This window comes from Schistocerca gregaria, chromosome 6 (assembly GCF_023897955.1).
Source record: "Schistocerca gregaria isolate iqSchGreg1 chromosome 6, iqSchGreg1.2, whole genome shotgun sequence".
Classification (NCBI taxonomy): Eukaryota; Metazoa; Arthropoda; class Insecta; order Orthoptera; family Acrididae; genus Schistocerca; species Schistocerca gregaria.
Window position 1 is genome coordinate 387,992,580 of NC_064925.1, and position 142,879 is coordinate 388,135,458.

The window sequence follows — 142,879 nt, forward strand, 5'->3', positions numbered from 1 at the left end:
GGCGATCTTTTACAGAAGCTCGAAATTTAGCGCGGACTTTAATGCGAGACATTTATAACAGTTTTCACGACGAAACTTTGTCTCGAAGCCTGGCAAAAATCCAAAGTATGTTAGCGGCAAGAAACAATCAATGCCTTCTCTGCGCGAGGAGACAGTGCTACCGAAGCAGAATTACTAAACACAGCCTTCCGAAGTGCCTTCACAAAAGAAGACGAAATAAATACTCCAGAATTCGAATCGAGGACAGCTGACAACATGAGTAACACAGAAGTAAATATCCTCGGAGTAGTGAAGCAACTTAAATCACTTAATGAAAGCAAGTCTTCTGGTCTAAACTGTATACCAATTAGGTAGTAGGAGTAATCCATTAAATTACAGGCCCATATCGTTAACATCGATATGCAACAGGATTTTGGAACATATATCGTGTTCAAACATTATGAATTACCTCGAAGAAAACAGTCTATTGACACACAGTCACGCCCGGGTTCCCGTGTTCGATTCCCGACGGGGTCAAGGATTTTCTCTTCCTCGTGATGACTGGGTGTTGTGTGATGTCCTTGGGTTAGTTAAGTTTAAGTAGTCCTACGTTCTAGGGGACTGATGACCATAGATGTTAAGTCCCATAGTGCCCAGAGCCATTCTTTTTTTTACACACAGTCAACATGGGTTCAGAAAACATCGTTCTATGAAACACAACTAGCTCTTCATTCACATGAAGTATTGAGTGCTATTGACAAGTGATTTCAGATCGATTCCGTATTTCTGGATTTCCGGAAGGATTTTGACACTGTATCACACAAGCGGCTTGTGGTGAAATTGCGTGCTTATGGAATATCGTCTCAGCTATGTGACTGGATTTGAGATTTTCTGTCAGAGAGGTCACAGTTAGTAGTAACTGACGGAAAGCCATCGAGTAAAACAAAAGTGATTTCTGGCGTTCCCCAAGGTAGTGTTATAGGCCCTTTGCTATTCCTTATCTATATAAACGATCTGGGAGACAATCTGAGCAGCCGTCTTAGGTTGTTTGCAGACGACGCTGTCGTTTACCGACTAATAAAGTCATCAGAAGATCAAAACAAATAGCAAAACGATTTAGAAAAGTATCTGAATGGTGCGAAAATTGGCAGTTGACCCTAAATAATGAAAAGTGTGAGGTCGTTCACGCGAGTGCTAAAAGGAATTAGTTAAACTTCGGTTACATGATAAATCAGTCTAATCTAAAAGCCGTAAATTCGACTAAATACCTAGGTATTACAATTACGAACAACTTAAATTGAAAGGAACACATAGAAAATGTTGTGACAAGGCTAACCAAAGACTGCGTTTTATTGGCAGGACACTTAGAAAATGTAACAGATCTACTAACGAGACTGCCTACACTACGCTCGTCGGTCCTCTTTTAGAATACTGCTGCGCGGTGTGGGATCGTTACCAGATAGGACTGACGGAGTGCACCTAAAAAGTTCAAAGAAGTGCAGCACGTTTTGCATTATTGCGAAATATGGGAGAGATTGTCACAGAAATTATACAGGATTTGGGTTGGACATTATTAAAAGAAAGGCGTTTATCGCTGCGACGGAATCTTCTCACGAAATTCCAATCACCAACTTTCTCCACCGAATGTGAAAATATTTTGTTGACACCGACATAAGGAGAAGCGATCACCACGATAAAATAAGGGAAATCAGAGCTCGTGGGGAAAGATAAAGTGTTCGTGCTTTTCGCGCGCTAAACGAGATTTGAATAATAGAGAATTGCGAAGGTGGTTCGAGGAACCCTCTGCCAGGCACTTAAATGTGATTTGTAGAATATCCATGTAGATGGATATCTAGTGAAATAGCAAGAAAATTGCTTACGAAAACGAAAATAAAATTAAAAGTGCTAGTATTTGTCTGGAGTATAGCATGATACAGAATTGGAATGTGAATGATAAGCAGGTCAGACAAACGGAGTATTCATGTAGATGTAGATGTTACACGCTACAGTTCGTAGCCCTCTAGCGGCACAGAGCTGCAAATATGTAGACATAAAGAATAAAGATGTAGACTGTTAATAACGTTTGTTTTATTTACAAAGCTTCAAGAATTTTCACATAATGCTTTCGGAGGCATTGGCTTTCCGCAGGCCCTCGCACAAATGCGATGGTAAGTTTAGAGACGTATCGTGCTACAAGAACTAAATTTAAGAGGCACACAAAAACTTATTGAAGCGTGTGGGTACACATTTTTAGAAGTGTGTGACAATTCTGTAAGGAATTCTAAATGTGAGAACAAAGAGGGCAAGGGCCCGTCTTGCCTAAATCACCACCACCACCACCTCCATCGCCACAAAGATGAGGATGAAAGTGTTACTGTCTACGAAAGTTTAGCTTTGAACCCTGACACCATTAGCTGAGAGGAAAAGAATTATGGGGCTTGCTATTACTTTTCACCTAAATACACTCCTGGAAATGGAAAAAAGAACACATTGACACCGGTGTGACAGACCCACCATACTTGCTCCGGACACTGCGAGAGAGCTGTACAAGCAATGATCACACGCACGGCACAGTGGACACACCAGGAACCGCGGTGTTGGCCGTCGAATGGCGCTAGCTGCGCAGCATTTGTGCACCGCCGCCGTCAGTGTCAGCCAGTTTGCCGTGGCATACGGAGCTCCATCGCAGTCTTTAACTCTGGTAGCATGCCGCGACAACGTGGACGTGAACCGTATGTGCAGTTGACGGACTTTGAGCGAGGGCGTATAGTGGGCATGCGGGAAGCCGGTTGGACGTACCGCCGAATTGCTCAACACGTGGGGCGTGAGGTCTCCACAGTACATCGATGTTGTCGCCAGTGGTCGGCGGAAGGTGCACTTGCCCGTCGACCTGGGACCGGACCGCAGCGACACACGGATGCACGCCAAGACCGTAGGATCCTACGGGGACCGCACCGCCACTTCCCAGCAAATTAGGGACACTGTTGCTCCTGGGGTATCGGCAAGGACCATTCGCAACCGTCTCCATGAAGCTGGGCTACGGTCCCGCCACCGTTAGGCCGTCTTCCGCTCACGCCCCAACATCGTGCAGCCCGCCTCCAGTGGTGTCGCGACAGGCGTGAATGGAGGGACGAATGGAGACGTGTCGTCTTCAGCGATGAGAGTCGCTTCTGCCTTGGTGCCAATGATGGTCGTATGCGTGTTTGGCGCCGTGCAGGTGAGCGCCACAATCAGGACTGCATAAGACCGAGGCACACAGGGCCAACACCCGGCATCATGGTGTGGGGAGCGATCTCCTACACTGGCCGTACACCTCTGGTGATCGCCGAGGGGACACTGAATAGTGCACGGTACATCCAAACCGTCATCGAACCCATCGTTCTACCATTCCTAGACCGGCAAGGGAACTTGCTGTTCCAACAGGACAATGCACGTCCGCATGTATCCCGTGCCACCCAACGTGCTCTAGAAGGTTTAAATCAACTACCCTGGCGAGCAAGATCTCCGGATCTGTCCCCCATTGAGCATGTTTGGGACTGGATGAAGCGTCGTCTCAAGCGGTCTGCACGTCCAGCACGAACGCTGGTCCAACTGAGGCGCCAGGTGGAAATGGCATGGCAAGCCGTTCCACAGGACTACATCCAGCATCTCTACGATCGTCTCCATGGGAGAACAGCAGCCTGCATTGCTGCGAAAGGTGGATATACACTGTACTAGTGCCGACATTGTGCATGCTCTGTTGCCTGTGTCTATGTGCCTGTGGTTCTGTCAGTGTGATCATGTGATGTATCTGATCCCAGGAATGTGTCAATAAAGTTTCACGGTGTTCTTATTTCAATTTCCAGGAGTGTATGTTTGCCCAAAGTTAGTGGTGGCTAAGTTCAGAGAAGGTATAAAAAAGATGTCTTTCTTTGATGAGGACAATACAAGTGATACCGTTCAGCTTCGACAGAAAATACAACCTAAGCCAAAAAAACATGCACCACGAAGGAATGATGTGAATGGGACGCAAATTGGTAGGTGTGATTATATGTACAGATAAACAAATGATTATGATATCTGTAGAGTCTCGTGCCATAGGAAGCAAGGGAGAGGATGTTGTTATGGGTGGCTGGTACCCTCTTTCTACAACACCAATACACAAGTGGATTAATACTGTTCTTTATTTACATGAACTGGAGATATGTACTTAACTGGAACAGAGTCCATGTTCTGTGGTACAAGCTCATTAGTAACAGTCATCTTGCAGACAATATCAGTAATCTTGCTATTACAAACTTTAGTCTCACTAATCTGGTCACTATGCATTGTGTGAGTCAGTGAGGCGAATCTGCTCTGTAAACGTGCTGACAGACACAAACCTGGAGTGTGAGTTAGTGAGCCCCCCCCCCCCCCCCCAGTCACCAGCGGCGGTCTGAATAAATGCTGTGGATAGGGCGTTGGTGGCGTGTTGCCAGTTGGTGTGTCTCTAGCCTCTCTTGTGACAGGTGCCCTTGATCCAGCGCCTGTTATCGATCTTCGCGCTACATCTTTTCCGACTTGTGTGCTGGCGACAGATTACACCAGCACAACTTCAGAAAAATTGTGAGTATTTAATTTAGTAATTAAAGTACCTTAAAAATAAATTCATTGCATTTTGTTCAGGCAGACTACTCCCTAGTTTTATTAGTATTAAATAGCACAATTTTATTTTCAGATTACAATCTTTCATGAAGTTCTGTACATTTATGGAAAAGAAATGAATGTAGAATTTTTAAAGAGCAGTGGGAATGTCAATATTTCGTGGTGGAGTCAAGAACCAAACCAATGTGTATTATTTACAATGAAGCAATATCAGTCTTCAAAGAATACAATATAAAACGTCATTATGAGACTAAGCACTCTCAGAATTACTCCAAGTTTACAGGATGCGAACGATTAGATATGTATGAGCCTCTGAAACGCCAGCTAAAAACCCAGCAGTCGCTGTTTAAGAAAGTAAATGCTGGACAACATGCAGCAAGTCGTGCTAGTTTTCGTGTGGCTCATTTAGTAGCGAAACAGTGTAAGCCATTTACCGACGGTGAATTAATTAAGAACTGTATTATTGCAGCAGCAGAAGAAATGTGTCCAGAAAAAGTTAATTTATTTAAAAACATAAGTTTGTCGTCAAACACTGTGGCTCGATGAATAGATGACATTGCACAAAATATATCAGCGCAACTGCGTGACAAAAACCAAGTCTTAGACTGATTCTCTTTGGCCGTGGATGAGTCAACAGATGTATCAGACACTGCTCAAGTACAACTTTTTATTTGAGGGATTGACGAAAATTATGAAGTGTGCGAAGAGCTCCTTGATGTTCACAGTATTAACGGGACGACCACTGGCGAAGATATTTTTAAAGGAGTTGAAAGGGCAGTTAAGAAAAACAATATCAGTGGAAGAAATTAAAATGTATTACAACTGACGTTGGCAAAAACATGTATGGGAAAAATTAAAGGTGTTGTTGCTCTCCTTTCTAAGGCCGTAGAAAATGGCGGTGGCTTAGTAGTGCATTGTATTATTTACCAATAGTCTTTGTGTGGAAAACATTTAGATATGTCAGTAGTTTTAAAGCCAGTTACTTCAGTTGTTAATTATATCAGATCCCATGCACTCAGTCATCGCCAGTTCCGCGGGTTTTTTGAAGATATTGAGGAAAGCGACTTGCCATATTATACTGCAGTGCGCTGGCTTAGCTTCGGTAAAGTTCTGATACTTTTTTTTTGTTTTTAACTCCGAACAGTAACTGAAGTTTTTTTGAACGAAAGGAATCGCCCTCTGGCTGAGTTACGGAACAATGAGTGGTTATGGAAGCTAGCATTCTATACAGGCTTAACTAAAAATATGAGTGACCTTAATTTAAAATTGCAAGGTGAAAACCAGCTTCTGCCTGATTTACACACGCATGTTAAGCCCTTTCGACGAAACATTGCTTTGTTTCAATCTCAGATGAACAAAGTATGCTTCGCGCATTTTAATACATGCTAAACATTCAGCAACCTGAAATTCCGTTTCCTGTAACTTCCGCAATTGAAGCTCTGGGCGCTGTAAAAATTAATTTTGAATCACGTTTTTCACATATCGATGCAAATTCAAACGATATCAAGATATTTCAAAATCCCTTTGACGTCGATATACACTCCTGGAAATTGAAATAAGAACACCGTGAATTCATTGTCTCAGGAAGGGGAAACTTTATTGACACATTCCTGGGATCAGATACATCACATGATCACACTGACAGAACCACAGGCACATAGACACAGGCAACAGAGCATGCACAATGTCGGCACTAGTACAGTGTATATCCACCTTTCGCAGCAATGCAGGCTGCTGTTCTCCCATGGAGACGATCGTAGAGATGCTGGATGTAGTCCTGTGGAACGGCTTGCCATGCCATTTCCACCTGGCGCCTTAGTTGGACCAGCGTTCGTGCTGGACGTGCAGACCGCTTGAGACGACGCTTCATCCAGTCCCAAACATGCTCAATGGGGGACAGATCCGGAGATCTTGCTGGCCAGGGTAGTTGACTTACACCTTCTAGAGCACGTTGGGTGGCACGGGATACATGCGGACGTGCATTGTCCTGTTGGAACAACAAGTTCCCTTACCGGTCTAGGAATGGTAGAACGATGGGTTCGATGACGGTTTGGATGTACCGTGCACTATTCAGTTTCCCCTCGACGATCACCAGAGGTGTACGGCCAGTGTAGGAGATCGCTCCCCACACCATGATGCCGGGTGTTGGCCCTGTGTGCCTCGGTCGTATGCAGTCCTGATTGTGGCGCTCACCTGCACGGCGCCAAACACGCATACGACCATCATTGGCACCAAGGCAGAAGCGACTCTCATCGCTGAAGACGACACGTCTCCATTCGTCCCTCCATTCACGCCTGTCGCGATACCACTGGAGGCGGGCTGCACGATGTTGGGGCGTGAGCGGAAGACGGCCTAACGGTGTGCGGGACCGTAGTCCAGCTTCATGGAGACGGTTGCGAATGGTCCTCGCCAATACCCCAGGAGCAACAGTGTCCCTAATTTGCTTGGAAGTGGCGGTGCGGTCCCCTACGGCACTGTGTAGGATCCTATGGTCTTGGCGTGCATCCGTGTGTCGCTGCCGTCCGGTCCCAGGTCGACGGGCACGTGCACCTTCCGCCGACCACTGGCGACAACATCGATGTACTGTGGAGACTTCACGCCCCACGTGTTGAGCAATTCGGCGGTACGTCCACCCGGCCTCCCGCATGCCCACTATACGCCCTCGCTCAAAGTCCGTCAACTGCACATACGGTTCACGTCCACGCTGTCGCGGCATGCTACCAGTGTTAAAGACTGCGATGGAGCTCCGTATGCCACGGCAAACTGGCTGACACTGACGGCGGCGGTGCACAAATGCTGCGTTGCTAGCGCCATTCGACGGCCAACACCGCGGTTCCTGGTGTGTCCGCTGTGCCGTGCTTGTGATCATTGCTTGTACAGCCCTCTCGCAGTGTCCGGAGCAAGTATGGTGGGTCTGACACACCGGTGTCAATGTGTTCTTTTTTCCATTTCCAGGAGTGTAGAAGCGTTACCCGCAGAACTTCAGTTTGAAATTATTGATTTGCAATGTAGCGACTCTTTTAAAGAAAAACATTCTAAGTCAACATTACTGGAATTTTATAAGTGTCTTCCATCCACTCAGTTTCCAAATTTACATAAATTTGCCGTGGATTATTTTTCCGCTTTTGGCACTATTTATTTGTGTGAAAAAACTTTCTCCAAAATGAAACATGCAAAAAGTATTTACAGATCAAAATTAAGTGATGAGCTTTCGAAGTCGCTGATGATTATCTCTACCAGCAAACTTGATCCACAACTGGAGGTAATTAGGAAAGGAGAGTTACAGCTACATAAAAGTCACTAATTATCACTAAGATGTTAAATTTCTTTACGTGAATACTCTGACACTGTGAGGTTTCAAGATTTAAATTAATTACAGTTATTTTTATACATCAGTTACAACTATAATATCCAATATCATTATGTACACCAGGTATTGTATTTTCTTTAATTTGCCTTTAAATAAAAATATTTTATACGATTCTCTTGCTATGTGTATTTTACAACGTAATCAAAAGAAAGTGAAACCTCGCTTAAGAAGCGTCTTCCATAACGATTGATTACTAAGGCTAGTCGCCGAAGTGACGTCCATTTGGAAGACTTGCGCCAGACTCGTGAGTAGAATAAAATTCAACGAATTTTTTTACTTAAAATGTTTTCGCCAAATTAGTCTGTTAACCGTTCTTTTTTTTCACTATCGCACGGAGAATGGTCTGTCTGTTTATTGTGGATAGCCACAAATTTAACCATAACCTTCAGTTTTGTAAAGATAGAGCTCCGACAATGTCGCGTTGTATTGGTCGCGATAGGCCTCGAAACTCAATTGTTGGCAGTATGGGTACTACCTCAAATATTTGGCGGGCCGGATACCGGGGATGTCCGGCCAGCTAACGCGGGCCGGTTTGCTGGCCCTCGCGGGCCGTAGTTTGGAGACCCCTGATCTAGACGAATGCTACTCACGCGGGTTACCCCCTAAAGATTCTATGCTGTAACTCCTGCCCACCCTCAGTTGATCACAGCGTCAGTGTCTGGAAGATAGACAATAAAGCACATAGCTAACCAATTTCTAGTGTTGTTTACTGTAATATTAAAGTAGCAAGAACGTTATTTTTTGGTGCACTGTGGTGTTAGTTAACATTTTTTTTACAGATGATTGCGAGTTATGCCCTGTGATGTTATTTGCTAGGTGCAGGAACACTATTTACTATAATATTAGGATTACAAGAGCGTATTTTGTGTACTGTAGCCTTAAGTTACATATTTATGACTGTATTTTTTTTTAATCCGTAACTAACATGAGAGTGGAAACTGCAGGTGTTTCGTGCTGTTCCACGAGCAAGGCTAAGACTAGGAATAACAGTCTTTGGATGATAGAGACACTAATGGAGTTGATGTGGTGGTGTAGGAAGAACCAATATCGGCACACTGCAGCAGTGGGGGAGGTGAGATGCCATTTCTGCATCATTAATTGCCATCCTTATTATGACAGTTATCAGACATGAATGCAACTGCCCATCTCAGCCACCATCTTGCCCATAAATTACAGTAATTACATGACCATTAATGTTATGACTAGACAAAACTGTAATTGTCTGCCCATAACTGTGCATTCTTTGATTGCTCTGAGAGATGGCTAATCCTAACGACAAAATATAAAATTTAGTTTACTCTATTATGTGAATGGTAAAAGAATTTTCTTAACTTAATAACATTCTTTGCCTCAGGATTGCTTGCGAATTTATGACTGTAATCGACTATTAAATCATTACTTAATGCATACAAACTCTTCTCTTGAACCAGAGGTTGAAAATACCGCTACAGTAATAAAGTTCTTTTATTATCACACGGCCGGTTTTGGACTCTTATAAGCCCATCTTCACGTGTCGTAACTTGTCGCTGTGACCTCCGAGCGCCGCGGTGCACGTGTACGAGGCGCTGTGTGCTACCTATGAGCGCAGAACAGGGAGTCTACGTTCGTAGGTAGCACACAACGCCTCGTACACTTGCACTGCGGCGCTCGGAAGTTACAGCACCAAGTTACGACACCTGAAGATGGGCTTATAAGAGTCCAAAACCGGTCGTGTGATAATAAAAGAACTTTATTACTGTAGCGGTATTTTCAGCCTCTGGTATAATGCTCAGTTGCGGATGTTCCTCCAACAGGGTTGTCTTCTCTTGATATACTATGTTCAGCGTTTACAAAAGTATACTTCCATCTGAGATGTGAATAACTTTTTAGTCTTACTCTGCGATGTTGACTGCTTCAGCTGAGGTCACGAACTGGGCAGCGCACTTCCATGCTCTTGTTTATGTTGACCTCCATGCGAGGGTGCTAGTGTGCTGAGCAATAGGATGGTTGTTCTTCAGCCTCAACCATTCATTGTTGCAGATTGCAGTGAGACTTGTTAATTCTGTGGTATCGATGTTTTTTTTGTGGGATATACCACAATTACTTGGCTGCCATCCTTGCAATAAATTATGGTAGTAAACATGACAATTGTTGATCATTAATTCCAGTTATCATAAGTAATTTCCCATTAATTACATCCTAAATAAACAAAACATGGGCTAGGGCAGCTGGCTAGTTTGTTTATGTAAGGAGAACAATGCCTCCCCCCCCCTTTTTTCCAGAAACTGCATACCTCCACTACTGGGTTGGTTTCATTGGCGCTCTTTGTGCTACCTCCTGAGGCTTTTTCTTGTCGATTATGAGCGGCGGTGGGTCTGAAATGTTTTTTCCTCGACCACCCGTAAGAAAAACGCATAATATCTACAGTGGGTGTCATTGTTCTGCCCTCCATAGCATAGATGTCAAGAGAAGGGATGGAGTGTGACGACCTTTCCATGGTGCGACAATTCCACGGCGGAGTTGGGCAGAATTGTGGTGAAATTTGGTGCCAGTGTGACACCATTAACCCACGTCACACCTCACGTGAACTTCTGAGCTCTGAACTTTTTTCGAGTGGTCGAGACCTTTCTGTTTGAAGCATCGCAGAGCCCGAGTGTGACGTCACAGGGCGACATGCTTTTGCACCATTAACGAGGGAGGTTGTAGGCACCTTGGAGCCAGATTTCACACTTCTGTGTTGCAATGGGAGGGGGGGGGGAGGGGGAATTACGGGATTTCAAATTAGTGACGCTTAACTGTTTTGCGCAATCTTATTTAAATACGTCAAAGCTGAACCCGTGTTTTCGATCGCGAGCACTGATGCTGAATAGTCAAGGAAACAGGCAGTTTTACGGATAAGGCCTACATTATCTGTAAAATGGCAGAAAGGAGTGACAGGGTTCGGGTACCTTTGTGAACAGCAGTAACCCCCAGTTTCATGAGTGGTGACGAGTCAATGACACAATTGCCTCTGGGGTTTCACAAGCCTGGATCAACAATAATATTCTAATGTTCGGTTTACGCCACGCTTCAGGCTTGTGGCGGCATAACTCGTTTCCTTCTCAGGAACCTGACTGGCTTAAAGTTTTTCCTTTGTATAGTTTCTTTGCTTTTCTCCCCTCCTCATAAACCTACTGGTAGCTGATATCATCACCCCCCAACATTCCAGTGCTAATGCATATATCGGAAGTTCTTTGATGGAATGGATGATGGGAATCAAAGCAATTTCTGGTTTTCTCTACAACTGTGTTTTCAAATTTGAATATTTGTGTGAATATAGGTGATTTGACGCTCAAAAGTCGTTTGACTTCACAAACAACGTCTTAACGCGAATTTAGCAGTGCATATACTTTCACTTTTTTTATCTTCGCAAAGGAGTATCTGAATTTTAAAATGTAGGAGCTCTCTTCTACGCAGAATGGAGCAGTCGTGTGCAGAAGTTTACCGACAGAACTTTTTTCCATTCTGATCTAGCAATTTATGTGAGTTACAGTCTGACGTCGTAAACTATCCTCGGTAATTAATTGAAACAATAAAGAACGAGGTTATCAATTACCAGTCTGAGATCAACGCTAGTGACATTCGTCCGATAGGGGTAAGCAGTGGCGTGCAGGCAACTCATATAACGCAAGTTATTACGACTCCCTCGCATTTTATTGGTTGGAGTTTGATAACTTCCACGAGCGTCCGACGTGACCTCTAAATCATAATTTTACTATAATGGGTTCTGCGTACCGATACGTGTGAATCATCAATCTGTTCGTCTACTTGGGTGCTAGCTTAGTAACACCGTTCTTAGAGAAGCAAATACACTGTAAAACAAAAGAACTACTCACCACGAAGATAGCCAATGGGACGGAAATCGGTACATAAGATGTACAAACAAAGAAATAAATGATAGCAAAACAAATAAATGATAGCAATTTCAGAAAAATTGGGTGATTGCAGTTATTTGGCTGGGAGTTTTCGGATGTCCTCATAAGGAATATTGTGCAAATTCTGTCCAACTGGCGTGTTAGTGCGCTAAAATCACGAGCTCCAAATGTTCTCAATTAAAGAGATTTGGTAACCTTGCTGGCTGAGGTAGGTTTTTGCAAGTACGAAGACAAGCAGTAAAAACCCTCTCCGTGTGTGGGCGGGCATTATCTTGCTGAAATGTTAAGTCCAGGATGGGGTGTAGAGCATCGTCGACGCACCGCTGTGTTAGTTCCACTAAAAATACTGTGAACAAATACTCAAGTCGTGCTATACGCAATTCGATTTTCAGATTTTCCTTGTCTTTTCGAATTCAAACTTCGAATTATCGCACACTTTGTCGTCTCACCTACTAGTACAGGGCATAAAACACTGAAAAACTCGTCAGACACGCGCTACATAGACACAATCACGGAACACAACTATCAAATATATGCTCTGGCTCTGCTACTCGATACAAGACTTCATAACTAAACTTATTGTTCCGCCGCTTGAAATAACACAGCGTTGACATACTCTACCTCTGTTACGTCTTGCAGTAATAGTGTTGCTAACAATGATTTTGAGATTTCGTTAACTTTGCAGGACGCTTTCGTGAAGAATGTGCAGTGACATACTTTTTTGTCGGTGAAATTCGCCGGAATAAAATACGTCAGATTTTCGGTCAGGTACATCCTCCAAACAAAATTATGTAATTAAATAAAAATCGTAGTTCGTTTCAGTGCTAGCTATTTCCACAACCTTAGATTTTTGCGATTTCATCTTTCCTTTAGCCTTACATTAGTTGGGTGATGCTGAGGGAATTAGATTAGGAAATGAGACACTTAATGTAGTAAAGGAGTTTTGCTATTTGGGGAGCAAAATAACTGATGATGGTCGAAGTAGATAGGATATAAAATGTAGACTGGCAATGGCAAGGAAAGTGTTTCAGCAGAATAGGAAAATTGTTAACATCGAGTATAGATTTAAGTGTCCGGAAGTCGTTTCTGAAAGTATTTGTATGGAGTGTAGCCATGTATAGAAATGAAACGTGGACGATAAATAGTTTGGACAAGAAGAGAATAGAAGCTTTCGAAATGTGGTGCTACAGAAGAATGCTGAAGATTATATGGGTGGAACACATAACTAATGAGGAGGTATTGAATAGGATTGGGGAGAAGAGGAGTTCGTGGCACAACTTGACAAGAAGAAGGGATCGGTTGATAGGACATGTTCTGAGGCATCAAGGGATCACAAATTTAGCATTGGAGGGCAGCGTGGAGGGTAAAATCGTAGAGGGAGACGAAGAGATGAATACACTAAGCAGATTCAGAAGGATGTAGGTTGTAGTAGGTAGTGGAAGATGGAGGAGAAGCTTGCACAGGATATAGTAGCATGGAGAGCTGCATCAAACCAGTCTCAGGACTGAAGACCACAACAACAACGGTGATCATGGAGTGCTAGGGTGCTTTAATCTCACTAGGTAGATCTTGGCCCTTATGACTTCGTGGAGGAGTCAGTGTGGTCCGCGGACTAAAATGTTCTGAGACCCCAGGTCTAGATCAGTTGCTATGCACCGCACACGAAAGCACGCGGCTGGCAGTTCACTCACTCGCTACCATGCGGCGCTCGCTCACGGAGTGATGGCCAACAGTTGCGCGGCCTTGTCATGTCGGCAAGAAAACGTAGATTCTACACACTTCATTGCAACACAGTCGCAGGAATGGGCGTTCGAGTACATTTACAATCAGAATTTCTTGGTAGCTGTCTACTTGCCATGTTTTCTATGGTGAAGGTGTGTGCTATATAGCTGAGATTCACCAAGTGTTACCACAGAATAAGGAAAATTAAAGTGATAACCAAATACCGAATGTTACAGAAAGTCATTTTTTCAACTATGTGTGTTTCCATGAAATAAAAGCTGATGAAATAATGCCCACCTCAGCAACTAATTTAGACATATTTTGAACAGAACAAATTGAGGAGTGTTACAAGAGACTAAAATTGTCCATTTGTTTGTAATTAACACAAAACTTCAATCCAGCTACATTGTAGGTGTGTGTAAATCGAGCAACTGCATTAGTAGGACTCATTACAGTTCATAACACGAACAGGAGGAGGACGAATCGCAAGGTGTAGTATTGAAAGAGTTGGGTATTATTCGAATATATTTCTAGCGGATAATTATTCGGAAAAGTAGATCATTCGAACAGATTTATTAGCCAATAAATTATCTGCAAATTAAATAAAGAATATCATACAATGCTGTCGTATTTTCTTTGTTAGTTCTTGTACAGAATTAGCATTTGTTCCCTTGGCTCAGTGCAGTCCACCATGCCTAATAAAGCACTGCAGTGCTGAAACCGACCTCCGAACTGAAGACAGCTCTACTTGATTTACAGCGTAACAAATGAAACAAAACTACTTACAGGCGTACGGCTTCAGCAGTTTCGGCTACAACGCCCTAGGCAGCCTCAATGTTGGGCAGCCAGTTTATTCAGCCAAGCTGACGGTCAGTCATGAGCGATCAACCGAGCGAGATGGATGTGAAACATGTTAAGCCTTCTTTCTCGTGATAAAAGTATTTTGCTATAATTATAAAAATTATTTTTCCGTCGATTTACTTGCTTCTTGCGCTGAGGGTTGCAAATTTACTTAAATAGACGCTCCGGAGCGCACGGAAAATATAGTGTCTCATCCAGCATACGGAAAATATAGTGACGTATCCAGTATATGGACAATATTGTGACATATATTTTTAAGCAGTCAGCATTGCATGAAAAACTCGCCAGTAAAAATTTACAAATATCGGAAAAGAGCCCCATCTCAAACTATGAAATACTGGTTCAAAAAAATGGTTCAAATGGCTCTGACCACTATGGGACTCAACATCTGATGTCATCAGTCCCCTAGAACTTAGAACTACTGAAACCTAACTAACTTAAGGACATAACATACATCCATGCTCGAGCGTAGCGTGGTTCCAGACTGTAGCGTCTAGAACCGCTCGGCCACACTGGCCGGCGGAATACTGGTACGATGCGTCACTGTCGGAGACGCATAAATACTCCTTATGAAACAATGGAATACCGATACTGTGAGTCATTTTCGGAGGAGAGGCATTTGGTATATCTGAAGATTTCACGCGTCTTTATGGAGGTAGGAATTTAATGAACACAAAAGGAACTTTGTTACCAACTGCCTCAGACTGGGCTGTGTATACAGGGTGATCCATTGATCGTGATCGGGCCAAATATCTCACGAAATAAGCGTCAAACAAAAAAACTACAAAGAACGAAACTTGTCTACCTTGAAGGGGCAAACCATATGGCGCTATGATTGGCCCGGTAAATGGCGCTGCCATAGGTCAAAAGTATATCAGCTTCGTTTTTTTGTTACATATTCGTGTAGTACGTAAAGAAATATGAATGTTTTAGTTGGACCACTTTTTTCGCTTTGTGGTAGATGGCGCTGTAATAGTCACAGACACATGGCTCACAATTTTAGACGAACAGTTGGTAACAGGTAGGTTTTTTAAATTAAAATACAGAACGTAGTTACGTTTGAACATTTTATTTCTGTTGTTCCGATGTGATACATATACCTTTGTGAACTTATCAATTCTGAGAACACATGCTGTTACAGCGTGATTACCTGTATATACCACATAAATGCAATAAATATTCAAAATTATGTCCATCAACCTCAATGCATTTGGCAATACGTATAACGACATTCCTCTCAACAGCGAGTAGTTCGCCTTCCTTAATGTTCGCACATGCATTGACAATGCGCTGACGCATGTTGTCAGGCATTGTCGGTGGATCACAATAGCAAATATCCTTCAATTTTGTCCATAGAAAGAAATCCGGGGACGTCAGATACGGTGAACGTGTGCTTCGACGACCAATCCACCTGTGATGAAATATGCTATTCAATACAGCTTCAACCGCACGCGAGCTATGTGCTGGACATCCATCATGTTGGAAGTACATCGCCATTCTGTCATGCAATGAAACATCTTGTAGTAACATCGGTAGAACATTATGTAGGAAATCAGCAAACATAGCACCATTTAGACTGCCATCGATAAAATGGCGGCCAATTATCCTTCCTCCCACAATGCCGCACCATTCATTTACCCGCCAAGGTCGCTGATGTTCCACTTGTCACAGCCATCGTGAATTTTCCGCTGCCCAATAGTGCATATTATGCCGGTTTACGTTACCACTGTTGGTGAATGACGCTTCGTCGCTAAATAGAACGCGTGCAAAAAATCTGTCATCGTCCCGTAATTTCTCTTGTGCCCAGTGGCAGAACTGTACGCGACGTTCAAAGTCGTCGCCATGCAATTCCTGGTGCATAGAAATATGGTAAGGGTGCAATCGATGTTGATGTAGCATTCTCAACACCGACGTTCTTGAGGTTACCGATTCTCGCGCAATTTGTCTGCTACTGATGTGCGGATTAGCCGCGACAGCAGCTAAAACACCTACTTGAGCATCATCATTTGTTGCAGGTCTTGGTTGACGTTTCACATGTGGCTGAACACTTCCTGTTTCCTTAAATAACGTAACTATCCGGCGAACGGTCCGGACACTTGGATGATGTCGTCCGGGATACCGAGCAGCATACATAGCACACGCCCGCTGGGCATTTTGATCAGCCATACATCAACACGATATCGACGTTTTCCGCTATTGGCAAACGGTCCATTTTAACACGGGTAATGAATCACGAAGCAAATACCGTCCGCACTAGCGGAATGTTAAGTGATACCACGTACTTATACGTTTGTGACTATTACAGCGCCAGATGTCACAAAGCGAAAAAAGTGGTCCAACTAAAACATTCATATTTCTTTACGTACTACTCGAATATGTAATAAAAAAGGGGGTTCCTACTTTAAAAAAACGCAGTTGATATCCGTTTGACCTTACAGCTAGACGAGTTTCGTTCTTTGTGGTTTTTTTCATTTGACACTTATTTAGTCAGATATTTCGCCCAGTCACTCACTATCTATGCACCACCCTGTATATTACAGTACTACTTGGAATAATAAATCAATTTTTCATAGGTGAAATGCTATTGTATTATTTCTTCTATACACATAAAAAATACAGACTTTTTACTGATTCTCACAACCAAAATAGCTACCGCCGATTTCGCTCTAAAATAACGTGCGTCTACCTTCGTTCATTAACAGAGAGAGAGTCTTTCCTCTTACCGAAGAATAGGAGAAACATGTTTTTTAACATTTAAAAATAAAAATATAAGACGGTAGGCACTGGCTCTACGCTGGGCTACCGCTTCACCTTTTCTCTTTGCCTCTGAAGAAAACGAAAACATAAAAGCAAGAAATGCAAAAGGTACATCACAATGTGCAAGTGAGTGCAGGCGTGTGAAATCCGCGCGGGCTCCAGAAAAGCCCTCACTCAGCTGTGCCAGCCGCTGGGCCCGATGTACATGCGCTCACGCGGCTGTCATTAGCATTGGTACTCTTCGGCAACATCCACCAACGTTCGCGAAGCGTATTCGCGCTCTCGCTCGCTCACCAAAGGTACGTGCGGGTCACGCGGATAGGTCACGCACTTGCAGAGCTCTAGAACAAGCGTAGTTCCACGCAGTGTCAAGGTGTCTCCCAGAGTGAGCAGCGGCTGCCAGCAGAGGCAGCAGACTCCGGCTGTCATCCCCTCGACCTCACCAGGCGCTTGAGTGAAATGTGATTTATTCATCTCATTACAGGCTGGCCCCGACGAAGGTTCGAGTCCTCCCTCGTGTGTGTGTGTGTGTGTGTGTGTGTGTGTGTGTGTGTGTGTGTGTCCTTAGGATAATTTAGGTTAAGTAGTGTGTAAGCTTAGGGACTGATGACCTTAGCAGTTAAGTCCCATAAGATTTCACACACACATCTCATTGTGTACAATTTTCAAATCATTTGATTTGATGTGCAGGAGACATGTCAAGGTTTACAAAAGAAACTTTTTTCACTTTTTTAAAGAGAAATACAAAAGTTTACGTTATATTTTACATTTCTAAGTTACACCTACACATGTACATAAAATAATACATGTAATACAATCCCCGTGTTCTGACTGTGAAGCTGTCCTCAATGAATTCATCGACAGAATAACAACACTTTTCCACCAGAAGAGTAAAGAGCAATCTTTTCAGTGAACCAATCTCCGTTTTAAATATATTACCGCCTTTTATTTTACTGAAAATTTTTAACCCCATATACTCTGGCATTTGGGCATAAAGTTTTAAACAATGTGTTGGAAGTTTGAAGTTATCTCTGTGGCGAGTGCTGTAGTTGTGGTCAAAACGGAAAGTGTCTAGTGTACGTTGATTTTTATGTAGGAACAGCACCATCTCATATATGTCAAGTGAGGGGATAGATAGTATTTTTAAATTTTTAACAGTGGCCGACAGGATTCCCGTGTTTTTGCAACACACATGTTTCTAATTACTTTCCTTTGTAATACTAGGAGCCTAGTGACATTTGCTGAATTTCCCCAGAAGATTATGCCGTAACGAATAACTGACTCAAAGTAGCAGTGATAAACTATCCTTCTGGTATCCATGTTTGTGGCACCTGACAAAATACACATTGCAAATGCTAAGTTGTTCCGTTTATTTGCTAAGTAATGCATGTGTACCTTCCGATTTAAATTTTTGTCAAGATTTAGGCCTAAGAACTTCACATGGTTTGCTTCTGTGATATGCTGATAATTGCAAGCTATCTTTATTTCACTCCTTTCTACTGATTTAGCTTCAAATTGCATCATTTTGGTTTTAGTTACATTTAGTTTTAGTCCATTTTGATAGAAGCAAGATTCAAGTTTTTCTAAAGTATTTTTGGCTTTTTCTGGAATATTTTCAGATACCTCATTTTCAATTAGAACTGATGTATCATCAGCAAATAAGACTAAATGAACATCAATAGCAAGTGGTAGGTCATTTACATAAAAAAGGAACAGACAGGGACCTAATATTGAACCTTATGGGACTCCTTGGGGAACTGTTTTTTCAGTCTGATGAATAATTGGTTCCGTTTGAAGTTAAAATGACTCTTACTTAGCAGGTAAAAGCTAAACCATTTTAAAGCAGTGTCCCTGATTCCATACATCTGTAATTTGTGGAGGAGTAATGCATGGTTCACTAAATCGAAAGCTTTAATTAGATCACAGACTATTCCTGTGACCTTTCTACGTGGAGCATATTTTTTGTATAAACACCAGTGCCGGATTAAGCAAGTGCGGGGCCCATAGCAAATTCTGACAAGGGTCCCTTGGTTTGTTTAGGTCGTATGGTTTAGGATATAAAATAAAACAACGTTGAAAAAGAATGTTTTCCACTGCAGGTGGTGATCATTAAAGATAAGTAAATGTGCAAGGCTATTTTTACATTTGGAAAACACAATCCTAACGAATTTTCCATTAAAAATTTGTAAATTTGTAGTTCAAAAGCATCGTTATTTTTTCTGTCAATGGCAGCAGCGATATCCGTTTTCAGCAGCTCAGTGAACTGTACCAGTTCTTCTTAATCATCTGGGTAAGCATTCATGATATTATGAGCTTTTCAAGATCTCTTCTGCTGTAAGAGATTTAAAGTCCCATAACATTCCAATGGTATTTTTCCATGCATTTAGCTAATGCAGCCAGTATGTTGTCAATTATCACAAACACCTGAAATTCAAAATGTTCTTCAGGTGTTTGATTTTCTGTTACTTCATTGAGTGTAGCTGACCCACTAAAATGGTCGTACTTTGTATTTCGCTTGTGCCGTCTCGAAGTGTGTTGCTGATATTCTTCACAGGTAGTCAGGGATTTGCTTTTACCTCAATTTCTGAAAATGTGAACCTCACTGCTTGGATACATTCATGTAAGGATTTATAAAGTGCATATACAGTGCTCAGTTCTTGATCAGACGACTGCAGCGAAATGCTATTCGCTTGAAAGCGTTTTAGGATTCTGTTCCATGCAACACACAATTGCCCCCATTTCCAACTTACTTATTTTCAAAGCCAGTCTATAAGCCTGATTGTGGCATTCTACTTTTGATGCATATTAGTAGATATGTCATTCAAGAATTGTTTGATTGTATAAAAACCAAAGGAAAGCACCTTTGTCAAATCAGCTCTGGCTGACCACTTAGTGTCAGATAACCTTTTCAAAATCGGAATTTTAGTTCTATCACTTTTCAGTGCTTTCAAGAGAAGGCCTCATCGATAGGTAAAAGAGGAAAAAAAAAATGTGTAGAGACTTTCAAGGAAATCAAATAAAATGGATACTTCTCTACAACATTCTGCAATATATTTTTACAGTTTTTATTATTAGATTGCAAAGCCAGACTTAAAAAAATTCTTAGTTTATAAAATTATACTGACCTTTAAACTTTTCTTCTTCTTCTTCTTCCTCTTCATTTATAAAATGGTCTTCAGTGCTATCAAGAGCATTGCTTACGCTGCACTTCTTGAAAGATTTAACAACAATGTCTTCTCTCACTCTAGACTATGACTGTTTTATCACCGATACAATTGTTTGAGTGTAGGTCATTTTAAGGCTGCCTTCAGCATGAATTCATGTTGGTTTCGTCCATCATTCATTTGTTCCATTCCTGTCTTATACACAATTTAAATGGTTTATTTATTGAAACATCAAGAGTTTGTAGTTGGGAAGTAAGTCCTCCCAGAATAAAACCAAGCTCTGTATTTTCCCGTCTCAGTTTCCCATTCAAAGAGTTTTTCAAATGACTACTAGGCCAATGTAGTACAAGAAGAGAAGTCTTCTTCAATAAAGCATTTTCTCTTCTCTCCCACATTCGGCTAATCCATAATTTCTACCAGCCTCTTCCATCCAACCCTTGTCATTAATGTGAACACCACCATCTGGCGGTATTTCACAGGGTTCTGGCATTGTTTTTCACTTGGAAATTGATCACTGGATTAAGTTTCATACTATCAGTACAGCATGAAAGAACACCACTATTTATAAAATGTTCCGGGCTATTATGCTGTGGTCAAATGGATTTCATGTTAAAACCCGATGTTTCGTCCCCGTCTGTGGAGGACATTCTTGAGGGGGATCATAGCTGTTTTGAATGTCCGATTCACACCCTTGCTTGCTACTGACTGCAGAAAATTCCACTTCCACACAATGGTATGATGTCATATGTTTTGAATATGTGAGTGCAATTGGCCATTGTTGACTGCCTTTGTCTGCTTGCAGTCATCCCATGGTGGAAGTGTCTTCTTCAGCATTAGAATCCAAATGTCATTAAATTTCATGCCCTCCTCCTTCCTACTGAAATTCATGGGGTGTTCTGTACAGCATTTCATGGAAATTGCTTGTGGCTTCCAGTACTTTTTAGTTCTAAAAAATGAATGTGGTGGTCTCCTGGCAGCAAAGCAGGTTCCTTAACGGCTGATCTGTCAGTCTCCCCTCTTCTGCAATTGTCTTTGTACTCTTCTTGTTTTTGGAAAGTTCTTTTTGTAGTCTCCATGTACACTTCTCCACAACTACAAGGAATCCTGTAAAATTCAGCTTTCTCCAGCAGTTGGTGAGCATCCTTGGCCAATTTTAGGTGATCTTGTGTGTGGGTGCGTAATTTACCATGATGATCTGCCTTTTTCAAGACTTTTCCTATGCAGTCAGTCACACCCTTAACGAATGGCATGAAAACTTTCGATTTCACCAGTGCTTGAGCACTGTTTTGATTTCTACCCACTGATTCTTCAAGCACTTCTCACGTCAGCAAACGAATAACCATTCCTGAGTACCACATTGGTGAGACGTTTTAATTCTGCATCAAGCAACTCTGCTTTGCAGATTTTCCTTGCTCCATCTGCCAACCTTATTATGATGCCTTGCTTTTATTGTGGGTGGTGGTTTGAATCCCAGTGTAGGTAACAATCTGTGTGCATGAGTTTTCGGTAAACCATGTGGCTACCATCTTCTTCCTTGAAAACTAGCACATTAAGAAAATTTAGTCTTCTGCCTACCTCCTCCATGGTAAACTGAATCTTCAGATTGATCCCATTCAGATGTTTGTGAAAACAGTTCAGTTCCTCCCTGCCAAGCTGCCACAAAACACGTCATCTACATAAAGGAACCAGATACCCAGTTTCTTGTTTGCAGTTTCCAATGCCTGCATCTCAAATTTTTCCATAAAGAAGTCTGCTATAACCAGGCTTAAGGGGCTCCTCATAGCGACACCATACATCTGTTCATAGAACACTTCATTCCATTTAAAATACGTGGTTGTTAGGCAATATTTAAACAGTTCTGCAACATTATGAGGAAAATCCAATTCAGTTGTTGCAACACTTCATTGACTGGAACAATAGTGAATAGTGACACCACATCAAAACTAAATAATAAGTCCTTTAGCTGTACCACTACGCTGTTTAATTTACTGATAAAATGTGCTGAATTCCTGATACATGAATCCAATCGGCCCACATATGATCGTAATAGTGTTGTTGAGAATTCGGCAATTGAATAGGTGGGCAGACCGATAGTACTCACTATCGGCCTCAGAGGAACATGTTTTTTTTTCACTTTCGGCAATCCCTAAAGTCTTGGTGCTAATGCAACTTAAATGAACAGACTTTTCTGAATGCTCTGTTCAATAGAGGACTTCTTTATCAACTGCGTAACATTTCTAAGAAATTTGTCACCGGGGCCTTTACTTGGTTTCCTAATGTTTGCAGATCTGATAAGTCATTAATCTTACTCTAATAGTCAGTCACATTCAAAACAACCATTGCATTTCCCTTGTCGGTGAGGAGAATAACAACACTAGCATCCTCATTCGATAATTTACACACCCACATGCAAGATCATCTAATATTGGCCAAGGATGCTCGCCAATGAGGTGTACATGGCTACTACAAAAAGAACAGTCAAAAATGACTAAAGATCGCAAGGGCAATAGCTAAAGAGGGGATATTGACAGATCAGCCATTGGGCAACATGCTTTGCGGCCAGGAGACCACCACTTTCATTTTGATAGGACTCAAGTACTGCCAGCCTCAAGCGGATACCATAAAAGGCTGAACAGTGATTACAAAACACCCCAGGAATTTCATTAAGAAGGAGAAGGGGATGTAATTGAATGGCATTTGGATTCTGGTGCTGAAGAAGATGTGTACCAGACTTCCACCATGTGTTGATTGCAACACTGGGTGATGGCAGTCAACAACGGCCAATTGTGCTAGCATATTCAGAACGTGTGATATCACGCCACAGCATGGAAGTGGAATTTTGGTGTAGTCAGTAGCGATCCAGGGTGTGAATCAGACCTTCAAAAAGCTATGTTCATCCTTGAAAACGTCCTCCGCAAAATGGGGACAAAACATCGGGTTTCAAGGTGAAAGCCATTTGACCATGGAATAACAGCCAGGAACATTTTATTAATTGTGACATTTCCGGTTGTGAAAGTTTACATTTTACAAAGAACAGCACTGTTGTGCATTTCATTTTGTCCACTTACGTGTTAAGTAACAGTTCTGTTACTTGGCACATCAAATGTCAGAAGTGTTTCGTCCATGTTCACTATTTGTCTTAGTTCCATGTTGGTTTTCTTTCGATGTTGAATAATACAATGATGAAAAGATAATATATTCACTTTGGACTATTGTGGCATTTTCTGTGATATTTTGGTTTTGGTTTGAAAGACGTTTCAAAAACATGTAGTGCCAACCAACTCCACTCTTACAGTCTGCTAAGTTCCACTGTTGAGCTAGCTTACAAGTGTGTATTTGAATCATTTTTGTATTAATTCAAATGCCATTTTTTACTGTGTCCTTGAATCCATTTCAGTACTCATCATCTACTCTTGGCCATTTTGCATTCAGTCCTCTATTTGCACATTTAGTCTTCATTTTTCTTCAATTATTCTTTACTTGCCTGCCAATCACAAATGGTTTTTTCTGTTGGTGAAGAGCCGAAATGTTGCTCAGCTGCTCTGTTTCCATATTCTTCTGCATATGCTATTACTTTCAATTTATAGCTCACATCATACAAATACCTTTTATTTTTTCCACTATGAAACTAGCTGTTAACTAAAGTATTGCACTGTTACCGATAATACAAATCACTTTCAATTCACGTTCCCTGCCACCATAGACTGCAATGATGCATCACTGACTAGACAGTGTTCTGGTTTTGTGGGGGCAGGGCGGAAGGGAGACAGTGTTAGCAAGCTTATGAATCCTCGCAACCAATGTTCATCGCATTTGTGCACTGCTGCTGCTAGTTGAATCTAATGTTGCCAGATGGAGATAGGTTTCCTGTGACATTGAATATACGGCCAGTTTTAAGACTGGTGGTAATTTTAAATCAAACACTGGACATTTGTATATTGATTTTGAGTATAAGATGCACCTGAATTTTGGAGGCAATTTTTCAAAGAAGAAGTGCACCTTACAGTCCATAAAATACTGCACGTCCTTTTCAAGACCACCACAATCTTGATCAATATCGAGGAATTTTCAAAAACCAAATCAGTTTTATTATCTGACCTATGTCAAAAACATGACTGACAGGTTTCAGAAACAAGAAACCCACCAAGGTATGAATGTCTGCCGACCAAGAATTGATGGCTGAAACTAGTTATAGAGAGACCTCACTCAAAGTGTTCAGCAAACCAAGCCTAATGATAACACATGATGATGACACTGAAATTCTAACTGTGGAACTCGACAAGTGCACAGTTATTTCTCTCAACAAACCCACTGCCATAAATTTATTTTCCAAACTCCAGGCAGTCACCACAGCCAGTAAAACAATAAAAAAAAAGAGAGATTTCTACAGCCAACAAATTGATTGGGGTTATAGCGCAATGTAACAACAATGGATTTGAGGTTAACTTGCGGGCTGGGTGAAAGCAACTCAAATTCATCCCTTACCTAAAGCAAATGAAGACATTCTGTTGCTGACAATGGAAGAAGAGTTTCAACACTGATCTCCTGTTTGTCAGCTGTGACATCAATCAAATTATAAAAAAGCAAATTCTCCAAGCAATACCCTCTACACAATATAGTTATGTAAACCACACAAAAAGTTTTGCAACCTCAAGTTGCACATTTCAGAAGCAGACTCAACTTTAAAAAGGCCAAGTGGTATGACTTCAGCAAAATGGTTGAATACAAAATGTTGGAAATATATTCCAATCCAAACATCTGTGATGCATTCATCACGCTCCTGTTTAAAGCTGTGTGTAGGAGCATCTCAAGGGGCTGCAGAACCAGCCTCATACCTGAGTTACAAGATGACAAAGCACTACTATATGCTGATTTTTGAGACATCTTTGAGGAAGAGACACTTTCTGATTGAACGAGGGAGTTGTGTGACACACTAATCAGAGAACATGTTCCACTCACACAGCTGTGTGGTGCAAATTGATGACACCAAAACCCTCACGAAGCAGTACGATTTAGCAACATCGCTGTAAATGAAATTGGCCATCAACTTCTACTTAATGGGAAGTGCAGCAGATATCAACATACGGCTAGTGATAAGGTAACAGGTGATATAAAATCGGAAACTATCAGCTCGCCCATCAGAGCAGATGAAATCACTTTAAGGTATCTGAACTCTGAAAGGTGGCAAAGCTGTTGGGGTAGACAGTGTACATGTAGAATCTCTGAAACACCTCAGCATAAGAGTACTGACTGGCTCAGCCAAATATTCAACAAATGCCTGCAAATGTTCAACATTCTGAAGCTCTGCAGACAAGCTCATGTTGCCACTTTGATTAAACCAAGAAAGTCACCAGATGAACTGAAAAATTTTCAGCTATTATCTGTACTCTGCCATCCGTTCATGCAATTTGAATGAATTCTTCTAGCCCATCTCATCCTGCTCTTAGTGAACACGCTGGCTTCCGATCTGGGTGGTCTTCCATAGGCAAGTATTGAATACTACCCAGCATATCGAGGATGGCGTCAAGACGGTTTTGAAAACCGGTGTTGCCTTTTTTGACCAGAGTGCAGCTTATGTCACAGTAAACGTAAGGAAACTTCTCCAAACATGTAAAACACAACTAAAGAATATGGCTTTATGAAGATCACTGAAGAGCTGCTCAGCAACAGGAGATTCTATGTTAGTCTTCAAAACACCAAAACTTGGTGGTAAAAAACAAAAATAGGGTACCCCAAAGAAGCTTTCATACTCCCATACTATTTAACCTGTTCACCAATGACCAAATATGTAACAAGGCTTGCATCTCATTTACATATGCCAATGACCTGGCTCTCACTACCCAGCGTAAGACACCTGAAGTCATTGAAATACAACTTTCACCTGCTCTTGACAAAATGGGGAAGTATTACATCAGCAGCAGCCTGAAGACAAATCCAAGCAAAACAGAAGTCAGCACTTTCCATCTGTTAACAAATGTGCTAACTACATGTTAAAACTGTCGTAGCTGGGAACTACTTTCAATCACAGCTCTACTCCTAAAAACCTCAGGGTTACTCTTGATAGTAGGCTGACATTCAAGGAGCATTGTGACAGCATCGGAATGAAGGTCGCTGCACAAAAGAATATCTTTAAAAGCTGAAAGGCCAAAGTTGGGAGCAAGCCCACATGCACTTCAGATGTCGGCTCCAGCCTGGCGCTACTCTGCAGGAGAATATCCTGCCACTTGAAACTGGTTGATATTGCTCTTCACCAATCTTTCCACCTGGTGACAGGATGTTTGGCGCTAACCCAGTCAGGAAGACCCAGGTTATGGCCAGAGCAGCTCCACCTGATATTAGGCAGACAGTAACAATGAAATCCAAAAGGAGTAAAGTCAACTCTGATGACATGGACCCACTTCACGGTCATGAACCTGTTGCTCTACTCCTTGGAGCAAGAGAAGCTTCATCTTGAGTACCTGCCCCTTAGTAATGCCAAAGGCAGAAGAGAGGCTTCAATACTGGCAGGAAAGAGCTAAAAGTGATTGGATACCGCCCAGTGAGGAGCTACCCCCAGGAAACAGCCAGTAATGGTCAAATCACTCAATCGTCTTCACGTGGGCATTGGCCAAAGTAAAACGGCCATGTTAAAATGGAGACTCTGTGATAACCAAGACATCTCCTGACCGTGTAGTGTTGAACAGATAATGATCAATTTCCTTGCCTTGTTTCCACAATCTCCTCAGGCATTGTGACACAATAGGATCTTGTATCATCAAGCTCAAAAGCAGCACACATCACTGAAGCACTACACTTTATTGAAATGGTTGAATTTGCCATGCTAAAAAGATAATGGAGTTATGGCTGAAGTTTTCATTACTCTTAACTTGCTGTCAAATACTGTATCATGTCTTAGACATTTTAATTACAGTAAAGATTATCAGCTGCTGTAGAACAATTATTGCACTGTATTTCAGGTAATAGCATCCTCTTAAATTAATGGAATAAACTAGCCACACTAACAGAAGTACCAACAAAAGTTATAAATTTAAACAAAGAAAATGGGAATGTTGTGTTTCAGGTGGAAGTCATTTGTTTTACACAATGAAAAAAATACTGCTGCATATTCATAAACAATCATATTTATATTTTGGACATATAAAGAATAAATTTTCAACACAGAATGCTCTCAAAGACAATAGCAGCTTTCTTAACACCCTTCTTCTGGAAAGCAAAAATCACTTTCTCAGAGTTGTACTATTGTTAAAAGGCAATGGTTAATAGCATTTGGTCCATACGTCTCACAGAGATTTCATTCAGAAAGGCAAGAATACACATCTCTCTAATAATTTCACAAAAATATCTTCGGCACACTAAGTGCTGACTGAGCACTTCTGTTAAAGAACAGAACTATAAAAATAGTCAATTTACATATATAAGAAGTGACGAGGCACTGACTTCTATAATGGATTTTACAAAATAGGACTGGGTGGTAATTATTGTACTGCACAGAGATAACAGATATAAAAATAACTTACTATGGTACAATATTCACATACATGAGTTAAAACTATATACAAACTCTTAAAATGTGTCACATCTCATATAATAACCCTGTACAGTTTGTAACTTGTAAATACTGTGGTGGGATATAAGAAACACTTAAGATACATCCACTTCTTGCAGTCATTATGGAGACAACTGCCACTTTTCATTAGCTCTTTACTGATTGAATATCCAACAAGTCAATAACATCATCAGACAGCCTCAAAAATACTGGGTTTAATAATAAATAATTAACAAAATACTCTCTCATAGGCATACAAATTACAATTAACAACAGGAGATTTCATCTGAATTATATTCAACACGTTATCTTCGCTGACCTGGACCTTCTTCAAGTTTCCGCCAAACAACCTGAAGCAATTAGCCATACAATATATTAGAATTGGATCTATGATCCTCATATTATACAAATAAATAAATGAAAATGTTATATACTAGTACAGCATTAAGTAAACTTAGTTAATATGAAATAATACTGTGGGCTCAACAAAATACTATGTAATTTCATAGATTTTGTTTTCTTTTGACAGGAAACAAAAATTGTTTAACGTGGAAAGATTCCACATGTCGAATGAAATTGTCTTCTGTTGCTATGACATCAGCCAGATACACTGGCTTCTTTTGTTGTTACTGTTATGTTACGTTGCCACTTGTTTCTGGCTAACACCATTATCAAAACAATTAATTCAGTTTTCAAAATTGATGACAGTTGTGTCATTGTGTCAAAGAATGTGAAAAATTTGTTGAAATCAATGATTTGTGTTGCAAAACTGTTTCATGATTGTCATTTTTTATGTGCAATGGCAGAGAAATCTGGACAAAAAGAAACAGCTATTTCTTTTAACATGAAGATAGTACTGCTTATGGCAGCTGATGAAAAACACATATCAACTTTGGAAATTTGTAAAGAGTTTGGCATTGCTAAATTTTATGTTGGACTGAGACTCTAACCTGTGACCTTAGCCTTATGTGGACAAGTGACCTATCCACTGAGCTATCCAAACATGACTCTCAGCCCCCCTAAAAACCTCACTTCTACTTCTACTGTCCAAATTTCACTGTCTCGTCGACAACTAGGTCATTAGAGACGGAGCACAAGCTCGGGTGAGGGAAGGAAATCGGCCGTGCCCTTTCAAAGGAACCATCCCGGAATTTGCCTGAAGCGATTTAGGGAAATCACGGAAAACCTAAATCAGGATGGCCGGAGACGGGATTGAACCGTCGTCCTCCCGAATTCGAGTCCAGAGAGAGAGAGAGAGAGAGAGAGAGAGAGAGAGAGCGAGAGAGAGAGAGAGAGAGAGAGAGAGGGGGGGGGGGGGGGGGGAGAAGGAAAGTATAGCAGTGTAAGGATGAGAAAAGATGGTGTAATGGTGCCTGCCATAGTGTGCAGGGACGTGGTGGAGACAGGTTGGTGAACTGCTGGGTACCCCCATTAGGAAAGTGCTTTTACTGGGGGAGTGGGGATAGAGGGAATGGGCTAAGCAGATGAGAATGGGGCAGAAGGTGTTTTTGAACTGGAGTGGAAACGGGATGGGAATAAAGGCAGGTGGGGTGACAGAAACTACCAAAGACTGAGGCCAAGGGGTTATGGAAAAGAAGGAGATGTTGCAGAGATAATTCCTAACTACTCAATTCAGAAAAGCTAGTGTTGGTGGGAAGAATACAGATGTCATGGGATGTGAAGCAGGCACTGAAGTCGAGCGTATTGTGTTGTGCTGCATGCTCAGCAGCAGGGTAGTCCAATTGTTTCTAGGCTACAGTTGAGCAGTGGCCATTCAACTGGAAAGATAGATTTTTAATGGCCACGCCCATGAAGGCTGCTACAGAGTATATGCATGAAGTTGGTAGACTACATGCCTGCTTTCACAGGTGGCCCTGCCACTGATGGAACAGGAAACAACCATGACAGGACTAGGGCAAGGTGTTAGGTGTAGGGATGGACAGGGATATTGCTTACAGTGGGTGGTGGAATACAATTGTGAGAGGGGAGAGGAGGATATTTCTCATTTCAGGACACAATGTGAGGCAACTGAAACCATGAGGGAAAATGTGATACAGTTGCTCCCAACCTGACTGGTACTAAGTATTAGGTTGGCACTTCTTTCATTGGGTATGGTGGGCGAGCGAGTAGGAAAGGTGAGGAATATCTGTTTCTGGACGATTTAGCATCTTCATGATCTAGATTTATGGTAAGGAAAATATACCCACATTCCTCCAGAACCTCAACATTATCTCCCCCCATTTGCTTCAACTGGTCAACTTCAGCTCAATAAGATGCGAAGCTATGTCGACTCTACTGTATGGATGACTCCATCAGTACCTCTGACCAACTCAAACCTAGCAATCACTAACAGTACTTCTGTTTTGACAGCTGCCATCCATTTAACTCCAAGATGTCCCTTACTTGCAATACAGCCACCCAAGTTCACTGCATCTACAGTGACAAGCAATCCCCTCTAAACATACAGAGATCACATAGCTGCTTTCACACGTACACATGCCTTTGATGATGGAATAGGTAATGACTGTGACAGGAACAGAGATGGTGGTTGGGGGAGGATGTATGGGATAAGTCTTGCCTCTAGGTCTATTGCAAGGGCATGATCCATGAGGCAAGGGGTTGGGACCAGGGCTGCAGCAGGGACAGACAGGGATAGTGTGTAAGACTTGTGGGTGATGGAATACCACTGTGGGAGGGGTGGAAAGGCTAGTGGGCAAGATATTTCTCATTTCAGGGCACAACAAAAGGCGGTCAAAACCCTGGCGCAAAAGGTGATTCAGTGCCTCCAGTCTAGTCATTGCAGTCAGAGAAAATGTTCATCGTGTGTGTGTTTGTGTGTGTGTGTGTGTGTGTGTGTGTGTGTGTGTGTGGGGGGGGGGGGGGGGGGGGGGGGGGAGGGTTTCCACTCCAGAAGGCCTTTTGGCCTACAGCTTAACTGTATAGAAGGCTTTCCACTGCACCTGTCTGCCACTCAATGTCTCCTTTATATGGTGAGTAGCAATCTATACTTTTCACAACACTGTTGTTATTTCATCCTGGACTTTCCATTATATAAACAGTTATATACTGTATGCAGCAAGGGGACACTGCGGTCATTATTTATCCATGAACATGGAGTTCTAATGTATTGCTAGTGATGGTGGCATTCAACGAGTAAAATATTCCGACAGTAGAACAGCCCTCCCAATCCGGATCTCTGGTTGGGGACTATTCAGGAAGTAGTAGTCATCAGAAGGGAAAAAATTGGCATTCTACAAGTCAGGACATACAATTTTAGATCCTGTCATCAGGCAAGTAGGTAGGTAGGTTACAGAATTTAAAGAGGGAAATGGATAAGCTGCAGTTAGATATGGAGGGAATTAGTAATGTGTGTTGTCAGGGGGGAAAAAAACAGGAATTCTGATAAAGTCAATACAGGGCTATTAAGATAAAATGAAATATGGGTAATAAAGGAGTAGGCCTAATAATGAACAACAAAATAGGAATGCTGGTAAGCTACTATGAACAGCATAGTTGGAGTATTGTTGCCAAAACAGAGATGAAGACAACACCCACCACAGTAGTACAAGTTTATATGCCTACTAGCTCTGCAGATGTGAAAGAGATCTGGATATGCCAGAATGGTTTGAAAAGATATTTTAAAACCAAATTTTAAATGCGAAACATTTCCAGTGGCAGATGGGGACTCTAACCACAAGGTTATGAACTGCAGATTCAAGCTGAAAAAAAAAAAAAAAATTAAATTAAATTTAAAAAAAATTCAGATACCTAGGAAATAAGGAGATGGGACCTGTATAGATAAAGAGAACCAGCAGTTGTTGAGAGATTCATGGGGAGTATTAGGTAACTACTGACAAACAGGGGAAGAAACACAATAAAAGATGAATGGTTAGTACAGAGAGATGAAATAGTGAAGGCAACAGAGGATCAAGTAGCCAAAGAGAAAATGTCCAGCAAAACTTCTTGGATAATACATGAAATCTTGAATCTGAGGAAACAAAATATAGATACTAAAAAATGTTGAAATTTATTCCCAAAATTCAACTTAATTGTACTATCTAAATCAACAAATGTAAATTTGTGATGGACCGGAACTTGAACCCGCATTTCCCATTTACTGCAAGTTGTCGTCACATTACCATTTACATTATACGAGCGAGTACCTCAGACAGACCCAACTTACATATGTCACACACCTACCCATTTCTTCTCACAGTTTATTAATTCATTTATCTAAACTTGCACATCTCGTGATTCCCATGAAGGTTTTGAAATCAAGACAGTTAGAAACCACCAACAATTGTCACTTTCATCACAACTAGAAATCCAGGTTTAAGTCCTGGTTCAGTACAACTTTTCACATTTCGCTTTACATAGAACATTTACACATATTCCAATATATGAAACTGTAGTTCATCATCAAGTATAAATATACAATATAACGTGACAATGGTCCTGTGACAAAATTGACAAATACACTCTGAGACTTCTTGTCATCTTGATCTTGAAACCTGCATGGGAATCATGAGATGTGCGAGTGTGGGTAAATGAGTTACTAATCCTGTGAGAAGAAATAGAGATGTGTATCACATACGAAAGTTTGGGTCAGTTCAGGCAGTGTACTCACATAGCCTAAGTGGTAAGGCAACCTCTTACAATAAGTGGAAAATCCAGGTTCAAGTTCCAGCCTGGCACAACTTTTCATATAATGAAAAGGACATATTCCTACTCCCCGCATAAAGGAGATGGGGTTAACAAAATGATGAGAGCTTTTGCTCGAAAGTTCTTCTTCTAAACTAAAAAAAATACACATATATTCATGCAACCACAACTCTCTCTCTCTCTCTCTCTCTCTCTCTCTCTCTCTCTCTCTCTCTCTCTCTCTCTTTTACTCCTTCCACCTTTCTGCTTTCCCTTCTTCGCTTAGAACTGGGTTTCCGCGCGCGCGCGCGCGCGCGCACACACACACACACACACACACACACACACACACACACTCTACAACTGTCTGGCCACTGAAGCCAGACTGCAAGCAACTGTGCCTCATAGGAGTAGCAATCTGGAAATTGGGTGTAAGGACAAGGCTGGGGCAGTGAGGGGGAGGGTCAGCAGTGTGGCAGTGGGGAGGGTACAGTGCTACAATGCTGCTGTACTGCTTGTTGGAGCATGCAGGGGTGTGGTGGGGACATGGTACGGCTGCAAGGTGAATTTGGTAGGGCTGCAAGGTGCATTTGGTAGGTATGACTGAGGGGTAAAGGGGAAAGGAGAGAAGCAGATAGGGGATAAAAGAAAGAAAGAGAGAGAGAGAGAGAGAAGTGGGTGTGTTGCTGAGTAGAAGGCTGTGAAGTGCTGGAGTGGGATAGGTAGGTGAGTGACAGGGACTGGCATAGTTTGAGGCCAGGGGGTTATGGTAATATAGGATATACTTCATGGAGAGTTCCCACCTGTGCAGTTGAGAAAAAGGTGGTGTTGGTAGGATGTAAAAGGCATAAGCTGTGAAGTTGTCACTCAAGCGATGCACATTGTGTTGGGCTGTGTCTTCAGCAACTGAATGTCCAGCTGTCTGTGTGGACAAGCTGTCCATATTCCTCCAGGATCTCAACATCCACCATTCACATCCCTTGTCCTTCTCAACCCAACAAGGCATCTTTCTTGATGCTGACCACCTCACTCAGTGATAGCTATATCAGTACCTTCGCCTGTATCAATCTATCAACCACCAGCAATACCTCCACCCTCCAACAGTTGACACCTGTTCCAGAACAAGAAGGCACTTCCATACAGCCTAGCCACCCATGGCTATCACATCTGTAGTTATGATCATTCCCTCCCCAAATATGTCAAAGGTCTCACTGAGACCTTCACAGGGTGAAATCACCCCCTCTAACTTGTTGTTGTTGTTGTTGTTGTTGTCTTCAGTCCTGAGACTGGTTTGATGCAGCTCTCCATGCTACCCTATCCTGTGCAAGTTTCTTCATCTCCCAGTACCTACTGCAACCTACATCCTTCCGAATCTGCTTAGTGTATTCATCTCTTGGTCTCCCTCTACGATTTTTACCCTCCATGCTGCCCTTCAATGCTAAATTTGTGATCCCTTGATGCCTCAGAACATTTCCTACCAATCGGTCCCTTCTTCGTAATTCGACTACATTCAATTTTCCTAGTTTTGCTTTTGTTGACGTTCATCTTATATTCTCTTGAAAGGAGAATTACAATGTCATCGGCGAACCTCAAAGTTTTTATTTCTTCCCCATGGATTTTAATACCTAGTCCAAACTTTTCTTTTGTTTCCTTTTTTGCTTGCTCAATATACAGATTGAATAACATTCGGGAGAGGCTACAACCCTGTCGCACTCCCTTCCCAACCACTGCTTCCCTTTCATGCCTCTCAACTCTTATAATTGGCATCTGGTTTCTGTACAAATTGTAAACAGCCTTTTGCTCCCTGTATTTTTCCCTCGCCACCATTAGAATTTGAAAGAGAGTATTCCAGTCAACCTGGTCAAAAGCTTTCTCTCAGTCTACAAATGCTAGAAACATAGCTTTGCCTTTCCTTAATATTTCTTCTAAGATAAGTCGTAAGGTCAGTATTGAATCACGTGTTCCAACATTTCTATGGAATCCAAACTGATCTTCCCAGAGGTCGGCTTCTACCAGTTTTTCCATTCGTCTGTAAAGAATTTGCGTTAGTATTTTGCACCTGTGACTTATTAAACTGATTGTTCAGTAATTTTCACATCTGTCAACACCTGCTTTCTTTGGTATTAGAATTATTATACTCTCCTTGAATTCTTAGGGTATTTCGCCTGTCTCGTACATCTTGCTCACCAGACGGTAGAGTTTTGTTAGGGCTGGCTCTCCAAAGGCCGTCAGTAGTTCTAATGGAATGTTGTCTACTCCCTGGGCCTTGTTTCAACTTAGGTCTTTCAGTGCTCTGTCAAACTCTTCACGCAGTATCATATCTCCCATTTCATCTTCATCTACATCCTCTTCCATTTCCATAACATTGTCCTCAAGTACATCGCCCTTGTATAGACCCTCTATATACTCCTTCCACCTTTCTGCTTTCCCTTCTTTGCTTAGAATTGGGTTTCCATCTGAGCTTTTGAAATTCATACAAGTGGTTCTCTTAAAATTCTCCAAGAGTCTCTTTAATTTTCTTGTAGGCTGTATCTATCTTACCCCTAGTGAGATAAGCCTCTACATCCTTACATTTGTCCTCTAGCCATCCCTGCTTAGCAATTTTGCACTTCCTGTCGGTCTCATTTTTGAGATGTTTGTATTCCTTTTTGCCTCTTCATTTACTGCATTTTTATATTTTCTCCTTTCATAAATTATATTCAATATTTCTTCTGTTACCCAAGAAGTTCTACTAGCCCTCGTCTTTTTACCTACTTGATCCTCTGTTGCCTTCACTACTTCATCCCTCAGAGCTACCCATTCTTCTTCTGCTGTACTTCTTTCCCTCATTGCTGTCAATTGTTCCCTTATGCTCTCCCTGAAACTCTGTACAACCTCTGGTTTAGTCAGTTTATCCAGGTCCCATCTCCTTAAAGTCTGAGACCTTCACAGGGTGAAATAACCCCCTCTAACAGAAACAGATCTCCCACACCGCATCTCTCCAGATGCTTACTACATTCTCACCATCCACCCACAAAAGAGCTCTCCGCTGATGACCATCACCCAGGACTCGAGCAACGGAATCACATTCTGTGCTGGGTTTCGACTACATCTCGCTGTGCCCTGAAATGAGTATCCTACCCATTACCCTTCCCAGAACTCCCACAGAGGTTGTCTGCCACCCACCGAGTCCACACAATATCCTTGTCCATCCCCATTTATCTCTGCTCCTAGCCTCTTACCTCATGGCTCATATTTCTGTAATAGACCTAGACGCAAGACCTGCCCCATACATTCTCCTGCCATCACCTATTACAGTTCGGTCAGAAGCATCACTTATCCCTTCAAAGGAAGGGCTATCTGTGAAAGCAGTCATGTGATCTACAAACTAAACTCCAACAAATTTGCTACATTCTACATGGGCATTACAACCAACAAGCCATCTGCTTGCAAACTGTTGCCAACAGACAGCTCGCTTATCCAGCTACTGGACATGCTGCCCAACACAAGGTGCTTCACTTCACTTCAATGACTGCTTCACAGCCTTTGACATCTGGATCTTTCCCAACAACAGCTTCTCTGGACTGCACAGGTCGGAACTCTCCTTGCAATATAGCCTTTGTTCCCATAACCCCCCAGGCCTCAACCTTATTAGTCCCTGTCCTGCACACAAATATCACCCTCTAGCACTACACAGCCTTCTAATTCCACCATTGCACCCATTCGTCTCTCTCTTTCTTCCCCTACTCTACTTGACTCCTTTTCCTCTTCTCATCCCCTCAACTCTCCCAACTGCACTTAGCAGCCCTACCCTGCGCACCACGTCCATGCATGCTCCCAGAAACACCCTACCCTACACCTGCCCTGCTATCCTTCTGTCCCCCCTGATAGCACTAGCCTCAGTGGCCACAGACACTTTGCGCGCGCGCATGCACGCGCGGTGCGCCCACGTGTTTTAATCTACCCTTTTAATAATATTATCATGATTCGGTCCTGGATTTTCCATTGTTCGACAAATTTTAATATGTCGCTTTAGGTAGTACATCTACGAGGTGTGTTCAAAAAGTAAGGTGACTTTATATTTTTATGAAAAAATATTTATTTATTTATTCATCAATATTCATGTTGCCCCCATCAAAGTAATCCCCGTCAGATAAAATACACTTGTGCCAACACTTCTTCCAATCCTCAAAGCACTTCTCATAAGTGCTTTTTGGTACAGCCTTGAGTACTTCCAATGATGCAATTTTTATTTCCTCAATCATTAAAAATCTTCATCCCTTCATACATCTCTTCAGTTTTGGGAACATGAAAACATTGCAGGGGACGAAATCCAGTTAATATCTACATCTGCATCTACATTCATACTCCGCAAGCCACCCAACAGTGTGTGGCGGAGGGCACTTTACGTGCCACTGTCATTACCTCCATTTCCTGTTCCAGTCGCGTATGGTTAGCGGGAAGAACGACTGTCTGAAAGCCTCCGTGCGCGCTCCAATCTCTCTAATTTTACGTTCGTGATCTCCACGGGAGGTATAAGTAGGGGGAAGCAGTATATTCAATACCTCATCCAGAAATGCACCCTCTCGAAGCCTGGAGAGCAAGCTACACTGTGATGCAGAGCGCCTCTCTTGCAGAGTCTGCCACTTGAGTTTGCTAAACATCTCCGTAACGCTATCACGGTTACCAAATAACCCTGTGACGAAACGCTCGTTATCCACCAGGCCTCAATCTCCGCTAATTTCAAGTTGCCACCACTCATCCCTCACCTGTCATTCAACATCATCTTTGCCTCCATACTTCCACCTTAACCTACATCTCTGCCCATACTCTTTGCCTTTAAATGTGTCTGTGTATGTATGGATGGATATGCGTGTATGTGTGTGCGCGCGAGTATATACCTATCCTTTTCCCCCCTAAGGTAAGTCTTCCCGCTCCCGTGATTGGAATGACTCCTTATCCTCTCCCTTAAAACCCACATCCTTTCATCTTTCCTTTTCCTTCCCTCTTTCCTGACGAAGCAGCCGCCGGTTGCGAAAGCTCGAAATTCTGTGTGTGTGTTTTATTCATTGTGCCCGCTTGGTAAGTCTTTGTTTTTAATATATTTTTCCCATGTGGAAGTTTCTCTCTCTCTCTCTCTCTCTCTCTCTCTCTCTCTCTCTCTCTATATATATATATATATATATATATATATATATATATATATATATATATATATATAGAAAGAAACTTCCACATGGGAAAAATATATTAAAAACAAAGATTCCAGGAAGGAGAGGGAAAGACGAAAGGATGTGGGTTTTAAGGGAGAGGGTAAGGAGTCATTCCAATCCCGGGAGCGGAAAGACTTCCCTTAGGGGAAAAAAAGGACAGGTGTACACTCGCACACACACACACACACACACACACACACACACACACACACACACACATATCCATTCGCACATATACAGACACAAGCAGACATATTTAAAGGCAAAGAGTAAGGGCAGAGATGTCAGTCGAGGCGGAAGTACAGAGGCAAAGAAGTTGTTGAAAGACAGGTGAGGTATGAGCGGCGGCAACTTGAAATTAGCGGAGGTTGAGGCCTGGCGGCTATCAAGAAGAGAGGATATACTGAAGGGCGAGTTCCCATCTCCGGAGTTCGGATAGGTTGGTGTTGGTGGGAAGTATCCAGATAACTCGGACGGTGTAACACTGTGCCAAGATGTGCTGGCCATGCATCAAGGCATGTTTAGCCACAGGGTGATCCTCATTACCAACAAACACTGTCTGCCTGTGTCCATTCATGCAAATGGACAGTTTGTTGCTGGTCATTCCCACATAGAAAGCGTCACAGTGCAGGCAGGTCAGTTGGTAAACCACGTGGGTGCTTTCACACGTGGCTCTCCCTTTGATCGTGTACACCTTCTGGGTTACAGGAAGGGAGTAGGTGGTGGTGGGAGGGTGCATAGGACAGGTTTTACACCGGGGGCGGTTGCAAGGGTAGGAGCCAGAGGGTAGGGAAGGTGGTTTGGGGATTTCATAGGGATGAACCAAGAGGTTACGAAGGTTAGGTGGACGGCGGAAAGACACTCTTGGTGGAGTGGGGAGGATTTCATGAAGGATGGATCTCATTTCGGGGCAGGATTTTAGGAAGTCGTATCCCTGCTGGAGAGCCACATTCAAGGTCTGATCCAGTCCCGGGAAGTATTCTGTCACAAGTGGGGCACTTTTGGCGTTCTTCTGTGAGAGGTTCTGGGTTTGAGGGGATGAGGAGGTGGCTCTGGTTATCTGCTTCTGTACCAGGTTGGGAGGGTAGTTGCGGGATGCGAAAGCTGTTTTCAGGTTGTTTGTGTAATGGTCGAGGGATTCAGGACGGGAGCAGATTCATTTGCCACGAAGGCCTAGGCTGTAGGGAAGGGACCGTTTGATATGGAATGGGTGGCAGCTGTCATAATGGAGGTACTGTTGCTTGTTGGTGGGTTTGATGTGGACGGATGTGTGCAGCTGGCCATTGGACAGATGGAGGTCAACGTCTAGGAAAGTGGCATGGGATTTGGAGTAGGACCAGGTGAATCTGATGGAACCAAAGAAGTTGAGGTTGGAGAGGAAATTCTGTAGTTGTTCTTCACTGTGAGTCCAGATCATGAAGATGTCATCAATAAATCTGTACCAAACTTTGGGTTGGCAGGCTTGGGTAACCAAGAAGGCTTCCTCTAAGCGACCCATAAATAGGTTGGCATATGAGGGGGGCATCCTGGTACCCATGGCTGTTCCATTTAATTGTTGGTATGTCTGGCCTTCAAAAGTGAAGAAGTTGTGGGTCAGGATGAAGCTGGCTAAGGTGACGAGGAAAGAGGTTTTAGGTAGGGTGGCAAGTGATCGGCGTGAAAGGAAGTGCTCCATTGCAGCGAGGCCCTGGACGTGCGGGATATTCGTGTATAGGGAAGTGGCATCAATGGTTACAAGGATGGTTTCCGGGGGTAACAGACTGGATACGGATTCCAGGCGTTCGAGAAAGTGGTTGGTGTCTTTGATGAAGGATGGGAGACTGCATGTAATGGGTTGAAGGTGTTGATCTACGTAGGCAGAGATACGTTCTGTGGGGGCTTGGTAACCAGCTACAATGGGGCGGCCAGGATGTTTAGGTTTGTGGATTTTAGGAAGTAGGTAGAAGGTAGGAGTGCGAGGTGTCGGTGGGGTGAGGAGTTTGATGGAGTCAGGTGAAAGGTTTTGTAGGGGGCCTAAGGTTCTGAGGATTCCTTGAAGCTCCGCCTGGACATCCCATTCCTGATGTCCTGGCGGAGCTTCAAGGAATCCTCAGAAACTTAGGCCCCCTACAAAACCTTTCACCTGACTCCATCAAACTCCTCACCCCACCGACACCTCGCACTCCTACCTTCTACCTACTTCCTAAAATCCACAAACCTAAACATCCTGGCCGCCCCATTGTAGCTGGTTACCAAGCCCCCACAGAACGTATCTCTGCCTACGTAGATCAACACCTTCAACCCATTACATGCAGTCTCCCATCCTTCATCAAAGACACCAACCACTTTCTCGAACGCCTGGAATCCGTATCCAGTCTGTTAGCCCCGGAAACCATCCTTGTAACCATTGATGCCACTTCCCTATACACGAATATCCCGCACGTCCAGGGCCTCGCTGCAATGGAGCACTTCCTTTCACGCCGATCACCTGCCACCCTACCTAAAACCTCTTTCCTCGTCACCTTAGCCAGCTTCATCCTGACCCACAACTTCTTCACTTTTGAAGGCCAGACATACCAACAATTAAAGGGAACAGCCATGGGTACCAGGATGGCCCCCTCGTATGCCAACCTATTTATGGGTCGCTTAGAGGAAGCCTTCTTGGTTACCCAAGCCTGCCAACCCAAAGTTTGGTACAGATTTATTGATGACATCTTCATGATCTGGACTCACAGTGAAGAACAACTACAGAATTTCCTCTCCAACCTCAACTCCTTTGGTTCCATCAAATTCACCTGGTCCTACTCCAAATCCCATGCCACTTTCCTAGACGTTGACCTCCATCTGTCCAATGGCCAGCTGCACACATCCGTCCACATCAAACCCACCAACAAGCAACAGTACCTCCATTATGACAGCTGCCACCCATTCCATATCAAACGGTCCCTTCCCTACAGCCTAGGCCTTCGTGGCAAACGAATCTGCTCCCGTCCTGAATCCCTCGACCATTACACCAACAACCTGAAAACAGCTTTCGCATCCCGCAACTACCCTCCCAACCTGGTACAGAAGCAGATAACCAAAGCCACCTCCTCATCCCCTCAAACCCAGAACCTCTCACAGAAGAACCCCAAAAGTGCCCCACTTGTGACAGAATACTTCCCGGGACTGGATCAGACCTTGAATGTGGCTCTCCAGCAGGGATAAGACTTCCTAAAATCCTGCCCCGAAATGAGATCCATCCTTCATGAAATCCTCCCCACTCCACCAAGAGTGTCTTTCCGCCGTCCACCTAACCTTCGTAACCTCTTGGTTCATCCCTATGAAATCCCCAAACCACCTTCCCTACCCTCTGGCTCCTACCCTTGCAACCGCCCCCGGTGTAAAACCTGTCCTATGCACCCTCCCACCACCACCTACTCCCTTCCTGTAACCCGGAAGGTGTACACGATCAAAGGGAGAGCCACGTGTGAAAGCACCCACGTGATTTACCAACTGACCTGCCTGCACTGTGACGCTTTCTATGTGGGAATGACCAGCAACAAACTGTCCATTCGCATGAATGGACACAGGCAGACAGTGTTTGTTGGTAATGAGGATCACCCTGTGGCTAAACATGCCTTGATGCATGGCCAGCACATCTTGTCACAGTGTTACACCGTCCAAGTTATCTGGATACTTCCCACCAACACCAACCTATCCGAACTCCGGAGATGGGAACTCGCCCTTCAGTATATCCTCTCTTCTCGATACCCGCCAGGCCTCAACCTCCGCTAATTTCAAGTTGCCGCCGCTCATACCTCACCTGTCTTTCAACAACTTCTTTGCCTCTGTACTTCCGCCTCGACTGACATCTCTGCCCTTACTCTTTGCCTTTAAATATGTCTGCTTGTGTCTGTGTATGTGCGGATGGATGTGTGTGTGTGTGTGTGTGTGTGTGTGTGTGTGTGTGTGTGTGTGTGTGTGTACACCTGTCCTTTTTTTCCCCTAAGGGAAGTCTTTCCGCTCCCGGGATTGGAATGACTCCTTACCCTCTCCCTTAAAACCCACATCCTTTCGTCTTTCCCTCTCCTTCCTGAAGAAGCGACCATCGGTTGCGAAAGCTAGTAATTCTGTGTGTGTGTTTGTGTGTTTTGTTCATGTGCCTGTCTGCCGGCGCTTTCCCGCTTGGTAAGTCTTGGAATCTTTGTTTTTAATATATTTTTCCCATGTGGAAGTTTCTTTCTATTTTATTTATATATATTCAACAGTGTTTTAACCAAATAATTTTAGTTTGGAGTCAATGTGCTGCACATAAAACTGTCTAATTTGACATGAAACATTGGATTATTTTGCAGTCTTACACATTTTGTATATTCTACCTTCACATGCCAATTGTCAAAATATGTAATTTACATAATTACATGAACACTTGTCACAGACATATATAAATATGATCTTAGAAATTTAAAAAAAGCATGCAATGTAGACTCCCTAATCTGTCAATTCCTTGTTTATTCTATATGACAGTTACATCTAACATTATAAAGAGTTGTCACTGCTTAATTTGACAGCAGTAACATACACAACAAACTGTTTATTATGTTACAGGACTTATTTCGATCCTGTGTTATTAACTGATAAGCATGTCATTGCTATGGAAGTGCATAATTTAAGTAGGCTTATATTTCTGTTCTATATATACAGTTCTCTCTTTATATACAGCAATGTAAATAAAGTATTTTGTTGTTTGTATCAGATGCCACTGATCATGGGCTATATTTAAAAAGTACAGACTGCAGTTAAAAAGAGTTGATAGGCATAAGAAGGGAGCAGTAGCTGAGAAAGAATTGGGACACTGTTGTAACTTCTCCCCAATGTTATAAATCTGCAAACCAAGCAACCAGTAAAGGAAACCAAAGAGAAATTTGGTAAGAAAATTAATGTTCAAAAAGAAGAAATAAAAACTGAGGTATGTAGAAGACAATGGAATTTTGTCTGAGATGGTTAAGACTGAGTCAACTCAACAGAATGGATATGGTTTTAAAAAAAGAAAGGGGTTATATGATGAACATGAACTAAAACAAGAGTAATGGAATACAGTCAAACTAAATTAGGCTGTGCTGACAGAAACTGATTTGTGTTTAGGTGCAGAGTATGCTTCTGAGCATAACATCCTCAAGTTCAGCAGCTGCTTCACAACCAATACCATCTGGATCCTTCTCTCAGAACTATGCAGATGGAAGTCATCCTCACAACAACTCCTTTGGTCTTATAATCCTCCTGGCTTCAGTCACCACCAACCCCCTGCACCCTCCCTCTTTATGCAACAGTCTCCATCGTTAATGTGCACCCCACATACTCACCAACTCTGGTATCTCTGTCGCCCATCCATCTCACCCGACCCAACAACCCCTCATGTCAGTCCACTTATGAATTGCAATCCATGTAGCTAGACACGTGTGTGTGTGTGTGTGTGTGTGTGTGTGTGTGTGTGTGTGTGTAGCTTGTTAAAAGATTCATCCAAAAAGTTTTCATTCCTTTCTGTGTCCTCTCAGAAGCTCAGCACTTCTGTTACTATGTGAGTTGTCTCCTTCACTCCTAAATTATTTACATATTACCAGAACTTTCCTTATTATATTTATTTTCTCTGGCATGTTTCTGTATAAAAGTCTAAATAAGTTTGTGAGAAAAGCAACTGGACTTCACCAGTAGTGAGGTTGCAACCTCATTACAGAAAAATATCTAGGACATAGAACTTAATTTTGTTTAATTAATTTATTAATTAACTAATGAATCAAATATTGAATTAACTAATGGTGAATACAAGATATGCTGAACAGAATCAATACTTGCCACAGCACTACTTGACACTAGCAAAACACGGATTTTTTTGTGAGACACTGACAATATGTGTGTTGCTCTGGTAATACTGTGTCACTCATGTGATTGACTTTTGAAAGCTTAGACTCACTGAGAATTCAATATTTTGCTCAAATACATAAATCTTTACAGTCTCATTGGCATTTGTGTAACAAAGTTATCGGAATACCTACAAATAGAGCAACAGTAAAATGATCCTAGAAATGTATATACACAAACATGTTAATCTACAACAGATAAAATACAGATATTACATACTAATCTACAAGTGATGACCATTAAGTCACATCTACTCACATTGCACATCTCCCTGACAAGTGCTTTCTCACCGTCATCAAGATCATCTCCTGCCGCATTCATTGTACTCGCAACTGTGGGATTCTGCTGCTGGTGAGGAATGTAAGTGGAGGAAGGGTGAGGCCCATTGCTACCTCTCTCTAGCTGTTCGCGAACTTCAAGCACTTGGAGTGCCTGAACTACAGCCTCCGGTCGGCCACTACTCTGGAATGGAATATGGAACAATAAACAAATTATGCTAATCACTGATGACTTACGGAGCTCTGCAAGAAAGACGCCACAAGTGCCCAATTGTTAATACACTTAGTACACAGAACTGAGTGTGACTAAAATGATTTCAAGATGACGATGGATGGACAGACAGACAAGGACAAATGCACATGTGAGCGCACGTGCGCGCACACATTCATTGAGAGAGAGAGAGAGAGAGAGAGAGAGAAGAGAGAGAGAGAGAGAGAGAGAGAGAGAGAGAGATTCAAAGTAATATCAGCAAAGGGCCATACAGATACACTTAACTACCTTGTCTGTGGAAAACAGTAGTACAGTATTGAGTAAAACAAAAATGTATGTACCTCCAATATCACACTTGCGGGAGAGGGAGGAAAGGGTGGAAATAAATACTATTGTTTTCTAGAAGACAATTATGTATGAGAGTTGAGAGTTAGCAGTTGGTTTAGTTCCTTTGCACTGTACCAGGTAGCACTCAACTAATTGCTTAATCTTATCACAGACCACAATTTGACTGAGCGAGGTGGCGCAGTGGCTAGCACACTGGACTCGCATTCGGGAGGACGACGGTTCAATCCCGCGTCCGGCCATCCTGATTTAGGTTTTCAATGATTTCCCTAAATCGCTCCGAAGAGACCAATGGCCTCGCTGTCTGGTCTTCTCCTCGAAACGAAACAACCGCCTCCCTCCCCCAACCACAATTTAGCAATGGACAATGATACAACCAATGATGATACTCTAAGTTACTGATCACATTCATACAGGATTCTTTGGTTGGTTTTAATGAATTTAAGATATAATGTAGCAACTGCTTTCACAGTTTCTTTAGTTTGCACATACGTGTGACTGTTTTCTTCTCTGTAAACCTTTACCTATGTACATGCATGGACAAGATGCATTATGTGTGTGGGTATACATGCACTCATGCCTAAACAGCTCTGAATAAGAATATAAATTTAAGAGCTACACTCTTGTATGCTTGTTCAACAATCTTCTTTTACAGAATATCTGTACAGACATTCAAGATAATCTCCATTCATGCTTAAGAGAGCTTCTCAATGTCTTGACAACTTCTATATTCCAGATAGTGCACCTTCATTGTTGAGCTGTCTGATTACTCAGGTCACCTCACTGGACGCTTCATCAATTGTGTCAAAACTTTTTCTATCAAGTTGTTTGTCAACCAAGTCAAAGTCAAGTAGGCTCATACCAGGACTTTATGGTAGGTGGAAAAGTACTTCCCATTCATATCTGTCAAGTGTTTCTCTCACTTATAGGGCAATATGTGGTCTTGCATTATCATGCAAAATGAGGACACCAGCCGCAAGCATGTAAGGTCTTCTTTGCTGAATTTTTGGGGGCAAAACATACTGCAAAAACAGCTTGTGGTACATGCCTGCTACAGACATCCCCTGGAGCACTCGATTCGTAGCTATGAACCCATTCATATCATACACAGAAATCATCATTAGTTCCACCTTTGATTGTTGGTGGTAGAATTTTTTTGGACATAGAGAACTGACACTTTTTCACTGTGGCAACAGAAGTAAGTTCTGGCTCAAAATCTCGTATGCAGATTTCATCAAGTGCAACATATCTTTTCAGCAACTGTTCTCCTTCTGATCAATAACACTGAAACAGTTCTGTGAGTCTTTATGAAGCTGCTTTCTGCTCTTCACTCAGATCATGCAGAATCCATCTGGTCTTACGTGCAATTCCCTCACATTTTTCATCAATGTGCTCTCAATAATGTCATTAACAATAACCTGAGACATATAGGCTGTTGCAGTTGATGATCTTCCACTTCTTGGGTTGTCCTCAGTGCTCACCCAACCTTCACAGAAATGAGTAGACCACTGCGATACGATCCACCACACTAATCGCACACATCTCTCTCAAAACATTGTAAATTTCCATTGGGATCTTTCCACACAGGGTTTGATTTTTATGTAGGAATGCTAGTCACTATGTGTAACCAAACCTAAGTCAGTTCAGCTGAATTACTCACGATACAAAGTCCCAAGTTCAAGTCTCAGTAGGGCACACACTCTGCTGCAGAATGAAAATCTCAATCTGGCTACTCACGATACAGCCATGTGAACTAGCAAACACATATTTGACCATCACACCTAACATCTTCTACAGAACTGACATGAATTTATGAGTTGATCAAGCTACCATAACTATCACCATGCACAATGTGAAGGACGTTTGAAATGAGCCTCTTACATACTTTCTGATTCTTCTGTGTTGTGCTCTCCACGTCCACTACTTTGATTTTAAACTCTGTAGCTTGTATATTTTCCTCTAATGTCACAGTTTCATACATAATTGTGGTTTTCTTTTGGGCGCTGATTTTTCTCCTCCCTTATTAGGTAAGAAAATGGTTTATGATCCTTTCTAATATTTTTAATGTTCATACAGAGAAGTTATTCTTGTTTTCCTTATTGTAAGAAAGATTTCTCAACCATTTCATACCACTTTAAGAAGAAAATTTCTTGCTCAGTTAAAAATGTGTTCCAAATTACAACTCAAACCATAACCTTGCATCTCATGGGAAGTGTTCTTATCAACTGATCTATCCAAGTATGGGTCACAGCCACCCTCACAGATTCAATTCTATCAATACGTCTCCCCTACTTACGAAAGCTTTAAAAGCTCTCTTGCATACCTTGGTGAATTAACACTACTGGTAGACAGGATATGACAGAAAAATGGCTTAGCCATAGCATAGGAAACTGTTGGCAGAAATACTCCCTCACTCTGCAGCAGTGTTTTAGAGCTCTTTTGAAACTTGCTCACAGTTTAAAACCATGATCTGGGCTGGGATTCAAACACAGAACTTTGCCTTCTGCAGACAATATTCTTACTGACAGAGATGGTCAGGCACTGCTTGAGTTCTACCACTACCTCTCTCCTAACCTGAAAACTTCACACAAACTCTCTTGCACACCTTGCTGGATTAACATTCTTGTAATGAGCACTGTCAAGGAATTTCTTAAATCACTGCCTCGTTGCTGATATTTGGGAGATGGTATAAATATTTGAACTGCTACGGTCTTTTTACATTGCTACACATCCAGTCACATTACTTAATTATTGAATATTTTTCTGCGACCCTCCTTCTTACTATGACATCTGAAAGCTCCTAGTTGTGCCACACATTTATTTGTATGCTTTCCCTTCAAAGGATAATTACAGTTTTAGCTTGTTAGGTTTCTAAGTATTGATGATAGAGGTTTGGAGTTGGTAGGACACAGGAAGAGTTTTTTTTAAGGATTCAGCTGTTAGGAGGGGGGAGGGGGGAGGGGGGGGGGGGGCGGGTGACAGAGATGTTGAAGGAAGTGTTTTGCGTATTTGATATGGGAAGCTATGATGCGGGCAATGTATCAGTCAATAACAGCTGAGATTCTTTCCTTCAGAGCACAGTAACCAGCTACAATGAGGTGTCTAGGATGGATAACTTAATGGATTTTGGAATAAAGTTTTTCTTGACCAGCAGTATTATGCCTGAGGATATTGCACATTTCCCTCAAGGTATTCTCATTCTCAAATATTATATGCATATTTCTACTGGAGGTTGAGGGTGAGGGATGGCAAGGGGAATCAAGTGAAAGAAAGAACAAATCACAACCTACACATGGGAAAAATATGCAGTCTTATTCCTTATAAAAGAATGAGTAAACTAAAAATTGCCAAGTTTATCATGATAAGTTATAAATATTGGAAAATAAATTCAGCTTACTACTTTCAGTTGATTTGATTCTGATGAAGTACCCGAATATACCTAGCGACACACTATTAAGAATATCTTACTTTTCAATGCCTATAAAGAACACAACAAAACTGATATAACTTTCTTCTTTTTGTTTGCACATTCTGTTCACTGCTCTCAACTGTCTACCTAAGTTGTCATTTTTGCTGGTGAATAATGCAACCAGCCAAAAATACTTTTAAATTTTTTTATTTAATTGCCGTATTCAGATGGATAACATTTCCAGTTACATAGCTGTTTTGGTCAGCAGTATGTCATCTGCTGTACTGCACAATAATATTTGAATAATTAATGCACTTTATAAGTGGTTTCAATATTTTAAAAAATTGTTAAGGTGCCTTTAGTTATTTAGATATAAGGTGAAATATATAAGATGGATATCAATAAAAGAAAAAAAGGATAATGGAATGCAGTATAATTAAATCATTAGGAGATGCTGACAGATTAGGTAACAAGACACTGGGCAGCAAATCAGCTGATGATGGCCAAAGTAGAGAGAATATAAAATGCAGACTAGCAATGGTAGGAAAAATGTTTTTGAAGAAGAAAAACTTGGTAAGATCAGTTATAGATGTAAGGGTTAGGAAGTGTCTTATGAAGGTTTATCTATGCAGTGTAGTCATGTATGAAAGTGAAACATGGATCATAGTGTAGTCATGTATGAAAGTGAAATATGTCACATAAATAGTTCAAACAACAAGAAAATAGAGGCTTTTGAAATGTGGTGTTACAGAAGAATGCTGGAGATTAGATGGGTATATCTTGTAACTAATGAGGAGGTACTGAACAGAACTGGGGACAAAAGAAATTTGTGGCACAACCTCACAAGAAGAAGGGATCAACTGATAGGACACATTCTGAGACATCAAGGAATCACCAGTTTGGTATTAGAGGGAAGTGTGGGTGGCAAACATTGTACATGGAGACCAAGACATTAATACAGTAAGCAGATTCAGAAGGATACAGATTGCAGTTGTCATTCAGAGATGAAGAGGCTTGGGCAAGACTAGGGCAGCACTGAGAGCTGCAGCAAACCAGTCTTTGGACTGAAGATCACAACAGGCAAAAAAGTGGTTCTCAAGGTTTTCCTGGATGATGTAAATGTTGCTGCATTGCAAACAGCTCACACTTTACCAATAATTCACTGTGGTACACTTCTTAATATTCTTAATGAAAGTTTGAGCTCCATGCTATACACTTAATGTTTTTTATTAGTAATGGAAAGAGTATACATTCAGCAAAAATATAATATCAGTCATTTCCTACTGCGCAAAGCTGGAATCTAAGCACACTCAAACAATGGAAAGCCCAGGTTGGAGTATCAACAATATTTTGAAAAGGATAGATCGTTACTTACTGTAAAGGTGTTGCACTGACTTAGAGACAGGCACAAGGAAAAGACTAAAATCAAACAATGGAAAATCCAGGATGGAATGGAACAATATTATAAAAAAGAAAGTTGCCACTTACCATATAGCAGAGACACTGAGTCGCAGGTAGGCACAACAAAAAGACTGTCATAAATTAAGCTTTCAGCCATTAAGGCCTTTGTCAACAATAGAGGACACACACACACACACACACACACACACACACACACACACAGAGAGAGAGAGAGAGAGAGAGAGAGAGAGAGAGAGAGAATGTAATAGGACTGCAATAGAAAGTGCTGGGTGGGTAGGTGGGTGGGTGGGCCAGTCTTGCAATTGTGTCTTCCACAGGGATATGATCCCTGTGGCAAGGTGCTGATATTGGGAGTAGTACAGGGATGGACTAGAATGTTGTGGAGGTTAGGCGGGTAATGGAACAGCACTTTAGGAGGCTTGGGAGACTCCCTACCAACAATCCACTAAATCCAGAGCTGATAAAATCTCGGAGCACTGTTGTTAAAATTTTCAGCCTATCCAAAGGCTTCATCTTCAGCCCTACACCTAAGTTTAACTATGATGGATTTGTCAAAGACTTACTGTCCTTTTCCCAATTCCTGCAAGGAAGCACTTCTTTGAGACCAATCCCTCCAACCAAAGTCAATCTAATCCCAACTACGAATCCTGCTTCTCCCAATTCACTCCACCATCCAAGAGTTGTCCCACCTAACCATTCCCCAACCCCTCTTAGAATTCCTTTCCTTCAACTTGGACTCACCATCCTGCCCCAGGTCTCTTCTTAAGAACACCAAGCTTTCAGCAGAAGAAAGGACAGCCAACACATCCTCAAAACGTTTCCTGACTTAATCATCTTTTTTATGTCATCAGTCACCGGTCTGGTTTGATGCAGCCCGAAAGGAATTCCTCTCCTGTGCTAAACTCTTCATCTCAGAGTAACAATTGCAACCTACGTCCCTCAATTACTTGCTAGGTGTATTCCAATCTCTGTCTTCCTCTACAGTTTTTGCCCTCTACAGCTCCCTCTAGTACGATGGAAGTCATTCCCTCAAGTCTTAACACATGTTCTATTATCCTGTCCCTTCTCCTCATCAATGTTTTCCACATCTGTCAACCTAATTTTCAACATTCATCTGTAGCACCACATCTCAAATGCTTCGGTTCTCTTCTGTTCCAGATTTCCCACAGTCCATGTTTCACTACCATACAATGCTGTACTCCAGACGTACATTTTCAGAAATTTCTTCCTCAAATTAAGGTCAATATTTGTAGACTTCTCTTGGCCAGGGATGCCTTTTTTGTCATAGCTAGTCTGCTTCTGATGTCCTCCTTGCTCTGTCGATCATTGGTTATTTTACTGACTAGACAGCAGAATTCCTTAACTTCATCTACTTCGTGACCATCAATCCTCATGTTAAGTTTGTCGCTGTTATCATTTCTATTATTTCTCATTACCTTTCTCTTTCTTCGATTTACTCTTAATCCATACTGTGTACTCATTAAACCGTTCATTTCATTCAGCAGAGCATGTAATTCTTTTTCACTTTCACTCAGGGTAGCAATGTCATCAGCGAATCATATCATTGATATCCTTTCACCTTGAATTTTAATTCAACTGTTGAAGCTTTCTTTTATTTCCATCCTGGCTTCCTCGATGTACAAATTGAACGGTAGGGGCGAAAGGCTACATATTTGTCTTACACCCTTTTCAACACAAGCACTTTGTTCTTGGTCCTACCAGCAGACAAAGGTTCCACCACTGTCATTATGAATTGCAACAACTACCAGGTGGAAGGTCCAACTTCTCCACCTATAAACTCTACCACAGTGATCCCATCCCAGAAGTCCAACATAACCTTAAATTGCTGCCAAAAATCTAGCCTCTCGCACCAAAGATACCAACCACTCCCTTCACTGACACTCATCATCCCCACCCATTTACCTCCCAGATCCTTACTCATCACTGTTCACACCATTTCCCTGTACATCAACACCTCTCATGTCCATAGTCTTGCAGCTTGAACATCCTTCAGACTTTAAAATCACTACCTCATTCCTCATACACCTTACTAACTTTATCCTAACACACCATTACTTCTCCTTTGAAGGCAAGTTATATGAACAAATCAGAAGCACAACCATGCCAGACCTGTTACAGGCTTATCCTGCCACATCAGAGGCTGGGCTATGTGTGAAAACAGCCATGTTGCATACCAGATATGATGCCACCATTGCATAGCTTTTATATTGGTTGACTACCAAGCAGCTGTCAGGATGTCACCAACAGTAAAGCGGACCACCATGTGCTACAATATGCACCTGAACATAACAAGGCTGCTTCACAACCTAGGCCATCTCGATCCTTCCCTCCATCACCAGCTTTTCTGAATTGCGCAAATAGGAACTATTCTTACAATACATTCTCTGCTTCCAAAATTATGCTGTTTTCAACCTATGATAACCTACTGTCCCCACATCCTCCACCCAACAGTTGCCACCCTTCTGCCTCATCACCTCCTCCCACTTCACATCCCCTCACCCTTATTGTGCACGCACTGCTCTCTGCAAAAACACCCAGCAAGGTTCTCCCCTCTCTGCTCTTCTCCTTTTCTACTTCCCCCCTCCCCTCCTTGCCCCCTTACACTGTGCTTCACAGCCTTGTCCTGCCGCCTTTTAGTCCCTGCGCAATCCATCAGACAGTGCTGTTCTCTCCACCCATCTGTACACTGTTATTCCACCCCGTATCCTGCACCACTCCAGATTGCTGCTTTTGTTCAATGCAGAGCAGCTGAAGATAGTTATCATGTGTGCATGTTTTCTGATGAAGGCTTTGGCTGAAAGAGCAGTGTGTAAAAGCCTTTACATTGTGCCTGTCTGCAATTCAAAGTGTCACCTTTTATGGTGAGTAGCAATCCACTCTTTTCATAATATAGCTGATAAAGCAAGCAAAAAAGATGTGTGAGATATGCAACATGCAGAATGTTAATAAGAGAAAAATGCTTGTACTCTGAGTGAACTAATCGTTAAAAGACTACACGACCATTAATTTTCAGCTTTTTTAAAAATTATATAACTGGCAGTGGAAACTTTACTGAAATATTATAACATACTAATATCACAAAGCCATCACACTGCATACTATTGATTAAACATATATCTGCATATATATATATGTAACTGATGAGAATTATGCTTTATATGTTTGTTGAGAAAAATATAAAAGTTAACTATCAACTGAAGAGCATGAAGTAAGTAAAACTGTACAAAACTAAAAATAAAAATGTCAGTAGCCTTACATGAAGCACCAGTATATGTACTGAAACAATGCATAGAGAGTACACAAGCTCCATTAACAAACATAACATATGAACCCTTTGCACCAGGGAAATTTCTGGAGTATTTAAGACAAGTAAGTGTTGTATCTCAGCTAATGCAAGGTAATGCAGAAGACATACAAAATTACTGGCCCATTTGGCTGCAGTAATCATTATAAAAAATAATACAATCAATTATGAAAGACAGAGTAATGAGTTACTTGAATAAATATAAACTTTTAAGTGAATCACGGTGTGGTTTCCAAAGTGGTAGAGGCACGGAATCAGCCATAGCAGAACTCACAAAAGTGATACTTCATGCTCTTTACACACATGAGTGGGTCACAGGCATAGTTTTAGATCTTTAAAGGCTTTTCATATTGTTGACCGTAAGATTCTACTAAATAAGCAAGAAGTATTAGGAATAAGAGATGTAAATAATAACTGGTTCTGATCACACCTGGTAGGTAGGGTACAATAAGTAGATAATACACACCTCAAATAAGCCCGAAGTTTTAGTAAAGCACTTATCACAACCAAAACACATTAATACAGGAATCCTTTAGGACAGCGTATTGGAACCAATACTGTTCCTAACATACATCAATCACTTTCCCTGTAGTGTCAGTCATGGTGAAAAAATTCTTTGCTGATCACGCAGATAGAGTCACTGAGAAAACAAGAGAACTCCTTGCAGGGAAAGCAAATCAAACTCTCAAAGATGTTTACAACTGGTGAATAAGAAATAATGTGACAATGAACAGAAAGGAAACAGATTCCATGAACTTCAGTTTGAAGAGGGAAAACTGGAGAGATGGCATCTCTATAGACGCGTAACAAATGCCAAATTTATAGGAATAAATACTGATTTTCAGTTACAGTTGTGTGAACAACAAAGATACTTGCAAACAGAATGTTATCAGCATATTACGACCTTAGAGTCCTGTCATCAGTATGTAACAGCCAACATTGTTTAATTACATACTTCTCATATGTGCAATCAATTGTGAGCTATGGCATACTTTTCTGGAAACAAACACACAAAATATGGACACAATTTTCAGACTGCAGAAAAGAGTCATAATAATGATAATAACCAAAAATAGTAGTCAAGCCTATTGTAAAGATGTGATCAAAATACATAGGATTTTAACTGCCCCAAGTGAGTATTTGGGTTATTCACCAACAATCATAATGGCCACAGAGTTCATAAGAATCAACATGGATAAAATGACATTTAAGTTACCACTTTTGAAGAAACAATATCATGTAATGGACTTTTCCAGTCTCACAGATTTCGGTCAGTTGGCATACTTCACTCAGTTCATCTACTGTTTCCACAAGGACTACATATTTCCAGTTCTTTGCAAGGAAAATTAAAAATGAAAAATTGCATGTAGATCAAGTAAGGAAAACAAAGTATAAATTCTGAATGAAAAAGAATTAAACACCAAGGAACTGCAACCAGGGAATCATGCATCACTTTCAAAAAACACTTTCATACACAACTTTCAAGTGAACAATTACTTTCTCAATGAAAATATCTTTTTGTGAAATCTGTCCATTTCCATCAACTGCTTTTCAACATGGATAAATATGTAACAAGCAGTAACAATGGGGTGTGGCTGCACACACATTTGCTTTGATACTGCTAACTGACAGGTCTGTTATGTATTTTGATGATTTGCAAAATTATGATATTTTCAATCCATTTTCTGTCAGACACACTACAATGCACACACTTACTTAGCACTGTTATGGTAGTTAGGAATATTCCAGGAAATCTTTCACAAATATACTTACATCAGGGTCCCAACTGGATGCAACAATGCCGTCATCAGTTCCACCCAGTTTTTGCTGAAGTAGTATCTTCTCCTCTTCCAGCTGCTTCACTCGTTGTTCCAATGACCGCACATAATGCATCATTTGATCTATGGACAAATTTTAAATATTTAACTAAAATTATCAATGATAAATATCAAGACATGAATAAATGTCATGATGTTAAAAGATTTCTAAATTACTGACATTCTGCCACAGAAACATATTAACATCTTTATTCTGTATTTTACCTCTGTACTATTGGGTAGCATTAAATGTATATTCTATTTACTGCTAAAAGAGCAATATTCCAGATAACGAATTTTCAGCTACTTCAAAAACTCCTTCCAATAATGCTAGTCTTATGAGTGAAGTCAATATGGTCACATATATCTGATTTCTAACATTTTCATGTGGAATTGATTATACTGGGTGTCTGTCTCAAGAGTTATCAGGCACATTTTCTCTGGTGTTTAGGCAGATATTTGCAATTTTATGACTGAAGCCAGCACAATTAAATACAGCTCATCCCAGCTTTCATGTTAATAGAAAGCCTCTCTTTGTGTCCTGTTAGAAACAAAATTACATTTCCAGTGAAATTTTATATGCTTGTTCAGTGGCCCAATCCCAGATTGGTCTAGGATGATATTCATTTAGTGATACGTATTTACAAGGCAACAAAACATGAAGAATATACAGCACTCAAACAGTGACTGAGAAAGGCTGCTCTATGCTGTCTGCTGCCACCATGCAGCAGTGTTACTCAGTCACTGCTGGTACACTGTCAATTACTTGGGTTTTACTGTCCCTGTTAACACATATCGGTAAAATAAATATTGCACTAAGAGTATACAGACATGTATAGTTCTATTTAAAAGAAAATAAAAAAAGTTTGCCACAGGAAAAAACTGACTTTTTGGTGACACTGGGGATCACATGACAGACATCATGAGCAACATTTGTTTAAGCAAACTCCAGCTACACACTGCAAAAACAAAATTGCAATTATCTGTTGACAAACAAGAGAAAGTGCACTTGATGACACTGAGGAGAGACATCGTCATACTTATGACTGCATCATGCAATATCTTTCTCAACTGATGATGTGCTTTTGGTTTTTCTCAGGATGCCATCATTTTGCCGACTTCATAATAGCAATCATTAATGAGCTACAGTTGTCCAGGAAGTGAGCTCATCACGACATTTGATGAAGATGACTAAATCAGTCATTGAAATTACTGAAGGTATTTCAATTCTGTCTGTTACTACAAGGAAATGCAGGTTTTCTTTAGTAATGAAGATGGAATTAAAATACCATTCAGTCTTCATAAAGCAGCTATGGACAATACGATGGCACAAATGAACAATTTAATGATGCTCGCTCATAGAAATATTGTGCATAAATATTGAATTGTCAATCCAGGTGAACACTATGTTCTTTGAAACCCACAAAATCATGGAAGCTGCAGAGTAATCAATACAAGATCCGTGTTGAGTAAATGGTGCTTGGGTCTACTGCCAGATAATGTGTGAACTCCACGTCATCTAACTGATACAACTACCTGACATTTTCAGATGAACACTGTTGGTGGCTGTTGGCATGTAGCAATGGTTTGTGTTCACACTAACACGGTTTTCTTATGGAGGCTGTGACTGGAAGTTATGAATGGCAGAAAGCATTGCTACCAGCTTGACAGTAGCATTTAGAGGCTGTCCAACGACAGGATGAAAAGGTGGGCTGCTGCATGCATGCAGTATGACTGGTGCTGCTACAGGGTGTAAACAGGGTAAAGAAAAGAAAAAAAAAAAAAAAAAAAAAAAAAAAAAAAAAAAAAAAAAAAAAAACGAAATTTTCCCTAGCTTTCCATGTTAAAAATTTACTTTTTACCAGTTAAACATACATTTCTTTCACATGTTAAGTGACAATGTTCTTTCCCTTAGAGCTGTAAATTTACAAATCCTTTGATGACAAAAGATTCATACACTGGCATAAAACGTCGCAGCACTTTAGAAAATGAAACCCGTAAAGACAAAGTGTTTTTGAAAGATCTTTGATGTGCAAAAGTATAAATACGAATTCTACCAAATACAGCATGCTAGCTTCTGAAGCACCGAAACAAGAGATTGCAAAGTGTGATGTGCTTTATCAGCCAGCCACAGCTCATGTCATGTGATCTTATCAACCAATGAGAACAGATACTCAGAGCATAGGACAAGTGATGTGGTCAGCCAACAGCAAATGTTAAGTGCCATGAACACACAAATAGGGGAGGGAGTGGTTACACAGGATCCTAATAGCACAGCTTACACTGCAGCAGCTGAATATTTCTGACAAGAATGACTATAAATTTCACTGCAGCGCATAAAAAAATTTGCGTCTTACCTGGCTGAAAACATGTTCCATCTAGGACTCAACTTTTCCGCAGAAAAACCAGTTGAGTACGAAATTGCTCAAGAAAAACTAACATTGAAGCTTGGTCTTTTCTAGTGTGTGTGTGTGTGTGTGTGTGTGTGTGTGTGTGTGTGTGTGTGTGTGTGTTTTACCCTTTAAGTTACATCAAACACTAATGTGCCTGTAAAGTTTTACATAATGGCATAAATGGCTGGTCTTCTGGGATTGAAATTTTTCTAGGTGGCTGGTCCCCAAAGTGTTAAATTTTGAATGAGAGTCTAATGCTCCTTTATTTAAGAAACTGATTGCATATTCTTATATGTAACGCAATGCATACTGCGTAAAAGGAAATTTTGTAGAGTGAAGGCTTTCACGACCGGGTGACATGGCTGTTGATATACTTTCCGGGATGTGAGGTCGTGGTCCAAGAACTTTTTCTGCTCCTTACGTTTCGTCCAGGACTGCGCTGGACTCAATCAGAGGCGCTGCTCCGCTGAGTCAGCAAGACTAAGCGGAGCAGCGCCTCTGAGGAAGTCCAGCCCAGTCCTGGACGAAACGTAAGGAGCAGAAAAAGTTCTTGGACCACTACCTCACATCCCGGAAAGTATATCAACAGCCAAAAGGAAATTTACTTTGAAAGTAATGCTTCTCAAACCACCATTCATAATATTTTCCAGTGATCTTTTAAAAATGTATACATTTGTGATGTCATGCTCATCAAAAGCAGTTTGTTGAAACAAAGTACTGCACAGTCTTCATCCTGAAGCCTTTGACACATTTTGCTCTTAGCAGATGCTTATGTGTGCACTGTGTTTTGTTGTTGTAAATGGCACATTTTATTTGTAACTAAAGTTTTTGTTTGGTGTTATTCTCTCATTTATGTTTTATTGCTTCAATGTTATTCTGCAGTAGAAGGATAAAATACAATGCTTTGTTAAAGAGTTTGTCCTTACTACTGAAAATTACAAAAATTTAACTGAAAATTAAAACATCGATAAATTCCTAGAATTCTAAAAAAATTCCAGGTTTTTCTGAATGAAAAGTATCCTGCATTTTTGCTGAACTTTCTTGTTGTCCCAGGGTGTACGTCCCACGGTGTGTACACCCTGGGTCACTGTCACTGTAGCTAGGAGCCAAACCAAAACTGATTGTTAGATCTCGCACTGAAAATATTTGCCCTGCTCATGGCTATCTGTCTGCAGAAAGCACAAGGTTTCAGGCTGTGCTGAGATGGTATCCAAAATCCCTATTGAAGGGTCTGTCGATCATGTGATCGTATCACAACTTCTACCTTATGGAGGAAAGACACTCCTGCTTTTGGCAGCGTATGGAAAACAAGTTTGAGGTGACCCATGTTGTATGTTAACTGAGGACCTAGAAACGACAGAGGCTCCGTTCCCGCCGCAGCCGCAGTGGTCCACAACCCCATGACGACTACCGCAGTCCACTTCACACCTCCACCGCCCCATGTTTGCGAGGTAGAGTAATGGTGGTGTACGCATATGTGGAGAATTTCTTTGCACAGCAATCGTTGACATAGTGTAGCTGAGGTGGAATAAGGGGAACCAGCCCACATTCGCTGAGGCAGATTGAAGACCGCCTAAAAACCTTCCACAGACTGGCCGGTTCACCGGACCTAAACACAAGTCCACCGGGCAGATTCGTGCCGGGGACCGGGCGCTCCTTCCCACTCTGGAAAGCCGTGCGTTAGACCACTCAGCTAACCGGGCGAGCAAGGTGTCCCATTGTGAAGCATAAACATTGCCTATGTTTCTACACGATATAATTCACTAAATCCAAATATTTAGTTTGCAATGGAGGCAGAAAGAATAGGGGACTACTTTCACAAGATGTTCCTGTATGAAGGAAAATGAATGGATTTTAGAACATAGCCTGTATTGCAAGCCTGCTCTCACTGATATCTATTTGCAAACTACAAGTGGTCATTAGCCGGCATGGCACAGTTGTATATTTTACACACTGGTTCAGAGGCCACATGTCTTATCCAAGTCTGATAGCCTGCAAGGTGAGGAACATATGAGAACGGTTTTCAACAGAACATCTATTCAGGGAAACAAATTCATTCCACATTGTAAACTAAGTGAGCCCAGCACAGTCGACACCATAAAGAGACAGACAATGTCATGACCCTCCAGGCATCAAAGATTATCTTTACTTAATTTATTGTTTTATTTAGCCTAACCAGATAACAAAGCATATTAGAGAACATTCTCATTCTCTATGTGTACTTGTGGTTCAGCAATGCACACAAAAGATGAAAATCTTGTATGCTTAGTGCTCCACAGCTTTAAGCCTTTCATAACAGACATGTCTGCTTGTGTCTGTGTATGTATGGATGGATATGTGTATATGTGTATATGTGTGTGTGTGTGTGTGTGTGTGTGTGTGTGTGTGTGTGTGTGTGTGTGTGTGCGCGCGCGCGCGCGCGCGCGCGCGCGCGCGCGCGCGCGCGCGCGCAAGTATAAACCTATCCTTTTTTCCCCCTAAGGTAAGTCTTTCCGCTCCCGGGATTGGAATGACTCCTTACCCTCTCCCTTAAAACCCACATCCTTTCATCTTTCCTTTTCCTTCCCTCTTTCCTGACTAAGCAGCCGCAGGTTGCGAAAGCTCGAAATTCTGTTTGTGTGTTCTATTTATTGTGCCTATCCACCGGCGCTTTCCCGCTTGGTAAGTCTTGGAATCTTTGTTTTTAATATACTTTTCCCATGTGGAAGTTTCTTTCTATTTTATTTAGATAGATAGATAGATAGATAGAGATAGAGAGAGAGAGAGAGAGAGAGAGAGAGAGAGAGAGAGAGAGAGAGAGGGGGGGGGGGGGGGGGCGGGGGAATTGCAACATGTTAGGAAGAAACAGCCAAATATTTGTGATAATGAAGACCTAAGCTTCACAGTTGCCCTGTTAGGACAGAGGCAGGGAAGATAAAAATTTAATGTTATCAATTTTGATTTGTTTAATTTATTTTTCCTTGTTTTGTCGAAACATGACCAAATACATGGCATACGTTTAGAATAGGTGTAATGGTAACCTTTTAGGCAGATTACTTATGTCAATAACAGTTTGTAATTTTGATTAGTTAAAAGATGTTAAAACATACATTTTCCACAAGGTGCCTCTTAAGGCATGGGGAATGGGAGGGGGGAGGGGGAGTGTCTTATATGCAGGGTTGCCTTAAATGCAAGGTCATCTTATACTCAGGTACGTACAGTACATCAAATGACTGTGTGTCAAATATGCAATATTTATGATGTTAAAACTGATATGGATCTCTGTAGTACACAGTCTGACATATGTACATGTTACAGATGTCAAACTCTAAATAATCACACTTTTTTTAGAGTTTTACAGCTGTAAAATATACACATCAATTTTAAAATCATAAAGATTTAATACTTGACACACTCATCATTTGGTACAGATGCACACAATACATGTCACTAATGATAGACTGTGTGCCCAAATGTTGGTCTGGCAATTAAATATTTTTATATTCGGCTCGTGTTGTATAGCAGCTGTCTTTCAGCAATTACATCTGAGATGTTACTATGAAAATGATTATAATTACTGACACAAAAATAGTGAAAGTCAACAACAATAAAGTAGTGTTACAGCTGAAGATAAATGAGAGGAAGTGTATTAAGAAACACAGTATGCATGAGATTCCATGCCAATGTAGGTTGTTGTATGTTAACCAGTAGTGTTGTACAGCGCATAATCATAGCAATGAACACAAATCTCATATTTATCTGGATCGAACAGAAAAAAAAAATCTGTAAAAGCCAAACATTATTTGCCACAGGGGTAGACAAATATTATATCCTTAGTTTTCCTGCTTGTGGGATGATGCATATTTGCTTCGTGGAAAACATTACCAGTAATCAACATGGTTTCTGTATCCTCACATAGCTGCCTTTCATTAATTACCATCACATCACAACGGGAAAGGCAACTATTTTTTTTATGGGGCCCTGTCACAGTACAGTAGAGGATCCACATTGCAACCAATTCTGGTTCATCCCCAGCTAAAGCAACTGTGATCTTCCTAGGCACAATGGCAAAGGGGCAACTGCCTTGATGAAACATTGTGGGATTTACATAACATAATGCAATAGCAGACAGGTGAATAAAATATTCAATGGATCCACTGAGAAATGGCAGTGTGGCAATGGACCAATATTAATTAGAAAATGTTTTCAGAATTATAGTGAAAAAGTGTTGAGTGAGTAACTTATAGCAGATGCCAGCAAACAGCCAGCCAATAGCCTGTGTGTACGTGCTTGTCTGTGATACAAGCAAGTCACTAGGAGCTGCACCTTTACCTGTTGTTCTAAATAAAAGGGACACAAGCATGGAAGAGGCAGGGAGTCATTATCAGATAGCCACTGTGAGCAAGCATCTATTTTGTCTGATGCTTTGATCACATTTTTAAGTGTTTTTATTACTCCAAGGAAGAATTATTATAAATGCTGTGACTTAACTACAACATGTATGAAAATTAGGATGAAAAATGCCAAATGTTACATTACACTATAATATTTGTAAACCTCTCTCATTTTGATTCCCTTCCTGAATTTTGCAAATCTAACAGAAACAACATTATTTAGTTGGTAATAACTTTGTTGGAATATTTGTTAGCACAGTAGTCAGAGATCAATTTAAAACACGAAGCTGTACCTATTCCAATTGATGTCTCTCTCAAAATATTTTTATACAGGTAGCACCAGAGTTGTGTACCATCATGAGAATGGTAGATACTGAGACTAAGCAGTAAGAACCAGAAATTTAACCGAGTTTATTCAAACTAAAATTACAACAATAAATTACACTTACACTTCATAACAACAAAAATAATCAATTTTTGACAATATAATGTAACTGGATAGATCAAAAAGTCTACTCACCAAATGGTGGCAGGAGAACACACTTACACAAAGTGGTTTATTTTATGTTAGCTTTTGGAGCCAGTGGCTCCTTCTTCTGGCAGAAGAGTTGAAGAGGAAGGAAGAGAGGTGAAGGAAAAGGACTGGGGAGATTTAGGAAAAGAGCTGCAGTTCAGAAAAGTCGCCCAGAACCCCAGGTCAGGGAAGATGCGCCAGATGGGATGAGAAGGAACAACTGATTGTTGGGGGACTGCACTGGACGAGATTTGAAAACTTGAGAGCTTAAAAGTAGAAGACAAGGTAATGTGCAAGACGGAGATTACTGCTAGAACATCGTGCATGAGTTAATAAGAGTGAAATTAATGTGTTAATCATATACTTCAACAACGCCATGACTTCCTAAAATCATGTCCTGAAATGACATCCATTCTGTATAAAGGCACATGTCATATATCAGCTGTTATGTTAACACTGTTTTGCCTTTTACATCAGCATGACTACCATCCAGTTATCAGTTAGGATGAATGGGCATAGGCAGAGAGTGTATACTGTCAACATACAATGTCCTATTGCAGAGAATGCTCTACAACATGACAGTGATGACCTGGGTGCCTGTTTCATCACACACCATCTGGATTCTTCCCCCAGACACCAGTTTCTCAGAACTCCACACGTGGGAACTAGAACTACAACATGTCCTTGGTTTTCGCCACCCACCTGACCTTAACTTACATTAACTCCTTCTGTCTCAGCATTTCTTCGCAGTAACTTCACCTTTCTTCACTTCATTTTACTTTCTATATCTTTCATTTTCTGATCTGTCTATTTTTTACTGTCCCCCCCCCCCCCCCCCCCCACCTCTGTTGCACTTAACTTCTCACTGTTATTAACTCTTGCATGATGTTTTAGCAGTAATATCTGTCTTGCATATTTCCCTGTCTTCCACCTTTCCAACTCTCAGGTTTTCAAATTTCATCCAGTCTCTCCTTATCCTGTCCGGTAAGTCTCCCCTGACCTGGGGTTCTGGCTGACTTTTCCAAACTTTAACCCTTTTCCCAAACCTCTCTAATCCTTTTCTTTCACCACTCTTCCATCCCCTTCAGCTCTTCTGCCGGAAGGAGCCCCTGACTCCAAAAGCTTGCACAAGTTAAACCTTTTTGTTGTGTGTGTTCTCTGCCAGTGCTTGTTGAGTAGATTTTTTTATATATCCAATTACTTAAAACTTCATGTCTAATACGCCAAACAATAAAGACTAAACCATGGATGGGCACTTATGACCTCAGCTGTTTGGTTCTCTAAAGCTCTAACAGACAAACAAATAAACTAAGATGCAGAACGGGCTTATGTAATTCCATCAGATTATATGTGTAAAGGGGTACTTGTGACACACTTACATTTAAAAAGAGGAATCTCAATTTTTGCAAAATTAATATTTGTCCTATACGTAAGATCCCAGCACATTTACACATTTTTTCCAGCGATATGTAATCTATCGTATCCCACAGTTGAAGAAGTCTCAGTTTGGCTCTGGAGAAAGTGTTCCATTACTGCAATCACCTTGTTGCCAATGGTGAATCAGCGACAACAGAATGGTTCCTTATAATTTTTTGAAAGAGGATGAAACTGCTGGGTGCCAGATCCAGTAAACATGGCAAATGCGCTAAAATTTCATTGTATAGGCATATACAAATAGCCACAGTTCAATGAGTGGTGTCTTACAGGAGTTGCACATTCATTGCTAGCCGATTCTTTTGAATCTCATGCCACAAATTGGTCAGATGATTTTGGCATACTATGATGTAGTGGTCTTTATGTCCCAGCAGGAAACTGCCTTTATCCAAACTTAGGAAAAAAAAAGTGCGATGTCTGATACAGAAGTTGTTAAATACATGGGAAACCGCTACAAACACATTAAAGCCCACAGCAGGTAGTTGCCTTTGTCAAACTTGTTAAAAAATACTCGCATTGTGTCTTTGTCACATATGTAGCATCATTCGTATCCACTAAAATGATTGTAACCTACGTGAATGCATCACACAGCATATACATAGGAGGTGTAGTTGCTTATGCTCCCAGCAGTGCACACAGGCCTCACTATGCACATAGTGAATACTATGTGCACAGCTGGGAGTATGAGCAACTGTGCCTCCTACATATATACTGTGTGATGCATCCATGTAGGCTTGATTCCGTTTTAGTGGAAGTGGAGGGCACCGCACATCTGACAAGGACACCGTGTGAGGTCTTTTATGAAAATTTGACATGGGAACTACCTACTGGGGCTTTCATGTGTTTTATGTATTGTTTTCCTTGTATTCAGCAACTTCTATTTCTAATTCTGATCACAGCAGGTTCCTGCTTGAACATTTGTATGTGCGATATCCTGTGTGCATAACACCATACTTTGCCAGCCAATCTGAAGATGCCTTGTATAAGATGAAATGTGTCATTGGAGGATATATAAAATAAAAAAAATTCCAGCTTTGCAACAAAGACTGTTTGTTCTTTCAGATTCTATGTCTACACTCTACAAACACTTTGCAGTGTGTTGTGGAAAGTACTTCATGTACCATCTTCACTGGCCCCTTTCCTGTTTCAGCTGCAACTGGAGCTCAGAAAGAATGACTAATGGTAAGCCTCCGGATGAGCTCAGGATCTCTGTAATGCTACTAGATATTTGTAGGAGAAAGGAATGTATTGGTTGACTCTTCCTATATTGAACTCTCTCTGAATTTTAACAGCAAATCACTCTGTTATGCACGACATCTCTCTTTTAGCTTCTGTCAGTGGACGAGCAGCTTCATGATGCTTTTGCACTTAACGGTCCTGTAACCAAAAGGGCTGTTATCCTTTGGACTTCTCTATTTCGTCTGTTAATCCTGTCTAGTCAGGATCCCAGATGGATGAGAAATAATCATTTATCAGTCAAACAAGAATCTCATACACTACCTCCATTGTGAATGGACCACTCTTCCCAAGGATTCTTCTAATGAAACTCAACCTGGTATTTGCCTTGCCTATCTTAGATGTTGTTTTTCTTTCTTTCTTTTTTTTTTTCTTTCTTTCTTTAATGCGGTCATTCCATTTAAAACTGTTCTATACCCATACTCCTACACATTTAATGTATGTAATGATTTCTGATTGCCTTTCCTATAATTAATTTTCTTTATATGGTCATTCCATTTGAAATCATTCTATATCCATACTACTGGACATTTAATGGATGTGATAATTTCCAGTGATACATCAGGAATCGTGTAATCAAACGCTAAAGAGTATTTCCACTTAGTTATACACAATACATTATATTTGTTTACATTGACAGACAACTGATCTCATGGACAAATAGAGCATGCTGTGTTTCAGATTATTATTGTCTGCAGATTCCATGTTCATTCACTCCAGGGAAATTTTTTGTCTTTAGAATATGTGAGCATTAAACATCATCTAAATTCTACAAGGAACTGATGTGAGCGATATAATCCTAAAATTGTGTGCATCTGTTCAATGATCATTTTTTGAATTACCTGTGCATCTTCCCATTCATTTGAAATGCTTCATTCCTCCTGCTACATGCATTTGAGTGCTGAAAGAAGAGGATAGAGAGTTTCGCATACTCTATGTAGAATCATGAAGGTATAGTAGGTATACTGTCAGTCTCAGATTGTATGACCTTCACAGTGAAACACTTTCAGAAAATGGAATTTAGAAAAGGTACTGCTGGAAGTAAAGCTGTGACTTCAGGTCACGAGTCGTGCCTCAATTTCTCAGTCAGTAAGAGCACTGCCCGCGAAAAGCAAGGTTCAGGGTTTGAGTCTTGGTCCAGTACATAGTTTCAATCTGCCAGGAAGGTTCAAGAACACTGCACATTTCAGTACAGAGTGAAAGATTCATTCTCAGACTTTGGCATTTTGGCTATCTTTTTGTCATCCTCTGTTTCACTGTCAGTATCATCTCTGAGTGTCTGGACAAATAGCTTTGATCCATTTATTGACTAAATGTAAGATCAAAAATTCTTACGATTTTCTGTGAGATTGGTAGACAGAATTTCACTTTTGGATTTTTTGAACACTTCTTGCACGATTCTCCTTCCGTTCATTTTGGCTTAGTTTCATTTGTGTTTGTGTGCAAGCTTTCTGCAAGACTTCAGAGTTGTTTAAATTTTTAGTGAAGCTCTCTTTTCCTTCAGAGCAGCTTTCTAACATAGGTTTTGCAGCATGGCAGGTCACACTCACCATCACTTGCCACACACCTGTCTAAAGTATATTCTACAATACTCTGTAATTTTGTCTATTTACACTCATCATTTCCAGTCTCAGGGATGAATGTTTGATGTTGACAATTCAGGTCATTTAACATCTATTCTTTGCCAGACTTACTAAATGAAACATCTTCCCACATTTCTTTACTTTCCTACTGACATAAGTAGTTAGTGACACTATATTGGCCTTACAATCACTGAATCCCTGCTCTACGTTAACATTGTCAGAAAGTTTGCACAGGAGTTCTATGATCAAGGTATTTTTTTCTTAAGGCATTTAGGACAATATTGCACAAATCTCTGTCCCTATACAAATTGCCCATTCAGTTGAGTCTCTCAGTCAATAGCTGATGAGTTCTAATCTTCCCCTAATACTATAACATGACCTGCAAACTTACACATGTCTACATAAGGAAAAACTGCACTTCCAACCCATATGCACACATTCAAATACTTGCAATATTTCTAGTCCAAACTACGAACTTTATGATCCCTCCTAATAAATCACACAATTTCAACTGGACAGATGCTTATGTAATCGAACCTGCAAAGCAGATGTAAGTTATTTCTAATAAATGTATGTTACTACATACAATTAACATCAACCTAAAACCTTCATCATACCGTTGAAAACATTTCCACTGCCACGGTGCCTGCTGGCACCAGCACTGTGGTGGTTCGTGCGGTCCGTGTTCGTCCCACTGCTGGCAATCCGATGCGCAAATTGAGATCCCGCAGGGGGCTGCACAGGAGGCTCGTCGGCATTCGTGCTGGAGCTCGACCCATCACCGTCGTCACGGAGACCTGGACGCAAACTGGCCCCACACGCTGCACACACACCATTCTGCTGTCCACCACGCTCCTCGTCCAGATACAGGCATAGCTCCTGCAATTGAAATGAGTTACCAACTTCACTGTAAAGCTCCATGCTGAACTGTTGAAAAATCTCTAACTTCTTCTACACTAGCATTCACTAACAAAGACACATTTAAAGAAACAAAATTTGAAATAGTGCAACATACTTTGTTTGAGTGCAATTAAAACAATACAAACAAAAATCATATTTCATTAGGAATATCTGGCCACCTCATCAGTTAGGAGGAGAAATAAATGAGCTAGTCATCTTAAAAACACATTAGGAATTCCACCACACTCCCTTAGAATAGGTACTCTTTAATTACAGTTTACTTGTCCTTTTCCTTCTGGTTGCTATTAAAGAGCTACCTTGGATAAATAATAGTCTTCCTTTGATAAATATTCAGTTTTATTACTCCTAACTCCTTTGAGGCAATGATGGACGTAGCTGGATAGTAACATGACTTCCAACACACTCTTTTAACCATCAGTTTCATAGTCACTGGTTTCCTCAACACATGTTTTTGCAAATCAAATACATACATCATTTCATAACTGCAATACTTGATGTGCTATGTCTAGCATTTTGCCTGAAACTATGTATAACAATGAATCTATCTCCACCTACTCCTCCATTTCAGCCACACCACTTACAAAGTAACTAACCAGTAATTTGTTACTGATTCAAACCCTCTCTGCATTTAAAATAAAAGCTGTACTTGTTTACAATGTTATAGCTTCCTCTTATAGCTTCCTCTTACATTTCACAGCTGTGTTCTTCCTGTCCAACAACAAACACTGTCAACACTATCCCAGTTTCATCATCTTTTACTTGGTTAAATTTCTTTTTTTCCCTTTCATCACATCTGTTAACTTTATCATATTATTAGCTATTTATCTGCAGCTTCACCTATGTACATGAATGCCACATTTACTGCACACTGCACACACCTCCTTCCCCCACCCCCAAATCCATCTGGTCACATCTCCTTCCCCTCTATTTGTCCATCTCCTTCTGGCACCTCCCCCCCCCCCTCCCAAACCAGTCCACCTCCTCCTCCCACAATCTCTCTGTCCATCATCTACTTCCATTTCCTCCTATCCCTTATTTCTGACCATCTCATCCCCCTCCTCTCATTATCCATCTCCTCCTCCCTCTCTCTGGTCAGCCATGCCCGTTGGCATATATACCCCCGGAACACATTCCAATACTACCAGCGCAAAAACACACACACACACACACACACACACACACACACACACACACACACACATATTTTTATATTTGCATATGCTTTCTTGGTCTTCCCAAAGAAGTCAAATAAATTTTTCAGACCTAATTCCGTAAGTACTACTGCCATGCATTTACATTAGTATGTGATTCTTCCCAACTGACAGGAACATAATGAGAAAACACTGTGCCAAGTACCACTATTTTATCCGCATCAAGTGTCAATAAGTCCTGATTGTTGTAAATGGAGCCTTGCTGTGACTAAAAAGGGAATGGTGCATTAAGATGTGTCGAAGCCTACCCAGAAATTTTTTTACACAGGAAAAAGACAAAGTAAGAAATTCACTGTCAAAATTTTAGTTGCTACGAGGCGCTGCAAGGTTGTTTTTTTTATGTTGAAGTTACAAATTTTTACCATGCAAAGAACAGCTTATAACAGCAGTTTGTGCAGCCCTGCTCCCCTAATGCGCGACTCGGCAAATCACTCTCGCAGTGCCGCATAGTGGAATTATCCAGAGTTCACAGACACCAATTTTAAGCACCTGAAGCCTGGTTTACAATGGAACGTATGGATGTGAACACATGCTAATGAGAATTTGCAGATAATTCACTACCATTTGCTTGTATATGGGTAGACTCATTTATACTGCAGGGAATGGAAAAGAACCCGAGGTAGTGAGAGTGTCTATGAACGCTGTGTTATTAGTTTTTAGTCTTCAGAGCTAATATTCGGCATAAAGGATACAACTGTAACTTGTTAGAGCCACAATGCGAAACTCTGCAATTCAATGAGGATTATTTTGTATGGCGAGCACACTGTTCTTGAGAGAGCATGCAAAATGGCACAGTGTAGGAAGAATTTAAGTGTGTCAATTTGTATGGAAGTATGACATGCATGGAGATCATGTACTTTACACAGAATTGCATTTCCATATCTCCTTAGTACTGGTCCAAAAGTTACCTTGTATGTCGACAGCTATTTTTCCCTGGCTTCTCATTACCACTGAGGAGAAATTTATAAACAGAACACTAAATATCGATATTGAGCATCATCTCAAAAGGTGACACAGCAGTGGCAAAGCGTGCGCTCTGTGATACACAGAATGCATGGGAACTATGATTTTTAACTGAGCATTCACTTCTCACAGATGTTGGAGTGGCCACGAAACACATGTGGTTCAGATTCCATGTTAAACTGCAGATTTCCATTTTCTGATTAGGTAACTGGGGAAGGTTAGGGACACGTAAGTAGCTGCAGTGGCGTCCAGTTGAAAGATCTGCAAGAGGCCTACCGGGTACACCAGATAGAATTCTCTTTTGCTCGTGCTTGTTTGCTCTGATGAAAAGCTGGCTTAAGGTATACAAACATCTTTTTGAACAACTTCATATCGACAGTTCAATTCTTGCACATTTAATTCTGATAAAAGAGGTGAGTAGGGAAAATAAAATCATGGCAGTGTTTGATGTCGCAGGCGACTTCCATCAATGAGGATTTGTAATTTGTTGAAATGAAATGCGGCTTGCAGTACTACATTTTATAACAAGTCCTGTAGGCCATTCCTTATAATAATGTTTGAATGTTGGGCATTTGACCATCAGTGAAACAGTTCTTTGTTTATTCCCTGAAGGCATCATAAAAATGCAAAGTGTCTATTGAATGACGAAAACAAACACATTTCTTGCACCAAGCACACCAGACAAAGGAAAAATTGGTGCAGTCAGACACTTCGCAGTAACCACTAGTTTTATTTAGAAAAAACTCGATGGAGTCAGAAATGGTTCCAGCCATTGTTCTGCATACTGCACTGCACACCAGGCATATTTGATCAAATTCATAAAGAGTGGTGAAGAAAACTGGTAATGCACAAATGATTGGAGCTTAAGAATACCGTTCTGTTGACAAACCTGAAATGAGAGAGAGGTATCAGAAATTATGTTGTCTGATAATTTCCTGAAAAATGCTTTTCACTGTTGAAAAAGTTCTTTATCGAGAGGTTGACTCATACTAGTAGTGTCAGGCAGAATCCACATTACATCCACAGATTTTTGTTGTCTGCCACAAAAACAGAGCTGTCATTATGTCCAGACCATGAATCCAAAAAAAGTAATGAATTAGTTTTTTTTCTGCAACTGGTAGGAATACGTTTTGAAGAAAATGTTGAAAATTATTCTTTCCCATTTTTCCAGGTTCTGATACATCGATTACAAGATTTTTTTAAAACTAAACAGTCCATTTTTTATTTTTGGTCCTAATTTGCCTTGCGATTCTTGAAGACAGATATACAGCTGTGGAAACAGTAAACCATTCATACTGATCACAGGCATTGTCATATATGAATGTGTCATTGCAATCATTGATTGGGCAACCGACTCAGTCTTTTTATCAGCCTGAAATGATAAAGTGCAGTGTGCACGCAGTTCTTTCATGAAACCTGACCGATCAGCATTATAAACAGCAGCCGTGGTGATAACAGTAAATCTAGTCTTTACATCAGCTATGAATTTCTCTATAGCACTGTATCACTGGCAGCAGCTGTACATGTTTACGTGACATAAACTTGGTAATTTTGCAACTTTCTATTCAGTATGATTTCTTGAACATGTGTAGCCAGGTAGACAAAGCCAGGAAATTAGTAATGTTCATGTCAGATGCAATTCGGAGGGACCAGTCTTTTAGATCTCCATTGGTAACGGTGCAAGGTCTCTCGCGAGCAGTTCTAAATCTTTCAAACAGTTTTTCATTTGGATGGTTCAGGTTTCCATTTGGCACATACTTCTTACTTCATGTAATTCATCCTTCCATCTGTAGAGTTCAAGCTCTGATTTTACAAATGAAAACGCCTTTGCACACTGTGTAACTTCAAGCAGTTTTCCCTCCTTAACCAATGTTTCACTGCCTTTCCTTCATTGCTGAAATCTGTTGCAGTACATTTATTTAAGGCTTGGAAGGTATTCTTCTTCAGAACTGTTACTGACACAACTGAGGTTGTCCGAATCACAATTCATGGAATCGTCACAGTTGTTTCCTCTTTCTGTTTCTAACGTGTCCACAATTGCAAACAAAATGTCAATATCATTCGAATAAATGCCAAGGAAATCAACTAACAAATGACACATATGTACATCCTCAGGAGAAGTATGTGATTTTGGCTGGAAACCATGTTCTTCGTATTTCATCATCACTAAATTGAGAATGTTACTTGGATTCTACATTACTATGAAACTGGAAGAAAAAAAAGGTACTATTAGCAGGTATGCCTTATGAAAGCACAATAAATATTAATTCAGCTTTATCTGTATTATCAATAGTTACCAATACTGAAAATGCAACTAATAATTTGTAATAGATGTTACTTGAGTGGCTAATTTGAGAGAACAATAACTGTGAACTGTAGTGTCAGAGAAACTGTCAACTAATGGTAACCTGAAACGGCCTTTACAAATTATGATCAGTTTGTGTCAGGTTTCCTGTTTACAATGTACCACTGACTTCAGCTGTGTGTGCGCCTAGATGTACATGCACAGTTGCTACAGCACCAGTAGGTGTGTACATTTGTCACACCAACTGGTGAGCTTCGAATTTGGAAATTTTCAGCTATTTTTTTAATACTTGACATGCCTCTTAGCAGCTAAAATTTTGACAATGCTCTTCTTTCATTGTCTTCTTCCAGCGTAAAAAATTTCAGGGTGATTTTTGACATGTCTTATTGGACCATTCCCTGGTAAGTTTCATGACATATTATGATAAACTGCCAAATGATAGTAAGCAACAGCTTGGTAACCTTAGTACAAAGGCTGCATACAACATTTGTTTTAGAAAAAAATCAGCTACCCAGTTTACTCACTTTACAGTAAAGTGTCTGCAATGTTGAAGTATAAAGGATAGACCAAACACAGAGCATTCACAATCAAACCAAAATTATGCAACAATGTTGCAGAATCCAATCAGACATGAAACATTTAATTCATAAGACCTAAAGCTAAACTCCTCTACACCAGACCTTTGTGAACATATAGCGTAGGATACTTTAATCTTCTTCAATCTGCGTGTTGTTGTTATAGCCACTTCAGGTGTTTGTTAATGACAAGTGTTCAAACTTGGAAGAACAATTACACATTCACACAAGCTGCATGTGCAGACATATGAGCGCTTGCTTGCTTGTGTGAATGTGTGCACACTTCTCTTTTCTGAAGCTAATGAGTAACGGCGTTTTCATTGTGTCTGTCTGCAACTCGTGTCACCTTCATGATGATCAGAAATCTGACATTTTTATAATATTGTTGCTTTTCCAGCGTGGACTTTCAATTGTTGGAAGAAAATACACAAAAGAGAAAGGTGTGGTGCAAGGGGTGCAAGAAACGAAAATTTGCTCATACTAAACTACTTTTATAAGTGAAGCCTTATGGCCTCCCCCCCCCCCCCCCCCCCACTTTAAGACTTAAAATTAGTTTAGGACTGACAAAGAAAATTTTATCTGCAATTTTTGGCCACCCATTTATTATGAAAAAGACAGTTATGTAAGCAGCCATTTCCCAGATCATTATTGTTGTTGTTGTTGTTGTTGTTGTTGTTGTTATCTTTAGTCCTGAGTCTGGTTTGATGCAGCTCTCCATGCTACTCTATCCTGTGCAAGCTGCTTCATCTCCCAGTACGTACTGAAGCCTACATCCTGCTTAGTGTATTCATCTCTTGGTCTCTCTCCACGATTTTTACCCTCCACGTTGCCCTCCAATTGGTGATCCCTTAATGCCTCAGAACATGCCCTACCAACTGATCCCTTCTTCTAGTGAAGTTGCGCCACAAACTCCTCTTCTCCCCAATTCTATTCAGTACCTCCTCATTAGTTATGCGATCTACCCATCTAATCTACATCTACATCTACATTCATACTCCGCAAGCCACCCAACGGTGTGTGGCGGAGAGCACTTTACGTGCCACTGTCATTACCTCCCTTTTCTGTTCCAGTCGCGTATGGTTCGCGGGAAGAACAAATGTCTGAAAGCCTCCATGCGCGCTCGAATCTCTCTAATTTTACATTCGTGATCTCCACGGGAGGTATAAGTAGGGGGAAGCACTATATTCGATACCTCATCCTCTCTCGAAACCTGGCGAGCAACCTACACCGCGATGCAGAGCGCCTCTCTTGCAGAGTCTGCCACTTGAGTTTGCTAAACATCTCCGTAACGCTATCACGGTTACCAAATAACCCTGTGATGAAACGCGCCGCTCTTCTTTGGATATTCTCTATCTCCTCCGTCAACCCGATCTGGTACGGATGCCACATTGATGAGCAATACTCAAGTATAGGTCGAACGAGTGTTTTGTAAGTCACCTCCTTTGTTGATGGACTACATTTTCTAAGGACTCTCCCAATGAATCTCAACCTGGTACCCGCCTTACCAACAATTAATTTTATATGATCATTCCATTTCAAATCGTTCCGCACGCATACTCCCAGATATTTAACAGAAGTAACTGCTACCAATGTTTGTTCCGCTTTCATATAATCATACAATAAAAGATCCTTCTTTCTATGTATTCGCAATACATTACATTTGTCTATGTTAATGGTCAGTTGCCACTCCCTACACCAATATTCAGCATTCTTCTGTAGCACCACATTTCAAAAGCTTCTATTCTCTTCTTGTCCAAACTATTTATCATCCATGTTTCACTTCCATACATGGCTACACTCCATACAAATACTTTCAGAAACGACTTCCTGACACTTAAATCTATACTCGACGTTAACAAATTCCTCTTCTCCAGAAAAGCTTTCCTAGCCATTGCCAGTCTACATTTTATATCCTCTCTACTTCGACCATCACCAGTTATTTTGCTCCCCAAATAGCAAAAACTCCTTTACTACTTGAAGTGTCTCATTTCCTAATCTAATTCCCTCAGCATCACCCGACTTAATTCGACAACATCCCATTATCCTCGTTTTGCTTTTGTTGATGTTCATCTTATATCCTCCTTTCAAGACACCGTCCATTCCGTTCAATTGCTCTTCCAAGTACTTTGCTGTCTCTAATATAATTACTATGTCATCGGCAGATCTCCAAGTTTTTATTTCTTCTCCATGGATTTTAATACCTACTCCTAATTTTTCTTTTCTTTCCTTTACTGCTTGCTCAGTATACAGATTGAATAGCATCGGGGAGAGGCTACAACCCTGTCTCACTCCCTTCCCAACCACTGCTTCCCTTTCATACCCCTCAACTCTTATAACTGCCATCTGGTTTCTGTACAAATTGTAAATAGCCTTTCGCTCCCTGTATTTTATCCATGCCACTTTCAGAATTTTAAAGAGATTATTCCAGTCAACATTGTCAAAAGCTTTCTCTACGTCTACAAATGTTAGAAACATAGGTTTGCCCTTTCTTAATCTAGCTTCTAAGATAAGCCGTATGGTCAGTATTGCCTCACGTGTTCCAACATTTCTATGGAATCCAAACTGATGTTCCCAGAGGTCGGCTTCTACCAGTTTTTCCATTTGTCTGTAAAGAATTCGCATTAGTATTTTGCAGCTGTGACTTATTGAACTGGTAGTTCGGTAATTTTCACATCTGTCAACACCTGCTTTCTTTGGGATTGGAATCATTATATTCTTCTTGAAGTCTGAGGGTATTTCGCCTGCCTCACACATTTTGCTCACCAAATGGTAGAGATTTGTCAGGACTGGCTCTCCAAAGGCCGTCAGTAGTTCTAATGGAATGTTGTCCGCTCCCGGGGCCTTGTTTCGACTTAGGTCTTTCAGCGCTCTGTCAAACTCTTCACGCAGTATCATATCTCCCATTTCATCTTCATCTACATCCTCTTCCATTTCCATAATATTGCCCCCAAGTATATCACAATGGAATATAGACCATCGATATACTCCTTCCAGCTTTCTGCTTTCCCTTCTTTGCTTATAATTGGGTTTCCATCTGAGATGTTGATATTCACGCAAGTGGTTCTCTTTTCTCCAAAGGTCTCTCTAATTTTCCTGTAGGTAGTATCTATCTTACCCCTACTGAGATAAGCCTCTATATCTTTACATTTGTCCTCTAGCCATAGCCATTTTGCACTTCCTGTCAATCTCATTTTTGAGATGTTTGTATTCCTTTTTGCCTGCTTCATTTACTGCATTTTTATATTTTCTCCTTTCATCAATTAAATTCAATATTTCTTCTGTTACCCAAGAAGTTCTACTAGCCCTCGTCTTTTTACCTAATTACCTAATTGATCCTCTGCTGCCTTCACTACTTCATCCCTCAAAGCTACCCATTCTACTTCTACTGTATTTCTTTCCCCCCATTCTTGTCATTTTTCCCTTATGCTCTCCCTGAAACTCTCTACAACCACTGGTTCTTTCAGTTTAGCCAGGCCCCATCTCCTGAAATTGCCACCTTTTTGCAGTTTCTTCAGTTTTAATCTACATTTCATAACCAATAGATTGTGGTCAAGAGTCCACATCTGGCCCTGGAAATGTCTTACAATTTAAAACCTGGTTCCTAAATCTCTATCTTAATCTATCTGAAACCTGTCAGTATCTCCACGTTTCTTCCATGTATACAACCTTCTTTTATGATTCTTGAACCAAGTGTTAGCTATTATTAATTTATGCTCTGTGCAAAATTCTACCAGACGGCTTCCTCTTTCATTTCTTATCCCCTGTCCATATTCACCTACTACGTTTCCTTCTCTTCCTTTTCCTACTATCGAGTTCCAGTCACCCATGACCATTAAATTTTCGTCTCCCTTCATTAACTGAATAATTTCTTTTATCTTATCATACATTTTTTTCTATTTCTTCTTCATCCGCAGAGCTAGGTGGCATATACACTTGTACTACTGTAGTAGGCGTGGGCTTTTTGTCTATCTTGGCCACAATAAGCCGTTCACTATGCTGTTTGTAGTAGCTTACTTGAGCTCTTATTTTTTTATTCATTATTAAACCTACTTCTGCATTACCCCTATTTGATTTTGTATTTATAATCCTGTATGCACCTGACCAAAAGTCTTGTTCCTCCTGCCACCGAACTTCACTAATTCCCACAATATCTAACTTTAACCTATCCATTTCCCTTTTTAAATTTTCTAACCTACCTGCCCGATTAAGGGATCTGACATTCCACGCTCCGATCTGTAGAACGCTAGTTTTCTTTCTCCTGATAATGACGTCCTCTTGAGTAGTCCCCGCCTGGAGATCTGAGTGGGGGACTATTTTACCTACGAAATATTTTACCCATGAGGACGCCATCATCATTCCCAGATTAAATATAATCAAAGGGTCATACTGAGATAAAAGTGTTAGACAATAAAAATTTACTTTACATTTCATAAATTGTCACAACTTCAAGTGGTAGATAGCGGCAACAAACACTTCCCGACTTTGTTAAGACCTTATAATCGTTTCCTGTCTTTATTCATATATACGCTTAACACAGTATTATTTTCTTGAAAATATCATTGTGATGACACTTCAGTCTCCCTCAATTTTATTAACAGTCTTGCATATCTGTCCTTTTTATTTTTCCCTTTATGTTCTTTTCAATTTATTTGCTGAAGTCACACCTTAATATCTCTCATTTATTTATTTAATAAATTATTTCTAGTATCCTCAGAACACTATTGAAAGAAGACACAGCCAGAGCTTGTGTAAAACTTCAAGGCAGATGAAGCTTGGGAGCAGTCAATAGGGCCAAACTACACATTCTCTGCCTGGAGGAGGATAACAATGGTTTTTTGATTTGGTATAAATTGTGTCTATCAAGATCTCACACAATGATGGACTGAAATTGATCTATACCAGGGGTCATATGTAATCCTAACAACAAGCAGAATCAATTTCCTGCATGGTGAAAATCTGCTTCTGCATGGAGAAAAGCAGCTTCAACCTTTGGAATCAAAAAGTGAAATGCCACTCTTCACATGCTTTGTGTTAGTCTGCAGCACTGTAGTTACAAAAATTGCCAATTGTTTCAAAGCTTCTTGTAATATCTTCACAACTGCCAAACACTTGAGACATTTCTTAATCTCCTTTTTACAAAAATCTGTAGAATCAAAGGTACCAATACCTCAGAAATTTCAAATACATCCTTTTCATTAATTGTTACATTTCACCCTGGATTTTCCATTGTTTTGTTTAAATATACAACACTTTTATTTTGTGAATTTTTCTGCATTTAAAAGGCCAAGACACTTTGAGCTTTTAATTGCTAAAAATATAATATTTTTTACGTATAGGTGTAGAACTTGGGAAGATGTGAAGGCTTGCTTCGCTTTAATTTACTCTCAGTATTCCTAAGTATCTGTTGCCCACGAGAACAACTACGATGGAGTCATTTCCAATGGCTGGCGGTTACCTCTACACAATTTGAAGCACTGGTATTATCTTTCTCTGAAAATTATTTCAAGCAGTTAGTTCATGAGCACACTTGAATAATAAATGGTCGTGAAAACACTTCTGACATCTTAGCAACAAATAATCCTGAGGCGATAACAAGCATCAAAATGGATACAGAAATTAGTGAACACAGGGTTGACATAGTGAGTCTGAAGACTGTAGCTCTCAAATCCACCAGAAATAAACAAAATCTATATCTACTTAAAAAAGCAGATAAAAAATATGTTTGATGTCTGCCTCAGAGACAATCTCCACACCTTCCAAATTAACACTGTAAGTGTAGACCAGATGTGGCTTGAACTCAAAGAAATAATGTTAACACATATTGAGAGATTTATACCAAATAAATTAACAAATGATGGAGCTGATCCCGCATGGTACACAAAACAAGTCGGAACACTGCTGCAGAAACGACAAATGCATGCCAAATTTAAACGAATACAAAATCCCCAGTACTGGTTATCTTTTACATAAGCTTGATATTTAGCACAGACTTCAATGTGAGATGCTTATGACAGCTTCCACAATGAACTAAATCTGGCAGAAAATCCAGAGAGCTTCTGGTCATATGTAAAGTATGGTAGTAGCAAGGCACAATCAATGCCTTGTCTGCACGAAAGCAGTGGTAGTACTACGAATGACACTGCTGCTAAAGCAGAAGTATTGAACACAGCCTTCCGAAATTCCTTCAAAAAAAATTCGAAGTACAAGGGTTATTCAATGATTAAAGAGACAAATTGGCCTGGGGAAAAAAGTGTTTATTTTTACAAAACAACACTTTTTCTAGTTTTCAACATAATACACTTGAACATTTATGTACTTGTTCCAACAAGCTACAAGCTTTTTTTATTCAGGCTGCAAAGAACTCTTTATCTTGATGTTTGAACCAATTGCCCACAAACTTTTTCACGTCCTCATTGTTCTGGAACTTCTTCCCACGTAATGCCTCCTTCAGTGCACCAAAGGAATGGAAATCACTAGGTGCTTAATCAGGACTGTAAGGAGGATGAGGCAGTACTTCCCAGCCCATTTTGTAGATGGTTTCACAAGTTAGTTGAGCAATAAGAGGTCATGCATTGTCATGCTGGAGAATCGCTTATCTCTGACATCCATGACGTCTCTCTCTCATGGCTGGCTTCACCTTGTTTAAAGACAGATCTGAGTAGTATTGGCTGTCCACAGCATGCTTCTCTTCGAGATAATCACAAGAAACTAGACCTTCTGCAATCCAAAAACACTGTCAACATGAATTTCCCGTCTGATGCTTGTTTTTTTTGACAGTTGAGTTGGTGTGCTTTCACACCACACTTCGTCTTTTTGATTCTGCCTCTCAATAGTGAACCTAAGTTTCATCTCAAGTTAAATTTTGGTGAGGAACTACTCACCTTCTCTATCATAACGTTCCTTTAGCTTTGTGCACACTCTCAATCTTGTTTCCTTGTGTAGCCGCATCATCACCTTTGGGACCCATCTGGCACATGTTTTGCGGTACTTCAGCTTCTTACATATAATCTTATGAATTTTACCAGTACTAACTTGAACCTTATCAAATAATGCCATCAATTTGACTTTCAAGTGAGGGAGCTGAAACTGCAACTGATCAGCCAGAACAGTGTTTGTCGGTCACAACCATTTTTGAACTGCTCTACCCACTTGTAAAAATTTGCACGAGCATAAACTTTAGACATTTTACAGTATATATTTACTGGTTTTTCGCCTTCAGCAAATGAAAAATGAACAACAGAACATTTCAAGTGGGCTTGCCATCTTGAAATACACTCCTGGAAATGGAAAAAAGAACACATTGACACCGGTGTGTCAGACCCACCATACTTGCTCTGGACACTGCGAGAGGGCTGTACAAGCAATGATCACACGCACGGCACAGCGGACACACCAGGAACCGCGGTGTTGGCCGTCGAATGGCGCTAGCTGCGCAGCACTTGTGCACCACCGCCGTCAGTGTCAGCCAGTTTGCCGTGACATACGGAGCTCCATCGCAGTCTTTAACACTGGTAGCATGCCGCGACAGCGTGGACGTGAACCGTATGTGCAGTTGACGGACTTTGAGCGAGGGCGTATAGTGGGCACGCGGGAGGCCGGGTGGACGTACTGCCGAATTGCTCAACACGTGGGGCGTGAGGTCTCCACAGTACATCGATGTTGTCGCCAGTGATCGGTGGAAGGTGCACGTGCCCGTCGACCTGGGACCGGACCGCAGCGATGCACGGATGCACGCCAAGACCGTAGGATCCTATGCAGTGCCGTAGGGGACCGCACCGCCACTTCCCAGCAAATTAGGGACACTGTTGCTCCTGGGGTATCGGCGAGGACCATTCGCAACCGTCTCCATGAAGCTGGGCTACGGTCCCGCACACCGTTAGGCCGTCTTCCGCTCACGCCCCAACATCGTGCAGCCCGCCTCCAGTGGTGTCGCGACAGGCGTGAATGGAGGGACGAATGGAGACGTGTCTTCTTCAGCGATGAGAGTCGCTTCTGCCTTGGTGCCAATGATGGTCGTATGCTTGTTTGGCGCCGTGCAGGTGAGCGCCACAATCAGGACTGCATACGACCGAGGCACACAGGGCCAACACCCGGCATCATGGTGTGGGGAGCGATCTCCTACACTGGCCGTACACCTCTGGTGATCGTCGAGGGGACACTGAAGAGTGCACAGTACATGCAAACCGTCATCGAACCCATCGTTCTATCATTCCTAGACCAGCAAGGGAACTTGCTGTTGCAACAGGACAATGCACGTCCGCATGTATCCCGTGCCACCCAACGTGCTCTAGAAGGTGTAAGTCAACTACCCTGGCCAGCAAAATCTCCGGATCTGTCCCCCATTGAGCATGTTTGGGACTGGATGAAGCGTCGTCTCACGCGGTCTGCACGTCCAGCACGAACGCTGGTCCAACTGAGGCGCCAGGTGGAAATGGCATGGCAAGCCGTTCCACAGGACTACATCCAGCATCTCTACGATTGTCTCCATGGGAGAATAGCAGCCTGCATTGCTGCGAAAGGTGGATATACACTGTACTAGTGCCGACATTGTGCATGCTCTATTGCCTGTGTCTATGTGCCTGTGGTTCTGTCAGTGTGATGTATCTGACCCCAGGAATGTGTCAATAAAGTTTCCCCTTCCTGGGACAATGAATTCACGGTGTTCTTATTTCAATTTCCAGGAGTGTACATTGAGGTTATAAACAAAACAATGTTGATACATCAGCTGATCAGGGCTCATTCCAGTGATGCCAACTTAAATCCATAAAAGTACCAAACTTGCCCTACTAACAGTTTTCTCTCGAAAACAATTTGTCTCTTTAATTATTGAATAACTCTTGTACACATTCCAGAATACAAATCAAGAAATAACAACAAATCCTTTGGTCCACATTTTACACCGATTAGACTCCTTTCAAAGTTTGCTGATGAAATAGTCCCATTGTTCAGTACAGGGCTATTAATCATCTACAAACTCTTGTTTGACAAAAGGCCCATACCAAGATCACCCCAATATTCAAGAAAGGTAATATGAGTAATCCACTAAATTACAGGCCCTTGTCATTAACATCGCCAAGTGCTGAGTACTATCAACAAGGGATTTCAAATTTATTCCACATTTATAGAGTCCCAGAAGACTTTTGACACCATACCTAATGAGCAGCTTGTAATAAAATTGTGTGCTTATGGAATATTGTTCCAGTTATATGACTGGATTTGTGATTTCCTGTCAAAGAGGTCACAGTTCGTAGTAACTGTAGGAAAGTCATCAAGTAAAGTAGAACTGATTTCTGGCATTCTCCATGGTAGTGTTATACGTCCCCTGCTAATCCTTATCTTTATAAACCATTTAAGAGACAATCTGAGCAGCTGTCTGATGTTGTTTGCTGATGATGTTATCATTTATCATCTATGATTAAATAAATCTCAGTTGAGCAGCCTGGTATGAGTGTGCATAGGAGACAATGTTTCAGCAATCAACCACGTTGCCATCATCAGGTGCACTAATGTACTGACCGGCGGTGGGCCGGCGCCAGGTAAATATAGGACAATCTCCCTCCTCCCTCAGGTGCTCGTTACGAGTCGGTGCAGTCCGCACCCCGCGCGCGGTCCGGGTACAGCGTCCGTTTTCCTGCCGTCTGGGTGCTGCGTCCTAGGTCTTCTCGTTCAGGAGGATCTGCCGGCACCGCTCTCGTTATTCTTCCCTCCTCCCCTGAAGTCGGTAAATTCTGGGAAATAACCTTTTTCTTCTTAATCTGGGTGATCTCGGGTTCCCACGCCTTGCTAAGGATGTAACTGCTGTCATGATTTAGTTGTGGCTCTCTTACTCTAATCTCTATGGCTTCTTTGATGACACAGTCCCAGTATTTGGAAATCTGTGTCAGGACTTTGGTTTGGTCATAATCCATGCTGTAGAGTTCCAACAGGCAATGCTCAGTGATTGCCGACTTACTGGGCTGTTGCAGTCTAGTGTGCTGTTGACGTTCTTGGCATCGGTCCTCAATGGTACGAATGGTCTGACCTATATATACACTCCCACATTCCTAAGGTATCTGATAAACCCCTCCTTTATGTAGACCAAGGTTGTCCTTGACACTACCAAAAGGCTCTTGGTTTTGCTTGGAGGACGGAAGACGATTTTCACTTGGTGTTTACATAAAATGCGTCCAATTTTTCTGGATAAGGCCCCACAAAACAGAATAATAGCCAATGCCGCCTCCTCCTGTGGTTCATCCTTAGTTTCTGCCGGTGCTGTATGTGTGGGATGTAGAGCCTTCCGAATTTGCCCTTTCTTGTAACCATTCCTCCGAAACACAGTCTTCAGATGGTCCAATTCTTGTCAGAGACTGTCCCTGTCGGAGATGGTGTGAGCACTGTGTACAAAAGTTTTGAGCACGCCATTCTTTTGTGCCAAGTGGTGGCAGCTATCCGCATGTAGGTACATATTGACGTGCGTCTTCTTCCTATACACACTGTGGCCCAAAGTGCTGCCAGTTCGTCTTCTAACCAAAACATCTAGGAAAGGGAGCACCCCATCCGTTTCAATCTCCATGGTGAACTTAATATTCTTGTATCTGGAGTTGAGATGTGAGAGGATGTCTGCCAGTTTCTCTCTTCCATGTGGCCAGATAACAAAGGTAACATGTGGGTTTTAGATGTGCTGATTCAAGTGCTTCCTCCTCAAAATGTTCCATGTACATATTTCCAACAACGGGTGAGAGTGGACTCCCCATGGCTACTCCTTCTGTCTGCTCGTAGTATTCACAGTCAAATAAGAAGTAAATTGATGTCAGAACATATCTGAAAAGGATGGTGGTCTCTTCATCAAATTTCTGGCTGATGAGTTCCAAGGATTTTTGTAATGGAACTTAAGTGAATAGAGATACCATGTCGAAGCTCACCAGTATGTCAGATTCCTTAAGCGTAAGGTTGTTGACATGTCCCAGGAAATTCACAGAGTTACGGATATCGTGTGTACATCTCCCAACGTAAGGGCTAAGCAGTTGTTTGAGTTTGGTTTGTGGGATTAAAGGGACCAGACTACTATGGTCATCGGTCCCTTGTTCCATAAAAACTAAAACCACCCAAAGAGAAAAAAAAACGAACAACAGGAAAGACAGCAGACGAAACAGGACATGAAATACTCTGACAGAGACCAGACAAAACAAATTAAAACACACAGTGTGACGGTGGTTGGCCGACCGTAGAGAAAAAAAAGGAAAAGCCAACCACCAAGAACACTTTAAAAACTCAGTTTAAAATCAGAGGCTAAAAGCCAGAATCAACACTAAAAAACAAACACTCAGATTAAAGGATAAAAAACCCCTGCCCGAATAAAACACAAAACCAAGTCCACCATGGCAGAGTCATCTGATAAAAGAGCAGAGAGCGTGTCAGGCATTGCAAAAGTCTGCCTGAGCACGGTTAAAAGGGCGCACTCCGACAGAATATGGACCACCGTCAAGGACGCCCCACAACGACAAAGAGGGGGATCCTCACGACACAGTAAATAACTGTGCGTGAGTCGAGTGTGGCCAATGCGGAGTCGACAAAGGACGACTGAGTCCCTGCGATTGGCTCGCATGGATGACCGCCACACAATCGTCGTGTCCTTGACGGCACGGAGTTTGTTAGGGGTGGTCAGACTGCGCCATTCAGCATCCCAAAACGAGAGAACTTTGCGGCGTAAGACTGCCCGCAAATCAGCCGCCAGGAGGCCAATCTCCAGAGATGGCGCACTGGTGGCCTCTTTCGCCAGGCGGTCAACAGTTTCATTGACGGGTATACCAACATGGCCTGGGGTCCAAACAAAGACCACAGACCTGCCGCTACGGGCGAGAGTATGCAGGGACTCCTGGATAGCCATCACCAGACGAGAACGAGGGAAACACTGGTCGAGAGCTCGTAAACCGCTCAGGGAGTCATTACAGATAACGAAGGACTCACCTGAGCAGGAGCGGATATACGCTAGGGCACGAAAGATGGCGACCAGCTCAGCAGTGTAGACACTGCAGCCAGCCGGCAACGAATGTTGTTCAGAATGGTCCCTAGAGTTAGTGCATAACCGACTAGACCAGCAACCATCGAACCGTCGGTGTAGACAACGCCAGAGCCCTGATACGTGGCCAGGATGGAATAAAAGCGGCGTCGGAAGGCCTCCGGAGGGACTGAGTCCTTCGGGCCCTGTGCCAAGTGGAGCCGAAGGCAAGGGCGAGGCACACACCACGGGGGTGTACGCAGAGGGGCCCGGAAAGGAGGTGGAGCAGAGAAACACCCAAGCCAGGAAAGAAGCTGTTTGACACGTACGGCGATCGGACAACCCAACGGGGGCCGACGTTCTGGCAGATGAACGACTGACTGCGGGAAGAGGACACGATAATTTGGATGCCCGGGCAAGCTAAAAACATGGGCATCATAAGCAGCCAGTAATTGTTGGCGCCGTAACCGCAGTTGAGGGACACCTGCCTCCACAAGTATGCTGTCCACAGGGCTGGTTCGGAAGGCACCAGTGGCAAGGCGTATCCCGCTGTGGAGGATTGAGTCCAGCACCCGCAACGCAGATGGGGATGCTGAGCCATAAGCCAGACTCCCGTAGTCCAGACGGGACTGGATTAACGCTGGTAAAGCCGTAGGAGAGTAGATCGGTCGGCGCCCCACCTGGTGTGGCTCAGGCATCGCATAGAATTTAGATGCCGCCAACACGCCTGTTTAAGCTGCCGAATATGAGGCAGCCAAGTCAACTGTGCATCAAAAACCATCCCCAAAAACCTATGTGACTCCACCACTTTAAGAAGCTCGCCGTCAAGATAAAGCCGCGGCTCCGGGTGAACAGTGTGTCGCCGGCAGAAATGCATAACGCAGGGCTTGGCTGCGGAAAACTGGAAACCATGCGTTACAGCCCATGCGCCTTGCGGATTGCGCCCTGTAGCTGACGTTCAGCAGCTGCAATGCCAATAGAGCTGTAGTAAAGGCAGAAGTCGTCAGCATACAGGGAAGCAGAGACAGTATTTCCCACAGCCGCAGCGAGCCCGTTAATAGCTATTAAAAACAGACACACACTGAGAACAGAACCCTGTGGCACACCGTTCTCCTGGACTTGAGAGGAACTATATGAGGCCGCGACGTGCACGCGGAAGGTACGATACGACAGAAAATTGCGGATATAGATCGGCAGAGGGCCCCAAAGACCCCATCCATGAAGCGTAGAAAGGATGTGATGACACCATGTCGTATCATACGCCTTCCGCATGTCGAAAAAGACAGCAACCAGATGCTGACGGTGGGCAAAGGCAGTACAGATGGCCGACTCCAGGCTCACCAGATTGTCGGCGGCGGAGCGGCCTTTACAGAACCCACCCTGAGACGGAGCCAGAAGGCCTCGAGAGTCCAGTAACCAATTCAAGCGCCGGCTCACCATCCGTTCAAGCAACTTGCAAAGAACGTTGGTGAGGCTAATGGGACGGTAGCTGTCCACCTCCAAAGGGTTCTTCCCTGGTTTCAGAATGGGAGCAACAAGACTTTCCTGCCATTGCGACGGAAACTCACCCTCGACCCAAATGCGGTTGTAAAGATCAAGGAGGCGTCGCTGGCAGTCCACTGAAAGGTGTTGCAGGATCTGAGAGTGGATGCTATCTGGCCCAGGAGCGGTATCAGGACAAGCGCCGAGGGCACTGCGAAATTCCCACTCACTGAATGGAACATTGTACAATTCAGGATGGTGAGTGCGAAAAGAAAGACTCCAACGTTCTATCCGCTCCTTAATGGAGCGGAAGCCCAAGGGGTAGTTGGCAGAAGCGGAATTCATAGCAAAGTGCTCTGCCAAGCAGTTTGCAATGACGTCGGAGTCAGTACAAACTGCTCCATTCAGTGAGAACGCAGGGACACGGACAGGGGTCCGATAGCCATAGAGGCGGCGAATCTTGGCCCAGACCTGCGATGGAGTGACATGGAGGCCAATGGTGGACACATACCGCTCCCAGCACTCCTGCTTGCGTTGGCGGATAATGCAGGGGGCTCGCGCACGCAGCCGTTTGAAGGCGATAAGGTGGTCGATTGAGGGATGTCGCTTGTGACGCTGGAGCGCCCGCCGGCGAGCTTTAATCACTTCAGCGATCTCAGGCGACCACCAAGGCACAGTCAACCGCCGAGGGGACCCAGAAGAACGGGGAATGGCAGATTCGGCGGCAATAATGATGCTGGTGGTGACCGATGGAACCACTGCATCAATGTCATCGTTAGAGAGAGGCTCGATAGTGGCAGTGGAGGAGAACAAGTCCCAGTCAGCCTTATTCAGAGCCCATCTGCTAGGGCGCCCAGAAGACTGGCGCTGTGGTAGTGACAGAAAGATCGGAAAGTGGTCACTACCACACAGGTCGTCATGCACTCTCCATTGGACAGATGGTAAGAGGCTAGGGCTACAGATGTAAAGGTCAATGGCGGAGTATGTGCCATGCGCCACACTGAAGTGTGTGAAGGCACCATCATTTAAGATCGAGAGATCGAGCTGCGCCAATAAATGCTCAATGATGGCGCCTCAACCTGTTGCCACTGGCCCACCCCACAGATGGTTATGGGCGTTAAAGTCGCCCAGTAACAGGAAAGGTGGAGGCAATTGAGCTATCAGGGCAGCCAGGACATGCTGCGCGACATCACCATCCGGTGGAAGATAAAGACTGCAGATGGTAACAGCCTGTGGCGTCCACACCCGAACAGCGACAGCCTCTAAAGGTGTGTGGAGAGGTACAGACTCGCTGTGAAGAGAGTTCAGGACATAGATGCAGACGCCACCAGACACCCTTTCATAAGCTGCCCGGTTCTTATAATAGCCCCGATAGCCACGGAGGGCGGGGGTACGCATTGCCGGAAACCAAGTTTCCTGCAGAGCAATGCAGAGGAAAGGGTGAAGGCTGATAAGTTGGCGGAGCTCAGCTAGATGGTGGAAGAAACCGCTGCAGTTCCACTGGAGGATGGTGTTGTCCATGGCTGATAAAGGCTTTACGGGACTGGGAAGGGAGATTACGCCGCTGGGTCACCTGCTGCCTCCAATTTAGCACCTGTGATAGTGCTTTCCATGGCGTCTGATGGACCGCCGAGATCGAGGTCCTCAGCGGACGCCAGAATCTCCACCGCATCCTCAGACGCAGAGCTGGAAGGTTGCAGTGGGATGGCTGCCACCGCGAGTTCCTTGGGCTGAGAGGTCTTCTTGGGTTTCTCACGCCGTTCCTTGGGTCGCACCGGCTGGGAGGGATTCACCGATTCAGTCTCCGGGATGGAGGAGGATCGTGAAGCCCTACGACCAGCTGATTGCGGACACTTACGCCATTGTCGGTCGGCAGGCTTCTCGCTGGCGGAAACCTGGGAAGGGAGGGACCCAAGGGACCCCTTGCGAGCGTGAGAAGCCGAAGAAGTTGGACACTTCTCTGGCTTAGAAGTGGGGACGGACGTCCCCGATGGGTGGGATGGTGTTGCTCCTGAGGTAGGTGGCGCAGGACAACCCGGTGGGTAGAGCTCCCCACTGGCGAGGGGGCAGGAGGAGTTTTACTAATCGTCGATCCGGCCACAATTGGAGAAACAGATGGGGCTAGCACAGGTGTTGTAGCAGCAGCGTAGGAAGATGTCATTCTCACAGGATGGAGTCGGTCGTATTTCCTCTTGGCCTCAGTATAGGTTAGTCGGTCCGGGGTCTTGTATTCCATGATTTTACGCTTTTTCTGGAAAATTCGGCAGTCTGGCGAGCAAGGTGAATGGTGTTCCCCACAGTTGACACAGATGGGAGGCGGGGCACATGGAGTATTGGGATGTGATGGGCGTCCGCAATCTCGACATGTGAGGCTGGAAGTGCAGCGAGAAGACATATGGCCGAACTTCCAGCACTTAAAGCACCGCATCGGGGGAGGGATATAGGGCTTAACGTCACATCGGTAGACCATCACCTTGACTTTTTCCGGTAATGTATCCCCTTCGAAGGCCAAGATGAAGGCACCGGTAGCAATGTGATTTTCCTTCGGACCCCGATGAACGCGCCGGACGAAATGTACACCTCGGCGCTCTAAATTGACGCGCAGCTCTTCATCAGACTGCAAAAGAAGATCCCTATGGTAAATAACTCCCTGGACCGTATTTAAACTCTTATGGGGTGTGATCGTAACGGCAACATCCCCCAACTTGTCACAAGCGAGTAACCGTCGTGACTGGGCAGAGGATGCCGTTTGTATCAGGACTGACCCAGAGCGCATTTTTGACAAGCCCTCCACCTCCCCAATCTTGTCCTCTAAATGCTCGACGAAGAACTGAGGCTTTGTGGAGAGAAAAGACTCCCCATCAACCCTCGTACAAACTAAGAAGTGGGGCGAATAACTGCTACTGCCATCCTGAGACTTACGTTCCTCCCACGGTGTGGCTAGGGAGGGGAACGTTTTCGGATCGTACTTCTGAGCGTTAAACTGAGCCCGAGAACACTTAGAGCCTGCTGGCGGCTGGCCACCAGCGAGAGACGATGTACCACACTTCATTGCGGGTCATCCGCCCTGATGCCACCTACTCTGACCAAGGGCCCTCCCCACGGGCGCCACCCAGCCACGGCAAGAGCCACCTGGCAGGATGGCCGTTGCCGGGAGTCCCGATACCCCAGGAGGATAGGCATCTACTCCTTGGCATACGTGGGGAGTTAACGGCGCAGACATCAGTAGAGCGATCCCTGTGTTGTCAGGGGGCTACAACCAACAGGGTACATGGCGGCCCCACCACAACGGACTGGCTACCGTGCTGGATGTTATGTAACACGTGGTCCATGGTCGCCGTCGGTGCAGAAAGAGGCACTGCACAGTGCAAGGTGTTATCTGCACGCAGAAAAAGAGTCATGCCCAAGAGATGGAGAGCGGACAGGATTGCAGTTCAACGGTGTATAAGCTGGCGAAAGGTCTGATCGCAAGATGGACACAATGCACCAAGTAAGGCGCCCTTCCCCAATCGGCTCACTCTTCAGAAAATTTTGAGAGATGGAGGTCAAACCCAACAGGGGACCATCATAGAAGGCCGAAAAATTTGAGACTCCTTTTAGTCGCCTCTTACGACAGGCAGGAATACCACAGGCCTATTCTAACCCCCGAACCCGCAGGGGGTGCAGTTGTTTGAGGTGCTTGGTGAAAAGGTACGTTGGAGCACCAATATTGCTGACAATGGGACGTAACGGAATCGATTCCAAGTTTCGACATATATCGGAGAAATAACCTTCTGATGGCAGCGGAAAGACCATCATCAATCTCACTAACAAGGAACTGGATGATGACGCTATTTCGGTTCTTAAGAAACGATTGTCCTATGCACACATTTGTAAAATTGTAGACTGTGTTTCCTGAGATCTGAGAGGTACGTGCTACATAAATGAAGAATGAGTCTGTTCAGGGGCATGTTGTTGGTCGATTCTGAATTGTCAGAAACCTTGATGGATAAAAAACTGGTACGACTTATGACCTCTTTGAGCAAGAAGTCTTCAGCCACTGATCTAACAACCTCCAATGTTTGCTACAAAATGGGTATTTCCTACACATAACTGGCACAGAATGTATAGATACAAATAAGCCTTAAGCCAAAACAGAGTCTCCGGACCACAGTTGAGGAGAACTCTGGCATTTTTTTTTTAAAAAAAACACGATTTATATATCTTCCTGTGATTAATATATTCGAAACACTAACCTGGTCTTACAACATCATTAGTGCCTTATTTCTTGACCTGCCAGCACAGCATCCACTAAGAGAATCTTCTCTACCTTTGGGCTTAATTGATCAAAACTGAGAAATAATTTAGAAGGGAATGGACTCCAAAATCAGTGTTATTTAATTGTTTCTTATTGTGAAGGAAAAGTTAAAGCACAATATTCATAAAATAATTTCTTGTGTCAATAAACAGTTGTCTTCAATAAATAAGAAATCTTTTAAATTTGTGTAAGACTAACTATGTAACACTTTGTTTGTTAATTAAATTTTCATGATTAATATAGTTGGTAATTTTAGGTCAGGTTACATTACAATGCTGCTCGGGACTTACCTTCAGCTCCAGATTGTCTTTGATAAGTTCCTGCTGCTTTGCATCTAGCTCCCGCAACTTGCTTTGATACGCAGAGACCTCCTGCCGCATGACACTTGCGGTGTAACGTCCAAAGCGCTGCCACTCACGAGCCAATTTGCGACCTTTCTGCCTGTCGTCATCCAGAAAGCAACATAGGTCCCGGAGTTCCTGGTTGTCATCACTTAGTCTTCTATTGGCTTCCTTCAGTGCTCTAACTTCAGACTGCAGTCTTCTGACCTAAAACAACACTACTTTTAAAAGAGAATTTAAGTATTCTATGTGCTTAACAAATACTGCCAACCATAGAGGGAAGATTGTTTCCAGTTTTTGTAACCCTGTTTCAATTGGTAATTGTAATTTACAGAATAAAATTTCATAAGTCTCTCTCTCTCTCTCTCTCTCTCTCTCTCTCTCTCTCTCTCTCTCTCTCCCTCCCTTCTCTCCCCCCCCCCCCCCCCTCTGTATTTCCTATAACTACAGCACTTGACTATCGCCATCCTTTATTGTGCTTTTACAATTACATTTGTAGCTAAACAATGTACACAGACATTGTGGCTATATACTTGCTTTGGTGTGTGTTTCACATAACACAAATCAACTCAGGAATGTAATCATCCTGTGGCTCAGGTCAGAAGATCTACAGGAACTGCAATCACCTTTGTAAGGACTCAGCAGTACCATAATTAATGTTTCCTCACTAGAGGGTGAGGCTGCGAAGATACAAAGTCATAATATACCATAAACTATGTCACAGGTAAAATAAAAACAATCACTGATGATGATGATTATGATGATGATAGACTCTAAATGTCAAATATTACAGGCAAATGGGAGATAGATTAGATTGTGAAATTTCTTCTACAAGTGCCAGGGTATAACTTCCACACTGAAAACCTTTTCATGTCATGAGGTAGGTGTGGAAACAATAATTTACATGAAGGATTAGTTAACAGCAAACAAATCAGCAAGGCATTTGTTGCAAAGAAAATGAGTTTGTTGTTTTGACTCCAGATTTTTCTTATTATCTACAAAACAGGCTGCAATTAAGAATACTCCCAAAGTGCTTGTGAGGAGATAATAGAACTAATCTAGTGGAAGCAAAGGATTTAAATAATGACAGAAGTTTACAAGGGAACAGGAACAGTCAAAATGCACATACAGGTATTCTGAAAGCAGGAATAATACTTCCAAAATTTGTACAAAAGCTGCTATTCAATGATAAAGAAATGTAAACAATCTGATGAAATAAAGATACACTTTTGAATAAGCCAGCTGAATGTCTGTAAGTAATTGGTATCATCTTTTTTCTGTAATATATTCCCCACAGGCCAAGCCTCCTAGCGACATATATAAGTAATTGAAACATCTCCCTCCACAGCTGTTTCTTCAACCCTCCACACAAGGATACTTTGGGGTTTTAAATTTATTTGTTGTGTGTCCTTTGTTTGGTGCTGTCACAACATACAGCCAAAAGCCAGACAATCAATGACCACATTTCTTTTTTTCAGTGATGGAAATTTTATCAGCTATTAATTTTACAATTTTTTCTTACTTTCTTAATTCGAAGTTCATATTAAATTGACAAATTAACATTTCTCATTAAAACATAGCATTTATTAATATGTCATTATGTAGTTCACTATATATTCACTAACAGCAATAAGAAATAAAATACTGTATACAGAATCCTGTGTATCCATTTCAAACAACTTTATCAACTCCAACAAATCATCCAGAAACATTGTTGCAGGGACAACTGGAGATGCCAATACAAATAAAGACCAAAATAAGACACAATTCATTATTTGGCAAGCCTAAAAACCAGATACACTAGATATGTTGGCGAAAGCAAAGGCAAACTGAGAACAGAAAGAGATCATCTGTTGGATAACAGGTGAGGGTGGCATTACACAAACTTTGGTGCAAATATAATTTAAACATAGTATCTGATCAAATACCAAGTAGCTATGAAATTTTTGTCTCAGATAACTTGGATGACACACCAACCAGCTAACCAGCTCCATTCTCACCGATAACTACTTCACGTTTGAAGACCAGACCTACAAACGAATTATGGATACGGCCATGGGAGCCAGGATAACCATGTCCTATGTCAGCTTTTTCATGGGCTGCATTGAAGAAGCATTCCACAACACCCAGAAGCTTCACTGCATGACTTGGTACATGTCACACCTTATTGGTATGAACTCAAGGTGAAGAACTACTACTACTACTACTACTACTACTACTACTACTACACTATCTGCAATTGCTCAACTCATTTCCTCAAGTCAAATACTGAGTATTACGTGTCCCCAAGGCAGACAGTGCCAACAAAAATACAAATGTGATGTCCTCACATGACAATAAAGAATGCGCAGCAGCTACTGACTACTGAATCATCCCATTCAGTATGAATTCCAATAATGCCTCCCACTGCTGGACAAGCATCCTCTGTGGTCAACAATTGTCAGTAGCCACTGTGATAGGGCTGCAATACTTTGACCTACAGTGTCTCATGCATGTTAAATAGGATCTGAGCATGAGGAATGAAGATTCGGGTTTAACATCCTTTTGACAATGAGGCCATTGGAGAAGATTGAAAGCTCAGACAGGGAAAGGCTGGGGAAGGAAATTCCCTATGTCCTTTTCAAGGGACCGTCCAGGCATTTTCCTTGAGTAATTTAGAGAAAGTTTGGCAAACCTAAATATGGATGACCTGATGAGAATTTGAGACATTTTCCTCTCAAATGAGAGTCCAATGTCGTCACCACTGAGGCACTTCACTCAGTTATCAGGAATGAGCTACCCACAGTTCTCAGATTGCTGGTACTTATCAACAGGCCAGTCATGCAAGATTGGACAGTATTACCACTCCCATAGACAAGTGCACTGAGAAAAGATTGCACCCAACATAATGTTGGCTCACTTACTCGTTACATAGTTTAATTCATAAATTTCGGGCGTATTACAGTATTTGAGAGTTGTAGCATTGCGTTTTTAGTACCTGAATATTGTAAAATCGCGTAGTCTCCTTCTGCCACCGAGCAGTGTGTCAGCAAGCAGTGCACAAGTAGCAGCATTACTGCATTTACTAGGCAATCTTTTATTTTAATAACCATTTAAATTTTGTGTCGATTTGTTTGTGCTCTCTGCAGATTAGTTCAGACGTTCTTTGCACAACAGTTTTAGCATGGATATGGACTGCAAATGCTGTGTTCGGATGCAGGCTGAGTTGGCATCCCTTCGCTCACAGCTTCAGGCAATGTTGGCTTCGGCCACACAGCTTGAGGCTGTTGCCAATGGGCATCATTGTGGGGATCCGGATGGGGGTTTGTCGGGGACGGCCAGCTCGTCCCACGCATCCCCCGATTGGGCTACGACTGTGGCTGCCCGGGATACTGCCCGCATTGAGGCTGATCCCTCACCTGTGGTAGAGTGGGAGGTCGTCTCGAGGTGTGGCAGGGGGTGAAAGACATTGCGGAGGGCTGAACGGAAGGCCTCTCCAGTTTGTCTGACTAACAGGTTTCAGGCTCTGTCTCCAGCTGATTCTGATCATCGGCCGGACATGGCTGCTTGTCATGTTCCAGAGGTTGCCCCTCAGTCTGCAAGATCTGAGTGGTCACAGGGGTTGGGCTTACTGGTAGTTGGAAGCTCCAACATCAGGCACGTAATGGGGCCCCTTAAGGATATGGCAGCAAGAGAGGGGAAGAAAAACAATGTACACTCCATGTGCATACCGCGGGGAGTCATTCCAGATGTGGAAAGGGTCCTTCCGGATGCACAGGGTACAGGGTGCACCCATCTGCAGGTGGTCGCTCATGTCGGCACCAATGACGTGTGTCGCTATGGATCGGAGGAAATCCTCTCTGGTTTCCGGCGGCTATCTGATTTGGTGAAGACTGCCAGTCTCGCTAATGGGATGAAAGCAGAGCTCACCATCTGCAGCATCGTCAACAGGACTGACTGCGGACATTTGGCACAGAGCCGAGTGGGGGGTCTGAATCAGAGGCTGAGACGGTTCTGCAACCGTGTGGGCTGCAGATTCCTCGACTTGCGCCCTAGGTTGGTGGGGTTTCGGGTTCCGCTGGATAGGTCAGGAGTCCACTACACGCTGCAAGCAGCTACACGGGTAGCAGGGATTGTGTGGCATGGACTGGGCGGTTTTTTAGGTTAGATGGCCTCGAGCAAGTACAGAAAGGGTGGCAGCCGCAAAGGGGGCGGGGCAAAGTCAGGACATGCAGGGGCCAAGCCGCAATTGGTATTGTAATTGTTAACTGTCGAAGCTGCATTGGTAAAGTACCAGAACTTAAAGCGCTGATAGAAAGCACCGAAGCTGAAATCGTTATAGGTACAGAAAGCTGGCTGAAGCCAGAGATAAATTCTGCCGAAATTTTTACAAAGGCACAGACGGTGTTTAGAAAGGATAGATTGCATGCAACCGGTGGTGGCGTGTTTGTCGCTGCTAGTAGTAGTTTATCCTGTAGTGAAGTAGAAGTGGATAGTTCCTGTGAATTATTATGGGTGGAGATTACACTCAACAACCGAGCTAGGTTAATAGTTGGCTCCTTTTACCGACCTCCCAACTCGGCAGCATTAGTGGCAGAACAACTGAGAGAAAATTTGGAATACATTTCACATAAATTTTCTCAGCATATTATAGTCTTAGGTGGAGATTTCAATTTACCAGATATAGACTGGGACACTCAGATGTTTAGGACGGGTGGTAGGGACAGAGCATCGAGTGACATTATACTGAGTGCACTATCCGAAATTACCTCGAGCAATTAAACAGAGAACGGACTCGTGGAGATAACGTCTTGGGCCGACTGATGACAACCGGACCCCAACTTTTCGACTCTGTAAGTGCAGAACAGGGAATCAGTGATCATAAGGCCGTTGCAGCATCCCTGAATATTGAAGTTAATAGGAATATAAAAAAAGGGAGGAATGTTTATCTGTTTGGCAATAGTAATAGAAGGCAGATTTCAGATTACCTAACAGATCAAAATGAAAATTTCTGTTCCTACACTGACAATTTTGAGTGTTTATGGAAAAAGTTCAGGGCAATCGTAAAATGCGCTTTAGACAGGTACGTGCCGAGTAAAACTGTGAGGGACGGGAAAAACCCACTGTGGTACAACAACAAAGTTAGGAAACTACTGTGAAAGCAAAGAGACCTTCACTCCAAGTGTAAACGCAGCCAATACCTCTCAGACAAACAATAGCTAAGCGATATCAAAGTTAGCGTAAGAAAGGCTATGCGTGAAGCGTTCAGTGAATTTGAAAGTAAAATTCTATGTACTGACTTGACAGAAAATCCTAGGAAGTTCTGGTCTTACGTTAAATCAATAAGTGGCTCGAAACAGCATATCCAGACACTCCGGGATGATGATGGCATTGAAACAGAGGATGAAATGCATAAAGCTCAAATACTAAACACCTTTTTCCAAAGCCGTTTCACAGAGGAAGACTGCACTGCAGTTCCTTCTATAAATCCTCACACAAACGAAAAAATGGCTGACATCGAAATAAGTGTCCAAGGAATAGAAAAGCAACTGGAATCACTCAACAGAGGAAAGTCCACTGGACCTGATGGGATACCAATTCGATTCTACACAGAGTACGCGAAAGAACTTGCCCCCCTTCTAACAGCCATGTACCGCAAGTCTCTAGAGGAACGGAAGGTTCCAAATGATTGGAAAAGAGCACAGGTAGTCCCAGTCTTCAAGAAGGGTTGTCGAGCAGATGCGCAAAACTATAGACCTATATATCTGACGTCGATCTGTTGTAGAATTTTAGAACATGTTTTTTGCTCGCATATCATGTCGGTTTTGGAAACCCAGAATCTACTCTGTAGGAATCAACATGGATTCTGGAAACAGTGACCGTGTGAGACCCAACTCGCTTTATTTGTTCACGAGACCCAGAAAATATTAGATGCAGGCCCCCAGGTAGATGCTATATTACTTGACTTCCGGAAGCCGTTCGATACAGTTCCACACTGTTGTCCGATAAACAAAGTAAGAGCCTACGGAATACACTCCTGGAAATGGAAAAAAGAACACATTGACACCGGTGTGTCAGACCCACCATACTTGCTCCGGACACTGCGAGAGGGTTGTACAAGCAATGACCACACGCACGGCACAGCGGACACACCAGGAACCGCGGTGTTGGCCGTCGAATGGCGCTAGCTGCGCAGCATTTGTGCACCGCCCCCGTCAGTGTCAGCCAGTTTGCTGTGGCATACGGAGCTCCATCGCAGTCTTTAACATTGGTAGCACGCCGCGACAGCGTGGACGTGAACCGTATGTGCAGTTGACGGACTTTGAGCGAGGGCGTATAGTGGGCATGCGGGAGGCCGGGTGGACGTACTGCCGAATTGCTCAACACGTGCGTCGTGAGGTCTCCACAGTACATCGATGTTGTCGCCAGTGGTCGGCGGAAGGTGCACATGCCCGTCGACCTCGGACCGGACCACAGCGACGCACGGATGCACGCCAAGACCGCAGGATCCTACGCAGTGCCGTAGGGGACCGCACCGCCACTTCCCAGCAAATTAGGGACACTGTTGCTCCTAGGGTATCGGCGAGGACCATTCGCAACCGTTTCCATGAAGCTGGGCTACGGTCCCGCACACTGTTAGGCCATCTTCCGCTCACGCCCCAACATCGTGCAGCCCGCCTCCAGTGGTGTCGCGACAGGCGTGAATGGAGGGACGAATGGAGACGTGTCTTCTTCAGCGATGAGAGTCGCTTCTGCCTTGGTGCCAATGATGGTCGTATGCGTGTTTGGCGCCGTGCAGGCGAGCGCCACAATCAGGACTGCATACGACCAAGGCACACAGGGCCAACACCCGGCATCATGGTGTGGGGAGCGATCTCCTACACTGGCCGTACACCTCTGGTGATCGTCGAGGGGACACTGAATAGTGCACGGTACATCCAAACCGTCATCAAACCCATTGTTCTACCATTCCTAGACCGGCAAGGGAACTTGCTGTTCCAACAGGTCAATGCACGTCTGCATGTATCCCGTGCCACCCAACGTGCTCTAGAAGGTGTAAGTCAACTACCCTGGCCAGCAAGATCTCCGGATCTGTCCCCCATTGAGCATGTTTGGGACTGGATAAAGCGTCGTCTCACGCGGTCTGCACGTCCAGCACGAACGCTGGTCCAACTGAGGCGCCAGGTGGAAATGGCATGGCAAGCCGTTCCACAGGACTACATCCAGCATCCCTACGATTTTCTCCATGGGAGAATAGCAGCCTGCATTGCTGCGAAAGGTGGATATACACTGTACTAGTGCCGACATTGTGCATGCTCTGTTGCATGTGTCTATGTGCCTGTGGTTCTGTCAGTGTGATCATGTGATGTATCTGACTCCAGGAATGTGTCAATAAAGTTTCCCCTTCCTGGGATAATGAATTCACGGTGTTCTTATTTCAATTTCCAGGAGTGTATCAGACCAGCTGTGTGGCTGGATTGAAGAGTTTTTAGCTAACAGAACACAGCATGTTGTTATCAATGGAGAGATGTCTACAGACGTTAAGGTAACCTCTGGCATGCCAGAGGAGTGTTATGGGACCATTGCTTTTCACAATATATATAAATGACCTAGTAGATAGTGTTGGAAGTTCCATGTGGCTTTTCGCGAATGATGCTGTAGTATACAGAGAAGTTGCAGCATTAGAAAATTGCAGCAAAATGCAGGAAGATGTGTAGCAGATAGGCACTTGGTGCATGGAGTGGCAACTGACCCTTAACATAGACAAATGTAATGTATTGTGAATACATAGAAAGAAGTATCCTTTATTGAATGATTATATGATAGCGGAACAAACACTGCTAGCAGTTACTTCTGTAAAATATCTGGGAGTATGCGTGCGGAACGATTTGAAGTGGAATGATCATATAAAATTAATTGTTGGTAAGGCAGGTACCAGGTTGAGATTCATTGGGAGAGTCCTTGGAAAATGTAGTCCATCAACAAAGGAGGTGGTTTACAAAACACTCGTTCAACCTATGCTTGAGTATTGCTCATCAGTGTGGGATCCGTACCAGATCGAGTTGAAGGAGGAGATAGAGAAGATCCAAAGAAGAATGGCGCGTTTCGTCACAGGGTTATTTAGTAACTGCGATAGCATTACGGAGATGTTTAGCAAACTCAAGTGGTAGACTCTGCAAGAGAGGCGCTCTGCATGGCAGTGTAGCTTGCTTGCCAGGTTTTGAGAGGGCGCGTTTCTGGATGAGGTGTCGAATATATTGCTTCCCCCTACTTATACCTCCCGAGGAGATCACGAATATAAAATTAGAGAGATTCGAGCGTGCACGGAGGCTTTCAGACATTCATTCTTCCCGCAAACCATACACGACTGGAACAGAAAAGGGTGGTAATGACAGTGGCACGTGAAGTGCCCTCCACTACACACCGTTGGGTGGCTTGTGGAGTATAAATGTAGATGTAAAATGTCTTCCCAGATATGAACAATGACACAACAATGTGGAACAGCTTCCATAATACAGCTGTTACACGTTCCAAGAACTTGCCAGATGAACATGTGGCTACGATGATGAATTGTGACTCATCCATGAACAGGACATTAGTCCACTGTTCCTGGGTCCAATCATCATGAATTAAACACCAAACCAACAAGCACATGGTCCTTTCAAAGGAGGGAACTGTATCTTGCAGGTTGCTGAGCTTAAGGAGCAACATCTGCATTAGGGCTGTGCTAACTGCGCATCATCTAACATCTAAGGCAATATATTCATCCCAGCACAGAGTTGTAGAGCAAGTCAACTTTATCCTTCCCTCAATAATCTTCACCATGGCTGTGAAGTGACACTGTGGGCAACATTCAACTACCAGTTCACTTTCCACTGCTTGTAGCAAACCTCTAATCTGCCAATGATCATACCATCAAATATTGTTCACTTTTCATTTGTCCAACTTTGTAAGGAATCCAGAATGACAAACAATCCTCAAGAATCACAAGCTGTCCAACATTTCAACCCAGGCAACACTGCACAAGAACAAGGAATGTAGGTTCATCCCAACTAGTTCCCAAGTGAAAACACATAGAAAGTCAGTTACCTTCAGAAAGGGATTCCTCACAGTGGCACAAAAGCTACACATCTTCAATAGACTAAACAACACTGAAACTGGACAGTAGCTGACTGGAGGTCTGTAATGTTGTCAATCGAGTCACAAACTTATCTTTTCAAATGCACTTATGGTCCAAAGAGGCATTTAACCCAGAGTGTTAATGAAGTTCAGCCCAGAGGTGGGTCTGTAATGATTTTTGTACCATGGCTCGGACCCACTCATTTAGCTACACTGCGAAAATGAAGCAGGATATTTATGAAAACATTCTCAGTGGCCAAATCTTGGCATTTCTTCTATGTTTTTATGATGAGTATGCAGTTGACACTTTCATCTTTCAAGCAGCAAACAGCCAGGCTTCACACAGACATTGTGATTTTAGTGTTCCTCAAAACGTAAGTCCTGAACATGGTATCTTCATGATCTGAACTTGAGGCCCAGACACCCTACCCTCATAGATTCACAATCTCAACACCTTCTCACCCATCCACTTCACCATCCTCCTCAACCCAGCAAGCTACTTTCCTCGACATTGACCACCTCCTCTCTGAATGCTCTGTCCACACCTACGTCCACATTAAACCCACCAACCACCAACAGCACCTGCATTTTGACAACTGCCATCCAATCCACGCCAAAAAATCCCTTCCATACAGCCTGGTCTGGTCACCAAGGGATCTGCAATGACAAGAACTCCCTTGCCCAGTCTGCTGAAGGTCTCACAAAGGCCTTCACAGACTGGCACAATCCCCCCAGATCTATTCCACAAACAGATTTCCCATGCCATATCTTCAACCTCTGCCCCCCCCCTCCCCTCCCCAACACTTCCACCACCGCAAAGTACCACAAAGGAGCACCTCCTTTGTCACCCAATATCACCCTGGACTGAAACAAATGAACATCTTTCATCAGAGCTTTGCTTATCTATCAGCATGCCCTGAAATGAGGGACATCCTACACATAAACCTTCCCACACATCTGTCTTCAAGTTGGTGTTCCATCAGCCACCCAAACTCCACAACATCCTAGTCCATCTCTATGCCACTCCCAGTAATACCAGCAATACCTCTTGCCACAGGTATTATATCCTCATGGAAGACAAAGGTGCAACACCTGTGCAATCTGATCCACCCAGCACTTTCTGACCCAGTCCTTTTAGAGGCTTATCCTACCCCTTCAGAGGATGAGCGACCTGTGAAAGCAGCCATGTCGTATACCAGATATGATGCCACCATTCCATAGCTTTCATATTGGCATGACTACTAAGCATCTGTCCATCAGGATGAATGGCCACTGCCAAAATGTGGCCAAGAGCAAAGTGGCACAGCACGCAGCTGACACTAGCATGACTGTTTCATGACCAAGGTGATCTGGAGCCTTCCCTACATCACCAGCTTTTCTAAATTGTGCAGATATGAGCTATCCTTAAAACGCATCCTCCCTCCCAAAATTATCCTGGCCTCAACCTATGATAACCTTCTGTCACCACACCTTCCTCCCGACAGTTTCCACCCCTGTGCCCTATCATCTCCTCCCAATTCACATCCTCTCATGCTTGTTGTGCACTGCTCTCTGCCAACACTCTTACCTCACTTCATCTCTCTGTTCACCTTTTCCACCCCCCCCCCCCCCCCCCACGAAGCCACTGACACTGTCCCTCACAGCCTTGTCCTGCAGCCTTCTAGTTCCTGCGCAATCCGCCAAATAGTGCTATCCTCTCCCACCACCCATACCCTGTTATCCCTCACACTTCCGTGCTCCACTCCATATTGCTGCTTTTGTTCAACGCAACAGTTGCAGTCTGGCTACAGCGGACAGATACAGTGAGCACCGTGTACGCATGAGATGTGCCTGTTTGTGTTAGTGTGTGTGTGTGTGTGTGTTCCTGTCTTTTCTGAAGAAGGCTTATGCTTTGGCTGAAAGCATAGTGTGTAACAGTCTTTTCATTGTGCCTATCTGCAACTCAATGTGTCATCTTTACAATGGGTAACAATCTATAATCGACACAATTCTTAATTATTTTTTGTTGTTCATCTGATTCACATTCTAAATATCAAACAATGGAAAATCCAAGATAGAATGAAACAATAAAGACAAAAACAAATACAAAAACAAATCTCCCGTGCCTTATCTTTCCAATCTCCCACCAACTCCCAAAGTCCCTCCGACCAGCTGCAGAGGAGCATTCCTCTCATAAATCAGCATCACCCAGGACTGTAGTAACTGAATTAACGTTCTCCGCCATGGTTTTGACTTCCTCTCGCCGTGACTCGAAATGAGAAATGTCCTGCCCACTATCCTTCCCACCCCTAGCACAATGGTATTCCGCTGTCCACCAAAACTACACAATATACTCATCCATAATTACACAACCCTTGCTCCCAAACCCCTTACCTCATGGCTCATACCCCTATAATGGACCTAGATGCAAGACCTGTCCGATACATCCTCCCACCACCAACTACTTCAGTCCGATCACAAACATCACCTACCCCATGAAAGGTAGAGCTACCTGCCAAACCAGTCATGTGATCTATAAACTAAGCTGCAACCACTGTGCTGCATTCTATGTGGGCATGACAACCAACAAGCTGTCTGTCTGCGTGAATGGCCACTGACAAACTGTGGCCAAGAAACAAATGGACCACTGGGTTGCCGAGCAAGCTGCCAAACATGACTGCTTCACATCCTGTGCCACATGGATCCTTCCCACCAACACCATCTTTTCTGAACTGTGCAGGTGGGAAATTTCCCAGCAATATATCCTATGTTCCTGTAACCTTTCTGGCCTTACTCTTCGTTAGTGACTTTCCTCACCTATCCAGCCTCCCTGTTCTCATTCCAGCACTATACAGCCCGCATTCCACCATCACACCCATTTTTTCTTCTTCTTTTCTGCTACTCCCTCTCCCCTGCCTTCCATCTAATATCCCGACTGCATATAGCTACCCTACCCTCTCCACCTCATCCCTGCACGCTCCCTAACAGCACAGCACTGTCCGATATCCCTACCCATTATCCCTCCCTCTCCCCGCCCCAGCCTCCTCCTTACCCCCACCCAGTCACCATTCCCATTATGCACTGGTGCTGCTCCTCGCAGTGTGGCTACAGTTGCCTTAGACTGCAGTTTTGTGTGTGTGTGTGTGTGTGTGTGTGTGTGTGTGGGGGGGGGGGGGGGGGTCTATTTTTGGCAAAGGCCTTACTGCCAAAAGCTTTATTTTTAACAGTATTTTTGTTGTGCCTATCTGCAACCCATCATCTCCGCTATACAATATTGTCACATTCTAAATACTTTTTCTTATATTTAGTAGTTGTTATACTGAAGGTTTACTTGTACACCAATTTCTGATAGGCTCTATCCAGACCCTACTTTTGTTTACTTACTGAACTCATGCTCATTATTAACTGTGCGCATCCAGATGTATTTTACCAGTACATCTTTAACTTATTATGTACAAACTGGTACAATTATAGATTCAGTGCAGGGGATGCAGTCAGTCAGTCTTGTGTAGTAATTTTGAACATTTTTTTTTCTGAAATGTGTCTAGACCTGCTAGTTCAGCAATCCACATGCAATGAAAATATTTTAGATTGTGTAGCTACACACAGGCTCGACCTTATTAATGTTGTCAGTATGAACACGAGGATTAGTGACCATGATCATTATACTGGCTATGATTACTGAAGTCAAGAAGGCTAGGAGAGTTTTTCTGCTAGAAGATAAGCAGTTGTTAGGATCTCACTTAAGACTATGAACTGACTTCATTAGTTCCAATATGATGGAGACAGAGAAATTTCGGACAAAGCTTAAACTCAGTAAATTGTACTCTGGAGAAGTATGTGACCACTACATGGATTGAAGGAGGGAAAAGACGCACTGTGATTTAACAATGAAATTCAGAAAATGCTGAGGAAGCAAACTCTGTTGCACTCTTGGTTTTAAAAAAGAATGCAAAACAAAAGACAAGCAAAGGTTAGCAGATATTCATACTTATGTGAAACGATCTATACATGAAGCATGCAGCAACTACCACTGTCATACCTTAGAAAAAATGTGGCAGAAAACCCTAGAAAAATTTGGTCCTACGTAAAATCGCTAAGCACACATTGTTAAAATATCTGGGCATAATTTTGCAGAGTGATGTGAAATATAACAAGCATATGAAGATTGCTGTACAGAAGGCGAATGGCTGACTTTGGTTTATTACGAGAATTTTAGGAAAATCTGTAAAGGAGAATGCATATGGGATGCTAGTGCAACCTATTTTTGAGAACTACTCCAGTGTTTGGGATCTGTATCAGGTCAGATTAGAGCAAGACACTGAAGCAAATTCAGAGGCGAGCTGCTAGATTTGTTACCAATAAGTTCAAGCAACGCTCAGGTATTATAGGGATGCTTCAGAAACTCAAGTGGGAATCTTTGGAGGGAAGGTGACGTTCTTTTCAAGGAACACTATTGAGAAAAATTAGAGAACTAGCATTTGAAGCTGACTGCAGAATTATTCTACTGCGAACAAATTTAGGGTGTATCAAAAAGAAACATCCAATATTTGGGGGGGGGAAGGCTATTGCGATATCTGTGATATGTGCATGAATAACATATTGTTGGGAAGAGCAAACTCTCGAGTTTTATATGGTTCCTGCTAGGTAGGACAATGTGTGCCCACTTCAGTTCTAGTAAAAATGGTGTCAGGACAACGAAAAGAGTTTTGTGTTCTACGTTTTGTGCAGTGCGGGTTGGTAATAACTGTTCAGCGTGACTTTCTTACTAGGTATGGTGTGGCTCCTCGTGTAGCACTGAGCATTAGACGATGATATGAACAATTCCGAGAAACACATTGTTTCTGTAAAGGCAAATCACCCGGCCGTCCCTGAATCTCTGACACAGATGCTGAATGCATTCACCGTAGTTTCACGTGGTGTCTGCAGAAATCCGTTCACCGTGCAACTCAACAGCTCAACATGCCTCTGATGTCCGTCTGGCATGTGTTGTGTTGACGTTTACACATGAAACCATACAAAATTCAGATACTACAAGCTCTTCATTAAGGTGAAAAACAATGACATATGGAGTTTAATAATTTCAATCTCAGAAAGATGAAGGATAACAGTCTTCTTCCACACTTAGTGTTTAGTGATGAGACAACATTCCATTTAAATAGAAAGGTGAATTGTCATAATGGAGAATATGGGGTTCGGAACAACCACACAAAGTTGTACAACATGAGAGGGACTCGCCAAAATTTAACATGCATTATGCAGTTTCACAGGAAAATGTGTATGGTCCACTTTTCTTTGCCGAAAACAATGTTACATTGAAGTTGTAACTCAAGACATGCTCGTTGCAGTGTGGGAACAATGTGAATAAGACATCGACATATGCCATGCATCTCAAGGAGAGGATACTGAACACCTATAAAAAGGTATGAAAAAGAACTTATTGATGTTAAAAGAATCTTCTGTTAGTTCTTGGTAGAACAACGTTATAATAAATGAAAAGCACCAGTTTTCTTTTGCTCTACAATATTACTTTTATTGTTAACAGGTTTTCAGCTTACAAGGCCATCTTCAGACATTTACTGTGTATTATCACCATAGAAGTTACAATGTTTGCAAACAACATTGGAAGAGAAGTGACACGTCCAGACTGAAGTAGAAACATACAGTAAGAAACATCTTTGACAGTGTGAGGGTAATGCAAAGAAAAAGTAAATATTAAACAGTACATAAATAACAATGGAGTAGACAGGACAACCTTTAACACAAAATAGAAATAGCATGCCTACATAACAGTTTCTGTTAATAAACAAAACTAATAAAAGAAAATAAAATAAAATTAGTACTAGACAGTGATACATCAGAAAAAATGAAACATGGAGAGTGATATACAAACAAATTAAAAGAAGAGACAATTATCAATGTAACAACAGAATACGCAAGGAACTTAAGCAATATCAATAAGATAAACAGAAATAAATAAATGCAGGAAAATGGAGGCATTCGAGGGAACCTTCAGTAAATGCAATCTTTGAGAGTGTGGTGGTACTGCATTTTAACATTAACATTATAATCAAAACAGTGTCTGTGTAACAGTTTGCATTAAATAAATGAACAAAGTAAAATATGAACAATATTTGATAAGGGGTGTTAAACATAGACAGTAATACAAGTACCAGCTAAAAGAAAGCCTTAACTATTGAAACTACAGTTTAAATGGAATACAAAGACAACTTCAACAAAACAAAAGATCTTAATGAATACAGGAAAATGGGAATATGTAGGAAGAGACAGTGTGGGAAGTAGTGAACAACAGAGATTATTATATGGAGTTTAGGAGAGGTTAAGTGTTGAGCTGTGTCTGGTCATTTATGATTAGATCTGGACTGTGAGCAACATTTCCAGGGCTTCCAGCAGGTTGAGTTTATGGCCTTTGTTTGCTAGGTGAAGTACACGGGACACTGGCTGGTGGTTGTGACCCTCACTCAGTACATGCTCAGCAAATGCAGAGTCTGATTTCTGCAACTGCCAGCTGCATTCATGTTCAGCCAGCTTAGTTGCTATGTCTCTGCCTGACTGACCAATGTAAAATTTGTCGCAACCAGAACAGGATATTTTGTATACCCCACTGTTGGCTAATAACTGGATCTTATCTCTGCTATAAAAACACTCTGGGCTGTCATGTTCCTGGCATAGTAAGAAAGCCTATACTTGCACGATTTCAGTGCTTTGGCTACAATCTGTGATACCTCACCTAGAAATGGTAGTGTATACCATTTATTGCAGACAGTGGATGGAGAAGCAGGTGGGGGATAGGGGGGGGAGGAGCATAATTTTCCATTTTTTCCCCCTGTGCAAGATGTGGTCAATAAGAACTGGATTGTAGCAATTGGCTACGGCAATAAATTTTATAGTATCTAATTCTGCTTTAAAATCATCTCCAGACATGGGGATGGATATGAGACAGTGTATCACTGAGTGGAAAGCTGCATGTTTGTGAGTTATGGGGTGTTGTGAGCAAGAAGGTATTACTGTGTCTGTAGTTGTAGTTTCTCTGTAAATTTTGAAACAATTTGTGTGTGTGTGTGTGTGTGTGTGTGTGTGTGTGTGTGTGTGTGTGTGTGTGTGTTTACTGATGTCAATGGTGAGGTCTAGGTAGTTTATGGATTTGTTGCCAATCTCCATTGTGAACTGGATATTTTTCTGTTGACTGTTTAGGTTTTTCAGAAATATGTTGAGTTGTCTTATAGTACCAGTCCACATACACAGTACACCATCTACATGTCTAAACCAGTATTTGATATTTGCACTCAAAGGTTCTGTTTTTAGAAAATTTTGTTCAAAATGGTCCATAAATATTTCAGCCAACAGTGGACAAGAGGGGAACCCATAGCTAAGCCATCTAATTGTTTATAAAGAGTCCCTTGGAACTGGAAATAGTTGTGTCCCAAGCATGTCTGCGTGTCTAGTCTCAAGTCATTCAATTCCACAGGATTGACATTAGTCTTGTGCATCAGCTCTGTCAGAATATCAATGCATTCTACCAATGGTATGTTAGAAAACAAACTGCTGACAACAAAGGATACTAATTTATCACTGTGTGAGACAGATATACCTTTTAACTTATTTACTAGGCCCACAGAGTTTGAAATACCGTGCTTTGGTTTGAATTTAGTCTTGCTCATAATAAGGACAGCCAGGTTACTAGTTAGTTTGTGAGATGGAGCAGTGAATGATGATACAACTGGACAAACAAACATCTTGTTTATGCAGTTTAGGAAGTCCGTACATTCTAGGAGGCACTTGGTTCATATCAGCAAACAGTTTTGCTTCCAGCTCAGAGAATATGCTATTGCATGAATTGCTTGCATATTTAACATCCTCTTTAAAACAATTCAGTAGGGTCTTTAGGAAGGACTTGGAAGCCTGTGGTATGTATCTTATTGATGTTGCTTAAGATCTTTATGTGTTCTGTCGTTAACTGATAATTGTCTCTTCTTTTAATTGGTTTGTGTATCACTCACATGTTTCATACCTTCTGATGTAGCCCTGTCTAGTACTAATTTTATTTTATTAGTTTTGTTTATTAACAGAAACTTATGTAGGTATGCTATTTCTATTTTGTGTTAAAGGTTTTCCTGTCTACTCCATTGTTATTTATGTACTGTTATTTTTTTAACTTTTTCTTTGCATTACCACCACACTGTCGAAGATGTTTCTTACTGTATGTTTCTACTTCAGTCTAGACGTGTCACTTCTCTTCCAATGTTGTTTGCAAACATTGTAACTTCTATGGTGATAATAAACAGTAAATGTCTGAAGATGGCCTTGTAAGCTGAAAACCTGTTAACAATAAAAGTAATATTGTAGAACAAAAGCAAACTGGTGCTTTTCATTTATCAGATCTTTTTGAGTTTCCCACTCATCAAGAAATAATATTCATTGTATATGTTTCAAACAATGGAAAATCCAGGATGGAATACCAGAGAAGAGAAGTTGCTACTCACCATATAGCGGAGATGCTGAGTCGCGATAGGCACAACTTACCCCCTCCCCCTTCTGCACCTTCTCTCCTGTCCTCCGTCTACACTGCAAAACTTCACTGTCTGCCACTCCCACCATACTATCCCTCCCCCTCCCCACCCCAGCCTCCTCCTTACCCAGTTGCCATTCCCATCATGCACACTGGTGCTGCTGCTCACAGTGTGGTTTCAGTTATCTGAGACTGCAGATGCGTGCGCAAGTTTGTGTGTGTGTGTGTGTGTGTGTGTGTGTGTGTGTGTGTGTGTGTGTGTGTGTGTGTGTGTGTGTGTGTGTGAGTATTGCTAACAAAGGCTTTAATGGCTGAAAGCTATAACTGTGTGAATCTTTTTGTTGTATCTATAGTGACTCAGGATCTCCGCTATATGATGAGTAGCAACTTTCCTTCTCTGTCGTTGTATACATTTATTAGTTTCAGAAATACAGATGTGCCAAATCAGATGATTCTTTTTGATACACCCTGTACATTTTGGGTAAGGACCATGAAGATAAGATACAAGAAACGAGGGCTCAAACAGAGGCCTACAGACAGTTTTTTTCCCCCCTCGCTCTATTTGCAAGTGGGACAGGAAAGGGAATCTCTAGCAGTGGTACAGGGTATTCTCTGCCATGCTTGCAGGGTGTATGTATGCAGATGTAAATATACATATTTGTATATATACATATGTCTGATATCACTAAACTTGTGCTCAAAGTACAATTAACGCATTGTTGTGAGGTTTTATAGTGGACTGAACTTAATATCTCTCAGAATATTCTTTTACATAGGTGTGTTTTTTCTTTGTTATATTTAACTGTGGGAGCTGCCACAGGAAAGCGAGTAATGAGAAACATTGGGTGCGTATGGTTTCACTAGGGGAATGTAGTGGGGAGAACTCTCGGGAGGTTAATGTGGCCATCTCCTGAAACTGGAATACATGCAGTAGGGACAGATTGATAGAAGAGTGAGAAAGGAAGGTCTGTGCCCTTCATGCAGACTTGGAAGAAGCTAAGACAAATCTAGTGGGGACGAAGGAAGGCAATGGTGAGGGGGTGTGGTTGGGTACTAGCAGTTGGTAGGAAAGCTGTAAGGAAGAAAACAAAATCCAACAGTTTAGTTTTGTCTATGAGTAATAGGTTCCAGCTGCCATTTTTGAGAGGGCAGCAGTCTCACAATGGTGTATGAGCAGGAAACAACATGCAGCAGACTGTCTGTGAGTAGGAAGGCTTGGAATACCACTAATGTAAGGAAGAATATAGAAGTGTTGCTTGATAGCAGTCATGGCGTAGGTTTAGGTCACAGGTTTGTTTGACACAAGGGAGAGTGTCACAGAGATGGTGAAGAAACTGAACTGGCAGACTCTTGAAGATAGACGGTAACTATCCCGCAAAAGTCTACTAACTAAGTTTCAAGAACCAGCTTTAAATGATGACTCTAGGAATATACTACAACCCCCTATGTATCACTCACATGGGGATTTTAAGGACAACATTAGAATAATTACAGAATGCACATAGGCATTCCAACAAGCTTTCTTCCCATGCCACATAGCCTACATGAATGGAACAGGAAGACACCCTAGTAACTGCTACAATGAGATGTACAGTCTGCCATGCACTTCATGGTGGTTTGCACAGTATAGACGTGGATGTAGATCCTCAATTACATGAGAAGTCAGAGGAAGAGTATCAGGTCACGTGAATTTTCAAGTCAAGTGCTGGGCTGAGGGTTTGTGTACAAAATTCACGAAATATGATCAGATAGTGATAATGGATGGGGAAGGAACCAGCTTGGATAGGCCTTGGACTAAGAACATAGGTGGCAACCTGAGCAAGTAGCTTCTCTAGCTGGTAGCACCAATGAGCATGTTGCCTTGGCAGTGCTGTATGTTGAGTAACTGTACAGCTGGAAATGTCACTAATAACTACTTGCCAGGTGCACACAGTACTAGTGTCAGTGAGTAGTATTGGAAGATGGTGTTACAAGAGGCATGGTTTGTATCTCAGTGGGACTGAGAAGTGGATGCTGATGGAGTTAACTGTTAAGAGTATAGCACGTAGTTATGGGGCTATACATGATCAAATACCTGTTGTCGTCAGTAAGAGGAATCGGACATTTTTAGGATGAATATGACGTGTTCCCCTCCTATAAAAGCCTGTCAATCTGTTCAGAGACAGCACAGCAGTATGCATTACAGAGTAATGGTATAGAGACACTGACACATAGCATACAGTGCTACCATCATTTGAATATGCAAGTTGCTGCTGTGAAACTACCTTAAAAGTTGGAGAATAGAGTATTTATATAAGAGGTAGCAAAAATTTTAAAGCTAGATAAGCTCTGGCCACAATTAATGTAGATACACATTTTGTATTGGCAGCCACTGAACTAACAAAATTAGACATTCATAAAAAGTCAATCATTCCATGCATTTATCACCCTTCTAGTGATGTGTGGACATTTTCTTCAACAAATTAACTGAAGTCCTGGAAAGTGTCTCCTCAGTTCCCAAAACTAACATAATACTGTGAGGAGAGGTGAATGTAAACAGAGGTGTTGAGGATGAAATTAATAATAATTTCATAAACATTTTGAGCATTTCTGGCATGGCACAAAATATACACACACACACACACACACACACACACAAAGTATTATGAGCAGTCGTAATACATGAAACTGAAAGAGGCAAACATAAGTGTACTAACATATAATCAAAGATGAGATGGAGTACCAGAAAATTCTCAGGAACTGGCAAATTCTGTAAATAACTATTTCTCTGGTATGGCAGGGTAGTTGCAACAAAATCTTCTTAAGAAGCACACAACACCTAGGGCAATTATTACACTGCAGGCACAATGACATAGTTTTCCGTAACAGAGATTGAAGTCATGACGACAACACTGCAAAGACATCAGCATACATGCCCCATACCAAATGTAATAAATGAGTCCCTTACTAAAAAAAAAAAAAGCAGAGAGTACGGAAAACTACAGGCTACTTTCACTACCTTCATCATCCTCAAAATCAATTACATCACTCATAAAAAACTACTGAGACATCTGAAGAAATACAACCTTCTTCAATAAGCACAGTTAGTTTTCTGAAGTAGGAGAAGTACGTATCAGCCATTACAGAATTCACAAAAGTGGTGCTTGTAGCTCTTGATAAGGACAACTGTGAATGAATTAATGAAATTTTTTAGAGTGCCTGAAAGGTGCCCAACCTCAAGGTTATCAGGCCCTTATTTTCTTTAATAATCAATGCCTAAAGGTCTCCAGGAGAAGAAAAGGATGGACTGTCAATCTGATCTTTGTGGAATCATCGAAGGCAGAGAGAAGGGCGAAAAAAAAAAAAAAATCAGAAGGTAAGGAGCTGCAATGAGATGGGAGAGCTGAGCAAGACTTCAGCAGCCAGAACTAGTCAATTCTAGTGTGCAATTCCAATTCTTTGTTTCGAGTGATGACATCATGTGTGATGTCATGAGTTTATGATGCCAAGGATGTAAGCAGCCTGTTACGTTGGGTTGTCTTAGTAACTGGTGCAAACTATGCTATTTATTCTGAACATGTCACACTTTACAAGGGTGTGGTTCTGCAGAAACCTAAAAACATAGCTAAAACTGCTTGCAAATGTAGCAAGTATTAATTATATAGATTATCTTGGCTCTCACAAACTTTTGGCCATTTTTTCCCGAACATGACACTATTTCCAAGTGTGAGGATAGGCAGGAACCTAAGAGTGGGTGTACCAATTTCAGAATATGGCACAATTTCTTTTAAGGTTTGATTTTTTTAATTGCTCTATCTCCTTGAGCTATATAACTCAACTCAAGTTGTTGATTCCATGTTTCATTATTCCTCATGAATTTTAGCTAAATCTTGTTCCAGTCTCTGTTACACTTCCTATATTTTACTATTACTGTGACACTTAAGTTCTTCCATCACATTAGTTTGTTCCCACCCAGAAATCCACTTTTTCAATGTTATCCTGTTAGTGTCTACCGGGTGATCAAAAAGTCAGTATAAATTTGAAAACTGAATAAATCACAGAATAATGTAGATAGAGAGATAAAAATTGACACACCTGCTTGGAACGACATGGGGCTTTATTAGAACCAAAATATACAAATGTTCAAAAAATGTCTGACAGATGGCGCTTCATCTGATCAGAATAGCAATAATTAGCATAACAAAGTAAGATCTCAATATGTCCAGCATAATTCCTCAACAATAGCTGTAGTCGAGGAATAATGTTGTGAACAGCACTGTAAAGCATGTCCAGAGTTATGGTGAGGCACTGGCGTCGTATGTTGTCTTTCAGCAGCCCTAGAGATGTTGGTCGATCACGATACACTTCCGACTTCAGGTAACCCCAAAGCCAATAATCGCACGGACTGAGGTCTAGGGACCTGGGAGGCCAAGCATGACTAAAGTGGCGGCTCAGCACACGATCCTCGCCAAACGATGTGTGCAAGATATCTTTCACGCGTTAAACCCCATGTCATTCCAAGCATGTGTGTCAATTTTTACCTCTCTATCTACATTATTCCGTGATTTAATAATATTTTGGTGCACTGGAAATATTTATGAGCATTGGTCACTATTTTGAAATTCTGTTTGTGCTGCACCTGTGGGCTTGATATGACATCACTAATCAAAGCTGATGGGTGGAATCAACCATTAAAATTTATCCACCCCTCATGTCTAGTCTGGGCCCGATCAGCAGTCACTACAGAAAGAATGCAGACTTAGCAAGCTTAATGCCAATGTAAGAAAAAAAAAAAAAAAAACAAAAGTGAAATGTAATAAAATGCAGTGGAGAGGATGAGATGCACCAGACAGAAGCAGCCAGTCCTGCAGATGAAGTTCAACTTCTGCATCCATTTGGGATACCTCATTCACTGTATAATACTTGATGAATTTCATGTCACATAATGGGGAATATGGAGACGACATCATGGTGACAAGTTTTACACAATTGTAGGTATATATAGTCTCTCAAATTGAATGTACACTCAGAGCGTAACAATAAAGGTGAAAAACTGTCACACTTGTGTTCAACACAAAGCTGGGGCAGTTGAACTGTATGTGGGTCACAGAAGAGGAACACTACAACGTTGATGGGGTGGATATACCGCCTCAGAATGTGACCATGAGTAAGTCAGGTGTTGCCTTAAAGTAGCCAGCTAAGGCTGAAGGAAAGATGGCCGTGTCACTGTGAATCACTTACGGTATGTAACAATATTGTAACATTCCACCCTGGATTTTCCATTGTTTGATTTGCCTTGTGGTATGTAGTTGTTCTAGCAGCCACTGTGGACCATTCTTTTTTTCAAGCCTCCAAAAGCTGAAGACGCAGCACCAACCAGCAACTGGATCCCAATATCTTCATTTTCAGCATTTCTATCTCAGTAGCTTTCTTCACTAACCTGTCTGCACAGTTTCCCGGTATATCTACAGTCTTGGGGTCCACGGGAATACAACCTAGCTCCAAATACCATGGAATAACAGAACTGGATTGCTCTTGTGGTATGTGAACCCCCTGTTAGGGAAAAGGGCAAGGCGATACGAACATTCAAGGCCACTGAGGACATATATTGAATAATTGATTGGCAACTGGTGGATCCGCAAAGGATGAATGACAGCCTCTACCAGAAAGCTGATCACAGAGCTCATCCAAAAGATGTCAGTTGCATGCTGTACCCTATAGTGCTGAACCGGGTCCAGTGTCTGTAACGTCCAAGGGACCTCAGATCCAGAAGCCAGACACCAGTAATATCTAGTTGGGATAGGACTAGTGCTTTGTACAGATGCATGAGGGTGGATTTGTCTGCACCTCAGGAGTTTTGACTGAGACAGCCACATGTCTTGAGTTTCAACTGGCATGTGTTTTTAAACTGCTGAAAATGTAATAGCCATGACAACTGAGCATTAAATGCAAGTCTCAAAAACAATATGACTCTACTACATTTAGCAGTTCATTACAAAGGTAAAGTTCTGGATGTTGTTGAACAGTTCAATCCCAGTACAAGTACACAACGCATGTGTCTTAGCAGTGGCAAACTGGAAGCCATGGGTGAGTGTCCAGGATTGTGCTTTCTTGATGGCATCTCACTGCTGGCCTACAGCAACAATCATGATTGAAGAACCGTGGTAAAGTAAGTCAGCTTCAAGCACATATGCGTAGTTTTTTCAAAGTTGAAATTCTTGTTGTGGGTATAGCCTATGGAACATATGGTACATTTATTAAGTAAGCTACTGGAGTTATTACACTCATCCAATGTGTCATTTCCATTTTATTTTATTAGCATTAGTACATAAAGGAATCAGATTTATGGATACACAATGGGTAGAAGTCTAGATTGAGGCCAGTGGCTTGCTTACATGTTTCATGGAGCAATGTTGTCAGCACCTGCTGTGAGGTACAACAGGAACAAAAGGGGCTGTGTCTGCTGGTTCCACACAACTAAAGAGAGAGGTGTGGACATATGATGTGTTTTGAAGATAGAGATGAAGGGATATATATTCAACAACCTGCCAGACCATACTAAATGTCATGTAGATAATGTGATGGAGTTTAAGAGTGAATTAAAAACTTTCTGTTGGTCAACTCCTAGTAAGTTGAAGATCATCATCACAGAAACCCTTCGACTTAATATTTTAATTTATTTTGTAGTCTGAAATAGCACTTTAATACTATACACATTTGTAATGTTAAATCATTTCACTGCACTGTATTTGAATTGAATTAAATTAAATTAAATGTACATTTCACAATTCTTTCAACACATTGTTGAGATGGGTGACAGGATCTCCAAATACACCTAATGTAGTATCATATTTGTAGCTGCACATAGAAATTGCGAAAGAGAAAAGAAACCTGCTAAATCATGCATGCATAATTTCCATTTTCTTCTGTATGTTTACAATAAAAAATACTTTAATTAGAACATTATTGAATCTCTGAGGTAAGATATAGGCCTCACACAATGAGCAGATGTCATCTTGATGTGTCATAACTAATTTCAAGTTACTATTTGGACAGTTAAGCCACATGTGTGAGAGATTTGAGTAGGCTTATGGAAATATTGAACCTGCAGATAGCAAGCACCTGCTTGGACCCATAATGTCATCAGAATGTATTTCAACTTATCAAAATCCAAAATGCCTTATATACAACTATCCTACAGCCTCTGACTATTGTACAGATCAGTCTGTCATCACAAACTAGCGCAAAAAAAAGAAAAAAAAAGAAAAGAAAAAGAACAAATGGTGCTACAAATATAGAGGTAGTTGTGTCACACCTCAAAACACACCATTTAAAAATTTATCTTGGGGCAGGTGTGTAGAAAAGCATGCATGACTCGTGCCTCAATAATACAGGTAGTCTTACAGTAGGTGTAGCAAAAATGGGCATGTTTCAGTGGAGATGCTAGATAAATGGGGTATGAATAGACTGATGTTAGATACAGTGGAAATTACTGAGGTACATGACAGAAAAAAAGCAGGACATACTGTCAAGTCACATGTGTGAGAGATTTGAGTAGGCTTACGGAAATAGTGAACCTGCAGATAGCAAGCACCTGCTTGGACCCATAATGTCATCAGAATGTATTTCAACTTATCAAAATCCAAAATGCCTTACATACAACTATCCTACAGCCTCTGACAAAATCAAACAGGGATAAAGCAGGAGTCAGTCTAACAATTAATAAGAAAACAGGACTGTGGGTAAGCCAGGATGAATGGCTTTTACTGTAGCTAAGGAAGGAAGTTAACCAGCCAAAAATGTAGTACAAACTTATATGCCTACTAGCTCAACAGAAGATAAAAGATTGAAACAGTTTATGAGGTAAAAGTAGTTTTTCATATATTTAAGGGAGAAAAAATTTAATCACGGTAGAGGACCAGAAATCAGTACTAGACATAAAATAAGAGAAGAACAGCAGATTTCTATGGATTGGCGGAAAGCAATGAAATGGGATTTTGCACACAACACAATTTAATCATTGTTAACACTTGGCTTAAGAACCATGAAACAAGGTTGCATATCTAAAAGAGAGCTGGAGGCACCAGAAGTTTTCAAATAAATGTTACAGCATGGTCATAAAGTCTTGTTCCATTTCAAAGAAATACTGGATGGATTTATATAATCCATAATAATAAACCATTTCTGTACTAACATGTGCCTATCATTGTTTTTCTTTTTTTTTCCAGGATAATCAAAGGGAATGAAAAATGTGTATGATCTAAGAATGTGTGGCTATTAGTACATGACTGTCTGATTTATCTTATCTGGAGGTGCAACAGTTCACTCAGAAATTTGAAAATCCAGCAACAAGAGCAAATGTCTGGTTACTTGCCAATAAGTTCAAAAGAGCTGCAAAACCTGCTGACGAATCATGCGCATGCACCGGGAGAGCTCCTATACAATGAGAGACTGTTCAGCAAATCAGAGAAGCAACTGGAGGAAGTCAAAATACATAATTCACCATTTAATCAATGGGTCTGTAATGCCAAAATCAATGATTTCAAAAGTTTTCCACTTACATTAAAGAAAGGAGCACTCTATACCCAGGTGCTTCACGAATAAGACCACAAAGATTACACAACTTGTCAAGCTGTGTGTTATGATTTGATAGACACTGCACACAATGAACACCACATGGACTGCACTTTGTTTTCTGAAGAGGCCACATTTCATATCTGCGGAAAAGTTAACAAACTTAACTAGCCACCTCATGCTACCACTGAATGGCAAAGAAATACACCAAAAGTGATTTTGTATCTTGGATTCACAAAGACTACAGTTTATCGACGTTTCATTTTGGCATAAGAGACAACTGTAGGAAACATTTACGTTGATGTGCTGGAGCAATTTCTGGAAGCATACTTCAGCAAAAAGGCATTGAAGTCACTGCTGTGTTCCAACAGGATGAAGCAGCCCCCTCATTTTGCTCTCATAGGGAGTCAGGACAGGTCCCTAATTCAAATATTCACCTACAGTTGGATAAGCAGAGATGCAGCAAGAATATAGCCATCGCAAACACCTGATTTGATACTAGGATCTAAGGGGCTAGAAGAATGATTATACGAGGATCAAACAAAAATTGTGACTCAAGGGAATTTCTTGGTAAGGATGGTACTAGTTGTAGCATGCTAACTTGCATGGGGAAGCATTGACAATAATAGAAGTAAATTCAGGTGTGCCCCCAGTAAAGTTTATTGGGACTCTTGTCCCTCAGGTTGTGTATTACTGAACAGGCAGATAAAATCAGACCTATAGCAACCTCATAATTTTTGCAGATAATGCACCTATGTTAATTAAGTTGGGCCTATCTACTAATAAAAAGAAAAGTTGCATAATTTTCCAGAGCAAACTTAGATTTCCAAGTGGCACAAAGACTATCAATTCTTTTAAACATTCAGAAATATTAAACTGTACTCTTCACAACACGAAAAACACATATCATCCTATAATTACAGCACAATGAGTCACATTTGGAATTAGTCAAAATGTACAAATATCTTGGTGTAACAGCTTGCAGGTATATGAATGGGAATGATCACATGGGTTTAGTCGTAGGCAAGGCTCACAAACGACTTCAGTTCATTGGCAGTATACAGGGAAACTACAGTCAACTGGTATGGGAAGAAACCCTAACATGTGGGGTGATGGTAAGAACCCTCTTCAATGCACTTCAAAGTGATTCCTGAGTATGCACATAGTTATCAGTGCTATGTTTTATCTCTACATCCACAAAAGTTTCAATTATTGATATGTGATAGGCCACCATGTGCATAATATAGGCCTAGTCAAAATACTAACTGGATGTTTGTCTATTACATAAAACTGCATTAAATACAGAGCCCTTGGGTTATGCCATAGATCAATTTATTAACACCTTTATTTTGTATTTACAATTGTTAGCTCTTCCAACTCTCATGCAAACCATGACCAATCAACTTAACTTACACCTCCCACGCTATGTTACAGTTTTCAAAAACAACCAAAATTGAAGTGGAACTCATCACATGCAAACTGAAATTTTGACACTGTCTGAATGGATACAAAATTAACATCTGTTATACAATGTAATCTGTTTGATACTGTATGTTATGAAGTCATTTACAGACAAAACACTAGTCACTGTGAAAAGGTACAATAAACGTAAGCACAGAATCACCATTAAATGGTTTATGAATTGGTACTGAATATTCTGAGCTCAAACACAATGAGGAATCTTGAAGAAAATGACAACCTCAATGCCAACCAGCACGGGTTTCAAAAACATCGAACATGTGAAACCCAACTTGCACTTTTCTCACATTGCATACTGAAAGCTTTGGATCAAGGCAGTTAGGTAAATGCTGTAGGCTATTCTTGATTTATGAAAAGCATTTGACTTAGTACCACACTTACACTTATTGTAAAAAGTATGATCATTTGAGCTATCAAGTAAAACTTGCGACTGGATTGAGGACCTTTTGGTAGGGGGGCACACAACATGTTATCTTGGATGGAGAGCCATCATCAGATGTAGAAGTAACTTCAGGCGTGTCCCAGAGAAGTGTGTTGGGGCCCTTGCTGTTCATGTTTTATATTAATGACCTTGTAGACAATAAAAATAGTAAATTCAGTTTTTTTTTTGCAGGTGATGCAGTACTATCTGAAAGAAGTTGCATAAATATTAAGTCAGAGCTTGATAAGGTTTCAAAGTGGTGCAGTGGTTGGCAAGTTGCTTTAAAAGTTCTGGAAAGTAATTTTGCTCTTCTCAAAACGAAAACATGTAGTAGCCTATGACTATAATATCAATGAGTCACTGTTGGAAATGACCTACTCATAGAAATACCTGTGTGTAACAATTTGCAGGGTTATGAAATGGAATGATCACATAGGTTCAGTTCAGGGTAAAGCAAGAGGTAGACTTCGGTTTATCAGCAGAATACTAGCAAAGTGCAATCAATCTACAAAGAAGATAGATTAGAATAATTACTGCACGCAAGGAAGCGTCCAGAGAATCATTCTTCCCGCACTCCATATGTGAATGGAAAAGGAGGAAACCCAAATAACTGGTACAATAAGATGTACTTCTGCCATGTACCTTACGGTGGTTTGCGGTGTATAATATGGATTGAGAAGCACTTCTGTGTTGTTTGTTTCAATCTAGTGATGACAATTTATACTGTTTGCAGTAAGATGACAACTTCTAAGGATAGAACCCAAGTTTATTAGAAGTTGTTTACGGGATCAGACACGGGTCAATAATATTGCTTCACATTCCTGCAATATGTGAAACATGTTAACTTGAACCATATCTCTTTCTTTACCATGTCATTTTAAAATCTAGGTTCTCCATAAATTGTTTAGTGAGTGTTTTTGGAAATTTGGAATATTTAGAGTTACAGTAAATTGTGTTAACCGAGAACACATTTAACTGGTCAATGTAACATACTGTACACAACTATTCTAATACTTGTGTAGTTTCCTGCTCACCTGCTCTGCTAATGCTTGAGATGGGGTCGGTTGAGCTTCAGGTACACCAATCGCAGCAGCAGTAGAAGGTGGAACCGTTTGTGTCGGTGCAACTGGAGCCCCAGGCATCTTCCGTACAAATTTCAGCATTTCGGGGGCACCTGCAAGCTGTCCAGGGTGAGCTGCTGCAGCAGTTTGCTGGACAGTAGGAGGACGGCGGTTGGTCGCTTGTGGTGGCGGATACTGTGCCTGCACGTGGTAGCTGTCCACCACAGCTTGTCCGTAGTAGCGAGCCTGCACTGGGTCAGGCGGGAGGTACTGTTGCTGATGCTGTTTGGCTGCTGCTGCTGCCGCCGCTGCCTCCACAGAGGCAGGGTACAGCTTTGCGTCTTTAGGTGGTATGTACGGGGGTGGTTGTGGCTGCTGCTTCAGAATACCTGCACCCGGAGCTTGTGGGGGTGGCTGATAGCGTGGAGGGGGAGGGGCAGCCACCTGCTCAGCCACTGACTTGCCCGGGTATCCTTTCACCTTGCCAGACATGGTACACATGAAGACAGGCGTCTTTCACGTCGCTGTGCAGGTCATTTTGGTGCTGCTCTGACCTGTGTAGCCTGCATTTTTTCCAATACACACAAGCAGGTCTTCATCAAGTTTTGATGTTTCTTTTACCTCCCTTTCGCACGCACTGGGCGCTTGTTTACAGAGTTAACCGTGGTCATGATGAAGACTACCGTCGACGTATGGCACAACATGTAAGAAGAGACTATTCTTCAGCGTAGTTTACAGTCCTCACTTCCGTAAATTTGGTGAGAACACCGAAAAATTGTGGCAAGAGGCAACTAGAAAAGTAAGTAGACAACCAAACAACATGTGTCCACTGTTACCTATAAACACCTTCCAACTTTTGTCACTTGGAAAACATGAACCTGTGAGCTGCAATGATGCATATCAGCGACACAAACGTATACGTCTATTCACATTGTTTAGCACCTCTCCTGTATTCAGTCTCATTGCCCCTACGGAGAATCAATCTGGCGTTAACACGCAGTCCACAGAAAAACTTTATATTCCCCAACACAAACAACAGTCACCATTCCTGGTCGATATGGGAGTCTCTGGGCGAAGTAACACAGAAATTGGTAAGATCAGATTACATACGCCTTTTCCGCAAAATTGCTTAAACAGACAGGGCAACACATCGTACATCTGCTTGCCGTTTATAACTTCTGTCACAACAAGATATCATTGCCATACGTCACTGGCAACTGAAGCTACGTCAAAAATTGGGTCACATCGAGAAGTAGCACAAGCGACACGATGAACTGGCGCCAGTTGTCAATTTCTAGTTTCTACCTGCGCCGTTCACAATTATTGCAGCCAGCGTCATTATGCTTTCTCACGACGTCTTGGCGGCCGCATATCCCGATATTATACACATGCATGGAACTTGATGTTCGTTACACTTCAATGGAAATACACATACAGTTGGAAACAAACTCAACCTCAATTCTAGAAGCCACATTTTCCACTCACACACACTACATTTCAGCTTCACTCTCAATCACTGCGTTCGTAACGCGCCCAACTGAGCCACCTGGTGGCCTTTGCCTAGAATCTCCGCAGGAATGTCGGGCGGTCAATTTAAAAATTTCGTCTACGTAAAATAAGTATTTAACCGCATACTCCCACTAAAATAAAAAAAAAGTATGATGCACTGAACAGCTACACTATGAACAACTGGAAGCTGAAATGATGCTAAATAAAGTGAGAACTGCTTCATGTACTGATGATGGCAAGACCTGAATGATTTTTTATTGACAAGGTAAAGGTAAGTGATCAATTAAATATGCCAAAGCCTAACAAACCCTTTAATTTCATGCTGATTCATCAAAATGTCCAATCATTGCTAAACAAATTAAATGAAGTTGAAATTTTATGTACTGATGAGCTAAAAAACATTTCTGTAGTGTGTATAACCGAACACTGGCTGCCTAAAGATGCAATGTCAGTCACAAAACTTGCAGACTTCAATCTTTCTTCATCATTTTGTAGAATTACATCCAGTCATGGAGGGTCATGTATATTTGTTAAAAGTGGCATTGATTATTTTAACATAAAACCCATTGAACTGTTAGCTGAAGAGAAAATTTTTGAAGTATCTGCATTAAAATTAATAATCATCTGTGTATATAGGAGCCCTGATGGGAACTTAAATGATTTCTGTCACCAACTAGAAGCAGCTTTAAACACCATAAAAAACTTCAACAAAACAGTGATCATATGTGGAGATTTTAATATAGATTTTCAATAAATCTCAAAAGACCAGCAAAGCTTGATGACCCTACTGGAAACATATAACATAAAAACCACCATTGACTCTCCTACAAGAGTTACACCAACAACTAGTACACCAATTGATCAGATATTAATAAACACAAATGTAAATAACAATTTCTGGGCCGGAAATCTTAATACTGGCTTCAGTGATCACTATGCACAGTTTATTGCTTTGCACACCCCAAGTGAAACAACTGAGAAAGAAGATCTTGTAAAAGAAGCAAGGAAATTCACTAACAAACAAACAAACATTTTTGTACTGAGACTAAGTGAAGAAACTTGGTATGAAGTGTGTACTTGTGAAAATACTAACAAAAAGTTTGAAAAATTCATGGAAATCTTCATGTCATACTTTGAAGCTGCATTTCCATTAAAAAGACAAAAATGTCAACCTAACTTCAAAAAGAACAAATGGATTACAACAGGTATTAGAATATCTTGTGCAGAGAAAAGAAGATTACACACTATAGCAAAGACACAGAACATGCCTCCTGAATTTCATTTGTACCTGAATAATTACAAGAGGATCCTCAAAAATGTTGTAAGAAAAGCTAAAACAATGGCAAATGACAAATACATTGAAAATTCAAAAAACAAATCTAAAGCTATATGGGAAGTTATAAAAAATCAAACAACAAGTGAAACTAAACAATATAAAAATATGAACTTATGTTATGAAGGACAAATGATTTCTTGCCCAACAGAACTTGCAGGGACCTTCAACAAATATTTTGCAAACGTAAGTGAACAGTTGGTGAGTGGACTGGAAGAACACAACAAAATATCACCTCCACCATGCAATAGTGTGAGAAATGTGTCTACATCTTTGTTCCTTTCACCCACAAATTCTGAAGAAATTTTATCAGTTATAAAAACCTTGAAAACAGGGTACTCATGTGGAATTGATGGAATACCAGATGCAATTATTAAAAAATGCTGTCTTGCCTTAGCTGAACCCTTGACACATTTGTGCAACAGCTCACTGGCATCAGGAACCTTCCCCTCATGCTTGAAAACAGCAAAGCTGAAACCACTGTTCAAAAAAGGAAATCCAGAATGTGTTTCAAATTATAGACCAATAGCCCTACTGCCTGTATTTTCAAAAATTTTAGAAAAAGTTTTTTATAAGAGATTGTCTGATTTCCTAAATAAAAATAAAATTCTATCTCCTTCACAACATGGCTTCAGGAAAGGCTATTCAACTGAAAGTGCAATATTTGAATTTCTTAATGAAATCTATGTTAAACTGGATGCAAGTGATTTTGTGACAGGCATATGTCTTGATTTATCTAAAGCTTTTGACGTCATTGATCATAATGCCCTACTGCAGAAGCTTGACCAGTTAGGAATTAGAGGTATATCCAATGAGTGGCTCAAGACATACCTATGTGGTCGCAAACAGGTGGTTGAAGTGCAATATACCGACCATAACAAAATCAGCTACTTCTATTCAGGATATGAAAATGTGAAATATGGTGTCCCTCAAGGATCAGTATTAGGACCCACCCTGTTTCTCCTCTATGTCAATGATCTTATGTACAACAAGTATTGCCAAACTACCCTCCAATTTGCAGACAATACAAGCTTCCTTATTAGTGCTAAAACAGAAGGAAAACTAAAAGACTCCGCTATACAAACAATGAACAGTGTAGAACAGTGGTTCAGATACAACAAGCTAATTATAAACACAGAAAAGACAGTAGCACTGAACTTCTATAATGTAAAAGGAAGACACCACCCAAACATAGAAATAGAACTTAGGGACAGAGTTCTTGAAAGTGTTAACAGCACTAAATTTCTGGGACTCTGGCTCCAGAACAACACAAAATGGGAGGTACATATTGAATATTTGCAAAGAAAACTAAGCAAAACCTGTTACATGATATGGATCTTAAAAACTTGTTGCAGCAAAGCCAGCCTATTAAATGTATACTACTCCTATGTGCATTCTGTAATTAAATATGGCATAATCTTCTGGGGTAATACAACAACAAATATTAAACTTTTCAGGGTGCAAAAGAGAATACAAAGAATTATTGAAGGGGTAAACAATACGAAATCGTGCAGACCCATATTCAAAAAACTGTCAGTTCTTCCTCTTCCCTGCATTTTTATCTACGAAACATCAGTTTTCATCAAACAATATATTGATAGACACGCAGATATCTTATCAAAAAATGAAGATATACATGCACACAATACAAGGCAAAAATCTGACCTTCATGTGAAACAGGTGAGAACATCATTGTGCCCAAAAGGCACACTACATACTGGGATAAAGATTTTCAATAATCTACCTAAACATATTAAATCAATAGGTAAACTCTGTAGTTTTAAGGCTGAAGTAAAGGCATATTTGATTGATCATTGCTTTTACAGTCTGACAGAATATATAAAAGCCAAACAACAAAAATAAAGATGCATTACTAATATTCTACTTTGTATGTTGCCTGTGATGTTTGTTGTATTTAAGAATCTGTGCTAAATAACCTGACTATCTAGTCCTTAGCATTGCAATACAAACTGTATTTTTATCTTGTAAATACCTAACCATGTCCAATATCCTGTGATGTTTGTTGTATTTAAGAATCTGTGCTAAATTACTAACCTGACTATCTAGTCCTTAGCATTGCAATACAAACTGTATTTTTATCTTGTAAATACCTAACCATGTCCAATATCCTGTGATGTTTGTTGTATTTAAGAATCTGTGCTAAATTACCTGACTATCTAGTCCTTAGCATTGCAATACAAACTGTATTTTTATCTTGTAAATACCAAACCATGTCCAATATCCTTGTATATATTCTATACATATAGGATTTTAAGGACTAAATAAATAAATAAATAAATAAATAAAAAGACACAAGTCTGTAAAGATCCCCGTGAACACGTAAGCTCTAGGAAAAGGATTAAAAAATGACAAACTTTTTCACTTACCAAATATCCCTTATGGCAAATGTACCAGGAAGCACTCAAAATAGTATTTCTACCTGTCTGAGAACTTTACTGCACAGCAACAGGTGACATCACCAAGATGACCTTAAAGATATTTAGTTCATCCACAAAACACATGCTCATAGATCATGTCCAGTGTACCTGTAACGGATTACGAACTGAAACCATTATAGTGTGATTGTGAACTGCAGTACCTGTATCATCAGAGTATATCATGGGATGTGCAGAATGCTGATGAGTAATGGAGGAAGATTGTGCATGCTAACAGATAACCATATGTGCTATAACTGGTGACGGAAAACTGTATGCACTGGGGTGCAGAAGAGTTGTGGGGCAAATATAATAATGTCTGCTGGTGATACAAGAGGAACATTAACACAGCAAGCATATACATGGTTCCAGGCAAATAGCATATCATTAAACGTCTGCTCAACAAATTTCAAGCAGTTTCAAACAGCAAATAACAAGCTACAAGCTCTTGAAATAGATATCCATGGTCAGACAATAAATGAAACTTCAGACATAATATTCCTAGGCATACGAGTGCATAGTAATTGATGATGGAATGAACATATGGATCACCTGTTCAAGAAATTATGCTCAGAAGGCCTCGCACTAAGAGCTACCTCACCGTATGATGACAAGGAAATAATAATATCATTGTCTTTCAGATATTTCCACTCTTTGACCTCATATGAGGTAATATTCTGGAGGAATGCTGCAAAAGTGGAAACAAGTTTTTAAGCAACAAAAGAAGCTGTGAGGCTGGTCAGTGGTGTTACAAATCTGACATTTTGTAGGCACTTGTTCAAGAGTGTTCCAATACTGACCCTCACAAGTCAGCACATCTACTCACTGATAGCATCTGTAATCAACAACAGAAAATTTTACCAAACTAACTGCGATACTCACAATCATGACACAAGGCGGAAACAAAGACTTCACGAAGACACATCAACTCTCAATATAGTACAAAAAGGAAGTATCCAGATTTGGCAAAAAAAATTGCTGTAAGCTCCCACTGAATATAAAAAAAGGTCACTGACAAACCTCGTGTACTCAAGAGGAAGCTGAAATAATTGCTCATAATCCATACTTTATTTAATTTTAATGGATTTCTAGAGCTATAAAAGTTTTGCTAAAGATGTGTTGCATTATAAATGATGATTAGAGATTAGATTAGATTAGTACTTGTTCCATAGATCATGAATATGAGACTTTGTAATTATGTGGAACATGTCAGGTTAATAAAAGGTGTCTACACAAGATATTACATTATACAAAATACACTCCTGGAAATTGAAATAAGAACACCGTGAATTCATTGTCCCAGGAAGGGGAAACTTTATTGACACATTCCTGGGGTCAGATACATCACATGATCACACTGACAGAACCACAGGCACGTAGACACAGGCAACAGAGCATGCACAATGTCGGCACTAGTACAGTGTATATCCACTTTTCGCAGCAATGCAGGCTGCTATTCTCCCATGGAGAAAATCGTAGAGATGCTGGATGTAGTCCTGTGGAACGGCTTGCCATGCCATTTCCACCTGGCGCCTCAGTTGGACCAGCGTTCGTGCTGGACGTGCAAACCGCATGAGACGACGCTTCATCCAGTCCCAAACATGCTCAATGGGGGACAGATTCGGAGATTTTGCTGGCCAGGGTAGTTGACTTACACCTTCTAGAGCACGTTGGGTGGCACGGGATACATGCGGACGTGCATTGTCCTGTTGGAACAGCAAGTTCCCTTGCCGGTCAAGGAATGGTAGAACGATGGGTTCGATGACGGTTTGGATGTACCGTGCACTATTCAGTGTCCCCTCGACGATCACCAGAGGTGTACGGCCAGTGTAGGAGATCGCTCCCCACACCATGATGCCGGGTGTTGGCCCTGTGTGCCTCAGTCGTATGCAGTCCTGATTGTGGCGCTCACCTCCACGGCGCCAAACATGCATACGACCATCATTGGCACCAAGGCAGAAGCGACTCTCATCGCTGAAGACGACACGTCTCCATTCGTCCCTCCATTCACGCCTGTCGCGACACCACTGGAGGCGGGCTGCACGATGTTGGGGCGTGAGCGGAAGACGGCCTAACGGTGTGCGGGACCGTAGCCCAGCTTCATGGAGACGGTTGCGAATGGTCCTCGCCGATACCCCAGGAGCAACAGTGTCCCTAATTTGCTGGGAAGTGGCGGTGCGGTCCCCTACGGCACTGCATAGGATCCTACGGTCTTGGCGTGCATCCGTGCGTCGCTGCGGTCCGGTCCGAGGTCGACGGGCACGTGCACCTTCCGCCGACCACTGGCGACAATATTGATGTACTGTGGAGACCTCCCGCCCCACGTGTTGAGCAATTCGGTGGTACGTCCACCTGGCCTCCCGCATGCCCACTATACGCCCTCGCTCAAAATCCGTCAACTGCACATACGGTTCACGTCCACGCTGTCGCGGCATGCTACCAGTGTTAAAGACTGCGATGGAGCTCCGTATGCCACGGCAAACTGGCTGACACTGACGGCGGCGGTGCACAAATGCTGCGCAGCTAGCGCCATTCGACGGCCAACACCGCGGTTCCTGGTGTGTCCGCTGTGCCGTGCGTGTGATCATTGCTTGTACAGCCCTCTCGCAGTGTCCGGAGCAAGTATGGTGGGTCTGTCACACCGGTGTCAATGTGTTCTTTTTTCCATTTTCAGGAGTGTATTACATGACAATTTTATTTTTAATTTTTTTTACCCACTTATTATATCCAAAAATTCATCTAATGAGTAGGATGAGTTGCCATTAAGAAATTCTTTTAATTTCCTTTTCAATGCTACATGGGTATCTGTCAGACTTTTGATGCTATTAGGTAAGTGACCAAAGACTTTTGTGGCAGCATAATTTACCCCCTTCTGAGCCAAAGTTACATTTAACCTTGAGTAGTGAAGACCATCCTTTCTCTTAGTATTGTAGCCATGTACACTGCTATTACATTTGAATTCATTCGGATTGTTAATAACAAATTTCATAAGCAATTATTCTGATTACATGCTTTTGTGCAATGAACACTCTTTTTACTCAATGATGAGTTACCCCAGAATATGATGTCATAGGAATGCAGAGAACGAAAATAGGCATGGTAAGCTAATTTACTCAGATGTATATCGCCAAAATTTGCAATGGTCCTAATAGCATAAGTAGCTGGACTCAAACGTTTCAGCAGATCCTCAGTGTGTTTTTTCCAGTTCAACCCCTCATCAATGCATACACCTAGAAATTTTGAATATTCTACCTTAGCCACCAATTTCTGATCGAAGTCTATATTTATCAATGGTGTCATTCCATTTACTGTGTGGAACTGTATATACTGTGATTTGTCAAAGTTTAATGGAGCCCATTTGCAGAGAACCACTTAATGATTTTCTGAAAAAAATCGTTTACAATTTCACCAGTTAATTATTGTCTGTTGGGTGTGATAGCTATACTTGTATCATCAGCAAAAAGTACCAGCTTTGCATTGTGAATATAGAATGGCAAGCCATTAATATATATTAAGAAAAGCAGATGACCCAAGACTGAACCTTGCGGCACCCCATTCTTGATTGTTCCCCAGTTTGAGAAATCACCAGTTTTTTGCATATTATGTGAACTGCTTATTTCAACTTTCTGCACTCTTCCAGTTAGGTATGATTTAAACCATTCAAGCACTGTCGCATTCATACCACAGTACTTGAGCTTATCTAGCAGTATCATATGCTAATATAAGTAATATTATATAGCTTGTATGGATATTGTCTATAATATTATTGTTTTTCTTAAAACCTTGAATGTAATATTGCATACCTTGTATGTATATTACTTACAGTATTGTACAAATGATGTAGTGCAAATACTATGTAGAAAAGTTCAGAAAAGTGATACTAGGTTCACTGTTGACGCCTGTGTCTTTATTCATATCCTCATACAAAATAACATTGTCCTTAAAGTTGCAGGCCATATCCACAACTTGGGTTAATGTATTGGAAGGTGATTTGTATGCACATAGTACAGTCAATTGATTTTCCGTTCCATTAATTCTGTTCCTGAAATTTAAAATGTTTGATCCTACATGTTTCAGAGACATCCTACAAGAGAAATGCGCTTATCCTGGAGGTTTCTTCTTCTCTCTGGCCAATAAAACAATGTTCAAGAGTTCAGGAAGCTCAGACTCCTCTGTTTTCAGCTCAGCTGCAGTTTCTTCTGTGTCTCGTTCTAATACTACTGGTTTAGATGATGCACAGGATATGACCTCCATGTTTCCAGAGCTGCCGGTGCATCTAATGCTACTGTAGTTGTCCCCCCTCCACTGATTGTACTAAATTCATTTCGTCTGCAGATGCACTTCTCTCCACAGCAGCATTTTCTCAAATGTCGGTGTGGATGCTGATATTCCTAATGATGTTGTTGCTCATTTGTTTTCCTGTGGCCATTTTTAACTGTATGATTTCTCTGTCCCTGGTGCTGCTGAAGCTACCTGTGCTGTTTTTTCTAGAGTGAAATTCATTCCACCAACTGAAAGAGAAATTAGGGTTGATGGATGTTTGCAGCTGTATTGCTTGGGACTATTTAATAGTATTTTCACAAATTACTTTTAAGACGTTTTCAGACGTATATCTTTTTCCTCTCTGATTCCAATGTAGCTCACACTTTGTAAGGTAATACCTCACTAAAAGACAGTTTGCACACTACAACATACTTTCTTCAATTTCCTATTAGTTGTAACTGACACACGACGTTTACATTAGGTCATGTTTTTGTGGAGTGCTTATGATAAAAAGTTCACTTCTGGGTTTCCCTGCAGTGTATCTTTTAGCACTCTTACAGCTTTTACACTTCAGTTGTGGTAAACATCATATTAGCCTGCCATTATTACGCAGTTGCATCCTTGACTGAGTAAAATTTTACAGTCCTTCAGTATATTGAGCTCACAGTTTTGAGATTCTGCTTGCTTTCAATTTTGCATTTTTATTTCATATATTACTAGCAAGTACCTTCCCATGGCTATTTGAAACTATGATTATTTCTCTCTTGGATGATGTTTTCCACACCTATATCAGTACTTGGTGAACCACTGTTAAGTGCCTAGCAGAGGATACTTCCCATTGCACCAGTTATTATGGCTTCTTCCAATTACATTCACATATGCAACACAGGAAGAATGACTTTAAATTTCTTTGTGTGTGTCTTGTAATAATCTAATCTTATCCTCAGGACCTGTATGGGAGTGATACAGACAGAGTTGTAATCCTAGATTCATAATTTAAAGCCAGTTCTTGAAAACATGTAAGTAGGCTTTCTCAGTAAAGTTTGCATCAACCTTCTTGTATCTGCCAGTTCAGTTTCTTCAGATTCTCTCTGACACTCAGAAACGTTTCCCATAGGTCAAACAAATCTGTGACTGTGCATGCTGCCCATCTCTGTCGGATCTATTTGGTACAATTCCAATATACTTGAGCTACATTCCAGGAAGGGCTGCACATGTGATTTTTAGTATATCACCAATAAACCAGAGACTGTCACCTGCATTACCTATGTCTGAGCCTATGTGATCATTCCATATTATACAAAGTGTTATACTCAGGTATCTATGTGTGTTGTCTGATATCAAGTTTGATTTGTTGATGCTATAGCTGTAGGTCATAACATTTTTTTCATCTTGGTAAGGGCACAGTTTTACATTTTTGAACATTTAAAGCAAGTTGCCAGTCTGTGCAACATCCTGAAATTTTGTAAAGATCTGACTGAATATTTGGGCACTTCATTCAGACAGTACTTCACTACAAATAACATCATCATTGTATAAAGTCTAAGGTTACTATTAATATTGTCTGCGCAGTAACCAAGTAATACACAAAACCAATCTAAGTAACACAAATGTGGCTTTACTCATAAACCTCTGAACAAAAATGGAAATAAACCTTTTGTGACTCCACATGTAACAAGAGAAGAATCATACAGAAGATGCAACATAAGCGATACACATAACAACTGATGTGAGTAGTACAAACCAAAGTAACATAGCGACCATCAGTCACCACTGAGAAGTTGCTGGTAGATGGTGTGGCAGAGTCCGTGACTTTAGCACACTTCCTACGTGTGGCCTCTAGTGGGTGGCCTGTGCTGATACAGTTGGCAGTTGATTTTAGTACACATGCACAGAGACACAACACCTGGCTCACTCACACTCACACGCACTAGTATCAGGATACAGCACATTTCTTTCTCATGCAAAGAGGACGCCCAGGCAATGGAAGAGATGCATGCAATCTGATGAGACACACATCCATCAGATATGGAGCAGCAGCAGCCACTGTCAACCTAAGGGGTGGGACTATGTGCTGGGCATGCACCAGAACGTAGGAGTGGAATGTGCAGACACATGAGCACGCCCGAGGATGGTGGGCCGCATAGCACCCGACAACAGCACTGGGGTGGAAGGTTCCATCAACATTTCTGTGTCGTCATCAGCAAGCAGGTCTCAATGTGGAGGAGATGGGTCTGGCCACATCGGCAGTGATGATGACATGGTGATGGCTAGGGAGCCGGTCAAGGTGGCATGACTAGAACAGCAGGCTGCGGCAACAGATCCGAGGCCAAATATGAACTGAACCTGGCACTGGGAAGCTGGAACCCCAGGGTGCTGGTTGTGAAGGAGAAAGCCAGTGGGATGAGGGCACCTCCACAGCAAGCAGCAATGGGCTTAAGGCAGAGGGCAGCGGGACAGACTGTGGAAATGGGGACCGTCCCCGCGGATTGGTAGCTTTTGGCAGTAAATGGAGCCACAACTGGTCAAAGTGACACATTACCAGCCCGTGAGTCATACAGACATCACAAAGACGGCATCCCCAGTAGCAGACAACAATGGCTAGTATCCACTTGGGACAGTGATCGCCAAAGGCTTGAAGCGATGGGTGCTCAGAAATCAGAGAAGAGCATCGTCCAGCATAGAATCCACAACAAACTTTTTCATTTGGTACTTGAACAAGCACAGGAGTCATTCCACCTTGTCACTGGGTTGAGGGTGGAATGGCAGAGCCATAACATAACGGATGCCATGGCAGGAACAAAACGTGTCTCCTAGCTAACAGTTTAGTGCATGAAGGTCCCCAATGGCCCTCGTGGAAAAGGCATAGAACCTTGCACTGTATCACAGTGGGAATGACTACTCTGAGAGAGAGGTCTTTTGGGGACAACAGCAAAACACCATCAAAAACAGAGTGGCAATAATATAAGAAAAAATAGATGCGCAGGGGGTCCAAAGCCGAACCTGGCAATTTATCTGGTCAGCCCTGTTGAACAAACCAAACCACATGGCGGAGAACCAGGTTGGTGGCAACGGCAGCTGCTATGTGCGAGCTCACTAGTGGGAAACCACCAACCCTGGCCTGTGTTTCAGTATCAAGATGGAAGCAGAACAATTCTTCACGATCAAAGTCAGGAACAGGACTCACAGGAAGATGGGACAAGATGACCACATTGGCATGTTTAGCCATAGGTCAAAAATCAATTTCGTAGTTGCAGCAAGACAGGAACAGTGCCTAGTGCTGTACGCAGTTTATGGCCTTGTCAAGCTAGGATAAATGAGAGTTTAACAAGGACACCAAGGGTTTATGGTCAGGTGAAACTTAGAGCCATACAAAAATTTCTGGAGAGCACAGATGATGGCAAGAGTCTCTTTTTCCACCTGACAGTAGCGCTGCTGGACCATAATGAGAGATTCAGAGGCAAAAGCAACAGGTCACTTAGAGCTCTCGACATATTGGTGCCCTACAATCGCACCGATGCTGTACTCTGAGGCATCAATCGCCAAAACTATATGCTCGCTGGAGAGAACACAGCTAAACAAGGAGCTGAGAGTAGTTTGGATTTCCACATTTGAAAATCACATTTGCAATCTGGGCTTCAGCAAAAAGATACATTCCAGCGTGACAAGGCATGCAATGGATGTGCCACTGTTACTGCCCCTGGTAGGAATTTATGGTAGTAGGCTACATTGCCTTGGAAGACTTAATTTCCTTTGTGGAAGAGGGGCAAGGCATAGATGTAACAGCAGACATATGGTCTGGCAAAGGGTGAACCCCACCCTGTGAAGCCTCGAATCCCAAATAAACAATAGAAACTTTAAAAAAAACTGAGATTTTAACACCTTAAGCCTGCGGACTGTAAGACAGAAAACAAAGTGCACATATTTTTCAAATGATTGGCCCATGACAACAATATCATCCAGGCAATTAATGCATCCTGGGACAGGCATAGTCAATTCCTCTAAAAATCCTTCAAAAATAACAGGGGTGATAACCACACCAAACGCAAGGTTTAAATATTGTTAGAGATCAAAATGAGTATTCAGAGCCAGCCAAATCAATTTTAGAAAAATATTGGCCACTCAATATTTTTGCCAATAGTTCCTCCTGGCAAGGAAGGGGATACATATCCATGATGAACTGTGCATCGACGGTAGCACAGTAGCACTGAAGTTCCCACAGAGGCAAAGTTTCCCCAATAGCGCCAAACTACACCCAGTGGAGATGACAATTCACTAGTCATAACAGACTGCACACCACCCTATCCAGTTCTGCTTTCACATGATCTTTTAGGGTGACAGAAATAGGATGTGCAAAATAAAACTGAGGCTGAGCTTTGGCCAAAGAAATATGAGCAGAAAAATTTGTAACACACCACATACCTTCAGAAAACAATTCCAAAAACTCCTCACATGGTATTTCCAATTGAGAATATAGTATGTGATCAGACACAATGTGAAGTGAACTGCATCAGTGGCAGAAAATCCAAATGTCTGAAATGCATCCATCCTAACCAAGTTCTCAAAACCAGCATCAGCAACCACCAAAAATGTAATGGAATGAACCACTGACTCATAAAAGGCAGATGCCATAAATTGTCCCAACAGCACAATGTTCTGTTTGTTATAACTAACCAGTTTTTTCATTACCAGTGTCGACAGTGGTGAGCCTAAACTCACATAAGTTTGGGAATTCAATAATGTCACTGCAGCATCTGTGTTGACCCGTAGCTGGAGCACTTGGAGAAAAACACTTAACTGCATGAACAACTTGCGAAATATTTAATCCAATAAACAACTTGGGAGAAGTCACACAGTTTACATCCACATCCGTATTCTGAGCAACCTTCAGGGAATGACACATAGAGGTGATGTGACCTTTCTTCTGTCAATCGTTTCAAGTAGCCCAGCACGTAAGGCAAGCCAAATGTTTGTGCTGAACAAAACACAAAGGACAAGATGGAAAGAGAGAATGCTGGCTCTGATGCTGTGGCAGTCATGGCCACTTAAGCTGACCGTAGTCTGCTCTGCACTGGGCTCACATATTTACTGTCACCACTGCCATTTCCTCATGCAAGCATAATTTTTTGTACTGGAGATATACACTATGTGATCAAGAGTATCCAGACACCTGGCTGAAAATGATTTACAAGTTCATGGTGCCCTCCATCAGTAATGCTGGAATTCAATAAGGTGTTGGCCCAGCCTTAGCCTGGATGACAGCTTCCACTCTCGCAGGCATATGTTTAATCAGATGCTGGAAGGTTTCTTGGGGAATGGCAGCCAATTTTTCAAAGAGTGCTGCACTGACACGAAGTCAGCATTCCAAAACATCACAAAGGTGTTCTATACAATTCAGGTCAGGACGCTGTGCAGGACAGTCACAGGGATGTTATTGTCATGTAACCACTCTGCAACGTGCTATGCATTACGAACAGATGCTCCATCAAATTGAAAGGTGCAATCGCCATCCCCGAATTGCTCTTCAACAGTGGGAAGAAAAAAGGAGCTTAAAACATAATTGTAGGCCTGTGCTGTGATAGTGCCATGCAAAACAACAAGGAGTACAAGCCCCCTCCATGAAAAACACAACAACACTATAACATCACTGCTTATGAATTTTACTGTTGGCACTACAAACACTGGCGGATAAGGTTCACCGGGCATTCACCATACCGACCATGTGCCATTGGATTGCCACATTGTGTACCATGATTTGTCACTCCACACAACGTTTTTCCACTGTTAAATCATCCAATGTTTACATTCCTTACACTAAGCGAGGTGTAGTTTGGCATTTACTGGCGTGATCTGTGGCTTCTGAGCAACCGCTCGAGCATGAAATCCAAGTTTTCTCACCTCCTGCCTAACTGTATTTGCAGTGGATCCTGGTGCAGTTTGGAATTCCTGTGTGATGGTCTGGATAGATGTCTACCTGTTACACATTATGACCCTCTTGAACTGTCGGTGGTCTTTGTCGATCAAAAGATGAGGTCAGCCTGTACGCTTTTGTGCTGTACGTGTCCCTTCACATTTTCACTTCACTATCACATCAGAAACAGTGGACATAGGGATGTTTAGGAGTGTGGAAATCTCACATACAGACATATGACACAAGTGACACCTAATCACCTGACCACGTTCAAAGTGCGTGAGTTCCACAGAGCACCCTATTCTGCTCTCTCATGATATATAATGACTACTGAGGTTGCTGAAATGGAGTATCTGGCAGCACAATGCACCTAACATGAAAAACCTATGTTTTTGAGGGTGTCTGGATACATAATGTAAGTAGAGTATAGTTTAAAGAGGGGCTAACTCACCTGCGTTATAAAATCTGGCAGAGATTCGATTGGACCCTGGAGTTTTGTTCATTTTAGCACTTTCTCAACAGCACTGACACTATTGTCTATTTCACTCACCTTTGCAGTGATGTGAGAGTTAATTTGAGGCAATACCCATGGATTTTCATTTGTAAGGAAACAACTACTTTTGCTTTCCTACCCTCACTTTCAGTCCCTGTCTCATGAGTATCTGGATACTAATTTTGGTACCATTAGGAGACTCTATATGTGACCAGAATTCCTTAGGATTTTGGAAGAGATATTCTGCTATGGCACTTGTTGAAGGCTTTATGCATTGCCCTTTTCACCGCCAAACACGTTTCATTCAGCAACACTCTACCTAAAACTTTATGCCTTTTTTTATACCTATTATGCAGTAGTCACTGTTAATTTAGAAGTTTTGTGACAGTGCTTGTATACCCTCCCATTATGAACTGTTCTAGTATGTATCTATCAACTTTCTTCTAAACTTCAGCCATAATTCTTTTACATGCCCTACTCCACAGCTGAATGACTCAAGTCTGGAACTGAGATACGACACTACTTCCTCTTTATCTAATTTTCTGAAAATATAAACTCTTCTTCTTGGTTTAGGTGCCCTTTGTAATTTGGTAATCATTGTTACTACAACTGCCTCATGGTCACTGATACAGGTGCCTTTGTGGACACCCTGAAAGTGGTCAGGTCCATCTGTTGCTATTAGATACACAATATTTTCATCAAGAGTGCCTTCTTAAACAGTCTGTCCAGGTAGTTTGCAGGGAAAGCATTTAGTAATGTTTTGCAGGGCATACATTTTCTCCAGGTTTCATCTGGATAAAAGTCTGATGGTCGATGGAAGGATATTATTAGAAGTTATGTGCATCCTTGATACTTAGTCTTGCCCAGACAATTTCATATGCATTTCCAATTTTTATTTTGGTCTATTCAAGTTTCTTGTCTACTGCAACAAATACTCAACCTCCATTTACCATTATCTTCTTCTTTCAATACACACTTAAATTTTCCATAAAAATCTTGCCATTATCAACTTAGGGTTGTAATGAGTTTTTTTGAACCTTGTATAATCTGAACCCAACATTTTTAATGAGTGCTTAAAACTACAGCACTTCATTCCAAATGGGCAGTAAATCACTTAGACTCTTTAATACTCTCATCTGTAGAAGGCATTGCTTTGGGTCTTATACTGATGCTTCCGAATCCCCTACAGCTATCATAATCTTGAAAGGTTGGAGAGTCACTTGGTCAAAGAAAGCCTTGTGTGCACTCCACTCACAATCAGCTATCTGGGTAGCAGCGTCTGATGAGTATTGCACATCTGACCCATATAGGAGAACCCTAAAGCTCTCAGACCTACGGTGTAAGTTTAAGAAGTCACAACCTATTTGTCACAGAGTCTTCAAATTCTCTGATCGACTCATTCCACTCAATTCAGGACCAGGGGGACAATGATCAGTTCTGAGGACGATGCTACAAACTGTCAGCTTCATTAAAACTCCATGTGCAAGAACGTTCTTCTAAACCTCCTCTGCCAGTCGCTGGAATGATCATTTATTCCAGCATGTGCCACAATCTGCAGTTAGCTGTACCATGTTTCCTCAATGGTTGCTGAAACAGCCTCTTCAGCGTACTGAATGAGGCCTCCAGGCATATAAATTGAGTGCACCTTGTGTACCTTCCCATCCCTTTCTGCCATTTCCCCAAGGGATACTATTAATAAGCATATATTTGAACTGCTGAGGATTAGCAGAGCTCACCACTCTGCACATGGCTCTTCTTGAGACAAGACACAGCAGGTTTCCCAACAACAGGTAAAGTGAGTCTCACTGGCTCAGTTTGGGAATTGGTGAAAGACAGCACCACAAACTTGTTGGTTAGGAGTATCACTATAACAACCCAAGTTATTCTTGATCTTGCCAGTCCTCTAAAGAAAGCCCAACCTTACCCCTGGCACAACACTCAAAGTCAAATGGAAAAATAGTCATTGATCCCTTATTTCCTGATGGTCCAAGGGAGAGGATAGTGCTTGAGGCACCCATGGTAACTCTGGTACACAACTCTCGGGAGCTCTACCAACACACCCATTTACAGCAGTTTTGAATTGTTTGACAATAACCACAGTGATTTCCAGCTGCTTATGAATGCATCAACTAACTAATCCCACTTTCCAGAACATGTGTGAGTTTAAGATTTCTTGGTTTTTTTTTTTTTTTTTTTTTTTTTTTTTTTTTTTTTTTTTTTTTTTTTTTTTTTTTTTGTGTCAGTGATATCTGTGAACATTGATTTTTTTCGCTTCTTCCTATGTGATCTCTCATCTTGCAACAGACATATGACACTGAAGTTTTATTTTAGCATATTGAAAAATAAACTGATTCGTCTGAAAGCTAATGAAGATTTCAGTCTATTAATGTGTCTGTCAACAACTCTGTGCCTCTACTGGTGTGTTGTTAATTAACTCTCACAATATTTTCATTCTGCCACAAGAACAATCAGTCAGTCTCAGATCCATTTTCAAGTAACAAAGTGTTTGGAACAAATATCTGGTAGGAACAGAAGCAACAGTAGTAGCAGTAGCAGTAGTAGTAGTAGTAGTAGTAGTAGTAGCAGTAGCAGTAGCAGCAGCAGCAGCAGCAATAGAGGGAACAGAAGAAGAAGAAGAAGAAGAAGAATAAAGTTCATTTTTAGAGGCTACTTCATTTGCCAACCACAGTGTTGGAATGTGTTTCCATTGTCATTTTCATTCTTCTCAGAAATTATCTTTTACCCCATTATTGTTTTTGACATCATACAGGTAAGATGCTTTAGCTTTAGTTAACAAGACTTGGCAGATTTTGAACTGCCACTTTAATTATTTCAACTTGGTTTCAGTACAGCATGTGAAATATGCATCAGTTTCCATACTGTACAGACTGTACATGGTAAGAATGTGGCCAATGTCAAGGATGGACTGTTAGTGCCAGAAAGGAGACAAGTTTGAAATGAAGAGAGAGAATTAAAGGAAACTCAAGGAATATTCTAAACTCACAGAATACAGTCAGGCTCTTCCAGGCTATGACATAAGGTAACTGCCAGTGTGGACATTAGTGATTAAAGTTACCCTTTGCGGGTAATACAAAGAAGCATGTGACATCATCTGCATGGGGAGGAATTACAATGAACATCCAACATGGCTTGATCATAGGCCCACTTCTGTTCTTGCTTTTTGTTAACAGAATGTTACTTTATTCTAATCAGGAAGCAGAATTAGTTCTATTTGCAGATGATACAAGCATTGCTGTGAACTGAGCAAAGAAACATCAGCAGAGAAAATACACTGAAGAGCAAAAGAAACTGTTACACCTGCCTAACATCATGTAGGTGTGCCACGAGTATGCAGAAGTGCCACAATATGACGTGGCATGGACTTGACTAATGTTTGAAGTAGTGTATGTGGGAATTGACACATGAATGTTGCAAGGCTGTCCATAAATCTGTAAGAGTACAAGGGGGTGGGGATCTCTTCTGAACAGCACGTTGCAAAGCTTCCCAGATATGCTCAACAATGTTCATGTCTGGGCAGTTTGGTGACCAATGGAAATGTTTAAACTTGGAAGAGTATTCCTGGAGCCACTCTGTAGCAATTCTGGACATGTGGGGTGTCATATGGTCCTGCTGGAGTTGCCCAAGTTCGTCGGAATGCACAATGGACATGAATGGATGCAGGTGACCAAACAGCATACTTATGTACACTCACCTGTCAGAGTTATATCTAGATTTATCAGGGGTCCCATATAACCCCAACTGCACACACCCCACACCATTACAGAGCTTCCACCAGCTTGAACAGTCCCCTGCTGACATGCAGGGTGTAATGTTGTGTGTGCCTCACTGACCCCCCTTTTTTTTAACTAATTTCTGCCAGATTTTATTCTGAGAAGCTCAGTACTGTATGTAAATACCATAGATGTAAATGTGATTCAAAAAGTACTTGAAGTGGAGTGAAGCACAGCTGGGCAGCAAGAAACTCTTTAGTGCGCAATCCCCGCAATGACAGTAGTTTTGTGTGTGTGTGTGTGTGTGTGTGTGTGTGTGTGTGTGAAAGGACATGTTGTTAGGCCATCACTCAGAACATATTGTTACATGTAACGAAAATTGCTATTGTAGGGATAAAACTGAATTGTTGTTGTGGTCTTCAGTCCAGAGACTGGTTTGTTGCAGCTCTCTATGCTACTCTATCCTGTGCAAGCTTCTTCATCTCCCAGTACCTACCGCTTCCTACATCCTCCTGAATCTGTCATCTCTTGGTGTCCCTCTACGGTTTTTACCCTCCACGCTGCCCTCCAGTACTAAATTGGTGAGCCCTTGATGCCTCAGAATATGCCCTACCAACCAATCCCTTCTTCTAGTGAAGTTGTGCCCCAAATTTCTCTTCTCCCCAATTATATTCAGTACCTCCTCATTAGTTATGCGATCTACCCATCTAATCTTCAGCATTCTTCTGTAGCACCACATTTCAAAAGCTTCTATTCTCTTCTTGTCTAAACTATTTATCGTCCATGTTTCACTTCCATACATGGCTACACTCCATACAAATATTTTCAGAAACAACTTCCTTACACTTAAATCTATACTCAATGTTAACAAATTTCTCTTCTTCAGAAATGCTTTCCTTGCCATTGCCAGTCTACATTTTATATTCTCTCTACTTCGACCATCATCAGTTATTTTGCTCTGTACGTGTAATATAGGACATGTCAAAGTGTTAACATTTCTTATCACCTACAGAATCCAAACAGATCTTCTCTGAGGTTGCTTCTACCAGTTTTTCCATTTGTCTGTAAAGAATTCGTGTTAGCATTTTGCAGCTGTGGCTTATTAAAATGATAGTTCAGTAATTTTCACATCTGTCAACACCTGCTTTCTTTGGGATTGGAATTATTATATTCTTCTTGAAGTCTGCGGGTATTTCGCCTGTCTCATATATCTTTCTCACCAAATGGTAGAGTTTTGTTGGGCCTGGCTCTCCCAAGGCTGTCAGTAGTTCTAATTGAATGTTGTCTACTCCCGGGGCCTTGTTTCAACTCAGGTTTTTCGTGCTGCGTCATACTCTTCATGCACTATCATACTTCCTATTTCATTTCCATAATATTGTCCTCAAGAACATCGCCCTTGTGTAGACCCTCTATATACTCCTTCCACCTTTATGTTTTCCCTTCTTTGCTTAAAACTGTTTTTCCATCTGAGATCTTGATATTCATGCAAGTGGTTCTCTTTTCTCCAAAGGTCTCTCTAATTTTCCTGTAGGCAGTATCTATCTTACCTCTAGTGATATGCACCTCTACATCCTTACATTTGTCCTCTAGCCATACGTGCTTAGCCATTTTGCACTTCCTGTTGATCACATTTTTGAGATGTTTGTATTCCTTTTTGCCTGCTTCATTTAATGCATTTTTGTATTTTCTCCTTTCATCAAATTCAATATCTCTTCTGTTACCCAAGGATTTCTATTAGCCCTCATCTTTTTACCTACTTGATCCTCTGCTGCCTTCATTATTTCATCTCGCAAAGCTACCCATTCTTCTTCTATTGTATTTCTTTCCCCCATTCTTGTCAATCGTTCTCTAATGCTCTCCCTGAAACTCTCTACAACCTCTGGTTCTTTCAGTTTATCCAGGCCCCATCTCCTCAAATTCCCACCATTTTGCAGTTTCTTCAGTTTTAATCTACAGTTTATAACCAATAGATTGTGGTCAGAGTCCACATCTGCCTCTGGAAATGTCTTACAATTTAAAACCTTGTTCTTGACACTCTGTCTTACCTTTATATAATCTGTCTGAGACCTTCCAGTATCTCCAGGCTTCTTCCATGTATACAACCTTCTTTCATGATTCTTAAACCAAGTGTCAGCTATGATTCAGTTATGCCCTGTGCAAAATTCTACCAGGCAGCTTCCTCTTTCATTCCTTACTCCCATACATATTCACCTACTACATTTCCTTTTCTTCCTTTTCCTAATATCGAGTTCTAGTCAACCATGACTATTGAATTTTCGTCTTCCTTCACTATCTAAATAATTTCTTTTATCTAATCATACATTTCATCAATCTCTTTGTCATCTGCGGAGCTAGTTGGCATATAAAATTGTACTACTGTGGTAGGCGTGGGCTTCCTATCTATCTTGGCCACAATAATGCATTCACTATGCTGTTTGTAGTTGCTTACTGGGTAAAGTATGTGTAAGAGTTGCCAAACATATATGTATATAAATTTTCTGGAAGTGAAGAATAGAAATATGTTGTTTTTGGAAAAGGAGGTGAACTTCATTGTCATCGCCGGCTATCAATCAACAGAATTGTAAGTGTACAAGGTTCACTAAAATACAGGAAAGGAAATGCATTCCCTATAGCTTTCATTCAATACGTAACAACCTCTCATAATTTGTTAATTACAGTAATTAGATTATGATCTTGTACAATAGTATGGTGCTGAATTCCACTGACCAGTTTTGATGTAACAGGAGATGTAGTTTGAAGGAAGTTTGTGTGCCAAGCAATCTCCTTTTCTCACAAAAAGCTGATTGCTGTTTGATCATATTTACTTACAACAGTGGTCCCTTAGGTATGATAAGCTACGAAAACTTTGGCTCAAAGCTATCCACAATATGGCCAAGTCACCAACAGAGTCGTACTTTAAATCTTAAAGAACAATATCTTCCTCCAAATTATAATACATCACCAACTGGTGCAGAAGCTGATCATTTAAGGAGGCAGCAACCAAAATTCAGGTACCAGTTATGACAAAGTAAAGTCTCAATGAAAATCTCTCTCTCTCTCTCTCTCTCTCTCTCTCTCTCTCTCTCTCTCTCCAAACACATATATAAATATTCATATTATTAAGATAAAAGTCATTTTATATTGGCACCGGAACATGGATTCATGAGGTTGTTGCCATACCCGTACACGTCCATACGCTCGATACAATTTGAAATGAGACTTGTCCGACCAGGCAACCTGTTTCCAGCCATCAACAGTCCAATGTTGGTGTTGATGGGCCCAAGTTAGGCATAAAGCTTTGTGTTATGCAGTCATCAAGGGTACACAAGTCAGCTTTCGGCTCCAAAAGCCCATATCAATGACATTTCATTGATTGGTTTGCACAATGACAATTGTTGATGGCCGAGTATTGAAATTTGCAGAAATTTGTTGAAGGGTTTCACTTCTGTCACGTTGAATGATTCTCTTCACTTGTTGTTGGTCCTGTTCTTGCAAGATCTTTTTCCAGCTGCACCAATGTCAGAGATTTCATGTTTTACTGGATTCCTGATATTCCTGGTACATTCGTGAAATGGTCGTACATGAAATTCCCCGCTTGATCTCTGCCTTGGAGATGCTACGACCCATTGTGCATGGATGATAACACCACATTCAAACTCACTTAAATCTTGATAATCTGCCATTGCAGCAGCAATAACCAATCTAACTACTGCACCAGACGCTTTTGTCTTATATATGTGTTGCCAACTGCAGTGCCATATTCTGATGATTTACATATCTTTGTATATGAATACACATGCCTATACCAGTTTCTTTGGTGCTTCAGTATAGTACATGATGTTTCTGTGAAAGTTACAGAATGGTTCTGCAAAAAAGGGGTAGCTACAGACTATGCAAAAATTTTGTACAGCAAAAACATCCCCCCCTCCCCCACCCCACCACCCAATTAATCTAGTATAATAAAAAGAAATAATAAACAGGGTAGAAAATTGTATGCTCTAAGGTGTACATATCTACAAAAACTTTAACTGGAAAAGTTGTA

The 142,879-nt window shown here is 41.7% G+C and overlaps 1 protein-coding gene across 1 annotated transcript; it reads right to left on the reverse strand.

Annotated features, from left to right (window-relative positions):
• Positions 1–27,474: 27,474 nt before the first annotated feature.
• On the reverse strand, positions 27,475–121,638 carry LOC126278071 (coiled-coil domain-containing protein 85C). The gene is made up of 6 exons (XM_049977902.1): positions 119,136–121,638; positions 89,990–90,247; positions 66,586–66,847; positions 54,392–54,519; positions 43,887–44,090; positions 27,475–28,265 (listed from the first exon to the last, which is right to left on the reverse strand). The coding sequence occupies exons 1-6, from the start codon at positions 119,661–119,663 to the stop codon at positions 28,221–28,223; spliced, it is 1,425 nt and encodes a 474-aa protein (XP_049833859.1). The 5' UTR covers positions 119,664–121,638; the 3' UTR covers positions 27,475–28,220.
• Between the last annotated feature and the right edge of the window lie 21,241 nt (positions 121,639–142,879).

Excerpts from the sequence above, each read along its gene's own strand:
- LOC126278071 (XM_049977902.1), bottom strand. The coding sequence starts at position 119,663 with ATGTGTACCATGTCTGGCAAGGTGAAAGGATACCCGGGCAAGTCAGTG. Across the intron at positions 44,091-54,391 it reads CATCCAGTTGGGACCCTGAT|AGTAGTGGCCGACCGGAGGC; the intron begins GTAAGTATATTT and ends ATTCCATTCCAG. Across the intron at positions 28,266-43,886 it reads TTGTCAGGGAGATGTGCAAT|GTTGTTTGGCGGAAACTTGA; the intron begins GTGAGTAGATGT and ends TAATTGCTTCAG.